A 144,179-nucleotide genomic window follows, 5' to 3' on the forward strand; every position below is an offset into this window, starting at 1 on the left:
AGTTTCTAATGCTATCATGCTTTCCAGATAAAACTCGAGAGAGGAACAGTTTTCAACTATTTCTCTTTTACCATGTCAGAGTATTGTAAGATGAACCTTAGTCATTGGTACTTTAAGGTGAGGTGTGGTACCTGGGTAAAAGGATTGCACCATCATATCAGTTCCAATGTATAAGGAAAATTGGCTTGTCCAATGTATAAGGAACAGTTACCAATTAATTTCTCTTTTACCTAGTCTTTTTTTTTCTTTTTCTTTTTTTATGGGCAAAATCGGATATATTTTAACAGCACCTAAGAAAAGGGCACATCAGAGTACATGCAATATATACAATAGGCACTAGTAAGCAAGCAAAAAAATGGGAGGAGAGAGAGAACAAGTTCCCTCTCTCTACTTGGAGTTAAGGCAATCAACAAATCTTATCATGGTCATTGAATGATCATCTATGTACACTCTCACCCTAGTCTTGAACTCAAGACAAAAGTTATAAATCTATACCAAAACCTCACAAAAACACAAATCATTAGAACTGTTGAATATTAAGGCTTAAACTTCTTATAAAATATGTATAAAAAGCCCATAAAAGCCCTAAACTCATACAAATCCTTTGAATGTTTGAAGCTTGAGCGTCAATAGCCTCAAGGCTGCAAGCCTCAACTGGGTGAGGCTTAAGCCTTTGATTAACCTGTGCTGAGGCTATAGCCTCAAAGCTATTGAGGCTTATGCCTCCTTTTAAAACACTGACACCTCTGGATGAACCATAAAAGGTAGATAAATTACAAGAAATTGGTAATTTAAAGAAACTTCAACATGGAGCAGAAGTTCAACAAAGAAAATATATAAATATTAAGATTTCAAAGCTTTGATTTAGTCCTCCAATGAATGGAAGGACAGCAAATCCTCTAAACAGTTAAAGTTACAATTTCTCTTGTAGGACAAGTCAAGACTCGAAAAACAGAAAACAACTTGTTTTTCACAGATAAGGAATTTAACAGATGTGTGATCAAACAAATATAGCAAGGTATATGTAAAGGTGGTATGCCAAGATTGAAGCTTTCTACATAGGTTTGGTTTCATTTGCCCTTAAGAACTAGCAGATCATAATACTGCATTAATGTGCTGAAGGATAGTTACTACAGAAAGGCCAATAAATATAATTTTCACAAATTCAACTAACCTTGAGACGCTCATGTGCTTCCCCAACAGTCCTCCCATCCTTCTTCTTACGCCAACTATGACCATCTTTACGGAAAAAACGAAGGACTCTCTTATTAAAAAGAAACAGAGAACCACCTGTCAAAGGTTGCAGTCAATGAGATGAATCAGCTAGTAATACATAGACCCAACCAATTGGATTGATTATCAATGAAATGTTTCAACAAAAAAAATGGAATATGAAGGTTACTAGTTGGTTTCTGAGGAGGCTCTTGAGTAAGCTGATGCTTCTCATAATTCTGTAAAATAAAGAGCACTTCAGCAGGCTTTAGCCAACGGATTTGAGCTTCTTTTAAAAGATCGTTAAAATCAAAGCCTGAGATTGGACAAAAAAATAGAAGTCAGACAACTATTCAACTGACAATTTAGTTTGTTGCAGTTTGGAAAGGCTGAGATAAAATATCATTGTCTACTTTTCAAGGAAAGATCAAAGAAGATGGGAATATGCTCAAAGCATGCCTAGATGTATTAGGAGATAAGTTAACATTGTTAAGAAAACTAAATAAGTAAGCATTTGCATTAGCAATAGCCAAAAGAAAGGAAGATATGAACTTCAATAAAAAATCCTTCATACAAAAAAGTGTTGTCATATGAAATTCAATACAAAGTCACCCTAAAAATTCCATGTGGTTTTTGTTAGATTTTAATTTGTATCTCCAACACAAAGAAAAGGAAGACAAAAGGGAAAAATATAGAAAAAAAAATTAAAAAACAAGTTCAGTTTTAATAAGTATGTCCTCCACTCTTCCCTGAGCTTTCTTAACCTTTCATAAACACAGAACAAGTAGTTTCAAAATACATAAATTTTCTTTCCATTTTCCATCACAACCAAACAAAAGAAATTGATCTTCCATTTTTCTTTTTTTTTTCTATTCTACTATTTCCAGATCCCAATTAAGCCTTAAAGAATAGGGACACTACCAGTGCAAGATTAGTCTGCAGAAATATTATTAAATATGTGTAATCACAATGGAGGATAATTTTTACAATTAGAAATAAAGTGATCAAACATCCTTCTCAATATTTAGCAAGCTCCAAAGTGGACACCAACTTGGAAGGAAAATAAACACCTTGAACTGATGCGTGTGAACATGCTATGTGTATTCTTGGTTGAAATGTCGTAATGCACAAACATGAAAGACCAAAAAAAAAGCAATGCTTAAAACAATTGCTGAAATATCAACTATCTTCCCTAGCCAGTTTAATTAACTTGCCTTTATTCAAAATAATTTCTTCAACCACATCCTTCCCTTTAAGAAAACACAGATAAAAATCCTGCGAAGAAAATAAAAAATATATCTCCGGACAGTAAAGATTTTCCTTTTTCATTTTTTAAATAGAGTATGAAAAATTAAAAAATGCTTTACATGAAATTTTCCTTCACATTTTCCATCTCAACCAAACATGAGGCATCGAGATTCGTTCCTTTTTCTTTTTCCTTTTTCCAGTGGTTTCTCGAAATTCAGTAAGATAACCAGGGTGGTGATTTTCCGGTTATCTTCTCAGTTCTCACCTTCTTCCTTTCTCACGACGACTAGAAGGAAGAATCACTACTAAACAGCAAAACTAACACCTCACGGCCCAGGAAGCAAAAAGAGCAACAGCAACCAATCAAATAATAACCACAGAAATTTCACAACATAGACCCAAAACAAGTTATTCTAATCAACCCCAAAATTTCATGAAGCTTTCAAACTTCGGTTCTCTGCCCGCCTCTTTCTTCCGTAACTCCAAATTCACTGTTTTTCACTATTTTCAAACAAAATTAAGCTTCCTTCCCACTCAAATCTCATCAATGCTACGTTTAGATTTTCAAATTTGCGTTCTTCGAAATGAAACAACTTCGAAGCCACTAAACCTAAAATAAAACAAATGAACATAGAAATAGAAAAAAGTAACAAAATCAACCACCGACGACAAATCAAAGCGTAAAAGTAGAAGAACAACGCCCCCTCACCAGACATTTCCGTTGCCCTAGAAACCAAAACCACACGAATTCCAGTTCGCCTCTCACTCGTTTCAACTCAATACTTTCCTCTCCAAAATCACACCAGCAAACTCCGCTCCGACGTACGGTTTCCGCCGATAAACTACCGGACGGCGCCGGAATATCTGTTGAAAAGCCGACGAGTGAAGTCGATAGAATTCAAATGTGAAAGAAAGAGAGAAAATCGTTTTGACGTCAAAACATAAAGCGAAAAAATCCAGTGGAGACCGACGCAGACGAAGCATGTAAGAAATTACATATTTATCTGGTGCCCCCGGTTCTACTCTTGTTGTTCTGCGGCTGATGACGTGTGCTCAAACGATTGGGCGGAGAGTAAGAAATGAAACAACTCAAAGGGCCTGTTTGGCAACCGGTTTTAAGAACAGTTTTTTATTTTCTAAAACAAAAAAAAGAGAAATTATGTTTGATAATTATAAATTATTTTCTATTTTCTGTTCTCATAAATTAGAAAATAGAGTATTTTTAAATAATATCTTTTAATTTTTTTAATTATTTTTACATATTTTTTAAAAGTTATATTAAAAAATAATTATATAAATAAATATAATAATTAAAACTAAAATTATGGATATATAAATTATTTTTAAAATATATTTAAAAATATTAAAAATATTTTAGGTTCTAAATTGTTATTTTATAAAATATCGTAGAACAATTTAAAACAATTGTTGTTAAAAACTATTTTTTGTAATTAATTTATAAAATTGTTTTAAAAACACCTATCAAACAAAGAATTTGTTTTCCCCAAATTCACTTGAAGACTTTTATTAAATGGGCTAGTTGTCCTTGTACTACGGCACATAAGCCTTTTGTCTGTAATAAAGGCAGATGGAATCTTCTATATAGTAAATGACTAAAATGCCCCTGTAAAATGATAGCGATTTGGAGCACTAACCTATTGTTAGGTAGTTAACGTGGTGAAGGATGAGCTGTCCTCCCCCACAATCGAAATTTTAGGAATATTCTTTGATGTCATTATTTAAGAGGTTTTATCCAAAGGTTTCTATTAGAGATGAGATAAATATAATTTTCATAATATTTTTTAATAATATATCATATAAAATAATTTTTTTAAAGAAGTCTTTTAAGGCTATATTTGGTTTCGAAATTTTTGAGCTAAAATATAAGAAAAAAAATAAAAAAGAAGAAAAATAAAAATAAAATAAATTTAAAGTCAATAAATTATTTTCATATTTTATTTTAAATTCATTTAATTTATTTTAGTTATTTATATAAGATTAAATAAAGTTAAAATATATAAATTTTAAAAACTTGTATAAATTTAAAATATATAAATTTTAAAATATTTTTAATTATATTAAAAAAATTTATATTTTTATAGTATAATCAAATATAAGAAAATCATTTTTTAGCATTTTTTAAAAAATATTTTTTTGGAACCAAACATAACTTTAAATTTCTTATCAATTAATTTTGGATTTTAAAAATAAAATGCTCTAATGAGTTTCAAAGTATATTTTTCTATTTTTATTTTTAATAAGAAAAAAATAATAACTTCAAAATAAAATTTTCACTTCTATTAGTTCTTTAAAAATCAAAGAATTAAATACACTTCAAGATAATGAAGTAAATCTCATTCAAAAGGAAAAACAACACATCTAATTGATAAGTAAGGAAATACATTACAAAAGAATGGAAGAAAAATTATTACAAAAAGAAATTCAAACAAGAATATAAAAAATTAAGGATCTAAAACATTTATGTTATTCTATTCCTAATGCTTTTTAGAATATAAAGCAACATAAGGTTTCCTTACCCTATACTGATGGATTTGATGAAAATCAAATTCTTACCGAAACCTATTTGAATAAATGTTCAATTACTTGAGTATTGTAAAAAAATACATGTTTAGCAATCAAAAAACTATTTTTTTGTTTTCTATTCTCAATAACAAAAACATGATGTTTTCAAAAAACATTTTTTAGTTGTTTTCAATTGTTTTTGAAGAGTTGTTTTAAAAAATAATTATGTAAATATATATAATAATTAAAAATAAATTTTTAGACATCAAAATTATTTTTAAAAACATTAAAAATATTTCAGTTCTCAAACGAACTTTTGTTTTATAAAATATTATAGAATATTTTTCAAAAACTATTTTTTATAATTATTTTCAAAATCAATTACCAAACAGGGGCATAGACATTGGATTTGAAATCACATTAGACAATGTTTTCCTATTTTTATTTTCTAAAAGAAATTAATTTTAAAAAATATAAAATGAAAACATCAATTTACATTTTTATAAAAATAAAAGTTAAAAAAATATTTTTCAAACCAAATATAACCTAGTTTTTTTTAATAATGTTTTAAATAAAAACACTAACTATAAGCATACAAATATATTTATTCCATATAATAAAAAATATATTAAAAAAATACTAACAAGAGAGGGATTGTGGGATTTTGGTTTGGGAGGTCTTTGGAGTAATTTACACAACTAAACAATCAAATTTAGGGGGGAAGTGGGGGGTGGTGGGGTCGAAGACATTTATTTTAAGGAGCAAAAGAAACGAGGAAAAGCTGGGTGGGCTTAAAAAATTCACAGAATAGAGTAGTATGTCCCAATTACCAAAAAAGTACGTTAACTCAGGAACAGCTCATCTCTTCACATGGGTACGAGTACGACTCCCCTCCCACAAGCTCCAAAGTCCACACACCCACCTCTAAGTCAAATTGAACAAAACCAAAGGACATATGAATATGCATTGAATATGTATCCGCTATCAATCGTGTAGATATTATCCGTTTCTTTGTGATATAAAAGAATTCGTTCTCAATCATGTAGATATTATCCGTTTTATACCCTTATACTTGGTTAAAAGGAGTCTTTATATTATCCATTTTGTGTTCAAGGGGACCCTCACGACTTTAAAAGTCACTACTTGATTAAAATGAGTCTTTACATATATAGCGTCAGAAATATTCACTTCTATCCAATGTAGGACATCACAGAATATCCATACAACATATTCATATCATGAAACATAAAATAAAATAAAAAATAAAAATAAAATATTTATAAAGTTTGCCGCAATAAAAACCTTTTTAAAAAAAAAACATTATAATTTTATATGGCGTTTTAAAATATTCATCAAATTAGTCTTTCAATTACATCAGTCTTCATTTTGTTTTTTTTTCTTCTTATTAAAATTAAAATTGGTAACTATCATTTTAACTTTAAAACTAAAACCCAATTTTGACATAAAAAATAAATAAATAATATATGAAGGTTGATTTCGTAAAGGTACTAACCCAATGAATATTTTCAAAAGTAATCTAAATTGAGATTTTTTTTTTCAAAAAATATTTGTTTTATTGCAATTATAACAAATCTCACTCCATATATTATCTTTGAGATTTTATGTCCATTAAATATAATATATAAGGATATCATGTAACAGAATATTTAGGATACTTATATAAGTATTTATATGATTTTACAAAAGCGAGAAAATGAACGAGATACTCATTCTTACTCTTTATTTCTATGTATCAAATAATACTTCTATACGACATAAGCATTTATATGATAGTACAATACATAGTTATGATTTTTAATACTTAGTCCCATTTCTTAATCCCTCGCCTTTATTTGACTATACCTAAATCTTTATTTTGTTTGTAATTTTGTCTCAAATTATTTTTATTTTTGAAAAGCACAGGTTTATGTAAAGTGGTGTTTTTTTTATTTAATTCTAAATAAAGTTTAAAACTAAATAGTATTTAATAATACTAAATATTAGGTAGTTTGTTTTTATAATATTTTATTAATATTAAGCATTAAAAAGTTTTAAAAAAAATATGTTATTTTTTTCAGTCAAAAATTTATAAATAATAATGAAAAAGTAAAAAAAGCAAACTATTCAAAGTTTAAAAGTAAATTTCTTTCTATAAAAAACTAAAAAAATAAATACCTTTTAAGTAAATTATTTATTTTTTTATAAAAAAATTGACTAAAATTAGGAAACTTATCACTTCAAATACAATCCAATTTTTTTTTTCTAATAATTTCCTAAATATTTATTACATCAATGATACTAATTATAAACATATTTAGTTCATATAATCACGTGGATTTAAAAAGAAAAAAAAATTGCAAGAGAGGGATAGTGGGATTTTGATGAGCACTTTAAGGTTGGGGAAGGGCATTTTTGGTAATTGGAGTTGGAGGGTCGGGGAGAGTGGTGATATTTTAAGGAGTATGGGAAACGTGGAAAAAGTGGGTGGCTTAAAATTTGGAAATGCAACGAGGGCATAGAATATAGTAACGCGACGGCTGTGCACCACTGATCGTGTCATTTGACTCATTTGTCCCCGTTATCTAAACAAAGTGTGTACAGACAACAGAGTCCAGGCTGGAAAGCTGAGAGTAGCTCGTATTTTACCAGTGATGACAAGTGACAACCGGCCGGGTACGGGACCTGTGGTTACATCCCAACCCCGCCCATTTATTAAAATTAATTCTCATCCTCACCCATTAAAGGGAGTTTCCGGTCAAAGCAATTTTTTATTTTTTATTTAAAATTTCTCAATCTAATCTCATAATGAAAATATTCATCAAAAATAATATATCCCTACAATATCAAATTCAACTTTATTATTTTATTTTTAAATTTTCGTTTTAAAACCATAATTTTTAAATTTAAAACCATAATTACTAATTATAATTTTAAATTTAAAATTTAAAATAATAATTACTAATAGCGGTTTTTAAAATCATACTTAATAACGATTTTATACACTCAAAACATAAAATAAAAAAAATAAAAAAAATCATGTGAAGGAACATATGATGAGAAATATTAGATTGACAAATATTTTTTAAGGTGATCTATTTTGGTCTTTTTTTATTCAAAAATGTTACTTTGACATTGAACTCTATTAAAAGACTTAAATGGGTGGACGGATGGTACAGGTATGTGAATTACTATTTTTTGAATTTTTTTGAAATTATTTATTTTTTAATTACATTAAAAATTATATACTTTATAAATGATTAAAATATTATAATGTATTTCATTAAAAAGTATTATTATTATATATTAAAATATGAAAATAAAAATTAAGTTAAATTAATTTTTAAATTTAATAATATATAAAAAAAATGTCATGAATGCGACAAAAGAACATCAATTATCAATATCGTGAGTAGAAAAAATCTTAGGTTGATTTGTTGATAAGACCTTATTGTCCCATCAACGAGCAATCTTAAATTTATTGACTTTAAATATTTTTTTTATTTTTTATAATTTTATTTTAATTTCTCGACTAAACAAATTCAATGGTGCAAATTTAACAAGCTCAAATTTAAAATTAAATATGATTCCATTTTTGTAAAGGATTTAAGTGCTTGGGAATAATATTTTAGAAAAGATGAGTGTGGGGGCAATGTGAAATGTAATAAAGATGTTACCCAGCCTTGGGATGGCTCTCTAAGCTGAGCTGCCTCTGTCATGACTCATGAGATCTTGAGAGAACCTGGAGAATCTTGCAAATAAAGAAGATTCTTTTATAGATTACTTTTGACAGACATTTAATAAAAAATAAAAAAATACAGATAATGCATTAAATACATTTAATGAATCCAACTGCCAAATGGAATCAACTTAATCCCTGGGCCCATCCTTGCCTCCACCTACTTGTCACAAATTTAGCTTTAAATCAACATCAATCTAATTTAACCTCTTTACCCACAGAGGAAAAAGAGACTTCAATCATCCACCTATCCTCATCTGTATCTTATTTTCCAAGACTTTAACTTTAAATTTTTTTATCCTTTTTGAAAGTGTTTTGGATATTTGTAAAAGAAAATGATAAGGTTTAAAATTGAAATTTTATTTAAAAATTAATTATTATTATTGATATATTAAATCAAAAGTCTATGCTTTTAAGAGGTGACCTTGTCGTAATTTTCTATTTTTTGCTTTCTCGAAAGGTTATAGTTGAATCTAAAATGGTAATTTTTAAATAGTAATTTCAATAAAAGTATTTTTTCGGTAAGTATTTTTAAGAGAATCATCTATTAAGAGTGGATTTGAGGGCGATTCTAGAAAATATTTTTAGCATTTTTAACACTTAAATGATAAAAAATTTCAAGTATTAGAAAGATTAAAAACATTTTTAAAAATCACTGTCAAACGAATTTTAAGAGTCCATTTGATAGTAATTTTAAAAAACGCTTTTAACATTTTTAACACTTTAAATTTTTTATCTTTCAAGTATTAAGAAAACTAGAAACATTTATAAGAATCGCTATTAAAATAATACTTTTGGTACTATTCTTCTTCAAACTCCATAATTTTTTCTTTTAAAAATAATTTTTCACTAGACATATCTCAAATCCTTGTTTTTTACTAAAAAAAAATTACATTATTTAGAAAATGCGCTCAACGGTTGTTTTACTTAAAGTGTTTTTAATGGAACTGTTTTTAAAATAATTGTTTATCAAATATTTTTCAAAAAATATTATAAATGATTTTTTAATACTATAAATGTTTTAAAAAAAATTTTAAAGTGTTTTTAAAATTTTTCCAAACACCTATCTATTTTTCAAAAAAAAATATTAGGTTAAAAACCTTTCTAAAATAATTACCAGCACAAAATATCATGTACAGTGCCCCAATCCCCATCGTTTGGACCCACCACCTTTCAAAGTCTTACAATGCACCTAGACTTAATATCAAATGCAAGGGGTCTTGTAAATACTAAATACCATAAATATCTCCTAGAGAATGTAGAATGTCGAACAAATCCATCATCCCACTCCTCCAAAATCTCATGAGCTTTAAACAACCGAAAGCACTTAGTCAACATAACTCTGCTTATCAAAAGCTTAGGTTCACCTAATCCATAATTAAAAGGAGACTTTAAATCATCTAAATACCACCTCCCATCATCACCATCATCTCACATGCCAAGATGCCCAAGACTATGAATTTGTCCCCCCCATGACAAAAAATATGTGATGTCATGCTCTCATTATGGTGGAATGGATGACAACCTACCAAAGAAGCACCATCGTTATCTACAATGAATGGTCCATCCAATCAATGTGACTCCATGGTACTATGGTAGTGGTAGAGTCAATTTTGTTTACCTCAGCATACAATTTGAGGTGGTCATGGCTTGGCTTGTTAGAATCATGAGTCAATTAGTGGGTTGGAATGAAATTGTATGAGTAGGGATGCAAACGAAAGTGCTTTTGGAGTGATTCATGAAGATTGTCCCTCGTGGGGTATAAGCCCTTTTTATTTTATATGATTTTGCCTTTTGTCACAAACTATTGTGAACATGGGCATTAAAATTTCAAAAGCACTTTGGATTTGGTCATGGACAACTGCACAAGGGCTTTACAATTATGGTAAAAGAGAAAGTAGTCAATCATTTTTTTTTCTCTTATTGAGGTGGAAAACTATGTTTGGAATTCTCCTCTTTTGTCATTAATCATGTTTTTTTTTTCTCTTTATGTTAATGAATTCATCGTATCTAGTATTTCTTAAAAATATAATTCGATCGATGAGATTTGATACGACCAACAAAATAATATAGATGATATGGATATTCAAATATTTATTTTAAAAATTAAAAGTCACATGTAAAATTCATTTCATATAATTAGAAGTTTTAGTACAATATTTATTTTTTAGAATATTCTTATGGAGGAAAGAGATTTTTATTTGGTGTATAAAAAGAATTTAAATCATGAAACCTTCTACTTTTAATTATGATATCTAATTCTTAAAAATAATATATTTTTTACATAAAAAATTATTTTTAATATAGTTATTAATCCCATAAGATTATAAAATTAAAGAAATGGAGAGAACACTATGACTATGTTTGGTTTGAGGGAATTACAAATGAAATAAAATAGATAAGAAAAGTAGGAGGAAAAAAAAAAGGTTAAAATTAATAAATTAATTTTATATAATATTTTAAACTCATTTTATTAATTTAATTTTTATTAAATTATTTAAAAATATATAAATCCCTTACTAATTTTAATTATATTTAATTTTATTCTATAATTTTTATGGTAGAATTAAAATAATAAAATAATTTTTCTTAGTATTTTATTTAGTTATTTATTTTCTAAATTCTTTCCGATAACAAAAGAAAACCTGTATGATATAATTTAAAAGTACAAAAGAAATGGAGAAAAGACTACTAACTATAATTTAGAATTATGAAATCTCTTCCATTTTTTAATAAGACAAACATGAATTTTGCCTTAAAATCCGAGTTTAGAGCCAAAAAGCCCTTATTTTTATTTTTTTTGGGTTTCCTTTTCCTCCAATATTTTCCCAAGGAAGAATCTCAACCAAGTTCAACCATACAATACACTCAACAGCAGCCACCCAACTACTCTCTACCATGAAAACATGGGTCAAATCCGCCATGGCCATGGGGAGAGGTATATAGTAGTGAAAACCCACAAGTGGGTACTTCTTTAACAGAAAATTTCAGAAGCCTATTCTGAAAAATGAGAAATCAAGACTAGACCCAGCCAATCAACTGCATTTCAATAATCATATACTTAGAAAATATTAGAAACACAATATAGCCCATGCTTTTAACATGCCCGCTTAAAAAAAATAGATGAACAAGTGGGCATTATTCAAATGGTACAAAATTTTAATTTTCTTCTTCTTTTTCTTTTTTCCTTACAGGGTAGTTTTGATTAGTGGATATGGTCAAAGTTTTGTGGCTCCTTTTTCTCCATCATAGACATAAAGAAAAGGCGTAGACTTGACGTTGGTGAGTTGACTTCTACAACATTTTGTTTTTTTCATGTCCACCAATTTAAACAGATCAAGAATCATGTTTTGCTTGACTTTTTCCCATGGAAATCCATTCACTTCAGAAACATTCAATATTCTTCAGCGAGTTGGCATGCCAAAATATCCTATTTGGTCAACTTAACATATTACATATTTTCAATAGTTTAGATTTTTTAAAAGCTCGCTTTTAAATGGGTTAGAGGCTGGTTTTTCAATCTTGAGATGGGTCTGAAGTGGATTCCGGTACTATCTTGTCTCGTCTTACTTTATTTATGTGATATCTCATATAGGATAAAAAAAGAAAATTTCAAGAACTATACAAGTATGAACTCCTATTAATATTATAGATATGTTTTAAAGTTACAAGGGTTCATTTGACTCTAAAATAAATAATATTTACATGATTAGATGTGGATCGGGTTGTTACAGTCTCCATTCTACATAATTCTTTACTTCTTACCTTGTCTCGTCAGTTGCCATTGATGAATTAGAAATCCTATGCAGACTTGTATAACCGAAGAGTCCTCCTAAGGTTTTTCTAATAAAAGGATTGGTGCAATAACCTGTACTAGATCAGGCCCAAAACGTCCAAGCATCCAATGCTCCCACTGGTCCACTTAACAAAAATCAAATGGGCCTACTCATGTAAACGGGCTAGGCCGGGGTCGAAACCTCTTGGTTTAAATTCTAGCTAAGCTTATGTCATACTAAAAATTTTTAATCTCAGCCTAGACCCCACCTTCAGCTTAAAAATTTAATAAATATAATTATATTTGTAAATCAAAACATTATAAGAGTTGATTTAGCAGTTAGGTTTAAGTATGACATATAGCAACCCTTAATAGGGAAAAGTTTCTATAATTGACGTATCAGAACAAAAAGGTTCGATAATTGGTATGTAAGAGGTAGAGGATTTATAATCATTGTAGACAAGGAAATATTATTTTAATTAGGGATAACAATAAGACGGATTAGGGATAGGTCACCCACATCCCAACTTTACCTTGTCTATTTATATTTATCTTTATCCCATCAAAGAAATAATAATAATAATAATAATAATAAATGCGGTGAAGATGTAAGAAATCACCATACTCGCCTCCTTCCATATTTGTATGGAACCCATTTTGGATTTAATTTTTTTTTTTTTTCAAACTCATCCTAAACTTGTCTATATTTGTCCCAAATCTATATCATTAAGGGAAGGCACTTAAAAAAACCGCTTCATTGCCATCCCCGCTTGTATTGTTGGGCCCGACCTCAAACAATCAGGCCCAAACCGTTGATGTACCCGATCCAAGCAAGGGGCGTACCCAAAGCTCCAAATCCCAATTCACACCCAAAATCGCTCCATTCCAGGGTGATCACGTGGTATAGGCAAATGGGACGGCGATTGTGAATCCAAGTGACTTGATCCTTGAACCTCCGCCCCACCAGCCCATTATCCTTATTCCTCACTCACTCTCCTCCCATATATATGTATAATATTTGTATATTCCTCTCCACACACATTTGAAGGAATTGGTGGCAGGGGAAGTGGAGAGAGATGTCTGCGGATTGGGGCCCAATTTTCGTTTCTGTGGTGCTGTTTGTGCTCTTGTCTCCGGGCTTGCTGTTTCAGCTGCCGGGCTCCAACCGCTGCGTGGAGTTCGGCAACTTGCGCACTAGTGGGGCCTCCATAATGCTCCATGCCCTCCTCTTTTTTGCTCTCATTTGTTTGTTCTTGTTGGGTTTTAAGATTCATTTGTATATTGGGTCTTGATCTTACTCACTGGTTTGGGGTTTGAGTTTGTGGGTTTGTCGTATTGTCTGAGTAATGTTACTGATAATGTTCTTTGTACGGTATAATACCATAATAAATCTATGAAAATGATGTCTTTGTTGTGATCCTATCTGGGGTTTTGCAGCTGATCCCTTATTTGAGGGTTTTCAGATGTGGATTTGTGGAAAATGAAGTAGATGATTTATGCCCTTTCTCCACTGATCTGTCCAGCGATGAAGCTGAATTACACTTTCTGCCAGTATGATTAGATGAACCCTCTTGGTGGGTGCCTGAGATGGGTGTGTCAATGTTTCCCATTTAGATTGCTGATGAAATTTGTTTCTACTTTTAAGTGTATTGTTAGCAAGTGTTGTTTGTATGGGAGTTGCTCCACTGAGAGCTTACATTTTGATAAACCACCCTTTGCCCAGTTGGTCCAAAGGCTTTTAAGTTTTAACAATGCTTCAGAGCTTAAGAGCTTTAGATGAGGTATCAGGTGTTGGCCGGCCTGATAAAAATTGTTAGTGAATTCCCTTGAAGCTTTAACTTTTAGTATGTGTTTGGTATGTGGGATAAGAATGGAAACAAGTAAGGAATGGAGGTGAATCATAATACCTTGTAGAAGACAGGAATCAAAATTGAGAGTGAGATTTGGTTTTGATAAGAATAAATTTTTTTTCCCATTCCCTTTTTAAAAACAATCAAAACATATTAATGAATAGGAATAGTATTAATTTCTCATTCTCATTTTCTCTATTCCAATGTTCCAAACATGACCTTAGGGTATCAATTTAGTTTAATACATTTGATTGCAAAATGGCTTGTGAGGGCTTACTTCTAGGCAACTTGGCGGTCCTTCCATGCTTGCTTCATTTTTTGTTTAGCCTACTTCATTATGTAGGTCTTGGCTGAGAGCTTCTCCATGAGGGTTCTTCAATGCTTGCTTCATTAGTTGCTTAGCTTACTTCATATATAGTTGTTGAGTAGTACTTCGAGGATTCTATGCTAGGAGATTGTGACTGTCGTGGGTTCTCCTTCTTGGAAAGCAGAGAAACTGCAAGAAGTCTCGGAGAGGAATTCAGTTTCGTCCATTTTCCCCAAAGAGTATAGGATAAGCAATTTAGGATGACAAGGAAGCATTAGCCTTTGACATATATGCTTGTTGCTTATGGATGTGGCCTTGCTTTACATTTAAAGTAGCTTAATTTTAAGGTAAATGCCAAGTAGTCTCCAAACCACCCATGGTTCAGTTCTTCCATTATGAGACTTGGGTACTTACTAAGTAATCCCTATTCTTTGTGTCTGTATACTGGCAGTTTGGTTTGGCTGTTGCAGCAGCGCTAAGTGGGATTTTGATGCCTTGGAACATTTGAAAAACTATCCAAGTTAAACAAGCTCAATCATCCAGGGGCTGTTGAATTATAATGGTCTAGATAAACGTAACTTTCTTGTTGTCAAAGTGAAAGTCTTTACTAAACTAATGCTTCCTTTTGGTGTTAAGAAAAACTAGATCTATAGAAAACAATAGAAACTTTCCCTGCTATCTTCTCTTTATCATCAAAGACTTTGGTAGAATGAGTTTGTAGAATGTTTTCTAGACCATTTCCACCCAATACCCTGAATTTTCTGCTTGTATTTGCCAAGGCTGACCCTTACAAACATCCCACCCCACTTAAAGATGATCATCAGAGCTCTATAGGATTAGTTTGAGAAGCTCTGCTTGTGATTTTCCATTGAGTAGGCGGCTTATATCCTCTTAATTTTGTGTTATAATATGTTTTGGAATTTGGGCCCTTGTAATTCTTTTTCTTTCATCACTCGGTTATGTGATCATATTAAGATCATGGATCAGTGAGAAGGTTTTACTTAAGTGAGGATTAGTGATAGTCTGATAGAGTCCTTCTCTAGAACGGTTTTCACTTGGGAAGGAGAAAGCCAATCTTGAAGACTACCCAATGATCAACTCATCATGGTGTGCCTTTCTTCAGATGGGTTCCAGCTGGAGAACTCAGCTGCTCTCCTTACATTTTCAGGTAAACTTGAACTGCTTTGAGCTTAGAAAAGAGGAGTTGAGGTTGAGGAAGCCCCTGGGATTTTGTCTTCACTAAGCTTGAACTGTTCTTCATACCTAATAGTTGTTGCTATCCTAAAATTCCTACTTTACTCAAAGACCCAACACTGAAAAGAATGAACCCATAACACCAATTGAAATTTCAATATAACTTAGCATAAGTCTTTCTTGAGGCTTCTGAGGAGGTTTAGCACTTCCAACAAGTAAATTACTATTACAGGCATCAAATCAATACCTATCAAAGATCTGATTTGAGTTATTAGAACCGAGGTAGAAATGAATGAATGAAGATAGTCGGATGAGGATATGAATGTTAGAATTAAAGTACAAATAAACGAGAGACAAATGAAACTAAATTATAAAAGAATGAAGCCAAACTTTGGTATAAAGTAATAAAACATAAAGTACATGCGATAAAATGAAAAATGGAATGGAAACCGTGTTTGGGTAATGGGTATACATCAAATCGATACTATAATAGGACTCCATATCATGATTCTTTTGGAAATTTGTGGAAAAGATCTGAACATAAATTTTACTTCCTTGGGAAGCAAAGGACTCGAGCGAGAAAATATTCATTTAATTAGAATAAAAACAAAGATAAAAAAGCAAAAGAATAAATTTTAATTTGATAAAAGTGGTGAATTATGATACCAAGGATGACAGCGGAGGGGGAGTTGGGCTGAGGAAGCTGCCACGTCTGAGGTTGGGTGGTGGGCCTGGTGGCATCTGTCACAGACTCACAAAAAGTATGCAAAGGCACAAAATTTTCCCACGCTGGCCCATGAGTCAAGGCCCCATCTCATCAATTCTTCGCTGATTTCTCAAATCGGATCGAGACCGGAGTGGGGATAGAGAGTGAGAGGAGAGAAAAAGAGAGAAAGGGAGAAAGGGAGAAAGATCCTGATCTGAGAAGGACGATGACAGACTGGGGACCAGTGGTGGTTGCGACAGTGCTGTTCGTACTGTTGACGCCAGGGCTGCTGTGTCAGATCCCGGGGAGAGGGAGAGTGGTGGAGTTCGGGAACATGAGCACAAGCGGCCTCTCCATTCTGGTTCACGCCGTTATCTACTTTGCTCTGGTTACCATTTTCGTCATCGCTGTCAGCGTTCACATCTACTCCGGCTCCGGATAGTCAAAAACCATTTGATTCAGTATGTATACATGTAGCAGCAGCCTCGGCTGCTTGATTCTGTACTCTCTCCTCCTTTTAATATAACTTCCTTTTCTGCAGATCCAACTGCTTCTTTTTCTGTTTCTGGTCGCTCTAATTCGCTCAGTTGATCTAACAAATTTCTTAGTATGAAAAACTATAGATTAGAGAGAAGAATCTTGCATCTTCCTGCATCCATGGGAAATCCAGATTGCCTCTTAGATCGGATTCTAATTTCTTACAAACTTTTTTCCGGGAATTTATGAGAATTTTCCTTTTCTTAATAATAAAATCAAACATAAAAAAAAATAAAAAATTCCTTATTTATTTGGTTATCAGCTTCCTATTACTTGACAGGAAGTAGTATTAACATTTTTAGCACATGATTTGGATTTTTCAACGAACATTTGAAATTGAAAGATGATCCTTTAAAAAAAATATTTGTAAAATTTTCAAATCTCTCTCCAATAGCTGTAACGCTTCCCCATGCCAGTCCCTTCTCCTTCAAGCATTCAATTTCTTAAGAGCAAAGCAAAATCTGAGCACCAAACATCTCCTTATTTTGTTTTATTTTATTTGTAACAAAAGGGACATGCCAAATTGCCTTATTTCTCCTTTTATTTCCCTTTCTTTCTTCCATGGTTGTTGCAGGAAAGTGAAAAAGAAAATTATTAAAAAAATAGTTTTGTCATAAAAATCAAATATAATTAAAATTAATTAACAAATATAATTAAAATTAATTAATTTGAACTGCTTTAACCTTGGGAAAGAGGAGTTGAGGTTGAGGAAGCCCCTGGGGCTTCGTCTTCCCCTGAGCTTTAGCAGTTCCTTCAGTACCCAGGGGTTGTTGCTAAGAAATTCCTAATTTAGACAAAGACCCAGAATACCAATTGAAATTTCAATAAGATTTACTCGGTGTTGGTGTTGGGTATTATTCTTTTGAAACCTGTAAACATGTAAATTAGCGTATATATCTTCCTTGTAAGGGTTTGTTTGGAACTGTTTTCATAACAATTTTCTATTCTTCAAGTTTGATAATAAAAAAATCATTTTTTATTTTTTGTTCTTAAAAACAAAAGAATAGAGTATAAAAATAAAAAATAAAATATTTTTAGATAATATCTTTTAATTGTTTTTACTTATTTTTTTAGAACGATTCTAAAAAATAATTATAAAAATGATTAAAAATAAATATTAGATATAAAATTTATATTTAAAAATATTAAACACAGATTAAAACATATTAGGTTATAAATAAACTTTTGTTCTATCAAAATTAGACAACAAAACAGCTATCAAACTTTCAAGAGGTAAATTAACTTTTCAAAATCTAATATGATACAAAAATTTTAGGGCATCAAATGGAAGATGCTATTTGGGTTATTGAAGGCATACAGTCAAATTTAAGTTGTTTAGATAAGAATATAAATATAGAAAGTCAAATTTAAGTTGTTAGATGAGAATATGAATATTGAAATAAATAAAAAATGAAACTTAATATTCAATTTTTTCAATACACACTGAATGGATTCGGTGGGAAGCCTCAATATCATAATACTTATAATAGAAAACCCATGATGAGCAAAATGATTCTACGCGAGAAAATGCTCGTTTAATTAGAATGAAAACAAGGGAAAAGGACATGAGTCTGGAATAAATATAATTTGACACAGCAGAGGATGGGTTGAATTGGAGGAAAGTGCCATCTGAGGTGGGTGATGGCATATCACAAACGGTAAACAGAAGCTACAGAACCACATGACTTCACACCCACCCCATCCCATTGAGTCAACACCCCTTCTTATCATCTCTTCATCGATTTTAAATCACAATTGAGATCTGAGGGTGGGGGAGAGAAGAGAAAAAGAGAGGAAGGGAGAGAGGGGCATTGATCTGAGAAGAAAGATGGCAGACTGGGGACCAGTGATTGTAGCAACGGTGCTGTTTGTGCTGCTGACGCCTGGGCTGCTGTTTCAGATACCTGCAAAAGGGAGACTGGTGGAGTTCGGGAACATGAGCACAAGTGGCCTCTCCATTCTGGTTCACGCCGTCATCTACCTTGTAGTCCTCACCATCTTCCTGATTGTTCTCGGAGTTCACATCTACACCAACTCCGGATAGACGAACACCCTTCCATTCACTACATGTACAATTGCTTCTGCTTCTGCTTCTGCTTCTTTTTCTGCTTCTGCTTCTGGTGGCTCTATTTCATCTAAAAGCCTTTTCTTTTGTGTAACGACTATGGGATCGGATTCCATCCTTTTTAATTTTAATTTTTAGCAAAATGTTTTACGTAATATTTTGAGGTTTTAACTTTTAAGTTGAAGAAGGAGCTGCCTCAGCATCGCCAATGGGATGAAATTATTTGCATCTTTTGGCTATGTTCGAGTTTCAAAAAATTTAAAAAAATTAAATTAATCAATACACCAAATTCATTTCATTTATTTTGAATTTTTAATTTCCTAAACTAATTTTTATTAATGCTTTTTCTTTTTTCTTAATAATTCTTTTTTTTTTTTAATATGTATATTAATAACTATAAAAAAGATGTTCAATGAAAATGACATATACATTATATCGAATATATATAATGTATTCTAGAAGGAACCCTTGGGACCACTTATATATAGATTAGTAATTTTTTAATTTTTTAATTTCCTAATTACTTTCCTTAACTGACGGTTGTTACCAAATTGCCTTCTTTCTGGTTGATTTCCCTTCTGGTCTTTTCTTTGTTCAAGAGGGGAGTCCATATACCAAATTATTCTATTTTCATTCAGGATTGCTCTTCTTTCCAAACAAAAGCTGCTCCAAGAAACCGCAAAATACGTATTGTAATGCCTAACAACTTTACTTTTAGAAATCCAACAACATAAAAAGATAAACACTTGATCAATAGAGATGAAATAGAATATAAGAGAATAGCCCCTCCCTGTTTCCCAAGAACTAATTAGATATTAGTTCCTCAAAAGAAAAAAAAGACCCTTAAATATTCGCCTTTTCTACTTGATGATTAAGAAGGCGTATATCCACATGTTTCAGTAGCATCTTAAAGAACACTTATCCACAGTTCTTGCATCAAATACTTGGAAATGCTCAGTACATTCCTCCCTTTCGTAAATTGCTGGAGGCACCACCAATCACAAGAACAGCAGTGCGGCTAGCTCATCTCCAGCTGCTCCTCAAACCAACTTTTCTCTTCACAAAAGTTTCCAGGCTGCAGCAATGGAAATTTTAAAAGAGGGAAAAAGTGTGATCAGAGAAACCTCCTAGAATATGGATTAACAACCATAAGAATAAACACTAAATTTAATTTCCATCCATGTGAAATAGGTACACTGTTCCCATAGAACACCATACATACATGAGAGTGGGGGCAGAGAAGGTTGCAGAGATGATCACCACACCTTTCAACAAGTTTCTGTTGTACATTTCATAATAGATAGTCACCCAAGGAAAGTTGTTAAGAGCGCTACAAGTGATTCAGGCAAGAACAAGTTTGCATGTGCTACCCTTCATTCGAAAAATGCTAAATCTATTTATATCATGGCTTTCGAGATGTGTAAATACGTGATCTTTCCAGGGGGAAGATCCATCTACAGGTTAGAATATTAGGCTGCTCAAGCTTAGGTCATGAAACTTGAATCCAATTCAAGCACACCCAATCCGGACTCGGTATTAAGTAGTCCTCTATTCATGAATGACTTGACCTGACCTTGATGAGCATGTTTGAGCTTGATTAAGATAGGGCCTAACCTAAATAGAAATCCATGATCCTAATCAAGGCAGTCCATTAGTATGCCTCAAGATTTCTAAAGGAATTACAACAACATCACACAACAAAACAAAAACACTACCACAACTTGTGTGATCTCATTACTCCATTCCCTTTTCTGGTTCAATGTCAAGATAATGATAAATGTAAAACAAAATAGGATTATGCATCTTTACTACTTGATGCTGAAAATAGGATTTGTTCCCATAGCATGTTTCACATGCATGCCATATTTCTAGTTTGCCACCACAATGTTTAGATTCCTTATGTTCCCATGCATGCCACGTGGTGCTAATTACACTTGTTTCTTTTGGTAGGTTTTGTAACATTAATGCAACAGATAATTGACATTTTAAATAAGCATGACAACCCTCTAGCCAATTTCCATGTAAGTGAAAGCTTAGCACATTTATAGATAGATAACAAACTAGCTTCAGCTACTCATGGGTAGGTTGTTAGATTACCATAAATTGGGAAAATTTACAGCTTAGCTAACAACCTAACCACTGGAACAGTCCAATCCTGCCGGCTAAATTCCCTATTTTTGGGTCTCGCCTAGTTCCGTTCCTTAAAAAGTTAAATAAAACTTCCATCAACAACTTTCTTTGATACACCTAAAGCTCAGTATGATTTTCCCAATGCAACAACTATCATTTTATAATTTCCCTTTTCTTGGCAATCCTCATTATAGATCTCACTCAACCTATAAATGTCAGTCCCATATAATAAGATTTCTTTGATTTACTGTCTGACTAACAATGAACAATAAGTTGTTCCCTACCAATTTTAGGTTCCAATGCAAAAGCAAGATTTTGAACTGTACCAATATATTACATGTTGTTCAATTAAAAGGTGCAACCAATGTCAATTCATTAGAAATTTTATCACAATATAGTGCATGGGCAACATATTTAGATGTGCCTTGTATCATATACTGTCTTAAATTAAAAAGAAGAAAGAATTTATCACCTATCTCTTGTGATAGAATCTCTCCCCCCAAAAATAAATAAATAAATAAAATTAAGAGCCACATACAATTTACACAGGAGTCTAAAGTGAGTGTATGCACAGGCGAAAAGAAGTGAGCTCTACCAAAGAGAGTCCATATATTTGACCAAAAATCTAGGCATGCATTGAATAGAAAAGACTGATCAGTCATTAATTCATATTGCTTATTTGGATTTGATTAACAATGTTCGGTTAAATACCAATCAAGACAACCTATGATGTAAAGTGGATCCCCAATGAACTTTTATAACTCTAAATACATTGATTAAAAAAATGAAAATAAATTTCAAAGCAATTTTACAAGTCTCATTTGTGTAACAACAATTCCCCTATTTTTATTGGTCAGAAAGGTGAGCTGGAAGTATGGCAATTTTGCCCCAAAGGCACCTCATACCCTCAGGTATGAACCATAGCCCACAATCCAATTGATTTAGGAGACAAATTATAAATTAAGGAATGACAGTAAACTAACCATAGTAGGAAAGAAATCTAAAGCAGGGGTTGTGGAAAATATTTTTTCGATTTTTTTTTTTTGAACCTCAAAGTTGATGAGTACATTCCAGGAGGAAAATCTTGAGAAGGAGTATAAAATTTTTCCCAAATTTCTTTTCCTTTATTCCTTTCTTGCAAAATCAACTAAAAGATGGAGAAAATATTGAAAATGTCCATTTTTTTCCTCTTTTCCATGCCCACCGACAAAAACGGAGACAGGAAATTTCAGCCACTCAAATTTTTTAAACAATGGCATACCATATTTCCCTCCCCTTCTATATATATATGGATTTATTTTTGCGTGTGAGTGTATCACACGTAAAATACATATGAAAGTTTTCAAAATTTAGTACTTTCTTCATATGCATCTAAAAAGTATGATTCAATCTGCAAAAAGTAGTTAAAATACAAGGAAAAAATAAATTAAAACCCTCAAACCATTCAAAGTAATAGTTGCCCTAAGCTCAAGAATAATTGATCTCCATCACGATTTCATGGCAGAAAAAACCTGAATAAACTGCTTGAGAGATTCATTGAAACTGTTGACCCCAGGCATCATATCTAAGAATCTAAGATAAGATTTCTCAAGAAACAAACATAAAAGGTAACAGTATAAAACCAAATTAATCACCAAATTGTATTTGAAAAAAAAAAAAGGACGCGGCAACACAACCCGGGGATGATCATCCAAACCCTTACCTGGAATCTCCTTCCGCGGCTTGGCCGGAGCGGTGGCCTGACAAATAATCGCCCGGCCCAACACCGAAAGATTCGAAACAATTCCGACAAAATAGAAGACCATGACCAACCCAAGAACCCAGGGCATTAAGATGAATCCAATAAAGAACGTGACCGACCCACAGAGCATCAAAGCCAGCGAAATTCCCAGAAGCAGCGACGCGAACCCGGCCGGAGAGATCTGCGTGGTCGTCGGCCGCCTCGACGTGTACACCTCCGGTGAGTGCTCCGAAAACGGTGCCGGTGAGGGCGGAGATCGCAGTAGATTGAGAACAAGAGCAGAGAGCTCACAGAAAACCCTAGATTGCTGATCCTGCTGCCTTCTCATCTCTCCCAAGAAGAAAAACGCGAAACCCTAAACCGATAAAATGCTAGATAATTTGGGATTGCTGTGCTAGAAACGAGGCAAGTGGATAAACTCAGAGATTCTGGCTATCAAATATACGTATATATAATAATTGCGTCAGGCTACATGTGGAGAGTTGCGATAAGGAGACTTTGTTTGTTTGTTTCTCGGGAATTGATGAGAAAGAATGAGAGAAATCTGGGAATATTGGAATTTTGGAGGGCTTTCTTTCTATTGTTTGGGTTAGGAGAAAATAATGGACTGCTGCATTGCCTGAAAATTAAATATAAATAAATGAATAAGTAAATATATATATATATTATTAAGGATAAAAAGAGGTTGGTCCAATATTGGACTTTAGAGGCACACGGTTGACAGATGAGAATGGAGAGTGGGCCCAGATGACGTGGACCTTATCTTCTGGAAATCACATGTTGATATTTTCCCAGACATTGTTTTTGTTATTTTCATGATTTATTACGTTTTCTTGTTTTGGTTTCATACGGCTACAGGATTTCAGCCCAACTGATTTTGTTTTTTTTGGCAATTCATTCATTATTTTTAGTAAATAATTTTCCTTATTTATACCCTTTATCTTTATTAATAATTAATTTTAAAACATTTTTAGAAAACACCCTGTAAACATATCGTTTAAGATAAATAACTTTTTCTATCCTTATTTATACCCTTTATCTTTAATTAATAATTAATTAAACAAAATATTTGTTTTAAAATACGCAATAAATATATTGTTTAATATAAATTATTTTTTATAATTGAAAATATAAAAAATATTTGTAGAGAATAAATCCCGAAAAAAGGTTTTTCATATTTGAGTTCATAAATATTGTAAGTATTTGTTTAATACTATAAATATTTTTAAAAAATTTTAAAAATATTTTTTAAATTTTGTTAAACATGTTATTTTATAAAAAAAAAACACTTTTTAAGTTAAAAATGTTTTTTATTTCAATTTTTTAATATTATAAGTGATTTTTTAGTTTTTTAAAAACAATTTAATTTAATTTATAAAAATATTTTAAAATTAAAAGCGTTTTCTAAAAATACCCACCCACAAAACTAACTCTACTTTCCTTCTACCCTTAAATTTTAATTTTTTCTTTTTAATAAAAACTAATCAATGGGGTATTGAACAAATCTTCATCAAATTTAATGGAGAATTATAAATCTATTTTCATAAAATTTGTAATAAATAAATAAATAAATAAATAAATAATAAAAGATTTAAGAAAGTGACATCACAATGAATTTGCGAAAGAAGTCAAAGCTCGTAAATAATAAAATTCACGAGTATCACATGGAGAAGTTTTGAATGAAAGATTGAGTGGACACCCCACCAACCCAAACACTCTTTTCTTCTTCATTCATTCCCTTTTTATTTATTTTTAAATTATTGAATTGGAGTGGGGAATATGATGGGAGTCTATAAATAAATTTAATGCATTATTGGCTTCTTTTTATTGATTGAAACATACAATAAACCAGGAAAAGAATAGGACTGCAGCATAATGACGGAGCACTAAGGTCCCACTCACCCACTTCTTTCAAATTATCACCAGGATGGCTGCTGCTAATTACTTTATATAAACAAAATAAAAAAATAAAAAATTCCCCTTTTTATAATAATTTTAATAAAATATAATAGCTTTTATATAGAATGAATAGTTTACCTTATATCATTGAAAATTAATGTTAAATAATAAACTTTTTATTTTTAAAAAATTATTAATTTTTTTATTTTATATTAAATTATTTTCATTTTTATTTATTTTTAAATATTTACATTTTCACACTTTTAAAAATCATTTTCTAAAAATTGTTTGACATTTAAAAGTAATTTAAAAAGAGACATTGTGTTTTTTTTTAATAAATTATTAAAAAATTTAAAATAAATTGAAATGAGTCGATAGATAATTTTTCAAAATTATTTTTTTATCATATGATATATTACCAAAAATTTCGGTAAAATTTAATTTAATCATTTTAAAAACACCACTATTTTAAAAAAAGGACATCATACCTGACTTTAACACGATACAATTCACCACATATATATATATATATATATATATATATATATAATTACATAATATACATTTTGTTTCATTTTCAACATATATTATCATATTTAAATATTATATATATTTTATTTAATAAAATTTAAAATATTAATACATCTAATAAAAAAATAAATATTATTAATGTTAATTATATAAATATATTAATTTTTAAAAATTATTTTAAAATTTAATAAAATATAATTTATATATTTATTACATCAACCCTTTCATAAGAACCGATAAATTCAATGATGAGGCCGAACTTTAAAGCATTGAAAAGCACATTAAATAACTTAGATTTGTACAGTGGAGTGTCATAATTGATTTAGTTTTATACTCCAAAGCAATCTCTTTCGTAGAAGATACCACCCACCTTGCTAAAACCTTTTAAGGGAAAGTCGCCTACACTCGTTTCCAAGCTTCGCCCAGTATGACATTTTGCCATTTTGGTACGTTGCTTTACATTTTATATATAATTTTATTGTTATATATTCTAATTATAGTAATGTGATTTCATTATTTTTTTTATTTTTTTATTTTTAAAAATTATCTGGGTCTTATTTGAAATTGCAATAAAAATAATTCTCAATTTAAATTTTGTGGTGAAAATATTTATTGAAGTAATGGGTTGATATCAATGGTAGTTTTAAGATTAAAAAAAATAAAAAATAAATAAAATGGAAGCTGACATGACTTAAAAAAATAAATTGGATGGATGAATATTTTTAAATATAACTTAGATGTAAAATTTGGTTCTCAAAAAAAAGTATTTTTCCACCAAACTCATCTTCTTAACTTAAATTGATGCCATAGGTTTTTTCTGATTAAATATTGAAATTATATTTTGAATGTGCCTCGTTGACAAAAAAACCCTCCTAACGCATTGGGTTTCCATTATCATATATACCATGATAAGGTTTGTGGACTTTTAAGTGCATTATTGGGACAACTACATCTCAACTAATTTCTTTTTTCCAAAATTTTATTCTCCAAGGTGTTATTAATATTAACATTAATTTCATTTATTTACATCCAGTTAATTTATTTAAAATTTAATAAATGTTTTTATCATTTTCACTCACCTCCCTACATTCAAAATAAAAATGATATTCGATGAAATTTTAAATCGAAAATCAAGTGTATTCAACCAAATATCGAGGGAAGGTAAGTTAAATTAACCTATTAAAATTATCATAATAATATTACTGATAATTGTTATTTTTATAAAATTAATAGTAATTTTAAAACTATTTTATTGGTTTTTTTATTTTATTTTTTTTTTTATGAAAAGAATTAGTCAAGAAAAATGCAGAAGAACTTGTATCTACTTATTTGTATTGTTGGTGAATATCTAATTCTATTTCATATGCTAAGCATTTGGTGTCATTATTTCTTAATTAATCACCACAATCTTTTCTTTTAATCTACACTATTGTGAGAATTTTCCTTCCTTTGTCTTTCTCCTAAGTTATTACATTATTAATTTAATACTAAAAAAAATAGTAATTTAATTGACCCCACTACGAAGAGATGACATAAAAACACATCAAAACATTGTCAAAAGTGATTGGATTGTCTTTGATTAAGTTGGATATACTTTCTGTTTTTTTTTTTTGGAATAAAAAATAATAGTAAGTTTTAGAAAAGATATAATGTTATGTTTGACTTTTTTTAAAAATTTCAAGCTAAACCTACAAATTACTAAATTTTTTTCATAAATCTAATAAATTAAGGACATGTGGGTAGGATTACTTTTGATAAAAAGGATAAATGAAAAGTATGATACAATTTGTCAAATTTTAGATCAAAATCAAACAACGTATTATAGACGTGTTGTAAAATTATTGTTGAAAGTAGCTTTATTTATTTAAAAAAATTATGAAATAAGTTAAAGTGCATTTAAAAAAAAAACGACTTTTACAAAAGTAGAAATCATAGATTTGTTAAGTAAATGTTTTCGAAAACAATTTTGAAAAATAGTTTTTGAAAACTATTTTTTAATGTTTTGTAAAATGAAAGTTTGTTAGGAAATTTATAATGTTTTTAACTTATTTTTAATATTTTTAAAATAATTTTTATATGTAATATTTTATTTTAAATTTATATGTTCATATAATTATTTTTTTTAAAAACATTATAAAAATAAATAAAAAATATTATTTGAAAACACTTTATTTTTTGTTTTAATGATAAAAATAGAAAATAGTGTTTGGTTTTTAAACATATTTTTATGGTATTTTGTTATAAAGAATAAAACACTGTTCTTACAAGCGATTGGCAAACATGCCCCGATTTCTAAATATATGATAAAACCGCATTTTCGTACTCACTAATTTTGATATAAAAGAAATTACTATTTAATGGCACATGGAAAGTACTTTGCGTACCTGTGAAAAAATGATTGGACTTTTGAAAAAAGGATTGTACCTCCCACTAGAAGAATGGTAAATGAAAAGTGGGACACAATTTGTTGAAGTGTAGATCATTTTAAAAAAAATTTAATTCAATACCACATTTCTTAGATATATATGTAAAAGTTAAAACTACCATTTCAAATGAGTCTAAGATAACTTGTGTGACTGGGTATAGGAGCTACGAATTCCTAATTCTGCTTTTCGGGTTAATTAGCATTCCTAATGTCGACTTCTTAAACTCATTTGTAGTGGTATGTTTTGATTCACGGTCTTCAACTTGTTATCATCTTTGTTGAGCTTCAACGACAAAGGTCTTACTAAAACCACAACCTTTTCTGTTCATCCATCGGCAACTCATGAGTTTTGCCACACTCTCTAAATCTGGATTAAGATGATAATTTCAAGAATTCACTTTTTTCCACATTTCGCCTCAAAAGGGGGGACTGGGCACGTATTTTAATGGCCAAGCGCGACGTTCAACCCAGATTCCCGTATGTTAATTATTGTCTGAAGCAAAGGTGTCAGAACCTCATTTTTTCCACAGAAGGCACCGTGGTCTTCCCCATAAAGGAATCATCATAACCAACGTATTTAACCGCACTTGGGAATTGTCAACTAATTCCCAACCGAACTAGAGGTTGAGAAAACATTAAACGGAGATTGCCATTCAATGGTTACAAATGATACACGTAAATAAAATACAACATGAACTGACACATCACATTCCCGTGGGGAAGTGGTCGAATGGGAAGAGGGCACCAGGCTATACAGCTCCTGCTTGATTCGGCCGAATAGGTTTTTTGAAACTAAACTTATTACTAATAAAGAGACTGAGCGGATACAAGAACGGCCACTTGGCAGCTATAGTTCATACACACGTAATAAAACGTCATTGCAATCAGCCGTTGAGACACCAAACACTTGGCCTTCCACTGAAGCCTAGCACACCTTTTTAAGCGGTGGCAATGGCGGTGGGTATGAGCGGTGCCTACCCTCTAAGCAAGGAAAGGGTTGTCCTTTGATGAGGACAGGGCTCTTCCGGGTTAAAGGGATCGAGGTTGTTCCCAATCGCACACTCCTTCCAGCCTTCTTCCTTCTCCTTCCTCATTGCTTCCATCTGTGTAAAGATCGACCCACCATCAGCCATATATTATTTAGGTTTCGTTTCTTTCTAGTGTTTTTTGGCACACTTTTTAGACGCACTATCTTTATCAGTTATTGTTGGAAAGGCAAACATCGTGGTTAGTGTGAGTGACTGTGTTACGTTTTCCTACAGGAAAAGGAAGAGAGCGGTTACCTCTTTCTCTAGAAGCTCCTTTTCTTGCCTCAGCATCCTTTCCTGTTTGGGACCAAATATACATATATCTCCATTAGCAGAGCAGAGCAAAACAAATGTACGTCTTTATCCAATGCTGCTTTTTCATAAGCATTACATTATGCAATGAATGCCTGTTTCTTTATCTATATATGAGGGTGTGTTGTGACATACTAATGGTTCATGTTCATTTAGATTTACATTGATGAACATATCAACTGTTTCGTAGTTTATTTCTTTCATATGAATTGGCTTGCATGATTTCCTAGCCGCATCTCTGAATGATGAATCTGAAAGCATATCATGCCCTTTATTTGTCAAGATGTACCCATTTTGGCAAAATTTTCACATTCATGATGTTCCATACCATGGAAGCAGCCCACTACGTAATCCACTATCTAGAACTGTGTAACTTTTGGTATTTCCTGCAATGCTTGTCCTGTACATCAATCCAAAATTCTTTTGATTCTCATTCTTGGCCCAGGAGTGATGTTGCATTTTGCTTTACAAAAATTATACATAGCTGTCCAATGAAGTAGTTCATATGGTAATGATGCATGGAATAAATCCAAGGTGTGCAGTAACAGTTCAATCTACATACTCTGATTTTTATTCAACTTAAAATGCTCAAGTCTGGATGGATGCATTTAGTAATGTATTTATTGGTTCTAGAAGTATGCATAATCCTAACATTTTCCCCAATCAGTGTTTGATTGTATAACTAGTCCTAATAATTTTTCTTAAATAAGTGGCTTGATGTAGTATTGATGAACTGAAGCACTCTCTCCTTTTCCAGCTTGCTTTAAATATGAATCATATCAAGTATATCTATATTCTGAATGTGTGTATCCAGGTGTTGGGTAACTCACCTGAAACCCTGGTATCTGAGTCTAGATACGGGTAATAAGTGGCTCAATGTAGTATTTATGAACTCACTCTCTCCTTTTCCAGCTTGCTTTAAATATGAATCATATCAAGTATATCTATATTCTGAATGTGTGTATCCAGGTGTTGGGTAACTCGGCTGAAACCCTGGTATCTGAGTCTAGATACGGGTAATTCATCAGAACACCGACAATCAGGTGATGGGTAATTCATCTTAACAAACCCTAGTATTTGTTAAGTATATCTCGTTGATACTTTGCTGGCTCTCTCTTTTATCTCTCTACTGCAATGCATAGACCACCATAATCAAAAGCAGGAAACCTTATTCCAAAAATTTGGGGTGGGCTTTGGTGATTTAAAACTGGATCACAACTAAATATCACTCCTTTCCAAAATATCAGGAGGTCTATTGGTGGCAGAGGAATTGAAATAGATGGCCATGGACCTTGGGTCAGATAACCTCTGTTTGGGTCAAATGGAGGATTTACCGAGAGGCCTGAAACAGAGAAAGGGGGACACACCCCTAGCACACAGGAAGTATACAAAGGGCTTGAAAAAAAAGAAACAAAATAAGAGCCAACACCACTCTAGTGAGGCCCTACTCGATCAATGAAATCATACAATGTCTGACAACCAGCATTGCAAATGAACTCCAAAGTCCAAACCAAAGAAAGATGGACTGAATAAGAGAATTTTCGAATGATTGAACTGAAAGCTCTGGAACATCAAATGATCTCTGGCTCTACTCCTGGCATATGCTCCAAAATAAAGAAAAGATATAACCCACATGATTCAAAATGAACACAAAGATGTAACACCTTGATGATTCCGGCATGGAAAAGGTTCTAGAGGAAAAGGTAGAGGGTGCAATTTCCTAAGGTAGCAATTTAAGACTTACACGGCAAATTGTATATAGTGGGACAGTTTGTCACTTGTATGTGTGCTTTGCCAAACTTCTACCTTCTTACTTTTTTCTGCCCTTTTTTTGGCTTAAATTTGTTTGGGGAGTCAGGATCAAGCTAAGACTTTCTGGAAACTGGAGGAAGATGTCTCTCAAGTAGCCATATGTAATGACAACAAACTTGTACTAGGGAAAGATCAAGCCGTGGTGGTCTGAGCAGCCAACTAATTATAGTTTAGTGAATTTAGACTTATTTCTTTTGATAAAATGAAAATGGTCTGATAAATAACAAGATTGAATTCATGGCTTTACTCTACTCCCAAGGACTCACAAGAAGCTAAAGATAAAAACAATCTTACAAGATTCTACTGAAAGATAGCATGGCACAAAATGGAGTTTACAGAGAAAGTTTCATGAGGGAAAAAAAGGTATTACAGAACAATTGCATACCTTTTCATGGAGATGCCTTATGGACTCCATCATTAGTTGATTCTGTATAAATCACTATTGAGTCAGAAGCACAATAAAATTCTACCATATAAGCTGTGAGTTCAGGTTATGCAAATTAGTAATCTTCTAGAGGTAGGCATAAAAAATAAAAGTACATCAGATATTGTATTTGTTCATTCTCACGATGCAATCAGCTAATGATGGTGGAGCATGCAACCATGTATTGAAATTCCAAACATAACATATCATGCACTGATAATAAGAAAATATATGCACGTTGTTGAAGAATCTGGTGGATATCTTCTAGTAATCATGGAATGTATTCTATGGGGAAAGTTGACAAAATCTCACAAATATGTGAGAATTTCTATGTATATTATTTGTAGAATATTTATTTGCTTTCCTCTGGTAGTTAATCCTTTATTTTCTTCTTGATTTTCTAGGGTTGCTTGATCTTAGTTACTTTTCCGAATTGTATATCATTTTCTTTCCTTTTTCAAGTTGTATATAGTGTTGTAATTCCACAGATTATGAATAAGAGATTTTTTTTTAATGGTATCAAAGCCACAACTATAATTCTATGAAAAAAAAAATTTCCAGCCTTCGGTGTCGAGAAAAACTTAAAAGAGTTTTGCCTTCATCGCCTAATAGAGAAAAACCCATAAAAGTAAGTTTCTACTGAAGCTCTGTCTGAAACCATGGTCAACTCCTTGTTGTTTACCAAACTGTAATCACAACACCAAACTCCTCATTAGGCGACTAACAGAACCTTCAAGCTGCCTTTAAATTAAATGGCAAACAACTATCTTGAGGCGGAGACGAAGCTGAGCCATCTCCTTGGACTAGAACCAAGCAAAGATGATCCCAAATTCAGAACCTTCAAGCTGCCTTTAAATTAAATGACAAACAACTATCTTGAGGCGGAGATGAAGCTGAGCCATCTCCTTGGACTAGAACCAAGCAAAGATGATCCCAAATTCATTAGGATGTAGAAGACTCGATGATTGGGAACTTCATGCAACAGGAGATAAGTAGGACTCACATATTTCTCGCTGCTATTAGAGGAATTTGAGATGCTGCTCATCAAACGTACTCCAAGCTTTAAGTTGTTGCCTAGATTTTTAGATAAAGGGGAAGATTAATTCCACAAAGCAAGGTACCTCATCAGTGATTGGGTACTATAACTCTATGAAGAACCTTTGGCTTAAGTCACATGACTATAAATCCCAAAATGGATATTTAAATTTTTGGCTAGACTTAGCATAGAATTTGGTCAAGTGAAAATTCAGGTTTTTGGAGAAGAGTCCTTTGCCATCATTTGGAGAAGTTTTCTCAATTGCAAAAGAAGAAGAAAGTCAAAGGAATGTTATGTTGGAAAATAATTCCTAAGGAAGTTCAACTCTTGTAACTTGTAAGTTGAATAATGGCAGAGCCATTCTTGTTGGTCATAGGAGTGGAAATCGAGTTTAACGATGAACTTCGGTGCAATTATTGTAATAAACTGAAGTATACATAGGAGACTTTGCACAATTCCATTGAAAACCATCATATTTTAGAAGAGGAGATGGAAGAGGTGGCAAGCTTGGAGAAAAAGGTGGTCAAGTCTACTTCAATTCGGAGAACAAGTGTCAATACATGTCTACATTCACCAATCAAGAGATAAAAGGATTGAATAGAGAGGAGATAGATAAGCTTAAGAATTTCATTGCTAAACTAGGAAAAGGTGGTGCATCTTGCTATTTAGCACAATCAAGAAAGTATTCTTTTGCCCTTGGTGCTTCAAAGGATTTTACTAGTCCTTGGGTCACTCTCTCAAGTGCCACAAAAAAGATATGAGAAATTCACCTTGTTTTTTCACTATTTACGGTCATTGTCTCTAGAACTAGAAAATCAAAGTTGTTGATGGAATGTTAGCTAGTTGTTGATGGATTGTTAGCTGCTATTGCTGGCCAAAGGAACTATACCTATAGCCACATGTATGTCACTAAATCTATTTCACATGTCTAAATTAATTGTCAACTTCTTGTCCCTACACAAAAGCATAAAAGATATGAATTGTTTGGTATAGTGTTTTCAAAAGCAAAAGACTATGTCAAGCTGATCGGACTCCTTTTATCCTCGGGCAAATGGTGAAAATAAGACGGTAGCCTATATAATAAGGTGATAAAGTGATACATATATATATATATATATATATATATATACCTATTTTATATCTAACCAATATAAATGTAGTTTTCAACAATCAATACAATTAAATTTTCATCCATTATGATGCCTTATAAAATGAATAAAATAGTAATAATTATGTAAACCTTAAACATAAGAAAAATTATATTGTTTAGAGAAATTCATCATGTACAAATGTATATTCTAATTTTTTAAACATCTAAAAATCTAAATAAGAAACAAAATAAGAGAATGAACATCCTAAAGAAGCTTTAGGTATCATCACTATAATGATCATTGAAATTAGAATTGCCATAACTTTTATCTAGATTAGATTGGTGGTCCCCAATCTTATTATCACCCTCTTCAATGTCCCCAAAATTGCTCTTTTTCTCTTCAAGATCAGGTTATGAAGTAGTATCTACTAAAACTCCCTTTAAACTCGTCATTGATCTTGCTTGAAGTCTAGTGCAAGTCTGCACATTTCCAACAACTGCTGTACTTACCACTACACCCCATGTCAAGTCATCGTCCTCAAAAACCAAGTTATTCTCCACATTTATAGAGGTGTCGTTTTCACCCTTTTCTCCCACCAATCACTCATTACTTTCATCCATATCTACCAACAAGATGGGGTTAATGACATTGTATCTATCATAATGTGCTTGGTTGTATTTTACAAACACCAAGTCATTTAGTTGTTGCTTCTTCTTGGTTGGAATCTATAAACATTTATCAAATAAATGTTTACTGCAACCTATATAACAAATTAACTAATAAAGTTTTTAATTTTATACATTAAAAAATCAACAAGGTACTAAATATTTATGTGCTCAAATAAACTCCAGTTGCTTTCACAACTTGATGCACTATAAGTCAAGTTTTGGTTAGCTTTTGCAAATTTGGGGTTATGTTTCCATATAGTATCCAATGTTCAGCTCAATGTTTCAAATTTAAACAAAAAAAAGAAGTAAATTAGCAAGAAATATTCGATTTAATAGCTGAAAAAAGAAGTAATCTAATGTTTTATTTAGGAATATAAACTCTCTTAAAGTACTTGGAGCTAGCATCTTCCTTGACATAATGACTATTGGAATGTCAAAAGTACCCTCTACATTCTTATAAGTTGACAATTCGTAAATGATCTTATCTTGCACATCAATGTTAGAAACTAATCTATCTATGCAAGAATATAATCCTGATGTCACTTCTTCATCAAACTCTATACAAGGGTTGTCATAGAAAAATGTTTAAAAAGTGACCCGCGCGGCATGCAAAGGATTGTGGAATTGACATTACAATCTTTTGTTAATGATAGAGAAAATTTTCTTGTACTTATCTTCATTCTCGTTAATGAATTTCTAATAGTCTCTTTACATCTATCCATAGCTTCATATATATACCCCATATTTTCCTTTATTGTCAACAAGTCAAAGAACTTTAACAAGAACCCATCACCTTTAGACAAAATGAAAGTATCAAAACAATTTCTAACATGTGTTTTCCCTTTGCTTTTTTCACCCATTTACTATCTAACTACTTTTCAAAGATGAACATCAATCTCAAATTGCATTTTGCATGTGGATACTTTGTAGGGTAAGAAAACATGTTGTAAATCAAGTTATCCCTAGCTTCTAACCAATTCTCTTGCTTGGTGAACTGTCTCATCATATTTAGCACACCGACATGATTATAGATGAACCCATTCAACGAAATGGCTCTTGTCAAGGTCCTCTTAATTGTAAGAAGTTTCCTATGTTTTAAAATGTTATGCAATAAGCTGTACAAGGCGTCCAATGCGATCATACATTTGTCTAGACATTTAGAAGAAAATTGTGCATCAAATTTTTTTATGTATTATTTATCATTTGTGTCATACAAATGTGGTCACTTTTTCTCTAAACTTTTTTATTTAAAATTTTAACATAAAAAACATAATAAATGATAAATAATAAGTTATAATATACTATTCCAATTTAAATGACACAAATGAAACTTAAAGAACCTAGTAGAATGAAATCCTACCTGTTAATACATAGTTAGATCCATTATTAGGTATATTACTTAGACAACATTCTTCTTTTGAATATGCTCCACAAACTTGTCTAATAATTCAAATGTCTTCTCCCTAATTTTCATGAATGAACCCGCATTAATGGTAATGTAGGATAACTCTAGGATTGTTGCCTACAATCAAATAGGTGGACTAGGGTTTTTATTTTTTATGGTTTAAGGAGAGGAACAAAGGAAAAAGTTTATGGTAGAGTAAGATGATACAAAGAATAAGAGATAGAAACTTTAGAGTCTATTGTAAAGTATGCAAGAAAATATGATATTATTAATCATCAATCCATTACTTTGGTTTACATTAATTAGCTTTATTTATAGGTTTCTTTAAGGAATCCAAAGTCTATTAGGATTCCAATAAGCTATTATGACTGTAATTCTAATTCTACTATCACCTAATTAGCTATTCCTAATTTGACTTCAATAATTGATAGTTCTCAAAATAATTATGTGTAATCAACAAGTTTGTGGAGAGTCGTTTCCCATACTTCACTTGAATCTAGTCCCTTTGATGACCTATACTTGCCCATAGCCCTTAGAAAGAGGATGGAAAGTGTACCTAACATTCCATATACAATTTTATTTCCTAAGATAAACTTTCACCTTTATGCAAAGCCTTTAATTCTCTCCCAAGTGCTTGGTTGTGTCTCCTATGTTCATATCCATGTTCAAAATCGTAGAAAACTTGACCTTAAAGCCCTTAAGTGTGTTTTTGTGGGACATTTTCCAACAAAAAAAGGTTATAAATGTTATCACCCATCTTCCAAAAAGTTTTTCACAACCATGGATGTCACCCTTGTGGAAAAATCATTCGCTTTATCCCAAGATTTATCTGTAGGGGGAGCCTTTAGTAGAAGATAAGTCTTTTTTTGATCTTGAGCTATTTGTGTCTCACTTTGTCCTACTTACTGCGAGAGACCTAGTAACCCTAGTTTCGAGCCACTACAAGCAATATTTAAGAAGAAGATAACCACAACATGAACTAAAGCAAGTCTAAGAATTTGATCCCATGATAGGGGTATCGAATTGTTTTCTTTTTTTGAATTGCTTTCTTCTCCATATATTGAAAATAGGTTGGAAAATGATGTTGATTTTCATAATGAACCTATTGCCATGAGAAAAGGAACTTGAAAGTGCACTCAACACCCTATTTCCAATTTTGTCTCATTTAATAAATTATCATCTTCACGCAAAGCCTTCCTTTGTCAAATTTAAAAATTTGAAAACAGTCTAAGACACTTAGAAGTGCGAATTGGAGAAAAGTTATGAATGAGGAAATGAGAGCACTTGAGAAGAGTCAAATATGGGAAATTGTATAACTTCCTAAGGGAAAAAGGTTAGTTAGGTGTAAATGGGTATTCACCATGAAATACAATGGAAATAGGACACTACAAATCTTAGTTGGTCATCGCAACAATTTAGTGTTAAGAATGTGTTTTTACATGGTCAATTGGAATTGAAAGTCCATATGGAAGTTACAAAATTTTAGGGACACTTGTGTGTGTAGGCTAAAAAAAGGCTTTGTATAGACTTAAAGCAATCTCTTAGAGCATGCTTCGATGTGGATTCAGTAAGGCAATGGTAGTGATGAAGTATAGAAAGAGTAAGGGAGATCACACTTTCTTAATTAAGAACTTAATTATTGGAAGTGTTACTACCTTAATTGTCTATGTGGATAATATAATTATTATTAGAGATTATTTGAAGGAAGTAGAATGACTTAAAAAATACCTAATTATAGAGTTTGAAATAAAAGACCTTGGGAAACTGAAGTATTTCTTAGCCATAGAGGTGGCTTATTCAAAGAATAATACTTTTGTATCACAACAAAAATGAAATTTTTAATTGCTAAGGGAAATCAGGATGCTAGGATATAAGTAGGTTTATAGTTTTCTTGAACAAAATTACAAACTTGGTGATGTTAAGGTGTAAACCAAGGCATGAATCAAAGGTTAGTTGGAAAGCTAATGAACTTATCCCACACTAGACTAGATATATGGCTTATATCATAAGCGTCATAAATTAGTTTATGCTTTCACAAAGAGGAAGTCCTCATAAGTCATAAATTAGTTTATGCATTCATGAAGAGAAAGTCCTCTTGAATCAATCTAAAGAGTTCAATCCTCTTTAAGCAATCTACACAATTCATTGACACTTGAAATTCACTCTTGGAAAGGGTATTTTGTTTAAAAAAGTATGTAATCGATTTTGGAAGCATACATTGAAGGAGATTGGGCAAGGTCTGGGCAAGGTTAGTGATAGATCGAAGGTTAACATCAAGATATTGTACAATCATGGGAGGAAACTTGGTTACTTAGAGAAGTAAGAAGCAAGGAGTTGTGACTAGATCAAACGTAGAAGCAGAGTTCAAGGCCATGATATAAATAATATGTGAGCTTCTTTGGTTAAGGATTATTCTTGATTATCTTAAAGTTAAATGAGAAGAAACTACGAAGTTATATCATGATAACAAGTAAGATATTATTATTGCACATAATTCTGTTCAACATGATTGTACAAAGCATATGTGTATCATGATAAAAGTTAGTCATTATTATTGTACATAATCCTGTTCAACATGATTGTACAAAGCATATGGAAGTTGACAAACACTAAATCAAAGAGAAGTTGGATGGTGGCTTGATTTCTACTCCTAATTGATAGATATCTAACTAAAGGACTTCTAAGTCAAGCATCTGACATGAGTACGAACAAGCTGGTGATAAACAATATCTATGCACTAGCTTGAAATGAGTGTTTGATGAATTAGTTAAGAATTCTTATAAAATATGGAAGTATACAAATAAGCTAGTAATGGACAATATCTATTCACTAGCTTGAGGGGAGTGTTGGTGGATTAGTTAAGAGTCCTTACAGAATACGGGAGTAAAAGGCAAATTGTTAGCATGTTTTCAAATTTAAGAATCTATATAATTTTTTTCTATTTTTTCTATGTAATTTTGATACCTTGATTTTAGGGTAGATAATTTAGCAAGTTAGTTGTCTCTCTTTCTATTGTATGTAAATGCTTATAAGATTATATAGATTCATTATTCGAGATACAATAGTATGTATATTCATATTTAGTTTTAATTCTAAAAATAAGGGTTGATTTTATTTGTCTTCTCTAAGGCTTTGGCTAAGCTCTTATAGATTTGAAATTTCATTAAATATTTCCCCTATCATTTTCATTTGTTATTTTTACCAACCTCCCTTCTCAATCAAAATAAGGAAGACATTTGATGAAATTTTGAACCTATGAGGGCTATGTATATTTAGCTAGAACCTTAGGGGAGGTGAATGAAATTAACATTTTTTAAAATTCTATTATTTGGAAGATTTAGGAGTTTTAGGAAAAAAATAAGAGTTTAACAAGTCAATACATTAGTTAGGTTTCTATTTTAATGGTCCTATTGAATTTCTGGGGTATTTTTAAAGCTTGTAAAATAAGGCTAATAGCTTTAAAACTAGATTAATGAAGTGAATAAATGATGAATAATATGATTTATTTTTTTTGCACACTTTGCAATTTTCAATAACGAGACTCCATTGTTTTTCCTTTTGGCAAGAGGCCTAGAAAATATTAGTATGATTGAAGGCTTTATCCTATCCTTTTCTTTTCTATCATTTTTTTCTTTCCTATTTATTTTTTAACTTTTTTTTTCCTTGCCACCATGATTTTATTTGTCACTCTTTTCCTTAAATCCTAAAAGATTAAAACACTAGTCATCTTACATCAATTTTGGTGTAAAAAGAAAGTTCTTGAGCTGAAGGTGCATACTAAATGTGGAGTAGAACAATTAATGTAACCATGGTTAAGCTGCTTTCCCGAATAGTAGAAAGGGAGACGAAATATATGCTTAGAACCATCAAAGAGAAAAGAATCAAAATTTGAATTCAAGATCTAGGATGCAAAAAATTCAATGGTCATGTCATGGTGACTGAGCTCTATGCAACTAGAGATTGGGAAATCTTTTCTTTATCTCTTAATGGCTAAGAAGGTGTTCGATGTTGTGTCGTGGGCTTATTTGAAGAAGTGAAATGCTACTCACATCTATGAATTGAAGACGACCATTCATAATACAAAACAGCATGATCACTATGTGATGATTTACTATGACCAAGGATGAAATTATCGGTTTTGATGGATATATTGGTAACTTTATTTTACAGATATATCGGGATATATTGAGAAATATCGATGAATATTTTGACATAAAATATCAATGATGTAAAATTACTGAAAACTCTAAAAATATTATGAAAAACTTTTAAAAAATTTATAAAAAGTAAAAATAAACATTTTAAAGTTATTTTTTTGAAAAAAATGATATATATAATTTGCCATATTTGATAATAATATCATATAAATTTATAAGTGTACATTTATTATTAAGTTGCATTTTATATTATTTTATAATAATATTAAGATATCATGTCTAATTTTAAAATATATTTAATACTTTTTATATATTATTTTATAATAATGTTATGATAACATGTCTAATTTTAAAAAATATTTAATATTAAAATTATGATCCATTTTAATTCAAATGTATTCAATGATATAAAATAAATGATTTTTTTTTTTAATTTGTATTAATTTTTTAAAAAAATTATCAAAATTTTAAAATAAAAAATACTTATACAAATTATCATTATTTTTCTATGTCATTAAATACATCCAAATTAGATGAATATGCATAAAATGTGTTTTCAAGTTATAAACATTATTATTAAATATCACAACTATACATATATCATCATTTATTTTATATCATATAATTAAATTGAATTAAATAGATCATAATTTTGAAATTAAATATATTTTTAAATTAGATATATTATAGTCGAATATCAAAATATTATTATGAAATAATATTTAATGTAATTTAATAATAAATGTACCCTTATAAAATTCATATTTTTTATCGATGTATACGATATTATTATTAAATATGATAAATTATATCATGCATATATCAAATTCTTCAACAAAATAACTTTAAAATGTCTATTATACTTCTAATTACATTTCTACGAGATTTTTCTTACATTTCCATGAATTTTGATCAATTTTAGATCTATGAATATTTTTTTCAAAATATCCGCCGATATATCTATAAAATTGAAGTATCGATATATCCGTAATTACCGATATTTTCATTATTGGTTACAAGAACTCAATCTCCTTCAACATTTTAAAATGACAACCCTTGAAGATGCAATGACTTTGGCAGAAATTCTGGAATGCAATGAAGTGTTTGATTTTTTGGTTGGCTTCAAACCAAATTTGATGAGGTAAGGGGTAGAGTCCTTGGTAAAAAGCCTATTCCTTGTCTTAGTGATATGTTTTCTTATGTGAATGCTAGGAAAAGACCGAAAAAGTATTATGATGGGTCCAATCTCATAAGAAGTCTTGGCTTTGAAGATTGAACAAGATGGAGGCTTCAAAAAGTTTCCCTATCTCTTTAAACAAATTGGAGAAAAAGATACAAGAATCTTTATAAGATCCTAAAATAAGATTTTGATAACTGTGTATTACCCTAGAGATTGTTCCCACTCTGAGGTACCAACTTAAACCTAGGTCAAGAGTGCATTAAGCACCTTACTATAACGATCATGGATTTTGCACCTATACACATTCCTTCTCTTAGGACTTAGGTTAGGAATGCCTAAAGCTAGCCTTATTCTCATATCAGTATTGGAACTTAAAAGACCAACAACTATCCATTAAGACAGTAAGGCTACTATTAGTATTGCTCATAGTTTGGTCTAACACAATCAAGCATGTAAATGTGGATAAGCACTTCATAAAGGAGAAAATTGAGATTTGCAAATTGTAACCCCTTTTGTGTCTACTAGACAATATGTTGACTAACCAGCCTTTATGACCCTTATTTAATAGGGAAATAATGGTTACTTTTCAACCTCTTAATAGTAAAATCAATAGTTGTATATTGAAATTTAAATTCTGAAGTTAGAATTAGAATTCCCCTGATTTTTGGGACAAATTTCTAAGAGTTATTTTGTTTCCTTTTTTCATTATATAGATGCCTATAAGATGTACAAATTTTCCTCATATCAATCTATGAGAGTACACATATGCCTACATGGTATAAGAGCTTTAGGCATTTTTTTTAACAATTGTTTAAGTTTAAGAAGTTCTACGATTGCTGGTGTTTTTCTACCAGCAATGAAGCACCATCCTGATTTGAAAAACAACCCTAAATTCTTTTGTATTCAACTAGTTAGAAAGCTTCAAGGTAAGTGGTGCAAAATAATTCCAGTGAGTATGTGGTAAAACCTAAGAATAGGCAATGATGCAAACATGCACATGTTGCTCACTCTGAAGAAATCACCTATAGAAAAATAGATCAAACAACTCTGAGATTGGCATATTCAAGAAAGAAGAGATAGATTAGCTTGGAAGCCTTCCGATAGTCCTAGTGCCTCATGCTTCCTTGCACACTCAACTAGATTTTTGGATTCTCATGCTCTTAGTGCCTTAGAAAACTATTTTTCAAGTGCTTAAGTCATTGATTCAAGTGTTATTGACCATATGACAAACTCTTCCCATCGGTTGTCTTCATATAGTCCATGTCCTGGAAATAGGAAGATTAAAGTTGTTGATGGTGCATTGGCCATTGTGGTTGGTTAGGGCACAATAAATTTGTTATCCACTCTATCATTAAAATCAGTAATACATGTGCCAAGATTATCTAAGATTATCTATTAACCTTTTATTGGTCCATCAAATCACTAAAGATTTAAAATGTCATATAACATCCTTCCCAACTCATTGTGCGTTTTAGAATCAAGCTACAGGTAAGATGATTAGGCATGCTAAAGAATAGGAGAGACTTTACTTTCTTAAAGCTTGTTGTGAAAAAAGTGATAGGTTACCACTTTTCTTCCCACCTCTCTAAAAAATTTTCATCTAATAAGGACTAGATTTGGCTGTCACCAAAGATTGGGACATCCACCTTTTCTTTTGCTGAAAAAATGTTTCCCCCCTATTTGAAAAGTTAGATCTCAGTGCATTCCATTGTAAAGTTTGTGAGTTGGCTAAATACCATCGAACCTTGTTTTTATTAAACAATAAAAAATCTTTTCATCCATTCACTTTGATTCATACTGATGTATGAGGTCCTTCAAGAATTCTAAATATTTTATGTTCTAAATGGTTTTTATCATTCATTGATGATTGCACTAGAGTTACTTGGCTTTATTTGCTGAAAAATAAGAATGATGTGAGTAATGTGTTCCATGTATTTCACAAAATGATTGAAAACTAGTTTAAAGTTAATAAAAGTTGTCAAGTTAGACAATGCGAGGGAATACTTTAATTAGGTTCTATCATTTTATTTTATTTTTTTTTTTTAAAGTATTATCCATTAATCCTCTTGCATAAATATCCCATAACAAAATGAGGTTGCAGAAAGAAAAAATAGGCATTGATTAGAAGTTAAAAAAAGCCCTACTATTCCAAAATAATATGCCTTAAGTCCTATTAGGGGAAAACTAGTCTTTTTGATACATAGAATGCCTTCTAAGGTCTTGGATCATCGATCCCCAAGGGCTATCCTCTCATAAAATTTTCTCGACTTCAATGGTTTCAACTAACTCCTCCTTAAAGTGTTTAGGTGTATCTCATATATGCATATCCATGACCAAAACCACAACTAAGCTAGATCCTAGAACTCTTCAAGTGTATCTTTATTGACTACTCTCCAACAAAGAAAAGGTGCAAACGTTATCACCCATCTTCCAAAACATTCTTCACATACATGGATGTTTTGTGGAAAAGCAACCCTTTTGCCTTAGACCTGATCTTCAGTGGGAGCCTTTGTTAGAAGATAAGTCTCCCATTCTAATGAATCCACCAGATCTTGACTTACCCTGTGACCTTTTTTTGCCCTTTCACCCACTTGGTATCTCTGAGACACAATTAGAAGAAAAAATACCCGTCAATACTATCACTACACTATTACAAGTCTATTCAAGAAAGAAGTCTCACCCACTTGGTACTGAACTTTTTACTTCTCTTAATTTACCTTCTTCACCACACATTGACCAACCCATATAAAAGCATGTGGATGAACCTGTCTTCAAGGATCTAAATTTGCCTATTGCCATTAGAAAAGACATGCACGTTAACTAGCTTGTAAAGCAGCATGCGGATGAACTTGTCTTTAATGATCTAAATTTGTCTATTTCCATTAGAAAAGGCACCCAAACATGCACCAAACACCATATTTCCAACTTTGTCTCATTTGACAAATTGTCACCCTCACACAAAGCCTTCCATAGTCACCTAAGTCCCTTAGAAATCCCAAAAATGGTTCACGAGAGAGAAATGCCATGAGTGAGTAAGTGAGAGCACTTGAAAAAAATCAAACATGGGATGTTGTAAAACTTCCTAAAGGGAAAAGACCAATTAAATGTAAGTGGGTATTCACTATTAAGTACAAAACTGATGGGACTTTAGAATGATACAAAAGTAGATTCGTAGGTAGAGGGTATACTTAGACTTATGGAGTGAATTACCAAGAAACTTTTGCACTAATGGCAAATATGAACACATTTCAAGTCTTATTATCTTTAGCTACTAATCTTGCTTGGTATTTGCAACAATTTGATGTTAAAAATGCCTTCTGACATAGTGATATGGAAGAGGAAGTCTATATGGAGGCTCCACTAGGATTTGATGACAACTTTGGTAGTGATTTTGTGTGTAGACTAAAGAAGGTGCTATATGTGCTTAAGCAATCTCCTAGGGCATTGTTTAGGAGATTTGCTAAAGTCATGATGAGGATGAAGTACCGATAAAGTCAAGGAGATCAAACTCTCTTTAACAAGTACTTAACATCTAGAAAGGTCACAACTCTAATTGTTTATGTGGATGATATAGTTGTGACTGGGGATGATTTAGAAGATTGAATAGCTTAAAAAACATCTTGCTGCAGAATTTGACATTAAAGATCTAAGGAGGCTGAGGTACTTCTTGGGTATTGAGGTCTCTCATTCGAATAAGGGCATTTTTATTTCACAACAAAAATATGTTCTTGATCTCCTAAAGAAAATCGAGATGTTGGGGTGTAAGCCAACCAATACTCCCATTGAACAGAATCATAGGCTTGTGGATGACAAGGATGATGCAGTAGTGGACCAAGGTATGGACTAAGGGCTAGTGGGAAAATTGATTTACTTGTCAAATATTAGGCCTAATTTAGCCTATGTTGTGAGTGTGGTTAGTCAATTCATACATTCACCAAAGAATAGCCATCTAGAGGCAATCTATAAAATTATAAGATATTTGAAACTCAATTCTAGAAAATGAATTTTGATTAAGAGGAATATGGACATAAATTTGGAAGCATACATTGATGTAGACTGGATAGGGTCAGTTTTAGACTGAAGATCTATCCTAGGTTACCACACATTCCTAGGAGAAAGCCTAGTTACTTGGAGAAGCAAAAAGCTAGGTGTTATGGGCAAGTCAAGCACAAAGGCAGAATTCAGGGTTATGGCACAAGGAATATGTGAACTTCTTTGGTTAAAAATCATTCTCGATTTTCTCAAGATTAAATAGGAAGGAACAATGAAGTTATACTGTGATCAAAGGTTGGCCATTAACATTGCCTATAATCCTATCCAACATGATTGGACAAAGCATGCAAAGATTCATGGACACTTCATCAAAGAGGGATAGTGGCCTCATTTGTTCTTCCTGTGTTTCAACAAAAAGATAGTTGATAAATATCCCAAGTGACTTTCAAGTCAAAATTTTTAGATGATTACTAGCAAGCTTGAAATGGAAAACATCTATTCACCAACTTGAGGGGGAGTGTTGATTAATCAACCTTTTAATAAGGAAATAATGGTTGGTATTCAACCTCTTAATAGACAAGTTGATAGTTGTATATAGTAATTTAAATTAGGAAGTTAGAATTAGAATTCCCATGATTTTTGGGACTAATTTCTAGAAATTAATTTGTTTCATTTTTTCATTGTTTCCTATAAGATGTCCAATTTCTTCTCAAATCAATTAACAATTGTTCTCACATATGCCTACAGAATGACTAGAAAATGTCTTCACTAAAATAAGTCACAAACACCATGTTTAATTCTATAATAAACAAGCTGGGAACACATAATATCTATGCACCAGCTTTGATGGGGGGAGTATTGGAAAACATGGAATATTTTTTCTGATTTGATTATGGATTAAAACCATGGGATTTGAACTGAAAATCAAATTAGATCCATATACTGATAATAAGATAGACAAGTTAAAGTAACACTAGAAATTTGTTTTTATTTCCTAAGCCTATTTCCTTTTTCTTCCCCTTAGTATACAACTTATATAAATAAGTTGTAACTCAATCAAATTTCACGTTTTCAGTTCTCAAACATGAAATTGTCATAAAGTCGATAGTTTTCGTCAAACATGTGTGTGGTTGCATAAAAGTTACTCGTAATGGTAGGCCCAAAACTAGCAGTGTGTCAAATGAATGGCCTAGGTTGTATTCTAAAAACTGTGATTAGGCAGCTCAACCTTTTAAATATAGGAAGATCATCTTTTCTTATAGGCAAATGAGAAAAGTATATTACAAGGCACCTAACAGAAAGGGGCCTGACCCTGGTACACAGGGTGTGTATAAAGCAAACCAAAAGTGGGAAAAAAGGATAAAAAAAGACAAGAAAAGCAAGTGCCTATCCTTTTCTTAGAAATTCAATAAAATCAAGTGGGGAAGAACCGAAAAAGTCCAAAGAGATGCTAAGATGCTAGGAAAAGAGAACAAACTGTAAGAATAAATTCTTTATTACCACAGTCGGACTTGCCTTTGCCCGTAGACTCCAATTGTGTCTAATCCAGCAAAGAGAGGTGGGTCTTTAAGATCTTTGGCTTATTCCAACAAAACTCTCATGCCAACCTATCAACAACTCCTTTAAGGATAGGGAACCACCAAAGAATAAGAATGTTATTATTCCTTATCTTGCTTGCCAAGGTAGCATTTACTAGCAGGAGACCAGTCCCCATTCCCAAGCTGATTCATTGGTAAAATCTCCCCTAACAACCTTCTTGATAAATTAACAAACTTAAAATGTTGTCCCAGGTGTGAATCTCTTTAGCCAGAAAAGAACAAATAGCTTTCAGGCTTAATAGTTGGGATTTGATTTAATAGATAAGTCACCAAGCCCACACTAACTTATCAAAGTAATTCTCACTTACTGACATAATGAATGTAGTGAAAGAAAGCACACGCCATGCTAAGTTTCATATCATGGAAACTTCTCCTACTCAAGGGGATCAATGACCCTAAACCCCCCAACCTTTTCACAGGTGTGACACCCAAGCAGTTCTGCAAGAAGTATAATCAAAAGCATTGAAAAAGAGTCTCAACAAACACTTCCCACATCAGTCATCCAGCCAACAGTTTTGTCTGGGGACGATCTCTCATGATAGTGATTCTTGTCACCTTTTTCTGATTGCTTTCCAAAGGCAAACTCTACACCACTCACTTTCCTCATTAGAAGCCTAACTTGATCCTCCTTGAAATTTACCTTGAATGACTCTCCTCCACAAGTTTATCACACTCTATCCTAAACCTTCAAAGTCACTCCCAGGTAAAGCCTTGTTGAGCACTGAGAGTTAAGTCATTAAAAAGGAGTGAGCCAACAATCAATTACTGGGCAGTTTTTGATTCTCTTGATTTTGAGAAACATCCACTCACATTTTAAAAATTAGATGTATGATATACTAATTAAAAATGTTACATTTGTTTTTATGTTCTGAGGACAGAAAGGGAAGAAAAAATGATGTGAAAAACCTATATCATAAAGTGTCAAGTTGAGAGCTTAAACAGTACAACTATTAACTAAAGGCAAATTTCTGAGATTCATGGTAGTGTAGGACTACTGCCTTCTGTTGTTCTTAAATTGAAGTCCAAATTGGCCCCTAATTTATTTTACAATGTTAAGAATAGCATCAGCTTTTACGTTACAATGTCCACTAAAATGCATAGGATAACTACTGAAGCAGAATTTTAAGAGTTCTGTAGTAAGATCAAACAGGTTCCAGCACCCATCATTGTCTAGTGGAAATCAGGTTAGCCCATGGCACTACATCTTTGATCTTAGCTATTGAGGTAAAATTTTAAGATCTTCACTAGGAAGAGTTTGTTAGAAACTTAGAAGTTACCTTTCTAGATTTGGTTTGAAGCAGGGCAGCATCAAGTTCTCTCTCTAGTTGCACAAGGTCAGTCACGCTCATCTGCTCATCATTTTGCCCTTCAAGTTGGCTGTGGAAACATGAGATTAATTAAATTACAGGATTGTATGAAGCTTGTAAGCACACAAGCACATAGGGAGGTTTTTGTTGTTGCCTTTGCACTGTCTGCAGTAGCTCAGTCCAGTCTCTTGTATACTCGTAGTGACAATTCTGTGGTACAGAGGAGAAAAGTCTTTATTAGTTACAAATACATGATATCAGTATTATATGATATTAGACAAAAAGGGTGACCAGGCAAAAAAATTTAAACCAAATTTCACATGTGTATGACAAGAAATTCTATTCTGTTTCTACTGTAGACCCATATAATTATTGCCAAAGCTTGTTCAACCATATTCACATCGATACAACTGGAACTATACCCTGTATATTGTTTTCCAACTGTAAATAGTAAAAAGTGGTAAGACTTGTATCATCATTGTTAAATTTGTATGACCAAATAGGTTACATATGTTGGTCAATCTTACATTAGCGGTATCAATCTCTGTTATGCCCCAACTTAAATCAACACAATACATTGGTTGGGAAAGTATTGGTGCAAGACTCCAGAAGGAATGTTTTAGATCACTATCAGCTTGCAAAATTGGCAAGCGTGGGGCTCTTTTTCAGATGAGAACTTGTGAATGAAGGTTACTAAGTCGTTATTCCCCTGTACTCTAAGGTTCTACCTAGCATAGATTTAGATGTTGCTACAGTGGGTAGATATTTAAATGAAGGTTTTGAGCGCAGCAGCTGAATACTATTCTGTGGGAACCTAACAAATATCAAGTTGGAGGAGGAATTCAAGCTCATGAAAATTGGGTGGGATATCTATTTTCAAAGATGCTACAATCTAATGTTAATAAAGAAAAGGAATTGGATGAAGTTATCCTTAGGGCAGAACAAGATGACTGTTGTTGATTATTGATATCACATATGTTCATGATGCAATCATGATTCCCTGGTCGTTGTCCATAACCATGCCCATGACGCAATCACAGTCTACTGGCAGAGTCACCTAGTTGTTTATTATTATCCAGATACCAATCAAATCAACAAATTAAGCATCTTGCATAAGTAGAGTTCTAATCCACCTGCGGTTCAGAGGTTTCTATTCAAATTAAACTATCCCAGACGGTTTCTGGAGTAGGCAGACTTTAGTAAGATTAGTATTGTTTCTATGATGATGTCTCTACATGACTTCTGCAAAGTGATGTGTCTGTGAAACTAACGGTTGCCTTAGCCTTTTGGTTTCATAGTGTGAGATAGTATATATTTCCAACATGAAGTAGTTATTGTCATCTAAATTAATGGTAAAAGAAGTTCTAACTGGTTTATGATCTGGCTAAAAACATTGAGAGGCAAAACTAGCATTTGCTTACCTCTGATTCATTAGCACCTGTAGAGGCATTGCCTTCTGCTTCAAAATGACTCTGATAACGTTCAAGGATCCTAGCCAAACTGAAATCACAAACACTAGTTATGTAGACCTTTTTGAATTAGGAGTGTACCAATGAACTGAATTAGAATGCAACAACTACTTTCAGGATTATAGCACCAACTCCACAGTTCCATTGAGTACCAAAATGTATATGTTCATCTATCAATTTAATTATTAAGTCCAGGACAATATCTGAGTTATGTTAAAGAGAGAATCAAACAATACACCGAATGGCATGCCAGGAAAGATTATACTATGAAAGAGCACATTTAATTATTATTATACAAATGTTCATAGTGGGGACAGAGATTTCTTTTTTCCTTTCTTTATTCGAACAATTTTTCTCAGAAACAATCAAGTAATTAAATTCAAAATGGATGAGAATTCATATGAATTTAACCAAAAAAGGATAAGAAATTACAGCCAAAGATCTCCAAACAAAAGCAACAAGAAGCAGCAACAACTCAAAAGTGGTAAAAAATTTCTTGGCACCACACTAAGCCGATTCCCTTTTTGTTAGGCAAGCAAGGAATCCAAGTGATACCACACACCAAAAGTTTTCATAGACCTCACTTTTTTCATTGACATCTAGTATCTGAGGCTCCCTGTATCAGGTAATTGGATAGTTGCAGCAATCGAGTGTCAGCCATTGTGATCCCTAATAATTCACCAATCCCTCCCTATCCCAGATTACCCAATGGGCATTCATCAACTTAATTTGATCCGGGGATGATTCCCACTTTGCTCTCACCTCCACAGCTCTCCTAGTAGGATTACCAGCAAGGTCCCTGTCAAGGAAGAAAATACTCTAGCAGAAACCAAAAATACCAGAGATGTCAATTTGCTTGCTTGTGTAGTTTCAACAGAAGTTGACAATCCAAGATGGTGAGAAAAGGACTTGTCTAGGATGAAAAAATGGCGAGTCCCTACACCTTGCTTTTAGAAAATTTTTGGGAAATTGACACTAAAAAGGCAGATCCCCCCACCATATGATAGCCGATCCTCAAAACTACATAGATATAACCCAGATACAGTAGTTATGAATGGAATGGAGCTTTGGCAAAATGTTGAAGTTAAGTCATGGCATGTTTGGGCTAAATGTGTGGAGAATAGGTGGGGTTTCCTCAGTAAAAACTAGGTTACTTGGCAACTACTATCAGAACTAAGACAGATTTATTAAAGCATTAATAACTTAATTACCTTGTTAGAGAACTGTCCAGGGATTTATGCAGTTTCACCCATAACTTTAGATCACTAATACGGAATGGATCCAGTATAATCCATTAGTGAAATTTATTAAATAAATTTCACTCAATTAATGTTATGTGAACTCACAAGATGGAATCACATTTGCTAGAGGACCACCACCATTTGAGCGATGGCATACACTATTATGGCAGCCAAAATGGCACTGTCCTGCTACATCACAGATATTAATCAAGCACTATAACTCATGTACTAGTGTTGCTTCAACAACGGAACAAGTCCTTAACTAAAGTGCAAGTTGTGAGGACGTAATCATATATCGATTGGCTTAATTCTTTCAAAATTGTCTTAACTACTCATAAAAGAGGCTTGGTCCCAAGCTTTACATCAATTAGGTAGACTAAATTACACTAGTGGCTAATTTTAGTTTTTATTGTTAGCCATCTCTCAATTCCCCCAATAACTTCAGCTTTTGAGATAAATGGTTGTCTAACATGGTATCTAATTATTCTTCTTGTTGGTCTATGACAAGATAGTCTCTGGAGGTGTAGGTTTTAGGTCACACATGTAAGAGGTGTCACCTATTCCTTAATGGCTTAAGCTTTTGGGTAAATGGTTATTCAACATGATATTATTTATAGTTATATAATGAATTGAATAACCAAATTTTCTTAATGAGACAATGAAATCAAATTTCTAGTTAACAAGGGATTTGACTTGTTTAACATAATTGATATTTTTTTCCTCATAATATAATATAGTTTTTTTCCCTAGTAATCTAAATCCATTTAGAAAGTGAGGACAATCCCAAATTAGAGCCCTGTGTGAAAAAGGCTAAGAAGAGTGTGAACTGTATTTTGATTTTCTGTTTGTTTGATTGAGGGATGTGGTTTTTCTCTCTCTATGTTTTAAGGATTTATGGTGTATTTCTCGAGGTAGTAGACATTAGCCAACTAGCAAGGTAAGTATGTGGGACAGAAACAAGATAGATAAGTTGGTGGGAAGTAATGAGGATGGCATGTGATTTGACTTGTTTAGCATCCTCAATATTTTTCCCTATAATATAGTACACTCAATTATCTTTTCTTGACTATTCTAAGTTTAACAACAAAATACAATTTTATGTTTTTAATTGTTTCCTTTTCCTCTAAATTTTTTTCCATGGTTTTACATTTCTCATATCATTTTGATTCATTTATAAAACATGCCACTTTTAGTTCCAATCATTTTCTATGACAGATCTTTTTAAACCCTCTCAAAATCAAAAGTTTGAATTAGACCACACAGTTGTTGAAGGGGTGCTTAAGTTAAAATATTAAACTTCTAGAATAGGTACAATGATTGGAGCCAAAATATGTGCTCTAATGACACATATTCGATATGATTTGTGCACCAAAGGACACTCAAATCACCCAACTTGACCTAAATCGAAGCTAAGGCCCTAGTAATGAGTTTAAGTTGTATTTTGGAGATTTATCTCGGGTTCAAGGGAAGAAAAAGGTGCAAGTTGAATCACTTTAAATTTTGAAAGATCAAGAAAATGTTAAATGAGGAAATAAGTGAGTCAAGACTCATGGACCATGAGGAAAGGCAAGACGCGGATATCATGAGTTTGGAACATGACAAATGACCATTATGGAGTAAGAAAGAAGGAAAGAAAACATGGGAAATGAAGCATGAAGCAAGATTCAATTGCATGGAAATTTAGAACTCAAAAATCTAATAACATATGCTCCAACTTTGAGGACAAATTTGGAGCACTTTTTGGAGTCCATTTTATACATACTATATATCGTTTCGAAGCTTGGGAAGTCAGGAGTCCACCACTTCAAACGGTGTGCAAATCAGAGTTGAAATGAAGAAGTTATGGCCATTTGAAGATAACTGTGCAGAGCTAAAAGACCATTTCGAAATGATTTCGAAATTCAACTTATGAATTCAAAATCCAATTCGAAATGACCCCAATTTCGAATTCACACACTACCACATTGATAGTTCACCTCCTATACTTCGGGAATTGCATCTTGGGCACGTCATCCGCCCTAAGTGGGCTCCACACAACTAGAAATCACTATTTTATTATTTTTTTAGTCATTTTAGGTAATTATTTGTAAAATAAGTGGCCAATAGGAACATGCCACCTGTTACGTTTTTTAGTGGAAACTATAAAAACTCGATATTTAGTTTTTCTAGGGAGTTCTTGATATTTTGAGGAGTAGAGATGGCTTGACGATTCTTGGGGGGAGAGAAGAAGACCTTAAAGGTTTTTCTTGGTTTGTTTTCTTTCTTCTTTTTATTATTGAATAAATTATTGTTTTTAATTTCTTTGAAATCAAAAATGGTTCTTTCTTATTCTTTTATGGCCTATGTATGTGAGGACATGCCCACAAGAGGCTAAAAAGTCATCTTAGGGTGAAACATGAAAACCTAGAGTTAGATCTAAGGGAAACAATGGGTGAAACCGGATTAATAATGGAATGAATGAAAGGTTAGGGCACTAGTATTGAGATCAAAGTACCCTTTAAAGTTAGTTTGACTTAGGAGATTATACAATCACATATTCCTTGATACTAGGGATTCTTGGTAAGTCTTGATCTCTAGTTATCAAAGGTTTTATCATTGTTATCTACTCTAAGGCAAATCTACATAGAGTGGTAAAAGCTTAAAAACCTTAAACCTAAACCTAGATTTCATGTTCATTCATCTATTAGGTAATTCAATGGAATAAAAATATTAAAAGTTATGATATAGATCAACTCTGAGGTGTGAAACTCAGGTCGATCTCATTAGACCATGCATTTTGATTACCTTAAGACTATTAAATTATATACCCTTGTTTCGCCTAAAGGTTTATACTTGAAGTTGGATTGTGGACCCCCATTCTTGATTAATTGAATTAAAAATCAATAATCACTCTATAATTTAAATAGGTTTATTTAGGAAATTTTCATCCATATTTTATTATGATTTATTTGAATTAGATATTTTTTACTTTTAGTAAATAATTAATCATTTGAATCTATAAACAAATAAACATATTAGAACTGATCTCAGAGGATGACAACCCGGAATACTACAAAGTCGTCGTAACTCTATCTTTGGTTCTTCTTGGCCAGAGTTATCATGTATTTAGGTTTTAGTATTTTATTTACAACAACGATTTACGGTCATACAACTAGACAACTCAACATTTTGTTCTACACTTCTTTTCCAAAAATGTCTCATGCTAGCTTAAATGAGTCTCTTTGATTGTAGAAGGAAACACCTACTCCACTTCAAACAAAGAGACTAACAAGTGTCACAAAGTTTTTATTTAACATCATGAAGAAGAAATGATTAGGTGATTCTTCCTCAACCTTGGAAGGATGACATTTATTAGCCAACTTCTATCATCTTCTTTTTAACCAATCCATTATCAAAATTCACCCCCACACTACTTCCTAAGTAAAGAATCAAACTTTTTTCAACAACTAAGAGTTCCAAACAAGAGTAGAAGTCTTTGACTAAGAAATTTTTGCCCTTCGGATCCTTCCAAATCAATCTTTTTTCCTCATCCCTCTTCATTGTATACTTTTGAAGTTTCAAGGGAAAGGCAGTAGCACTTTAAGGCCTCTCAATTAGGAAATTGTTTTGAGAAACAAGGACTCCAATGCACTCTCCCCCTTTCCCTTGACTTCTCCCATATGTCTGTAACCCTTGCATCATTTGAGATGGCTATGTCAAACAATAATGGCCAAACATCAACCACTACCTCTCATAGATCTTTCCTAGTGAGCCACATGGCTTTGAAATGGAAGGGTCTCCAAGAGTATTGGTTGCTGAATTGAGAAGATAGACAAATTGGAGCATGGTTCAAACTAACACAAGTAATAGGTTTAAGCCAAGCATTTAGGTATTTCACTTTGCAATTAGCATTAATAAGCACCTTATCTATGCGTTCAAAGATAGTTGCATACTTGGAATGCTTGTTGTACATGCTAAGTAAAGGGGATACCTCAAAATTCCAAGTCAATGAGCCCACATGCACTGACGCACTCTTGGAAGGGGTTGAGTTGAAACAAATGAGGGTTGGAACCACCTTTTTTGTCATTGGGCAACAACATTACGTTAAAATCTTCTATCACAGTCTAAGGCCCCGAAATTCCCGTTACAATGTCAACCAACTAATTCCAAATGGGCTTTATCGTTTGTACTTGATACCATAGATGGCCTATAGCATCCAAGGAATATTTCTTTCAAGATCAAGGATAGAGACGTGATGGTTAGGAAACGATACTTTTATAATCATCTCATCCTCTCCTTATTACCTTCCACCTCCCTACTGTAGATATATATCCCTAAACTCATAAGAACCGCAATCCCCTTGATGGTTGGGAGGATCTTCACAATATTTATGTAGCTCAAAAACTAACATACAAATCTTCACTAAACTATTTCTCCCTCTTAATTGTGTGTAGCTAAAAATCGCATATTCTTAATGAAATTTCGAACCACCAAATAAGATTCTTTCTCAAAGAGGAACGAAACTCTTTAATAGGACTCCAAAGAAGCCTATGACCATCTATATTTGAGTGTTTTGGATCACAATTTAAGAAGAAAAGACCTGGGAACAAAATAATGTATGTGAACAAGTGGTTGCCCTTGTGAACTTTCCTGTCCTTGATTAGTGGAATGGCTAAACATTTGAATTAAAGCTTTAAGAAGTCACACGCATGGCTCTTATCAAATACCTTCTGATTACTAGAAACACCACTTCTTATCCATGCACATGCCAATTACGAATTCATTATCAAAGATGGTTTACCACTAATAGTTGATTAAATAATAGATCTTTCCAACTTATGCTTAAAAGTATAGGTATTGGTGATATTAAAAAATGCTTCTTTGTGTAAGGGAAGGCTATTGGATCAAATGACAAAACATTATTCAAAAAACAAAAGAATGATCTTTAGGCTATTAGATCAAATGACAAACATTATTTTTTTTTTTATAAAAAAAGATGATCTTTCTTGCATAAGTGTGTGCAACATTGTTTTAAATGAAAAGACGACTCTTCCCATATGAGTATATGTAAAATTGTATGCCCTTAGGGATGGTAAGTAGGTAACTTATCATGTATCCTCTTAAGAGTGGTGTTGTTTGACAATTATTGTCATTAGGTTTTTGAGATAGTGCCACAACTAAGTTCTTTTTTAGTTAATTACTAAAAGAGTAATTAGGTAATTTGGCTAAAAGGAAATGTCAAGTTTTTTAAGAATAGATGTAGATTTGGAGACTCATTATATGACTCAACGTGATCTCTATTCCTTTTGAGCCTATTGACTTTAGCGTTCTATAGGATCTCTATGAGCATGAATACATTGGATTGGAAATCTCTTTGTTCTTCTTGCACAAGTTTTGGTGAAAATGGATAAGGATGCTTCTTTGTACTAAAATTTGGACATTGTGGCTATTTAAGACTCAAGCTAGCTCTTTCCAATTTGATTATTTCTACTTGCCAAGAGAATCCTTATAAATTTATTTTTTGAGGTTTTTTAAGTGATATGACACTCACAACAAAAGTTTTTCAATCATCCCTTTTAATAACATGTCACTAGACAATGACTTTTAAGCTAAATGCATAACTGAACGAAAAAATAGACATTTACTAGAAGTTGTCCGTGCCATAATGTTCATAAATAATGTCCCTAAGTTATTTTAGGGAGAATCCATCCTCACTGTCACTTATCTTATAAATTGTCTTCTAGGGTTCTCCAATTTCAAACTCCCTTACAAATCCTACTCCAAACCTATCCTAACATACAATTAATCCAAAATCTTCCCATAAAAACATTTGGTTGCACTCTCTTTGATCATGCCTCCATTAATACCAAGCTTGATGCCCGAGCCACAAAATGCCTTTTCCTCAGAGATTCACCATGCCAAAAAGGATACAAGTATTACTGTCCTAAAACTAGAAAATTGTTTGTTACCAAGGATGCTACATTCTTTAAGGACCAACCATACTAAAATAATCCTTCTCTTTAGGGGGAGAAATAAAGTGAAGATTGTATTTAGGATTTCTCAACTATTCCTCTTCCAATCTTAACTGAGTCATCAAATTTGTCCAAACCTTTATTTGAGTCAATTATGCCACTAACAATTATGGAAAATACATAGAAAAAAAAAGTTAGAAATAGGAAGATATCAACCTAAGCTTAATTACCAACCCGAGCTCCATGTTTATTCGTGAAAATCAAAACATCAAGTTTCTCAGGAAGTACTTCTTGTTACACTCCAAGAGCACTACCAAGAGATTGAACCGGAAACAAATCCTAAATGTGAAGGAGTCTCAGGTTTCCTGAGCAATCAACAAGAAGATATATTGCAACAACAAAATGATTTGGACATGCCAATTGCAATTAGGAAAGGTATCACATCATGCACGGAGCATCTAAATTGAATGGCAAATGGGTGTTCACCATCAAGTATAAATTGAATGGCAATATAGAAAGATACAAGATTTGACTAGTAGGCAAAGGTTTTACCCAAAACCTTTGGTGTGGATTACAATAAGACCTTTGCTCCGGTTGCTAAGCTCAATACCATTAGAGTACTATTATCACTAGCTGCAAAGCTTGATTGGCCACTTCATTAGATGGATGTGAAGAATGCTTTCCTTGATAAGGAACTTGATGAGGAAGTGTATATGGGCTTATCCTCGGGATTTCATGGGGGTAATGAAGGTAGAAACGTATGTAGGTTGAAGAAAATCTATCTATGGGCTGAAGCAATCACCAAGAGCTTGGTTTGATCGCTTCACAAAGTCTATAAAGAAATATGGGTACAACTAGGGCCAAACAAATCATACATTATTCTTCAAGGACTTCTAAAATGGGAAAGTGGCTATTCTAATAGTGTATGTAGGTGATATTATTCTTGTGAGAGATGACTTAAAGGAATTAGCACGACTAAAAGGATTTTTAGCACAAGAATTTGAGATCAAGGATCTAGGTCAATTGAGGTACTTCTTGGGCACGGAAGTGGCTAGAACAAAAAAATGGATTTCTATATCACAAAAGAAATACATAATTGACTTATTGAAGGAAACAGATATGCTTGGTTGCAAACCATTTGAGACACCTATAGAATGAAATGGTAAGCTAAGAATGAAAGTAAGTAATCCATGGGGGGAGATACCAAAGATTGGTTGGAAAACTAATATACCTTGCTCACATAAGACCTGACATAGCTTTTGCAGTGAGTTTAGTTAGTCAGTATATGCGTGACCCATCCCAAAAACATTTGGATGTTGTGCATAGAATATTGAGATACCTGAAGACTACACTTGGAAGATGGCTATTCCTTGGCAAAAATGAGAAGAGGGGTGTAGAGGCTTATGTAGATGCAGACTAGGCAAGTTTTGTTGATGATAGAAAGTCAACAATAGGATACTACACTTTTGTATGAGGAAACCTAATCACATGGAAAAGCAAGAAGCAGGATGTTATGGCCCGGAGCAGTGCGGAGTTGAATATAGAGCACTAACACAAGGAACATCAGAGTTGATCTAGCTTAAAAGCCTGTTGGAAGAACTCAAGATACAAGTATGAAACTTATGAGGCTTTTTTGTGATAATAATGCTGTTATTTTACATTGCCCACAACCCATTTCACCATGACCGCATGAAGCAAGTAGAGGTGGATAAGCATTTCATCAAGGAAAAGATTAAAAATGGAGTGATATGCAAGACTTATGTACCAACCATGCAACAAATAAGAGATATACTCACCAAAGGGCTATCCAGACAAAGTTTTGAAGATTTGGTAGACAAGATGGGAATAATAGATATCTATTCACCAACTTAAGGGGAAGTGTTGAAAGATTATGTTTTTCAATTAGTTTAAATTTGTATTATTTAAAAAAAGATCATATTAGATTTGTTTGTTAAACAACTATCTTATCTGATTAGGTTGTTTATTTTTAAATTTATATTTATGTTCCTAGATTTCAAGTCAGCCAAAAGGATATCTTTAGCTTCTGTTTTACGTATCTTGTAACTCTATAAATTAGAGTTTTATGTAGTGGAAAAATCATAGTGAATAAAAAATATCTTTTCAACTCAATAATCTTCATCATGAAAGACACAATGAATTTTTTTTTATTAATTCTAGAAAAATTGAAATATATTTTATATACTCTATCCAAAGTGGAAATCCTTGCTGATTTTACTTGTATTATGATTCTAAACATAGATGTGCATCAAATGATGCATCCATAGAATTCTACCAATTTGTTAAAAAAAATGTGGGGAGGAGATAAAAATGATTTGCATTTTATGTCCTTGCTCCCACCATTATCCTGAAAAGAAATGAGAACTTGATTTTATAGTTTCACAAATTACATATTTATACAAAAAAAAAAATTGTAACAAACTTAAAAAATATTTATTCACTTTGTATCAACATTAAATGTTTGCATCTTATGATATTGAGAATTTTGTTATGCTGCTCCAACTAATCATGGCTCTTCTTTGATATTCTTAAGACCTTCACCAACCCATCCATGTCTTCCATTCCTTTTGGCATTTTGGGGTTGTCGAGTCTTAAGACTTGCACCAGCTCACTATGTTGCCCCCATTGTTCTTAAATTACTTCCAAGAAAAAGGAAAAAGAAAAGGAGAGGAAAACAAAACAAAAAAATGTACAATAAGATCCATTGGAATAATTAAATTCATTGAACACCTAATCAAACACCTACTTAAAATGAATTAGATAATAGTATGGATAGGATTACAATAGTTGGCAACACTAATCTTAAGTATATTAACAACATTAATTTTGAGCATTACAAGAAAAAAAATACAACTTTACGACTTATAAGAACAAAGAAAATAGAAAATTGTACATAAGATCCACTATATAAGTGAAGTTGCATGAATCCATTTTTCATGGTAAAATATGGATAAGACATCTTATAGTTTTTAACTTGCCAACCATTACAATGTATAATCAATCAAACAATGATTTTGAGTTACAATAAAATTTTTTATGGTGGAGCAACCCTTTGTTGACCTAAATCATGCAACTTGATTTTATTGCAATACATTTGAATACAAGGTTAACACTACAAAACCAAGTTAACCATAAATGCATGTCAAAATTACCCAATGTTCAATTTGAATAACAATTCTACTTGGTGTTGGCAAATAAATAGGCTTGGAATCAGAGCATACCTGAACCATGAGTTCAGGTCAGTAATTCTTCTTTCTTTATAATTGTTATGTTTTATTTTCCTTGGAAGCAGTGGTAATAAAAGGTTCGATGGGTGCATAAACTTGAAAAAAAATTCATCTTAGGTTTAAGTAAATCACATCACAAAAACATATGTTAGTGCGAAACTATAGGCAGCCTGGTTTAAAGACACAAAATGGGGTGAGGTGGTTTATTTAAAATTCTTTAAGTTGCTTACCTAAGATAAACTTCAGAATGAACAAATTTTAGGTAAACCAACTTAAAAAACTTCACATTCCTATTCCAAGTTTATGGGAGTTAGAGTTCTAATTTTATTTGCAACAAAGAATCTCAACTTGGATTAATCAACTTAAACAAAATCCACTAGTGATATATGTTCCTTTAATAATGCATTTTTTTATTTATTAAATTGAAAGTAATGCATGTAAACTAAGAGACAGAGTTTTCCTTGAAACCTAGTGATGAACAATGTGACTTAATCCAAGAAAGTAGTGCACTAAAAAATAAAATTAGGTACAAAAGGAAGTTCCATATAAAGAGAATGCCTACAATGTCCATGCCAATCACCTAATTGGAATCATTGGTTATCTTTAGGAAATAAGGACAAATCAACAAAGTGAAAAAAATTACCTAAAGCCCAAAGCGAAGATTAATGTCGGCTAAAATCTACAATGAGAATTTTAAGAGAAGAAACCTTGAGGTTTGGAATTTTTTTCTCTTCTAATATTAGGTTGAGTTATGGAAGGGATAGAAGTCCTAAAAGGTAAAAAAAAAAGGAAAAAAGAGTTACCGATCAGAAAAAGGAAGGAAAAAAAAAATTCCTTCAAACAAAAGAATAAGACTTTGAGAAATCAAGTTGATGGGGAACAACATTGAAAACATCCTTTAGAGACCTACAAGAGAGGGGGTAAAGGCTAGTTGCAATGCCTAAGCCCTAATTTGAGGCACTAATGATGGTTTAGATTCATCTTAGGACATGTCATGATTAGTTTGTTGGTTTTCCATTTTAGTTAGTAAAGCTTCTATTTTAGTTTGTGGTTGATTTTTGTTGAGTTTTTATTTCTTTTAGTCCAATTATTCTCTTAAAAAGGTTTCTATTTCCTTTAGTTTCTAAATAACATTCCTTTCTTGTGTCTTTTCTTATTCTTACAAGTAAACACAAAGGAATTAAGAAAGTTGTCTTTCAAAGTAAGAGATGAGAATTTTAATAAAAGTTTCTGGTATGATTGCATTCTTACTTTAATGAAGGAATTAATTTTAATCAAAGTAAGAAAGTTGCTTCCTTTAAGGGTATGATTGCATTCTTCCACGAAGTGATTGTTAGGAAACTCTTAAGTGTGATTGCCTAAGAACCTTTTTGTAAGTTTTTTTTTTCTTTTTTTCCTTTTATTTTTTTTCCAGCCATCTTTTGGTTTCTCCACCTTATTCTATATAATAAGAAAGAAGTATATTGCTAGAAATTTTCAGATCTTGCATCATAAGCTTTCAACCCTAAATAAAATACTAGCATATGAGCACAATGAACTACTCTCTACACTTTCTACCTATGCTCTCATGCTAACTCACAAAAAAACTCAAAATTTGGATTCAAATGACCTAGGAAACTCTATATAGGGTAAAAATGAGGGACCAAGAACTAAAGATCAATCAAAATAAAAGAGAAGATGATTAGCAAACTCTTCACTATTTTTCCATATATCCAATTTTCTTGAATTGATTAATTGTAAGAATCTTCCTTCATAGAACTTTCTACAAAGAAATAAACTAAGACGAAGCACACTTTCACACATTTAGCAGTTCCTTAAAATAAAAATAATGCTTTTGTGACAACTAATTAACCCTTATACCTTTGGTACTCACTAACATTGGTGCTTATTAATGCTTTACTACCTCCACTCCCTAATCATAAAACTTCCTAAGAAAAATATAAATATCACTCATTAATCAATCAAAGAGAGATTGACAACTAAAACATAAAACAATTCTTTAAGATCATTCCTTTTTTTAAATAAAACGAATAGAGATAGATAAGTGAATCAATTCCTAAAATGCTTTTCTAGATATTACTCATTGTCTAAGCTATTTAAGGAACATGAAAATCATAAGATTGTTCATCTGCTTCCAAAAGAAATAAAAAGAAAAAAGTCCTTAGGATCTTAGAAAATCCATTCATTTTTTTTCTTCTATTTGGATATTACTAAGAGGCTCACTAGAGTTGTTGAAACAAGAAGGTTTTTTTGTCCCTTCTTGATGATAGGAAAATTAAAAAACATGATTAATTGGTTTAAAATAATAATGTATTTATAAAATACTTTATTAATGCAATGAGATATATCTATTTTTGTCTTGAAATGAGAGAAGGTTTGAAAAAAGGGTCTACACCAAGATGGTTTCATCATGCCTTTATTTATTTATTTTCCTTTTTATTAACGTCATTTCACAAAGGCGTATCATGGGAAGGAAGGAGAAAAAATAAGCACACTTCGAAAACCCAATAAATTAGAGAATGTATGTCAAATTCAGGAAGGATGATTCTCTCCCAATTGTATAAGACCATAGGAATGACAATTACTTCACGCTCGAGGTCTCTACTTCAACTCTAGGATGGGCTAAATATGCCTTCACTCAACATCCAACAAATACTTAGTTTGATATTAATAACTCGCAAAGATAGAAAAAACATCTCATCCCTTTTTAATGGCTTCCTAAAGAGAACTACTAAGTGCACCCCCAAACCAACACTTTTCTCTTAAAGAAAGCCTTGAGAATGATTTTCTTAGTGAAGTGTATTAATCACAAATAATTATTTAATTGGAAAAATTAATTGACAAACAATTAAAGAATGTGCAACTACCAATTCTAAAAGCTTAAGTTTGTAGGATTTGAGCCCATAATGTTTATCATGCTCTTCAACATTTTTCTCAGTCTTTTCAAAAAACAAAAAAGGAAAAGAGCACATTAGAGCTTCTTGGGTCTATGATAACCTAGTCCAACATTGGAAAGATGACATAAAAGAGAAATAAAGTATAAGAAACAAATTGAAACCTTCGGAAAGATACACCTTTTGCCATGAAGTAGACTTATTGAAAAGGAAAACCAATTATATAATAAGATGCATAGGTTGTAAATTAGGGAGCTCTGGTTCTTGTATAGTTCTTATGTAGCTTATCCACGATTTCCTATGATTCCTTAATTCTAAGGCTAGACAAATCTTTGGATGGAGGAAGAAGATACCTCTAATATGAAAATGAAGCCTATCTAATTTTTAATCACCAAAATTCTACCTTTGTTAGATATTCTTAATCCACCATGTTTGAAGAATCAAGTGCAACCTTTTTTCCCATAGTTCAGACAAGATCAGTAACTATTGCTAGAAATCTATTCAATGATAATCACAACCTTCAAATTCCCTTCAAATTAAATAGTAGTAACTACCTTAAGAACTTAAGGTCCTAATTGATCGAGTCCTTTATTAAAGGAACATGAAAGTTGAATCATCTTCTTGAGCTTTAACCAAGCAAGGAAGATCCTAGGTTAAATTCTTAGGATGAAGAAATTCCATGGTCATGTGTAGATTGTTGAATGTTTAAGCAACTAGAGATGACAAGACATATGCTTCATACTACTGCTCAAGAGATTTGGGAAAATCAAAATGGAATGAAGTATAAAGAGAAAAACTATTTCAAGTCCATGTTTGAGGAAAGGTGTTGTTACCCTTTATGAGAAAGGTATTTTCAGTTATTAGAGAGGTGATTCATAGAGTAGTGATGCTAGAAAGCAGCATGTTGAATGGGTCAAAATTAGTTGTTTCAAAGCCAAGTATAATGGTGGGATTGCCATGACACCATAAAATTTTAAGGGGTTAAAATGAAGTGACAAGCGAGACACTCGAGAGATCCGGAAAAGAAAAATTAAGGCAAAAACAAACAAATCTTGGTTATTTGGAGGAAAATTTTCAAGAAATAGCTACTATTGCAAACAAGGACATGAGGTTCAATGAAGAAGATGCAATACTTAAGAAATTAGGATTGTATTTTTTTCTAAGTCAAATAAGCATCCTCCGACTTTAAATGTTTCAAAAAAATGCTTTTAGAATTTCTTGGCCATAGATTTAGGAGTTATTTAGATCACATGACAAATTCCTCCAACCGTTTTAATAGTTATAGCTTGTGTCATAGTAAATGGAACTTTAGTTACAGTCATTGATCAAGGAAACATCTATTTGACTTTCCTCTTGACTCTAAAAATAGTTTTACATGTCCTTGAACTCTCTATTTTTCTTGTCCCTTAACCCAATTAGTAGGGACTTAAATTATTTAGACATTCACACCACCTTACTATGTGTTTCAAGGGTTTGTCATGGGGACGATGATTGGGCATGCTAGGGAAAAAGAAAGGTTGTCCTTCCTTGAAGATAAGAGTGGTAATAATGATTGTAATCCTCTTTCTCACAAGGTCCCAACAAAATACACCTTCTTAAATGCTCAATTCTATTAACTATAGTCATTATATGCAGCTCATTACATCACAATGTGCATCTTATCACACAACTTACATTCTAATTTTCTAGGATTAAAGCCATACAAATATCCCATTCTCTTAACCTATTGTGTCATAAAAACATCTTTTGTCAATGGCACCTTATATGTTTCATTATAACTTTTGACCAAGTTTCTACATTTTGCATGAAACTACGATTAGCATGTTGATGTCTTTCCCTATGGGTTGGGAAAAACAAGACATTATGCCAACATGGAAAGTGTTTTTATGATACCATTCATAAGATAGTGAAGGTCCTTATCATGGGTAAGTTTCAATCTTTAAAGGGACTTTCTACATGGGGGTTGCACTATAAAGACAATAACCTCATATATTAAATTGGACAATTATTTGTTTGGATAAAAGTGAAGGTGCTTTAGGCATTAGAGACTTGTCTTTACCTAATAAGATCCTTCCTAGAAAATGGTATTAGAAGTTTGCAATGGAGAGACATAGGTTTTTGAAATGGTTTATCCTAGGTAGGTTTAGTAAAGGGTTGTGTGGGTATTAGGAGAGGAAGAGGGAATGGGGCAAGGTTGTGCAAAACCATAAAGTGATGTTGGACAAAATTTCAAGCTAAAATTAGATGGGTATGGGAAAGAAGGGGATATGGATGAGGTTGTGGAAAGCCATAAAGTGATTGGATAAAATTTCAACCTAAAATTAGATTCAAAGTAGATAGAGGAAAGAGAGCTATGTTTAGTCATAACTTGTGGTATGGGGATTCTACTTTAGATTCAAGCCATGATTGCTAGAAAAAATTGTGCAAACTAATTGATTTAGAGATTTAATTAAGGTGGAAAGTCCTTTGTAACATCCTTTTATAGTTTTTTGGAGTGAGTTTTCGAAGATCTTTTTCCATTCAAAGAAGTTTAAGATTCTTAGGTTTTCCCCAAAGGTCAAGCTTTAGTTAATTGGTGGGAGCTTATACAAGAGTGATAAGAAGTTGACCAATGATATTTTTTTCTTTAAAATGGTGTAGTCTATAGTCTATGGCACCTATTATTCTCATTTTTAAATGCGGTATAGTAAAACAAATGGTGTTAAGGTAACATAAGGATTTTGTTGGAAAACAAAAAGGCTTGATTTTGATAGAAACAGAATAACTTTTGTAGAGGATTTTTTTTTATTTTTTTATTTTTTTTATTCGAAGACACTTTCTTTAATCAAAATTTTGCATGGGAATGGATTGGTCATAAGTTCCTTTGCCATAATTAAGTTAAGATAAATGTGACCAACATTGGAATAAGCCTAGTTTCAATGAACTAGTTGTTACCATATTATTTATGGAAGACTAAGAATATCCACTGGTCTCACTACCGATAGGACTCTCAAATTTAGAAGTACATGGAAAATTAAGTGTTTTTTATTTTTATAATTGTGTATTTTCTTTGATTAACTTGATGTAGAAAAATAATTTATAGATTCATACTTAATTTTTTTTTTTTTACCATTTTAGTCATTTTTTTATAAAATAATTCCATCATTTTAAAACAAAACTTTGTTAATGCTTATTTATATTTAATTTATTATATTCTTATTCAGGCATGCAAATGACCAAAAAAAAAAAAAAAATCTAAAATTTTGGCTGCATTTTTCCTATTTTATAATATTTGGCTAATCAACTATGGTAAAAACTTCTTAATCATTTAAGAATCCTTTTAAAAGTTGATAGCAAGGTAATCAATGGCAGACTTATCTTTCTGCTACTCAATCGGGTGATGAAAGTCCTTAAGACATTGGAGAGTTCAACAAAGAAGAGATTCAAAAACTGAGAAGCTTGCTGGGAACTCTCGAAAAACCGAGTGCTTGCTCATTGGCACTCGTAGGTAAGTCTCTTATCTCTAATGTGTTAAGTGCTTCGGATACTAATTTTCCAAACTCTTGGGTCCTTGACTCAGGAGCAACATACCACATGACAAATTCTTCCTTCAAATTTAGTAACTACAATCCATGCCCTAGTAATAAAAAGATTGCAACGGTTGATGGATGATTGACCATTGTTGCTGGTCAAGGTGAAATTAAAATACAACCTTTCTTAGTTTTGAAAAATGTTTTACATGTTCCTAAATTGTTTACCAATCTTGTTTCAATCCATAAGCTTACACAAGGCATAAGTTGTAATGTCATTTTTTACTCTACTCATTGTTTTTCAAGACTGGGACTCGGGGAGGATGATTGGACATGCTAGAAAAATGATGGGTTGTACTATCTTGAAGCACCAAGCAATCCAAATAGGACTGAGAATAATTTACCTAGGTCATTTATTTCTGAAATTGTTTCCAATAAAGCCAAAATTTGGCTACATCATCGTCGTTTAGGTCATCCATCTTTTAATGTTCTGAAAATTTTGTTCCTGTTATTGTTCAAAGGAATTGATGTAGAAAGTCTTCATTGTGATATTTGTGAATTTGTCAAACACTGTCGTGTATCTTTTCCCATCAGTAATAATAGAACATTTGTTCCTTTCTTGTTGATTCATAGTGATATTTGGGGTCCCTTTATTGTTCCCAATGTTTTTGGTGCTCGTTGGTTTGTTTCCTTTATTGATGATTGCACTCATGTTACTTGACTCTATCTTACCAAACAAAAATCTGATGTTAGTATTGTGTTCCCAATTTTTCATAGCATGGTAAAAAATCAGTTTGATGTGGTAATAAAAAGATTCAGGTTTGATAATGCTTGTGATTACTTTAATCAGGTTTTATCCCCTTATTTTCAAAAAGAGGGAATCATTCATGAATATTCTATGTAAACACTCCACAACAAAATGGGGCTGCTAAAACGAAAAAATGGTCATTTGCTAGCCTCAACCTGAGCTTTTTTTGTTTCAAAACATTATGCCAAAGACATACTAAGGAGAGGCTATCGTCACGGCTACCCACCTTATAAATCGATTACCTTCAAGTGTGTTGAGGTTCAAAAGTCCTATAGAAGTCTTTTCTAAATCTTACCCGAACTTCGATACCTCTAATAAACTTGTTCCTCGAATCTTTGGTTGTGTCTCATTTGTCCATATTCATGCTCAAAACCAGGGAAAATTTGATCCAAGAGCTATTCGGTGTGTCTTTGTGGGATATTCCTCTACTCAGAAAGGTTACAAATGTTATCATCCTCATACGAGGAAATTTTATGTTTGTCGATGTCTCCTTTTTCGAGAATGAATCGTATTTTTCCACTCCTTATCTTCAAGGGGAGATGTCATTGATGGAAAATAAGGATCGGGATTTGTTTTTGTTGGAGCTTTCTTTTTCCCCATTTGTTCAACTTGAGTCTTAATCCGATCCAAGTCATGAGTCTTGAGTCTCCAAATCCACATGTTGTCCTGATCCAAGAGCTTGAGTCTCAACCTCCGAGTCAAAATTCAGAGTCTTCGACTAAAGTAAATGAAATCCTTGGTCCCACATGACCTTTGCAGGTGTATTTGTTGAAATTTGGCATTCAAAGTTAGGGTTTTAATTTAGGAAAGTATTTTAAGAATAAAAAAGGAGAGATCATTTAGGATATTTCTTTTGGATTCAGTTTCCTAATTTTAGGAGAGAATCAAGCTAGATTGATATTTTCTTATTCAGTCATTTGTGTATATATATGTGTATGGTGTGTACCGAATAAATCAATAAAGGAATTCAAAAATTCTTCATGGTATCAGAGCCAGTTTTCTGAAACCCTAATCCCTTCTGGCCACTTCTTATTCAGGCCATCATTCATTCCGGCCAAGTCTCTCTGGCCATCTCTCAATCCGACCATCTCTCATTCCGGCCATCAGTCCCTGTTCTCAGAGCCAAGGGAGAAAACGTTTTCCGGTCGGTCGAATCGTCGTCAGAAAACATTCACCGCCGGCGACTTTTCCGGCGAACTTTCCAGCGACGTCTTTTTCCCACACCGCAAGGAGCGCCTGGAGGAGATTTCCAATTTTTCCCAAAGCACCGGAGCCAGAAAACCACCCACGCGTCGGCCACGCGCGTTTTTCTGGCCGGCGACTGCATCTCACGCGCCGGCACGTGAGCCACTTTCCGGCGACGCGCTTCCTCCTCCAGCCTCGCCTGACGCCGACTAGCCACCCTTGATACCTGTTTCTGCCATCTAAGCCCTGCACGTGCCTCTTTTGCCTCCGCGGGCCCTCCGAACAGTTTTTTCGGCGTCCTCTGGCTATTTTTTTCTCAACCCCAATCCCTGCACGTGCCTTGGGAAGTGTTCTTCTACCTTTCCGGTGGTGCCATGATTATTTTTCTTTTCCATTAGGCCGGTATCTCTGATTTTCTCCTCTTCCCTATTTCTAGCAACCATATTCAGTTGTTTTCCTCATCTCCATGACAAAATACGAAATGACATCATCACAAGTATCCAGTGTCATGGCACCAGAATTAGGGGGCAGTTATGAAATTCCAAACCTTTGTGGCAGTGATTCCTCTTCTATTTTCATCACAGGACACAAATTAAATGGCCATAACTATTTACAGTGGTCACAATCTGTGTTGCTGTTCATTTGTGGTAAAGGAAAGGATGAGTACCTCACTGGAGAAGTAGCCATGCCAGAAACTACAGAATCGGGTTTCAGGAAGTGGAAGATTGAAAACAGCATGATCATGTCATGGCTTATCAATTCCATGAACAATGACATAGGTGAAAATTTCTTGCTGTTTGGGACTGCAAATGACATATGGGATGCAGCCAAAGAAACTTACTTAAGTTCTGAAAATACTTCAGAACTTTTTCAGGTTGAATCAGCCCTACATGACTTCCGCTAAGGAGAGCAGTCAGTTACTCAGTATTACAACACACTCACAAGGTATTGGAAGCAACTTGACTTATTCGAGACTCACTCATGGAAATGTTCGGATGATGCAGCAACATACAGGCAAATTGTGGAACAAAAGAGACTGTTCAAGTTTTTCCTAGGACTAAACAGGGAAGTGGATGATGTTAGAGGCCGAATCATGGGCATTAAACCCCTGCCAAGTCTCAGGGAGGTTTTTTCAGAGGTTAGGCGTGAAGAAAGTAGAAAGAAAGTGATGATGGGATCCAAAAAGCAACCTGCCCCAACATTGGATGCCTCTGCCCTTGCTGCTCGGTCATTTAATAGTAGTGGTGGAGATTGTCAAAAACGGGATAGGCCTTGGTGTGATTATTGTAAGAAACTAGGCCATTATAAGGAGGCTTGCTGGAAGCTTCATGGCAAACCGGCTGATTGGAAACCAAAGCCACGGTTTGACAGAGATGGCAGAGCCCACGTGGCTGCCAACTCTGAGAGCACATCTGTTCCCGAGCCGAGTCCATTCAACAAAGAGCAGATGACGTTGCTACAGAAACTATTAAGCCAAGTTGGCAGTGGCAGTACTACCAGAATAGCCTTCATTGCTAATCGAGGAGGAATGACGTCGTGGATAGTGGACACAGGTGCTTCTGATCACATGACAGGAGATGCTGCCATTCTTCAAAATTACAAGCCAAGTAATGGTCATTCATCCGTCCATATTGCTGATGGTTCAAAGTCAAAAATTGCCGGGACAGGTTCCATAAAACTTACTAAAGACTTGTATTTTGACTTTGTCCTCCATGTTCCAAACTTGGATTGTAATCTTTTGCCCATTAGCAAACTGGCCCGTGATCTCCAATGTGTTACTAAATTTTATCCAAACTCGTGTGTTTTTCAGGACTTGAAATCAGGGAAGATGATTGGCAGTGCTGAACTCTGTTCTAGGCTCTACCTCCTCCCATGTGGCCAATTCTCAAACCAAGTCTTTCAAGCAAGTTGCGTACAGTCTCAGAGTATGTTAGAGTCTTTCAATTCTGTGTCAAATTCTAAGGTCAATAAAGATAGTGAGATTATGATGTTACACTATCGCCTTGGTCATCATAGTTTTGTTTACCTTGCAAAATTGTTTCCCAAATTATTTATCAATAAAAATCCAGCATCTTATCACTGTGAAATTTGTCAGTTTGCAAAGCATACTCAAACAGTATATCCTCAAATCCCATACAAACCTTCGACTGTTTTCTCTTTAGTACATAGTGATGTGTGGGGTCCCTCACGGATAAAAAATATTTTTGGCATTCGATGGTTTGTGACATTCGTTGATGATCATACACGGGTAACATGGGTTTTCCTTATGAAAGAAAAGTTAGAGGTCGGGCACATTTTTCAAACCTTCAATCTTATGGTTCAAAATCAATTCAATTCCAAAATTCAAGTCCTCAAGTCAGATAATGCAAAGGAATACTTTACTAGTAGTCTCAGTACTTATCTTCAAAATCACGGCATTATCTACATAAGTTCTTGCGTTGACACCCCACAACAAAATGGGATGGCTGAATGCAAGAATAGACATCTCTTGGAGGTTGCCCGGTGCCTTTTGTTTTCCTCTAATGTTCCAAACTATTTATGGGGGGAAGCCATTCTCACAGCTACCTATTTGATTAACCGTATGCCATCCAGAGTGCTTACCTTTCAATCCCCATGTCAATTTCTCTTAAAAAAATTCCCTCACACCCGTGCAGCCTCTTATGATTTACCACTCAAAGTATTTGGTTGCACGACATTCGTTCATGTGTATCCTCAAAATCGTAGCAAATTTGCTCATCGAGCCAATAAGTGCATTTTCCTAGGGTATTCTCCAACCCAAAAAGGGTACAAATGCTATTCTCCAACCAACAAAAGATTTTACACCACCATGGACGTCTCTTTCTTTGAACATGTCTTCTTCTATCCCAAATCTCATGTTCAGGGGGAGAGCATGAATGAACATCAAGTTTGGGAGTCTCTTCTTGAGGTTGTACCTTTTTCTCACTCAAAGTCACCAAATCCTTCCCAATCCACGCCCATTGAGGCTTTCACACCCATGCCGTCATCAGTCCAGCCAGCCTAGCCCACAAATGTTCCTTCTCCCGTGACCATCCAGTCTCTCATGCCTATTCAACCTATAGCCCCACAACTTGCTAATGAGAACTTACAAGTTTACATCAGGACGAGGAAAAGACAGGAATTAGAGCACGGATCACAGCCAACATGTGGCCAATATATTGACTCCATTTCAAGTCTATCTGAAGAGAACATAGGTGAGGATAGGGCTGGAGAGGTGTTAATTCCCAGCATTGATGATTCTACTCTGCCGATTGCATTGAGGAAAGGTGTTAGGAGATGTACAGATCATTCAATTGGGAATTATGTTACGTATGAAGGGCTATCACCATCTTATAGAGCATTTGCTACTTCTCTTGATGATACTCAGGTTCCCAACACAATACAAGAGGCATTCAAAATTTCAGAATGGAAGAAGGCAGTACAAGATGAGATTGATGCACTTGAGAAGAATGGGACATGGACTATCACAGATTTGCCGGTTGGGAAGAGGCCCGTGGGGTGCAAGTGGATTTTCACCATAAAATACAAAGCAGATGGATCAGTCGAGAGATTCAAGGCTCGTTTGGTAGCTAGAGGGTTTACACAATCCTATGGGATAGACTATCAGGAGACTTTTGCTCCTATTGCAAAACTGAACACTATCAGGATTCTTATCTCATTGGCTGTCAATCAAGATTGGTGCTTGCAACAACTGGACATAAAAAATGTGTTTCTAAATGGTGACCTAGAAGAGGAAGTCTACATGGAAATACCACCTGGTTTCAAATGAAGTATGGCAAAGAATCAGGTTTGCAAACTCCAAAAATCCTTGTACGACCTTAAACAATCTCCCCGAGCCTGGTTTGATAGATTCACAAAGGCAGTCTTGAAGTTGGGCTACAAACAAAGTTAGGCTGATCATACTCTATTTGTCAAGAAGTCTCATGCCGGGAAAATGGCCATATTGATAGTCTATGTCGATGATATTATTCTATCTGGGAATGATATGGAGGAATTACAGAATTTGAAGAAGTATTTGTCAGAAGAGTTTGAAGTTAAAGACCTTGGAAATTTGAAATATTTCCTTGGTATGGAAGTGGCTAGATCAAGGAAGGGAATTGTAGTCTCTCAAAGAAAATACATACTCGATCTTCTTAAGGAGACCGGTATGCTTGGATGCAAACCAATTGATACTCCTATGGATAGTCAGAAGAAACTTGGTATCGAGAAAGAGAGTACACCGGTAGACAGGGGGAGATATTAGTGACTCGTCGGGCGCTTGATTTATCTCTCACACACTCGGCTAGATATTGGCTTTGCAGTGAGTGCTGTAAGTCAATTCATGCGCAGCCCCACTGAGGAACGCATGGAAGCAGTCTACAGGATTCTTAGATATTTAAAAATGACACCAGGGAAAGGTCTATTCTTCAGAAAGACAGAGAATCGTGACACTGAAGTATACTCAGATGCGGATTGGGCAGGAAACATCATTGACAGACGGTCCACTTCTGGATACTGTTCTTTTGTCTGGGGAAATCTTGTTACCTGGAGGAGTAAGAAGCAATCAGTTGTAGCCAGAAGTAGTGCAGAAGCTGAGTACAGAGCTCTAGCACAGGGAATCTGTGAAGGGATTTGGATAAAAAGGGTTCTTAGTGAACTGGGATAAACGAGTTCATCTCCGATTCTGATGATGTGTGATAATCAGGCAGCTATAAGCATAGCAAAGAACCCCGTGCATCATGACAGGACCAAGCACGTTGAGATTGACAGACACTTCATCACAGAGAAGGTGACTAGTGAGACGGTTAAATTGAACTACGTTCCTACCAAGCACCAAACCGCAGACATCCTCACCAAAGCTTTACCTAGGCCTAACTTCGAAGACTTAACTTGCAAGCTGAGATTATATGATATATATTCTCCAGCTTGAGGGGGAGTGTTGAAATTTGGCATTCAAAGTTAGGGTTTTAATTTAGGAAAGTATTTTAGGAATAAAAAAGGAGAGATCATTTAGGATATTTCTTTTGGATTCAGTTTCCTAATTTTAGGAGAGAATCAAGCTAGATTGATATTTTCTTATTCAGTCATTTGTGTATATATATGTGTATGGTGTGTACCGAATAAATCAATAAAGGAATTCAGAAATTCTTCAGTATTCAAGGAGGAAGGCATGCATTCCTAACCTCTTGCAAGCCTAAGAGTCCAAACCAGCCTCTGGAAAATTAGGTAACACCTGTTTCTGGCCCTATTTATGAAAATTCACTTTCACCTCTTGATAGTCATGACCATGATCTGCCTATTGCCATTAGGAAAGGTACTAGAGAATGCACTAAGCATCCACTCTACCCACTGTCACATTTTGTGTCATACAAGAACCTGTTACCTTCTCATAAAAGTTTTTCATGATCTTAAACACTTTATCCATCCCTACCACTCTATCCAAAGTTCTAAACAGTGAGGAATGGAGACAAGATATGTGGGTGGAAATGGAGGCACTTGAGAAAAACAAAACTTGGGAACCGGTTGACCTTCCTTAAGGAAAGAGCCCCGTGTGATGTAAATGGGTTTTTACGGTGAAGTATAAGACGGATGGATCACTTGAAAAGTATAAGGCTCGGTTAGTTGCAAAGGCTACACTCAAACATATGAGATGGATTATTAGGAGACCTTTGCACCGGTAGCAAAAATGAATACAGTAAGGATTCTTTTTTCTCTAGCTGCTAATTATGATTGGGAGTTGCAACAATATGATGTGAAAAATGCATTCTTAAATAGTGATCTTGAAAAAGAAATTTACATGGAAATCCCACTTTGTTTTAGAGATGAGTTGAGAGGAAAAATGGTGTGTAAAGAAGGCCCTTTATGGACTTAAACAATTCCCAAGGGATTGGTTTGGTAGATTCACTAAAGCTATGACGACAATGGGGTACAAGCGAAGTCAGGGTGATCACACGTTCTTTATTAAACACTCAAAGTTAGGGGGAGTCACGACTTTGTTAGTCTATGTGGATGATATAGTTGTGACCGAGAATGATTTAAAGGAAAAAAAAGCTCTAAGATGTCAGTTGGCAAAGGAATTTGAGATCAAAGACCTTGGCAAGCTTAAGTACTTTCTCGGAATTGAAGTGGCTTACTCCAAGTGAGGAATATTTATCTCCCAACACAAATACGTATTGGATTTGTTGAAAGAGGCAGGGAAACTCGCTTGTAAACTTGTTGAAACGCCTATTGAACAGAATCACCGAATTGCAGAAAAAAGTGAAGATGTGGTTGTGGACAAAAAGATGTACCAAAGGCTCGTTAGAAGGCTCATTTATCTCTCTCATACAAGGCCGGATATTGCTTACATAGTGGGAGTCGTAAGCCAATTCATGCATAACCTGAAAAAGATTCATTTACAAGTTGTTCATAGGATCCTTCATTATCTAAAGTCTTCTCCGGGAAAGGGTATTCTCTTCAAAAAGGGAACTAAACTAACCCTTGAAGCCTACATGGATGTAGACTATGTAGGCTCAGTGGTAAATAGAAGGTCAACATCAGGATATTGCACTTTTGTTGGTGGGAACTTGGTCACTTGGAGGAGCAAGAAGCAAACCATGGTTGCAAGATCTAGTGTTGAGTCTGAATTCAGAGCAATGGCACATGATGTATGTGAGTTGTTATGGTTGAAGATTATTTTTGATGATTTGAAGGTTAGATGGGGGCACATGATGTATGTGAGTTGTTATGGTTGAAGATTATTATTGGTGATTTGAAGGTCAGATGGGACGAACCAATGAGGCTTTATTATGACAACAAATCAACTACTAGCATCGCTCATAATCCAGTGCAACATGATCAGACGAAGCATATTGAGATTGATAGACACTTTATCAAAGAAAAACTAGATAGTGACTTGATCCACACCTTACGTTCCTATAAGGGGTCAACTAGTATATATTTTAACGAAGGGGCTAGCAAGCACCGTATTCCAAGTAATTACAAGTAAGTTGGGAATGGAAAATACCTATTTACCAGCTTTAAGGGGAGGGTTAAAAAGTTACACGATATATGATTATTTTTTGTTAAGGAAACTATGTAAATATAGAATCCCATGTATAGTCAACTGTATTGATATCAATCCCTGATTTGTAGGGATTTATATGGTAGTTTCTCTTTCCGTTTTGTAGCAGCTGTTGTATATATATGAGACTAGTCCTGTACCTTGATTTAATTTTTTGGGAGAATAAAATCAATCATTCTTTTCCAGAGTCCAAGTGACATCATTAAGTCTTAAACAGTAGGATTTATCCTCCCATGGTTGGAAACATGCTATGGATGAAAAAACGAGTGCTCTTAATGAGAATCAAATTACATGACAAAGGTGGTTGGTTATCATAGGGTGTATCACAAATAGGTGGGGAGGCATAGGAAAAGTAAATAAGACACAAATTTTAACATCTTCAATTTTTATTTTTTTATTTTTTTTTCTCTTCATTTAAACCCTTGTATCACAAATATCACTCCTACCCAAAGCCTAAAATTTCTAAGTAATTAAATTCAACCAAGCACAAGTAAACAATAATAGTGAATATAATTGCTTATAGTTGCTCTCAATGTAGACCCAAGTCTCATTATCTAGTCAGCAAAACACATAAGCAAATCAATGTGATTACTAACACATAAATGGATCAATGAGATTGCTATTATGTTATAAACTTTAGGAAGATTATAGTTAAGTGCTTTACAAAATCAAAGGGAAAGAAGATCATATTTGTGAAATAACCTTATAGGTGTAAAGTAAATGAGCCTAACAAAATTTCAAAAGTGAAATATTGTGAATTTTAACATTATTTTACACATTCCATGAATAAAATTTGTACATCAAACACAAATTTAATTGTTTAATTAAAGTAAAACATCACAGTTTTCCTTGCAAACACTTAGGCAATATTACTCCCTACCCAAATCTCTAAATGTCTAAGTAATTAAATTCAACCAAGCGCATTATGTAATAACAGTAAATATAGTTACTCTCAAGGTAGCCCTATATCTTGGAATTGGTTAATTAGATGAAAATTTAACAATTCAAGTAAGATAAGACACTGATGATTGTCTTTGTTGATGCTTTGACGATATCACATTTACCTAAAGCTTCAAATATCTAAATAATTAAATTCAACCAAGTTAGGATAAACAATGTTAGTAAATATAGTTATCTTCTAAGGTAGATCAATGTCTCAAAATTGGTACATCGGATAGAAATTTGACTATTCAATTAAAATAAGGCATTATGATTGTCCAAAGCTTAAAATGTCCATGTAATTAAAGTCAATTTAAGTGTGAGCAAAAAATACATATGCTCCATCAAGATCACTCATATCTAGAATGCAAAATATTTGAATAATAAGATTCAACTAAGCACAAGTAAACAGAAAATTGTCCTTGTAGTTGAAGATGCTCTAGCATATCAATTCAAATAAGGCATTGTGATAGTCTTTATAGAAGTTTTAGTAATATCATTCCTACCCAAAGCCCAAAATGTCTATTTTAGAGGCAGTCAATGTCTCAAAATTGGTAGATCCAATGGAAAGTTAAGTATTCGATTAAATAAAAGCATTTGTGCAAAGTTTGAAATATTTAAATAATTAAATTTAACTAAGTGTGGGTACACAATGACAAATTGCCCTTGAAGATGCTCCTACAATATCATACCATGTCTTGGAATCGATATATTAGATGAGAATTTGACTATTCAATTAAGGCATTCAAATTGTCCTTCGTAAAAGCTCCAACAAAATCACTCCTACACAAAGCTCAAAATTTCTAAATAATTAAATCAACTAAGCGTGGGTAAACAATGACAATATGTATTATTACTCTCAAGGTAGTCCTATGTTTCAAAATTGGTAGATCAAACGGAAATTCCACCATTCAATTAAAACATAATGTTGTGATTATCCTTATAGATGTTCCTACCAGATCGCACCTACCCAAAGTTTGAAATATCTAAATAATTAAATTCAACTAAGTGCAGGTGACTCGAAAAGATCACATCTACCCAAAGTTTGAAATAACTAAAGAATGAAATGCAACCGAGCGTGGGTAAAGAATGATAGTTCTTATAATTACTCTCAAGGTAGTCTCATGTTTCAAAATTGGTAGATCATAGGGAAATTCCAATATTCAATTAAAATATAGCATTGTGATTGTCCTTGTAGATGTTCCTACTAGATCACACATACCCAAAGTTTCAAATATCTAAATAATTTAATTCAACCTAACGTGGGTAAACAATGATAGCACTTATAATTACCATCAAGGTAGTCCCATGTTTCAAAATTGGTAGATCAAATGGAAATTCCACTATCCAATTAAAATACAACATTGTTATTATCCTTGTAGATGTTCCTACTAGATCACACCTACCCAAAGTTCGAAATATCTAAGTAATTAAAGTCAACCAAGTGTGGATAACTTGATAGGATCACATCTACCCAAAGTTTGAAATAGCTAAATAATGAAATTCAACCTAGTGTGGGTACACAATGATATATTGCCTTTTAAGGTGCTTCGACAATATCACACCATGTCTTGGAATTGATACATTAGATGGAAATTTGACCATTCAATTAAAGTAAAGTATTGCAATAATCCTTTGCAAAAGCTTCAATAATTACAATGTCTTTGATTGAATAGTCAAATTTCTATCTAATGTATCAATTCTAAAACGTGGTGTGATATTGTTGGGGCACCTTAAAAGGGCTCAAAATTTTTAAATAATTAAATTCAACCAAGCATGAGTAAAGGACGGTACCATTACTCTCAAGGTAGTCCCATGTCTCAAAATTGATTATTCAACTAGCATTGTGTGTGTCCTTGTAAAGGCGCCAACACTAATAATAGGTAAACAATGACAAATTGTTCAAATGCTCCAATAATATTACACCTATCCAAAGCTCAAAATATCCAAGCAATTAAATTCAATCCGATAGGTAAACAATGACAGTAAATACGGTAACTCTCAAGGTAACTCCATGTCTTGGAATTGGTTCATCAAACCAAAATTTAAATATTCAATTAAAATCATTCATTGCAGTTATCACTCTTACCTAAAGCTCAAAATGTCCAAGGAATTAAATTTAACCAAGGTCAAGCAAACAATGACAATATATATATTCTCAAGGAAGCCCCCATGTCTCATTATATGGTCAGTGCAACACATAAATGAACCAATGGGACTTTTATTTGCGTTATATAAAAAAACGATTGCTAAAAGGAAGTCATTTACACAATTGAAGGGATAGGAAATCTTATTAAGCTTAATTCTAATCTAATTGTTGGTGTATTAATTTAGATTGGTCATTTTGCTCTAAAGATTACTAGTTAGATATTATTGCACTACCACTAAGTCTTCTACTGACATGTTCGAATTGAAGAAATGAATTTGAAGGTAAAGTATGTATGTATTTTGCATTTGTTTAAGTTAAAGAATGACAAAATTGAATTCAATATAAAAGAAAGTCCATTTTTTTTTTAAGTTTAAAATATTGTTTCTTTATTGGTTTTCACTTTCCAAACTTACTAAACTTCCTATTTTATTCTAATTAGACTTTTTGTGTTTATAAAAAAAAAACTAGTTTCATAAACCTAGAAAAAGGGTCACAGAAGGAGGGAAAAAAGAAGAAGAATATTTTACCATTGATCCAAAAACTCTCAAAAGTCAAGATTTCCATTAGAGAAACTTGAAAGCCCTTTCAGAAATGGAAAATTAGAAGTTGAGGATTTGGATCATTGTCTCAATATAGTTTTAAGGTGATATACTATGGAACACAGGTGACTGAAGCATCTAGGCTATAAGTAAACTTGTATATGATTCTTTCATATTTACTAGATTTTTTATGTAGTTGATAGACCCATGGTTTTTGTATTTACAAAGGTTGAAGCAATCTCTTGATCCTTGTCGGTGATTTTCCACATATATTGAGTCCTGTGTGTGATGAAATTATTTGGGATTATCAAGAGTTGTATAAATTCTCACAGATAGACCTAAAGTTATTAATTTAAGATATTTCATTTGAGCTTAAAATTTGTGATTACTACCTATTCACCATCTTCTAGGTAATTTTGTTAATAAAAAGTTTGAACTTACACTTACTTTGAGTGCTAGTCTTGTGAAAATTTTAACATGGAAATAACTAGCTTATGACAGCTAAGCATTGTCCTTGTAAGCTTATTTAGAATTCACAAATGATGGATTATTTACTCGAAATAAGGAATGTAGACTAAAATTTATACTGCCATGAGAAAATTTCCCTCTAATGATGGTAGCTTACAATAGCAATTTAATTTGGCCTATAAATTAAGATTAGTTATAATAATTAGTCATTTCATTTTTTTGCTCGATTGAAAAGTAAGAGCATGAATACATTAAAACATGGAAGTCTATTTATATTTCAAAAATAGAATAAACTTTTTGTAATAAAAATAATTACTAAATATAATAAGCTGTTGGATAATTTGCTAGTTGGAAATTCTGGTAGATTGGGTGGCAAATTATTGAATATTTTTCCAACCCAAATGAGCTATATATTTGTATAATTGTTCATTGTTAGCTGTATATATCTGTACATACCATAATTTGGGTGTTTCCTTAGAGATAATACCTTCCTAATTTAGGACTCTCAACTGTATATATAAACAAGTATTATTCATCTAATAAATACAATGAATTGAGAATTACCTTGATTCGGTTACATGGTATCAGAGCCACGTTTGGTTCAAGGGAATTTTCTGGGTTTTGGGTTTTGTTCCTAACAATCTGGAACAGTAACCTGTTACGTTTTTTTGGTCTGGATTGCGTCACCACCGACCCAGGGAGGAGCGCATTCTTGTTTCCGGAGCGTGGGAGTGCTTGAGGCCGCCGTTTCTTCACCTATTTGACGTCCCGACGTTTCCCATCTCTCATCCGGTGTTCGATCAACTGTCGAGGGATCGCAAAGATTCATCGACGACTGCGGAATCGCTGTCGCCTTCTTCACAGATCCCGCCACCCTCTCACGCTTTCTCTTCGCCCTGTTCTCCGTCAACGCGGTCTTCACCTCGGCCGGAACCCTAAGCCCCCCCACTGAAAACTCAGCACGGCGCCTTTCCTCATCAGCAACACCATTAGAGACATTCAGTTTCAACAAAGGCTTCAGTCTCTCATCAGCACGACACGCCCCCATGACTTGAAAATCTAGAGCCTGCAACCACTGCAAAACCCTAGTTTCTCGATTGCTACGCTGAAGTAACAAATCTCCATCCCCGTCTTCTACCAGAATATCGGTTAATCGCTCCGTGAGACCAATCTCACCATCAGAACCACCGTTCGCCGGAGAAACGCTAGAACTCCCACCAGATCCAATAACAGCAGATTCAACGGACAGTGCTGCCGATCATTTGTGGCTGAGGGACTCCTGCTGCAGCCTCTCGGGCCCGACACACGACTTTCAGGGTGAGAAAGAGAGGGAGTCAAGGGTTTGACGCACGCTTTTGACCCTTTGACTCTTTTGACACCTTGTAAGAGAGGTATTTGTCTCTTTCTTCTTGCAGTGGTAAATTGCAATTTCTGTCCGGCTGATTGCTTTGAAGATTAAATTTTATTGTCATGGAAGAGAGTAAGAATTCTGTTGCTGATATAGTGCCTATTGTGTCAAAAATAACTGAACACAAATTAAATGGGTCTAATTATATTGAATGGAGCAAGACTATCAAAATTTATTTGAGAAGTGTTGCTAAGGATGACCACTTGACTGAGGAACCTCCTAATGATCACACTAGAAAACTTTGGATGCAAGATGATGCACGGTTATTTCTGCAGATGAAAAACTCTATTAATAGTGATATCGTTGGTCTACTGAGTCATTGTGAATTTGTTAAAGAGCTAATGGATTATCTTGATTTTTTGTACTCTGGAAAAGGAAATGTATCTCGGATGTATGATGTATGGAATGCCTTTCATTGTCCTGAGAAGGGAGCTAAATCCCTCACTGCATATTTTATGGACTTCAAGAAGGTATATGAGGAATTGAATGCACTTATGCCTTTCAGTCCGGATGTTAGAGTACAACAGACTCAACGGGAACAGATGGCTGTTATGAGTTTCTTATCCGGTCTCCCATCTGAGTTTGAGACTGCAAAATCTCAGATTCTTTCTGGTTCTGACATTGGTTCCCTTCAGGAAGTTTTCAGTAGAGTTCTACGAACTGAGAATGTCTCATCTTCTCAGCACACCAATGTTCTTGTTGCAAAAGGAGAAAATGCAGAAAATGCAAGAAGAGTGACTAACAGGGGCGGAAACAGGGCATTTGAAAATCGTGGCAATGATTCAAGTACAATTGTGTGTTTTTACTGCCATGAGGCTGGACATACCAAGAAGAACTGCAGGAAATTGCAAAATCGAAATCGGAGAATTCAAACTGCCAATGTTGCTACATCTGATACTGCTACATTTTCAGACTCCTCAAACAAGATCGTCACAATGACAGCAGAAGAGTTTTCTAAATATTCACAGTATCAAGACGCACTGAAAGCATCTACTCCTGTTAGTGCTCTGGCAGAGTCAGGTAAAACATGTTTTGTCTCCTTCTCAAACAAATGGATAATTGATTCAGGTGCCACAGATCATATGACAGGTAATCATAAAACCTTCTCTACCTTCAGAACACATTCTGCTCCTCCTGTTACTGTTGCTGATGGTTCTACCTATGAGATTAAAGGGTCTGGGACTGTGAAACCAACATCTTCTATTACGTTATCTTCTGTGTTAAACTTACCCAATTTGGCCTTTAACCTAATCTCTGTCAGTAAACTTACCAAAAATCTGAATTGTAGTGTCTCATTTTTCCCTGATCATTGTGTGTTTCAGGATCTTATGACGAAACGGACATTTGGTAAAGGACATGTATCTGATGGGCTCTATATTCTTGACGAGTGGGTACCTCGACCAGTTGCGTGTGTCAGTACTGCCTCTCCTGTTGAAGCTCATTGTCGGTTAGGACATCCTTCTCTACCGGTGTTGAAGAAATTATGTCCTCAGTTTGATACTTTACCTTCATTAGATTGTGAGTCGTGTCATTTTGCGAAGCATCATCGTAGTTCGTTAGGCCCACGGCTTAATAAACGGGCTGAGTCTTTGTTTGAGCTAGTACATTCTGATGTTTGGGGTCCGTGTCCTGTTACTTCTCAAACTGGGTTTCGATATTTTGTTACCTTTGTGGATGATTTTTCACAAATGACTTGGATTTATTTTATGAAGAATCGTTCAGAAGTATTTTCTCATTTTTGTGCCTTCTCTGCTGAGATTAAAACCCAATATGATGTGTCTGTGAAAATATTAAGAAGCGATAATGGAAAAGAATATGTGTCTAACTCATTTCAGAATTACATGAGTCACAATGGGATTCTTCATCAAACATCTTGTGTTGATACTCCTTCTCAGAATGGGGTTGCCGAAAGAAAGAACAGGCATTTACTTGAGACAGCTCGTGCCCTCATGTTCCAGATGAAGGTTCCGAAACAGTTTTGGGCTGATGCAGTTTCCACAGCTTGCTTTCTGATCAACCGTATGCCCACTGTTGTGCTTAAAGGTGATATTCCGTACAAAGCAATACATCCACAGAAATCACTTTTTCCACTGGCCCCAATAATTTTTGGATGTACATGCTATGTTAGAGATACAAGGCCTTTTGTTACTAAACTTGATCCTAAGGCGTTACAGTGTGTTTTCTTGGGGTACTCAAGACTGCAAAAGGGCTATAGATGTTTCTCGCCTGATCTCAATAAGTATCTAGTATCAACGGATGTTGTGTTTTCAGAAGACACATCATTTTTCTCTTCACCCACAAGTTCTGCAAGTGAGGAGGATGAAGAATGGCTTGTGTATCAAGTGGTTAATTCAAGACCAACTGTTGGGCAATCAAGTGTGGTCGATTCTGATGCATCTCTTCCTCATTCGAGTCCTGTTGTTAATATTCCTCCTGCTCAAGCCAAACCACCAATTGTTCAGGTGTACTCTCGGCGCCCAGTGACAACCGATACATGTCCTGCACCAGCTCCTTCGTCATCTGATCCTTCCAGTGATCTCGACCTTCCTATTAGCCTTCGGAAAGGTAAACGACACTGCAAATCTATCTATTCCATTGCTAACTTTGTGTCTTATGATCACCTGTCATCTTCCTCCAATGTCCTTGTAGCCTCTATAGATTCTATTTCAGTACCTAAAACTGTTACAGAGGCCCTGAATCATCCTGGTTGGAAGAATGCAATGCTTGAAGAAATCTGTGCATTGGAGGATAATCATACATGGCAACTTGTCGATTTGCCTCAAGGAAAGAAAGTTGTTGGCTGCAAGTGGGTCTTTGCGGTAAAAGTTCATCCTGATGGCTCTGTGGCACGATTAAAAGCCAGGCTTGTAGCTAGAGGATATGCTCAGACATATGGAGTAGACTATTCTGATACTTTCTCTCCAGTTGCCAAACTCAATTCAGTTCGACTATTTATTTCTATTGCTGCTTCCCAACAGTGGATGATACATCAGTTAGACATCAAGAATGCCTTTCTTCATGGTGATCTAGAGGAAGAGGTCTATCTGGAGCAACCTCCTGGGTTTGTTGCTCAGGGGGAGTATGGGAAGGTTTGTCGTCTGAAAAAAGCTCTCTATGGATTGAAGCAGAGTCCCCGTGCTTGGTTTGGAAAATTCAGTAAGGAGATTCAAACATTTGGCATGAACAAGAGCGAGAAAGATCACTCCGTTTTCTACAAGAAATCAGCTGCTGGTATCATACTTCTTGTGGTCTATGTCGATGATATAGTTATTACAGGAAATGATCATGCAGGAATCTCTGATCTTAAGACATTCATGCATTCCAAGTTTCATACAAAGGACTTGGGTGAACTGAAGTATTTCCTGGGAATAGAAGTATCAAGGAGCAAGAAAGGGATGTTCTTATCACAAAGGAAGTATGTGCTTGATCTGCTGAAAGAGACCGGTAAGATAGAAGCAAAGCCATGTACTACCCCGATGGTTCCTAATGTACAACTTATGCCAGATGATGGAGATCTCTTCTACAACCCTGAAAGGTATCGGAGAGTGGTTGGGAAGCTGAATTATCTCACCGTGACGCGACCAGATATTGCATATGCAGTAAGTGTTGTTAGTCAGTTCACATCTGCGCCTACAATAAAGCATTGGGCGGCTTTAGAGCAGATTTTGTGCTATCTAAAGAAGGCTCCTGGTCTAGGTATACTATATAGTAGTCAGGGACACACTCGCATCGAGTGTTTTTCTGATGCGGATTGGGCAGGTTCTAAGTTTGATAGAAGATCCACTACAGGTTATTGTGTGTTCTTTGGCGGGAATCTAGTGGCTTGGAAAAGTAAGAAGCAGAGTGTTGTATCCCGTTCGAGTGCAGAATCTGAGTACAGGGCCATGGCACAGGCTACTTGTGAAATCATATGGATACATCAACTCTTATGTGAAGTGGGAATGAAGTGCACAATGCCAGCAAAGCTTTGGTGTGACAATCAAGCCGCTCTTCATATTGCTGCGAACCCAGTCTATCATAAAAGAACCAAACACATTGAGGTCGATTGTCACTTCATTCGTGAAAAGATTGAGGAAAATCTAGTCTCTACAGGCTATGTGAAGACTGGAGAGCAACTTGGGGATATTTTTACAAAAGCTCTAAATGGAACTCGAGTTGAGTACTTTTGTAACAAGCTGGGCATGATCAACATCTATGCTCCAGCTTGAGGGGGAGTGTTAGCTGTATATATCTGTACATACCATAATTTGGGTGTTTCCTTAGAGATAATACCTTCCTAATTTAGGACTCTCAACTGTATATATAAACAAGTATTATTCATCTAATAAATACAATGAATTGAGAATTACCTTGATTCGGTTACATTCATAGAATCTCCTAGGATTTTTTTCTTTCTTAGCATTCTTCATTTATTTTATGTGTCTTTGATAACATAATCATAGGCATTATTTCCTATGCTGCTATTTTTATACAATTATTCTATATATGTTCATATGTAATCTTATACAATAAAACGCAACAGAAAGCATTTCTAGATCTAAATGAGAACATGGTATTAAAGCTATAATTTTCTTTGTCTAATCACTAGCATTCTCAGTGTCCTATGCCTTCATTGCCATAAAATTTTTTCCAAATCATATCCTATTAGTTTTTTACCCTATGTTAGAAACATCATTTTAGATTAGGCCCTCATTCAGGAAAAAAATAAGGGTTTCTCTAAGAAAAAAAAAAAACTATTCGATGTTATAATTGTGGTAGGCTAAGACACAGTGTTTTCTGACTACCTTAGCCCCAAAGATGTTAAAAAGTTTATGCAAGGAACTTGAAGCGGCACAAATTCGAATGTAAGTGATTCAAGATCAAAAAGACTACTTTGCCTTTATTGCTTCAATTGGTTCTAATCGGGATACTTGTAGTGATGATAGTAGTAATTTTGATGATAATGTATCCATAATTGAAAATTGGTGCAAAGAGTATCAATTTTATTTAAATAATTGCATCAAATTAAGCCATTAAAATGTTAGGAATCTTAAAATTTTCCTTAGTAAGTGATTAATACGAAATCTTCTTAAATTTAGTAGATTTTGAGTTCTTAAATTTAAATTTACATATCATGTTTGACTTAGTTCTAAAATTGTTTCCTAAAGTGATCCTTAGCATCTTAGTTGCAATCAATTCAATTTATTTCCAAGAAAATAATGTCATCACTTGCAAAATTTGGAAACACTCCCCAATGGAAAAAAAAACAACCATGGTTAAAAGTGTGATTTCCATGTATGGTGTAAAAGGGCTCTACTATTCAAAATAAAAAAACAGTAAAAGATAAAAATGATGAAATCTTTATTTGAGGAGGAGAAAAGTAAAAGTAGTGTTGTATGTAGATCAACACTTGTTGTGTTCAACAGAAATATGGTGAACTTTGCTCAAATTGATTGAATGTTGAATAAATTAGAATTTAACATGGGTTAGTGATCTTCCGGAATTTAAAATTGAAATATGTAAATAATCAATGCCTTCAGTTTTTTAGTCCTAGTATACTTTGTTTAGTATTGAAATATCTTCTAAGCCATTTTGGTCATTCACAATTTCTTTTAGACGTTCTTGATTTATTCTTAAAATCTTGGATATTGATTGTATAACTAATTAATTGATTTATTTTCGTTCTTGCTAATATGTCAAGATCCTTTGGATTATTAAAACCCTAGGTTGTCATTGTTGGTTTCTAATGTTTATCTAGGCCTTTTTAGTCTTAAAGGCTTATCATCTCAAGTTATCTACGTTAGAAATGACGTTTTAGACGCTTAAAGAAATGCTCTATATCTGTTAGTGTTGCTTGATGAAAACATATCAACTGCTTAAGCTTTTCTTAAAATGCTCAAGCACTCAAAGTCACTCCCAACACTCAAAGTGCTTAAGTGCTAATCTAGGTTCTAGCAGTCTTGCACATGCTCGTGGCTATAACATATTTTCAATGGCCCATTTTCATATTTATATGTCCTAAGTTGTTTCCTGTACTCTCCCTTTGTGTCCATCATTGCTCATTCTGACTTTATAAGTGTTTCTAACTACTTCTTGGGCTTTTCCAACAGTTTCATTTTTATTTTTTTAAGATTGTCTCTTATTTTTTTGTGTTTTTTCATATTCTCATTTTTGGTTTCGCATGACTTGGGGTAGACGTCCTAAGGAGGAACCTTCAGTGCCTCCGTCCCATGAGAATATTATAACGCTCCCTCTGTAAGGCCCCTTTGACATTTCGAACCTCTTAGTTGAGTGTTTCTATTCTAAGGCCTCTTGCAAGTTGTACTATGCTTGTTTCTATGAGCATTAGGTCAAGGTTTAAGTGTCGCATTACCTTTAGTTTTTTTCAAGATATTGTCTTTCCTTATAGCTTTCATGAGAGAAGTTGGGAGCCCCTAACTTCACTTATCGGGACTGCTTATCCTCATTACGTTTGGATGTTCTACATGAACATCCATTCTATCTTAGTCGGGCTACTTTCCGAGTCACCTTATATGGATAGACCCTTTTGATCACTTCATAGTCTATCTATCAGGTCTTTGGTTTACCACTACTTCTAAAGTTTATTTTGTGTTTCTCTACTAAGGTCCAAGGCCTCACTCATAGCTAGATCATCGAGGTCTTTCTCACCTTGTATGGTGAGCACCGTGACATTCTTTTCTATATATTTCTAGTTGGTTTTACCAAGCTAGTTTAGGTCCTTCCAACATTCTTCACCTATACCTTTTGCCCGTCTTCCTACTGGACTAAGATTTAGTGCTCCTCTGCTCGATTCATTCACATAATTTTGTTGGGCCAACAAATTGAGATTGCCTACATCATCATGGATATGATGGCCACTTATCGTGAGTCTACTTCTCTTAGGAGTCTCCCATATGCCTTTGAATATTAGTTGGATGCTTGATAGCATGGTGTGTGTGGATCGCGTGCTCTCATTAATGATAGCGCATGGTCCAAACACATGAGCAACACTCGCAGACCCATTGTTTTTTTACGTAGTTGAGGATGCGAAAAACGATGCAACATGATCAACTAGATCTACCAGATTTGCCTATAGAGAAGGATCTACCTTTGGAGCAAAGTGAGCCCGTACCTCGAGGGTGTAAAAGTCATGGGAAAGAGCGAGCCCCAACTTTTACCGAGTCTAGGCTTTAGCAAATAATGAATTCCATAGACCAACTCCACTTATGCATAGATGCATTGAGTACTCATGTGGATGAATGTAATCGTGAGCTCATGAAGCATGTGGATGTTTGCTTTCAAAGTCTCGAGGAGTAGCTCTTATCCCTCACTTCATGCCTGATGTCTTAGGATGCTTTCAACTTTACGCCCCCACCTCCATTTGATCTAGAATTTTAGTTGATGAATATGTGGATCAGTTTCTTCTTTGTATTGAAGTTGTCTTAGCTTGTTTATCTAATATTTTTTTATGGTCAGGATATACGTTTATTTCTTTATTTCTTGTATCCAAAACCTTTTCATATGTACGGATATGAATTTACTTCCATTGTATCTCGTTTCCTTGTGTTTATAGCTTTATCATTCTCTTTGTCATTTTTGGGACAGAGAGAGAAAGAGAGAGATAATTGTTCTTTATTGATTGATTGGTTTAAATATCCATTACATGCATGACTCACATACATTTGCTTTTTTACTCTTATCTTGATTTGATAGAATTTATGAGTTATCTTTTTTCCCACACATTAGAGCTCGATCCATAGCACGATGTGCAAGGATCACGTGCTCTTGTTGAGGAGAGCTCATAGTCCAAACACATAAGCCACACTTGCATACCCATTGTTTCTAATGTAGTCGAGGAGGAGGAGGAAATCTATATGATGAAGTAGGATTAACCAAATCTACCAGAATTGCCTATGGAGTGGGATTTACCTTTGGAGCAAAGTAAGCCTATACATGATGGCATAGTATTCGTGGGAGAGTGTGCTCATCACAATCATCATCTCGCCCCTACTTTTGATGAGTCCAGGCTTCAATGAATGATGGATCCTATAAATCAACTCTACTTGTGGATAGATGCATTTCGTACTCATGTGGATGCATGTGATTGCGAGTGTAGGATTTCAAAATAAAAATCCTCTGGGATTTCAGAATAAAAAATCTCTATTTTGTAGGGATCGGTTAACTAGTTAATAGAGAAATAAGGAATAAATATTCCAAATCTTATTTTTTCCATGTATATCCCTAATTTATAGGGATGCCATATTCCTTGTATCAAGGAGATTTGGTGGCAGTCTTGTATCCATTTTCTCCAACTTATTATGTTTTACATCCTTGATGAAGACAAGAAAAATAAAGAAGTTTTCTTCTCAATAAATCTTGAGCAAGCTCATGGAGCATGTGGATACTTGTTTTCATTTTCTCAAAGAGAAGCTCTCATCCATCACTTCATGGTTGATGTCTCAAGGTGCTTCCAGCTCTGCACCCCACCTCTATATGATCTAAAGTTTTATTAGATGATGTTTATGTGAATTAGTTTTTATTTTTTATTTTATTATTATTATTATTATTATTATTGAAGTTGTCTTGGCTTGTTTCTCCTGTACTTTTTTATAGTTCGGATGTACGTTTATTTCTATATCTATTGTATACATATGGATATCAATTTACTTCTATTATTGCTTTATCATTCTCATTGTCATTTTTACAACAAAAATGGAGAGAGAATAGTTCTTGATAGATAGATAGATATATAGATAGATAGATAGATAGATTGATTTGTTGGTTGGTTTAAATATCCATTGCATGCATGGCTTTACTTTCTTACTATTCTATTGATTTGATAAAATTGATGAGTCTAGGCTTCAGTGAGAGATTATTTTATAGACTAGCTCCACTGGTGGATAGATCCATTGAGTACTCATATGGACGATGCGATCATGAGCTCATGGAGCATGTGGCTCGCTTTCAAAGTCTCGAGGAGCAACTCTCATCCTTCATAGAATGGTTGGTGTGTCAAGGTGCTTCCAACCATGCATCCATACCTTCACCTAATATAGAGTTCTAGTTGATGTTTATGTGGATCAATTTCTTTTTTATACTGAAGTCATCTCAGCTTGTTTTTCTTTATCTTTTGGATTCAAAACTTTTTCAATATATATGGATAACAATTTACTTTTTTTTTTCCCTTGTGTTTATTGCTTTATCATTTTCTTTGTCATTTTTGTAATAAAAAAAAAAATTTCTTGATTTATTGGTTTAAATATCCATTGCATGCATGACTTGCATACATTTACTCTTTTACTTTATGTTGATTTGATATAATTGATGACTTCTCTTTTTTCCCACACACTAGAGCTTGATCCACAACACGATGTGCAAGGATCACATGTTCCCATTTATGAGAGCTCGTGGTCCAAAATGTGTGGGCCACCCGCACTTACGCATTGTTTTTATGCGGTTGAGGAGGATGAGATATGCATGATGAAGCAGGATCAACAATATCTACCAAATTTACCTATGGACCAGGATCCACCTTTGGAGCAAAGTAAGCCCACATCTAACGAGTCCAAGCTTTAGCGAGTAAAACTCCCTTTATGGATAGATGCATTGAGTAATCATGAAGAGGCATGAGATCGTGAACTCACATAGCATGTGGATGCTCACTTTTAGAGTCTTGAGGGACAACTCTCTTCCTTCACCTCATAGTTGTTGTCTCAAGGTGCTTCTAACCCTGCACTCTCACCTCTATTAAATCTAGAATCTAGAGTTTTAGTTGATATTTATGTGGATAAGTTTTTTTTTTATATTGAAGTCATCTTGGCTCATTTATCTTGTACTTTTTATGGTCTTGATGTATGTTTATTTCTTTATCTCTTATATTCAAAACTTTTAATATATATGGATATCAATTTACTTCTATTGTCTTTCTTTTCCTTATGCTTATTACTTTTTCATTCTTTTTTTCATTTTTGGCGACAAAAAACGAGAGATAATTATTTCTTATTAATTGATTGATTTAAATATCCATTGCATGAATGACTTGCATTCATTTACTCTTTTACTTTTATCTTGATTTGATAAAATTGATGAGTGATCTTTTTCCTTACACATTAGAGCTCGATCCATATCACTATGAAAGGATCACCTGTTCTCATTGATGAAAGCTCATGGTCTAAACACGTGAGCCACACTCACATATCCATTGTTTCTGATGCAGTTAAGGAGGAAGAGTAGATTTGTACCATAGAGCAAGATCCACCCTTGGAGCAAAGTGAGCCCACACGTCAAGGATATAGTAGTTGTGGGAAAGTGAGCTCATCACGATAATCTTCTTGCCCTTTAGGCCACTACCTCTAATGAGTCCAAGCTTTAGCGATTGATGGATTATGGAGATCAATTCCACTTGTAGATAGATGCATTAATTACCCATGAGAACGCACACGTGCGATTGTGAGCTCACAAAGCATATGAATGCTCATTTTTAGAATCTTAAGGGGTAGCTCTCATCCTTCACCATGTAGAATCTTAGAAAAATTCGAAGATAAGAGAATAAAATTCTTCTTTGATTTTAATTTATACATCCCACATATTTATACAAATATTCCTAACACAAAAAATAGAAACTTTCTTAGCCTAATTCTATCAAATTTCTTGGATTATAGGATTGTACTAATCCTCTCCTTAATTACAAAAATATATCCATAGTCCCTTTCAAGCTGGTGAATAGATGTTTTTCATTCCCAATTTGAATACACTTTTTAATCCTTTGGTAAGTATATCTGCAAGTTGACAGTTAGTAGATACATAAGAAGTATAGATCAACCTATTATCTAGTTTCTCCTTAATAAAATGTATGTATATTTCTATGTGCTTCGTTCAATCATGTTACACTAGATTATATGCCATAGTGATTGCAGATTTATTATCGGAATAGTGTCATTGGGTCATCCCATTTAATCTTCAAATCTTCCAAAACAATATTCAACCATAGTAGTTCACAAACTCGTTGGGCCATTGCAAGACATTTTCTTCTGCACTAGACCTCACCACCAAACTATGTTCCTTACTTCTCCATGTAACTAGATTCCCACCAAGAAAGGTGCAATACCCAGTGGTTGATCTTCTATGAATCACAGATCCATCATAATTTGCATTCTTGTGTGCTTCAAGTACCAGTCTTGAGTTTCGTTTAAATGGGATGTCCTTTCTTAGAGACCCTTTTAAGTAATATAGTACTTGGTTAGCAGCTTGCAGATGAACCTTTTGGACTGTTCATGAATTGGTTAATCACTCTCACATTATATGCTATATCTGGTCTTATGTGTGAGAGAGAAATGAGTTTTCCTACTAGACATTGATATATCTCTCTATCTACCACAACATCTTTCTTAGCTTCTCCAAGTTTATGATGTCTTATGTGTGAGAAAGAGATGAGTTTTCCTACTAGACGTTGATATATCTCTCTATCTACCACAACATCTTTCTCAGCCTTTCCAAGTTTATAATTAGGATCTATTGGTGTGCTTACTGATTTACATGTCAACTTCCTTGTTTCCCTAAGAAGGTCATTACATATTTCTATTGAGAAATAAAGATTCCCTGCTTAGAATGTGCAACTTTGATTCCTATGAGGTATTTTAACCTTCATAACTTTTTAATCTCAAACTCCTTGGTCAAACATTGCCTCATTGTTTGTTTCTCATTTTCATTATTTCTTGTCATAATGATGTCATTTACATATACCAAAAGAGCTATAACTCACTCTAAATCTGAATGTTTGATGAACAACGTATGGTCTCTTTGATTTTGTCTATATCCTATGTTTTTCATCACTTTAGCAAACCTTCCAAACCATGCCTTCAGAGATTGTCTCGGTCCATATAGAGATTTTTTCAATCTACACACCTTTTTAGTGGCTAGATCACTTCCAAATCCAAGAGGGACTTCCATATCTATCTCTTTTCTAGATTTCCATTTAGAAATGCATTTTTTACATCAAACCATTGTAGATCCCATATATAATTTGCTGGCAATAATAATGAAACTTTGATTATGTTTATCTTGCCAACATGAGCAAATGTCTCTAGATAATTCATGTCATATATATATATATATATAAGTATATCTTTTAGCCACCAATCTCACCTTATACCTCTCTAATGTCTCACTTGTTGTATACTTAATAGTGTAGACCCATTTACATCCCATTAGTCATTTACTTACAAACAAATCAACCAACTCCCAAGTTTTATTTTTCTTTAGGGCTTCCATTTCTGCATTTGGGCTTGTCTCTAATTTTCATTAGATAAAGTTTCAAATAGAATGGTAAGAATATGAATATTGTTCAAACTTGTAAGAAAACTTTTATGGGATGGAGACCTTTTCGAATGATACATGGGAAAGCTGATACAAAGGATGTTGCATTAGAGCATTCCTTTGTTCCCTTTCTAATGGCAATAAAGAGGTTTTGGTCTATAGGTTTTTAGACTGAAGTCCTAACTCAATTTGTAAGGGAGGATGAGAGATTGTGGCCTCATTTTCAAAAGTCGGTTAGGATTTTTGGACATGTATAGGTTGTGGAATTGCAACTTTCTTCCTTGAATATACTTTGTTAGTCGTTTGATTATGAAGAGTAGACTTAATGAATGACTTGAGTTTAAAGAAGGGTACAAATACTAGATTAGACACTTTAGGAGGGTTAATATGATCAATGAGAGGTATAGATATTGGATCAGATACTTTAAGATGGTCAATAAGAAATGGATCAATGAAACAGGAATACAGATTCTTGTCTTTCGTGATCAAATTCTCTCCCTGAAGACGAGAAATGAGAAAATAAGACTCATTTTCATTGAAAGTAACACTTGTTGAGACAAAAAATAAAATAAAATTTGGATGGTGGATGGTAACACTTATACCTTTTTTGGGTTGACAAATATCCCACAAAAATAAAATTAATTGCTCTTGGGTTCAATTTTCCCCTGTTTGGATTTTGAACATGCATAAAGCACACACCCCCAAATAACTGTTCTTAGGAATGAGATGGCTTATGGTTCTCAAATTAGGATAAATTGATAAGAGTATTTCCATAAGACTTTTAAAACCTAAGACTTTGGAAGATAATTGGTTTATGAGATGTGTGGTGGTTAGGACAAATTCCTCCCAATAATATTTATGCATAGTTTTTGGAATGAAAAAGCTTGTGTTGTATCAAGGAGGTGACTATTTTTCCTCTCAACAATTCATTTTGTTGTGGGGTGTTTACAGACGATGACTCATGAATTATATCTTTATGATGAAAGTATGGAGTTAAGACTTGATTGAAATAATCTCTCGCATTGTTCGATCAAAGCCTCCTGATAGTGACATCAAATTAGTTTTTTATCATGTTATGGAAATTTGGGAGAGCAAAACTCACATTAGATTTGTGTTTAAGTACAAAGATCCAAGAGACTGTAGTACAATCATCCATGAATCACACAAACTAGCGTGCCCTAGATATATTTAGGGTAGGGAAAAAACCCCAAATATCACTATGAATTAGATAAAAAGGCTTTAAAATTATTTTATTTCTAATTGAAAAGTTTGAATGCTTATATTTGACTAGTTCACATATCTCACAGTGAAAGCTTTTAATATCTAATTTCCTAAATAGAGAAGGAAACAAGATCTTAAGAGTTCTAAAACAATGGATGTCCAAGCCTACGATGATGGAGCCAATTTTATTATTTTTTTTTAAAAAAATGGTGCTCAGAAATAAAAGATACAGATGATTTGCTTGATGTCTCAAAGTAGTATAACTCGTTTCGTTCCTTAGTAAGTCCAATCATTTTTCCCAAATGTTGATCTTGAAATACATAGTGAGTAGGGTAAAAATATCACATTGCAACCTAAATCTTGTGTAAGTTTTTGTTAGAGACAAGATGAATAGACAACTTCGAAACATGAAACACATTTCTAAGTGTGAGTGTATGCCTAATTTGGATATCTCTTACACCCGCGAAAGTGGTTAATGAACCATCAGTTGTGACTATTTTTCTATTGCTTGGACAAAGGTTATTGTTATTAAATTGGTATGATGAACGAGTCATGTGATTTGTGGCACCTGAATCTATAACCCATGAGTTGGCAAAGGGTTCATCCAAGGCTTTTAATCCAATAGGAATAGGAAACTTACTTGAAAGTGCTAGTGAGTAGGTACTTGAAGGTTTCTCAAGATTTCCCTAACAAAATTCTTAGTTTTTCAATCTCCTTTTGATTGAATCCACTTAGTTTCATGGATTCTTTTTCAACTGGTTGAACAAAAGACAAGTATGCTTGTCTCAGATTCCTTTGTTGCCCTCTATTGTAACTGGTTGTCATTTCTTCAAATTGAGCGGTGGTTTTTTATGCCTCATATTTTTTTTTTGTTTGTTTGGAAATATAATAAGGCTCTTAAGTTAAAAGAACTTACCCATGTTAGGGCTTCAAGACTGTGTTAGAGTTCCTCATTGGAGTCAATGTGGGATAGGGTGGTTGCAATAGAGGCTTTGGAGGTTTGACACTCTTGGTAGTCATAGAAGCACGTTGGTACCACCACTCTTGGTTTACGACAATATCTATAATGCAAGGAATGCTTGTGGAAGGAAAAAAAATCTTCACTTATAGCAAAGGTGATAACACGATTTCTCGTTTGATAAGTTCGCAACGACATGAGGGTGGAAGTCTGAGGTAAAAGAAATGTTGACAATAAGGAAGATCCAAGGGCAAAGTGGGGCTAAGACAAGATGAAGGTCACACAATCTATCAAAGATGTGATTTCTCTTGTAGTAGTTGCACGACATGACCTTAACATGGTGCAAAACGAAGTCGGAGATGACATTTAGCAATAGCGATCAGAGGTGACAACGTGAAGCAGAGGTAAGGTTGACAACGTGAAGAGGATGCGTCAATGCTGGTTTTGCAACAATGATGTGATTCAAATGAAATAAAAGATTTTAAGGTCGACAATAAAGGTCGAATCTAATATTCAAACTTCATAACAAAGGTCGAAAAATTCTTTTTGATTCATAAAACTACGAGCCTAAGGTTCTGATACCATGTAGAATCTAAGAAGAATTCAAAGGCAAGAGAATAATTTTTTTCCTTCATTTCAATCTATACATCCCCCATATTTATACAAATATTCCTAAAACAGAAAATAGAAACTTTCATAACCAAATTCTATCAAATCGTCTTGATTACAAGATTGTCCTAATCATTTTTTAAATATAAAAATATATAGCGATAATATTTCTTCATTACATTTTTCTGCACACCTCATGACTAATGTGCCAGGGTACTTCCAACCCTACACCCTTACCTCCATTTGATCTAGAGTTTTAGTTGATGTTTATATGGATCGATTTCTTTTTTGTACTACAATTGTCTTGGCTAGGTTATCCTATATTTTTTATGGTTCGGATGTACGTTTATTTCTCTCTCTCTTGTATCCAAAACCTTTTGATATATATGGATATCAATTTACTTTTATTCTCTCTTTTCCTTGTGTTTACTGCTTTATCATTCTTTGACATTTTTGCGACAAAAATGGAAAGATTATTATTCTTGATTGATGGATTGATTGGTTAAAATATCCATAGCAGGCATGACTCATATTCATTTACTCTTTTACTTTTATCTTGATTTGATAAAATTGATGACTTTTTTTTTCCCACACACTAGAGCTCAATTTGTAGCATGATGTTTGAGTATTACATGCTCCCATTGATGAGAGCTCCTAGTCTAAACACATGAGCCACACTTGCATACCCATTGTTTCTGATGTAGTTGAGGCGGAGAAAGAGATTTAGACAATGAAGTAAAATCTACTTAATTTACCTATGGAGCAAGATCCAACTTTCAGAGCAAAGTGAGCTTATACCCTGAAGGTGTAGTAGTCATGGGAGAGTGAGCTCATCACAATTATCATCTCTAAAAGTCAAGGCTTCATCGAGTGATGGATTCTATAGATCCGCTCCACTTGTGGATAGATGCATTGAATACTCATGTGGACACATTCGATCCCAAGCATATGGAGCATGTAGATGCTCACTTTCAAAGTCTCGAGGGGCAAACTCTCATTCTTCACCTCATAGTCGATGTCTCAGGGTGTTTCCAACCCTACACTCTTGCCTCGATCTGATGGAGAGTTTTAGTTTATGCTTATGTGGTTAGTTTCTTTTCTGCATTGAAGTAGTCTTAGCTCGTTTATCCTATATTTTTTATGGTTTGGATGTACATTTATTTTTTTACCTCTTGTATCCAAAACCTTTTGATATATATGGATATCAATTTATTTCTATTGTCTATATTTTCCTTATGTTTATTACTTTATCATTCTCTCTCATTTTTACGACACAAAAAAAAAAAAAGAATTATTCTTGATTGATTGATTCATTAAATGATTGATTGGTTTAAATATCCATTGCATGCAAGACTTGCATATATTTACTCTTTTATCTTGATTTGATGGAATTAATGAGTTATCTTTTTCCCTACACACTAGAGCTTGATCCATAACACTATATGCAAGGATCACATGCTCTCATTGATGAAAGCTCATGGTCTAAACACGTGAGCCACTCTCGCATACCCATTGTTTCTGATGCAGTCGAGGTAGATGAGAAAATCTAAATGATGGAGCAAGATCTACCCGATTTGCCTATGAAACAAGATCCACCTTTGGAGCAAAGTAAGCCCGCACATCTTGGGCAAATTAGTCATGGGAAAAAGAGCTCATTACCATTATCATCTCTCCCTTAGGCTTCTGCCTCTAATGAGTCAAGGCTTGATTGAGTGATGAATTATATAAACCAATTCCACTTATGGATGGATGCATTGAGTACTCATGTGGACACATGTGATCACAGGCACACAAAGTATATGGATGCTCATTTTTAAAGTCTTGAGGGGCAAGCTCTCATCCTTCACTTCATGGCTGATGTCTCAAGGTGCTTCCAACCCTACACCCTCACCTCAATTTGATCTAGAGTTTTATTTTATGTTTATGGATTAGTTTGTTTGTTTTTTTTTTTTTTTTTTTGTATTGAAGTAGTTTTAACTCATTTATCCTTTATTTTTTATGGTTTGGATGTACGTTTAATTCTTTATCTCTTGTATTCAAAACTTTTTTATATATATTTTTTTGATAAGTAAAGAAAATTCATTTAAAAAGAGACGCCTAAAGAGCGACTCAAGGTATACAGCCTATGTAAGGTATACAAACCTATACACCCGCCACCAAAAGAGACCAAAAACATATAAAGACCCACCCACCAAAAGGCCCAACATCTTACAATGATCCCACCCAATCTATAAAATTCACCAAAGTTTGAGGGCATTCTACTATAAACAGCTTTGCCTCAGACCAAAGCGAGCATAAAAAGGAATATTTCAACCTCTGTATTGATATAACATCATCCTTGAAGGCTAAACGATTTCTCGCCTTCCAAACCGTCCAAAAAATATGCAAGGGCGCCACCCTCCACACTTTCCTGTGTTTCTTGCCCACAGAAGAAGTCTGCCAACTAAGCAAAATCTCTCTAACTGAACACGGCATCACCCAAGACACCCCAAACAAAGAAAAAAGCAACTCCCATAAGACTCTTGTTTTGGAGCAGTGGAGCAACAGATGATCTATGGTCTCCTCCTTTTCCATACACATGTAACATCTATTAGCCAATGACCATCCTCTTCTCTGAACAAGATCTAGGGTAAGCGCCTTGCCCCATGCGGCCTCCCACGCAAAAAAGCTGATTTTGGGTTGTACCCACACCTTCCAAATGCAGCTAGATGGGAAAGAACTAGGGCAGTCCGCTTCTAGAGCAAGGTATAGAGACTTAGCCGAAAAAATACCACTCTTTGTTTCAGTCCAAACTACCTTATCATCTTCGTCGCCAATGACTCTCTTCCCATGAAGACACCCCAAAAATAATTCCGCCTCCTCCATCTCCCAATCATTTAGGGCTCTTGAAAAACTAGGGTTCCAACCCCCTCTACCCCCTTGTACCAAGGGATCCCAAACATCCGCCACCCAAGCTTCCTTTTCAATCGATAAGGCATAGATGGAAGGAAACGAATCGCACAGAGGGGCATCCCCACACCATCTATCCCTCCAAAAGCTCACCCTCCTCCCATTGCCAACACTAAAAGAAATCCGCTCACCCACCAAATCCCAGTCCATCCTTATCGCTTTCCAAAGCCCCACGCCATGCGCCTCTCTCACTTCCCGCGTGCGCCAACCCCCTCTATCTTCCCCATACTTCCCTCTAATCACTTGATTCCACAAAGCCTCTCTCTCGTTTGCAAAACGCCAATTCCATTTAGAAAGGAGTGCCTTATTGAGATTGGAAAGGCATTTGATCCCTAAACCCCCTTTCTTCTTGCTTAAGCACACCACCTTCCATCTTACTAGATGTGGTTTACGCTCCAAACTGCCACCGCCCCAAAGAAAATCCCTTTGGATTTGTTCTAGTCTTCTTCTAACTGAACTTGGTAATCTTATAACAGACATATAGTAAATGGGAAGGTTTGACAAAGTACTCCGGATCAAGGTTGCTCTTCCTCCCTTGGATAAGTATTGTCTCTTCCACATAGTCAATCTTTTGCGAAACCGCTCTTCCACTCCGTCCCACATTGCCACTGACTTGAACGGAGCGCCCAAAGGAAGACCCAGATACGTGGACGGGAGACTACCCACTTTACATCCAAAGTCCAAGGCAAGATCATCAATATCCACAACCCTCCCTACTGGAATAAGTTCACTCTTATCCAGGTTAATTCTCATTCCCGAAACTGCCTCAAACCACATTAGCAGCCAACTTAGGTAAGTCAGCTGATCTTGGGAGGCTTGGCAAAATACCAAAGTGTCATCTGCGAACAACAAGTGGGAAATTTGAATCCCCCCTTCATTCCTTCCCTTCACCTGACAACCCGAGATATAACCATTGTCCACAGCCCTCTTAAGGAACGAGCTGAAGACCTCCATAGCAATCACGAAGAGATAAGGCGAGAGAGGATCCCCTTGCCTTAAACCCCTTGAACTTTGGAAGAAACCCTTAGGCGTTCCATTGATCAACACAGAGAAACTTGCAGTGGATATGCACCACTTGATCCACCCTAACCATTTCTCCCCAAAACCCATTTTCTGCATTACTGTAAGAAAAAAGGACCAGTCCACATTGTCATATGCCTTCTCTATGTCAAGTTTACACAAGATCCCATTTTCATTGTTCTTTAGGATCGAGTCAATGGCTTCATTAGCTATTAACACCGCATCTAGGATCTGTCTTCCCTCTACAAAAGCCCCTTGAGCCTTAGAAACCACCTTTCCAACCGCTTTTTTAAGTCTATTGGCTAAAACTTTAGCCAACCACTTATATAGGCTTCCCACTAAGCTTATGGGCCTGAACTCCCTCAAATCCTCAGCCCCCATTTTTTTTGGGATTAAAACCAAAAAAGTAGTGTTTAGCCTTTTCACAAATTTACCATGTTCATGAAACTCCCTGAAAAATCTCATCACATCTTCCTTCACAAAATCCCACGCAAACTGCCAAAAAGACATTGTAAATCCATCCGGACCCGGGGCTTTGTCCCCACTACAACCTACTAACGCGTCATGAACCTCTTCCTCCGTGAACGGCACCTCTAAAGCATTAGCATCCAGTCTCTGTAGCTGTTCACACTGCAGTCCAGCCAAAGAAGGGCGCCAATCCCCCGGATTGGACAGCAGGGTTTTAAATGCATTTACTATCCCTTCACTCATCCCATTCTCCTCCGACTTCCACACACCATTAATTCTTATTCGTTCCATGTTGTTTCTTCTCCTGTGAGCATTGGCCATCATGTGAAAGAAATTTGTATTTCTGTCCCCTTCTTTCAACCACACTTCCCTAGATTTTTGTCTCCAAGTGACCTCTTCTAAAAGAACCCATTTTTTGTATTCTTCCCTCGCCTCTCTTCTAGCCTCCATCTCTTCCACCGTCAATCGACTTATCTTCTCCTTTGCATCCCAGAACTGCATCTGTTCCAAAGCAACATTTTTCCTATACTCCACTCTGCCAAAAACGTCTCTGTTCCACTCCTTCAGCTTAGTCTTCACCACCTTTAATTTTTCAGCCAGAACATAGCTTGCAGCACCATTAAAATTATCCCCCTCCCACCAGGCTTTCAATAAATCTTTAAACCCCTCCACCTTAAGCCACATGTTCTCAAATCTGAAAGGGGATGGACCATTTCTCAAGCCCCCTCCTTCTAACAGAATTGGAAAATGGTCTGACACTGGTCTCGGTAGAACGCTTTGCCTTGAATGGCTAAAACGGCAGTCCCACCCCTCATTGACCAGGAATCTATCTAGTCTTGACATGGTCTGGTTGTTCACCCCTCCACTCCAGGTGAAAGGACCCCCAAACAGAGTCAAGTCCTTTAATTGTAATTCTTCTATAACTTCTGCAAATCTTCTCATATCTGAATTAAAGCTCCCTCCTCTACTGCGCTCTTCAGGACTTAGAATAGCATTAAAATCCCCAACAACACACCACGGCCCATTCCAAAGGCCATGGATGGCCCCCAGCTCATTCCATAGATTTTCCCTCTCTCTCCTTTTAGTCGGGCCATAAACCCCTGTGAAGGTCCACGTAAAGCCATCCTCACAATTTTTAAAATGGCAGGAAATTGAACATTCTCCCTTTTCTAGCTCAATCATCTCCAGCACCCTATTATCCCAAAGCACCACTATGCCGCCCGCTGACCCCCTTGAGTCCACAGTTCCCCAATCAAGGAATCTTCCCACCCCTATACTCCGAATAATCCCTCTAGTCATCTCCTGAATCTTTGTTTCCTGTAGACAAACCAAGTCTACTTTATTCTTCTTAATCAATGCTTTAATCACCTTTCTCTTGTCACAGTGATTTGCCCCTCTAACATTCCAGGATAGAATTCGGATCTTCATTTAACTTTGGAAACATTGCCCCCACCCTTCTCCTCCAATATAATTCACGGTCCATTCCAACTTCCTCAATTCCCTTTCGAATTTGGAGGATTCCATCTTTCTTTTTTTCCTTCCATCCTGGTTCCCCTTCTTCCCCTTCTGAAATTTTCTTTCTTTCATTCTTTTGAGCAGGAGCAGGATCTCTCCTTCAAAGCCCTCCGTAGGCATCCCGAGGCATCGGCTGAATCTAGCCAAGCAACTGGACTGCCAACACTGCTCGCCCCTCTCTTCCGTAATATCCCATCCCACCACTTTCTCTGCCTCCTTTCCAACAGTCCCAAGTACCATCCCCGGCGACCCTAGGACCTTTGCCTCCCTTCCATCCGCCATAATCATCCTTAGAGGGTCCATATCTATTCCCCCAACATCGCTACCCCCAACTGGATCGACCAACGTCCCACCCCACCCAGAACGAGAAGAAGAAGAAGAATAGAGAGCCCTCTCCCCAAACGAAAAAACGTCCCGAGTACAAGAAGATGTGTACCTGGCCGCCTCCTCCTTTAGAGCTTCGTCGGTAAGTTCTTTGAAGTTACAGTCCGGGAAAGACGATCCCTGAGAGGCGCCGACCAAGACCCCATCAGTCCACCCATCTGCCTCCTTCCGACAAGCCTCGCGAGCCCTAGCACCAACAGGAACTGTGGGATAAGTTATGGGATGCCCGATCCCAGTTGAGCCCTTATAAGGATCCACCTGGGCACAACCCATTACACTTCCAGAACTGCTTGGTATTGGGCCTAAAAGGGGCAGCCCACATACCTCAGGATGGTCCTCCTCAGTTGGCCCCTTTTGGACTTTTAACTTTGTCTTTTTTGCATGTGGGCCTAAAAGATCCAGCCCACTAACTTCTTTAATGACCACCTGGGTCTCCACACTGGGCTTAATTTCCACTTCTGAATCCAAGACCCAGCCCGATCCATCCTTTGTTTTGATTGCAGTCCTCTCTTTTTGCAAATACTCCCCACCATCCTTCAGCCTCTCTGCCGTGACCCCTCCTGTCTGCATCATGTCAGAGACTGTAGCCAAGGTTGGTATGCAGCTGCTTTCTCCATCTTCAGACGGCACCGCCAGCTTTACAGGATGTCCTTTTGCTTGCACCCTTTCCACCGCACCACCGGCGCGTGTTTTCCCCCCTTCTTCTTCCCTTACCTCCATCTTCTTCCCCTTCCCATAACTGTCGGCTGGAATCACATCAGTCACCCTTGGCAACATCTCCCACCAAAGTTGAATAGCGTAACAGGTATTACCGATTACCACTTGCAGAGAGCTTGGCCCTCCCATTCCCTCCACTTTCACCAAAATTCTGGCCCATTGTAGCTCCTTCAATGCACCGGTACTTTCATCCACTGCAATAAATCCCCCACAACTGTCTCCGATCTTTTTAAACACTTCCCGGTTCCAAAGATGCAATGGTAATCCCATCACTCTCACCCAGACTTCCTTAGCTTGTTCGCGTCTCTGAGAACAACCCACACTTGGGTCCCATCTTTTCAGCTGTATTACTGATTCCTTAAAGCGCCGGAAGCCTCGTTGTAGCACATTATTTGCCTTTGCTTTAAACTCAAACACAATCAAACAGCAGCAGCCCCCTATCTTTGCTATCCTCATTTCTCCTTGGAGTTTCCAGTGCTGTTTTCCCCACTTTTCCATATCACGCAAATCAGCATCCGTCATCTCCGTCTCTCCCCAACTCCCAACCAAGCAACGGTCCAAAAACTCCCTTCCTTTCCCCACATCTTCTTCTCCCAGTTGAATCCACACTGTCTCCCCTAGCCTTCTTTCTCTTGGAGCTTCTCTTGTATTCACTACTTCAACATAGGATTTCTCTTTCATCCCCTTAGGAGCCCCATTTTTGCTCTCAGTCTTATGGGGTATCTCTGCTTCCCTATTCTCATCTCTTGACAGAATTCCTATGGAGCGAAGTTTTTCAGCCAGCAAGGCCCATCCTCCCAAGAAGCCTTTACCTTCCGGGAACACCAAGCAATGTCTCTTTGCTTCCGAATCCACCACAGAACATAGTAGAAACCTACCGGCATCATTTGTTCGGCATTCTAATCTGAACTTCCTACCTCCATTCTCCCACCTTTTAACAAACCTTTGCCCACCCTCACCCCTGCAGCTAGTCTCCACACCCTCCAATAGCCAACCCAAGCTGGATTCCCCGAATCTAATCCACGAAGTGAAGCCTCTGCTTCTTTCCACAATAATCCCCCTCTGTTTCTTTCCAGCTACCTCCACTGAGATTTCAAACCTCGTTGATATCAATTTATTTCTATTGTCTATATTTTCCATGTGTTTATTGCTTTATCATTCTCTTTCTCATTTTTACGACAAAAAGAAAAAGAATTATTCTTGATTGATCGATTCATTGAATGATTGATTGGTTTAAATATCCATTACATGCATAATTTGCATATATTTACACTTTTATTCTTATGTTTATTTGATAGAATTGATGAGCTATCTTTTTCTCTACACACTAGAACTCGATCCATAGCACTATATGCGAGGATCACGTGCGCCCATTGATAAGGGCTCGTGGTCCAAACACATGAGCCACACTTGCATACCCATTGTTTCTGATGCAATCGAGGATGAAAAGAAGATCTATACGATGAAGCAAGATCTACTCAATTTTCCTATGAAGCATAATCCATCTTTAGAGCAAAGTGGGCCCACACCTCGAGGATGTAGTAGTTGTGGGGAAGTAAGCTCATCACAATCATCTCCTCACTCCTCGTGCCATTACCTCTAATGAGTCCAGGTTTCAACAAGTGATGGATTTTATAGACGAACTCCACTTGTGGATAGATGCACTAAGTACTCATGTGAACGCATGTGGTCGCGAGCTCACGAAGCATGTGGTTACTTACTTTCAAAGTCTTAAAGGGTAGCTCTCATCCTTCACATCATCGTTGATGTCTTAAGGTGCTTCCAACCATACCTTTTTACCTTCATCTGATCTAAAGTTTTAGTTGATGCTTATGTAGACCAATTATTTTTATTTTTTTTGTACTGAAGTCGTCTCGTCTCGTTTATCTTGTATTTTTTATGGTTTAGATGTACGTTTATTTTTTTCTCCTCTGTATGTAGTTGATATATACAGATATCAATTTACTTCTATTGTCCTTCTTTTCCTTGTGTTTATTGCTTTATCATTCTTTTTGTTATTTTTGTAACAAAAATAGAGATAGAATTGTTCTTAATTGATTGATTTATTGGTGTAAATATCCATTGCATGCATGACTCGCACACATTTACTTTTTTACTATTATCTTAATTTGATAGAATTGATGAGTTTTCTTTTTTCCCACACACTAGACCTTGATCCACAACACGATGTGCAAGGATCATGTGCTCCCATTAATAAAAGCTCGTGGTCCAAACACGAGAGTTACACTCACTCACCCCTTGTTTTTTATACAATCTTGGGGGATAAGGAAGATGAGATTTGTAGAATGGAGTAGGATCAACTAGATCTATCACATTTGTCTATGGAATAGGATCTACCTTTGGAGCAAAGTGAGCCCACACCTCAAGGGCATAGTAGTTGTGGGAGAGCGAGCTCATTACTCATCACAATTATCATTTCCTCATTGGGTCTCTACTTTTAACGAGTCTGAGCTTCAATGAGTGATGATTCTATAGACCAACTCCACTTATAGATAAATGCATTGAGTATTCATATGGATGCCTGTGATCATGAGCTCATGGGGCATGTGGATGCTCGCTTTCAAAGTCTTAAGGAGTAGCTCTCATCCTTCACCTAATGGTTGATGTGTCAAGGTTCTTTCAACCCTACACCCCCATCTCCATTTGATTTCGAGTTTTAATTGATATTTATGTGGATCAAATTCTTTTTTTGTACTAAAGTCGTCTTAGCTCGTTTATCTTATATTTTTTTTATAGCCTGAATGTACGTTCATTTCTTTATCTCTTGTATCCAAAACCTTTTGGTCTGTATGGATATCAATTTACTTTTATTGTCTCTCTTTTCCTTGTGTTTATTACTTTATCATTCTCTTCGTCATTTTTGTGATAAAAAAAGGAATTATTTTTTATTGATTAAATGATTTATTGGTTTAAATATCCATTGCATGCATGAATTGTATACATTTACTCTTTTACTCTTAATTTGATTTCATAAAATTGGTAAGTTATCTTGTTCCCCACATACTAGAGTTGGATCCATAACATGAGACATGATATATGAGGATCATGTGCTCTCATTGATGAAAGCTTGTGGTCTGAACATGTGACCCATATCTACGTCCCCATTGTTTTTTATGCAATCGAGGAGGTGGAGGAGATCTATACAATGAAGAAACATTAACTAGATCTACCCAATTTGCATATAGAGGAGGATCCATCTCTAGAGTAAAGTGAGCCTACACCTTGAGAATGTAGAAAAAGCTCATCATGATCATCATTTGGCCCCTCAGGCCATTGCCTCTAACAATTCTAGGCTTCAACAAGTAATGGATTCTATAAACTAGTTCCACTTGTGGATAGCTGCATTGAGTACTCATTAGAATGCATGCAATCATGAGCACACGATGCATGTGGATGCTTGATTTTAGAGTCTTCAGAGGCAACTCTCATCCTTCACCTAATGGTTGATGTCTCAAGGTGCTTCCAACCTTGCACCTTTACCTCCATCTAATCTAAGGTTTTAGTTGATGTTTATGTGTATCTTTTTTTTTTTTTTTGTGCTAAAGTCATCTTGGTTGTTTTATCCTGTATTTTTTAAGGTTTATTTATTTCTCTTGTATCTAAAACCTTTATACATATATATGGATATCAATTTACTTTTATTGTCTCTCTTTTCTTTGTGTTTATTGTTTGGTCACTCTTTGTCGTTTTTGCGACAAAAAAAGAAGAAGATAATTATTCTTGATTTATTGATTTATTGGTTTAAATATCCATTGCGTGCACGACTCACATACATTTACTCTTTTACTCTTATCTTGATTTGATAGAATTAATGAGTTGATCTTTTTCCTTACACATTAGAGCTTGATCCATAGCATGATGTGTAAGGATCACGTGCTCCCATTAAGGAGAGCTTGTGGTCCAAACATGTGAGCCACACTCATGCACACATTGTTTCTAATGCAGTCGAGAAGGAGGAGAAGATCTGTACAATTAAGCAGGATGAACTAGATCTATGTGATTGTGAGATCTGTACAATCATATGGACGTATGCGATTGCAAGATCACGTAACATGTGGATGCTCGCTTTCAAAGTTTCAAGGGACAGTTCTCGTTCCTTACCTCATGACTGATGTCTTAGGGTGCTTGCAACCATACATCCTCACCTTCATATGATCTAGAGTTTTAATTGATGTTTATGTGGATCAATTTTTTTTTTTTGAATTAAAGTTGTCTTACCTCGTTTATTCTGTATTTTTTATGGTCTGAATGTACATTTGTTTCATTATCTCTTGCATCCAAAACCCTTTGATATATATAGAGGGAAAGAAAAGTTTGGTGGTTGAGGGAAACTTTCTAGGATTTTTTTTTTCTATAGGTTTCTCTAAGGATGCTTGGGTGGTTGATGTTTAGGATGGTGGTAATTGGAATCCTAGGTTCTTTAAACAGTTGAATGATCGGGAGTTTGAGGAAGTGGATAACTTTTTTGAGAGGTTCCATGATCATTTCCCCTCTTTGGATTCTGAGGATATTTTGGTATGGGTGGATACAAAGGATGACGTCTTTTTTGTTAAGTCTTTCTACTTTTCCTTGGATAGTAGAGGAAGAGATCATTTCCCTTATAGTATGGTTTGGAATCTATGGGCTCTAGTTAGAGTAAACTTATTTTCTTGGAAGGCAACTTGGGCCAGGATTTTGACACAGGTTCAACTTAGAAAAAGGGATTGGAAAATGCCTAATAGATGGTACAGTGTAAAGAATAAGAAAAAACGAGTGATCATATTCTTTTGCATTGTTCGAAAGCTCACATTTTGTGACATATGATTTTTACTCTATTTGATGTACATTGGGTGATGAATTCTTTTATGAAAGGGTTGCTTTTGAGTTGGGGACGCTCCTTTGTTGGTAGAAAAAGGAAAAAGGCTTGGAAAGTTGCTCATTTATGTAATTTTTTAGACCATTTGGAAGGAAAGAAATATGAGAGCCTTTAAGAATTATGAAAGTTTATACCAAGCTTTTAAAAGCTCATTTTTGTATTTATTTTGGGACGGGGCTAGATTGTACATTAGGGATGGCTCTATGTCCTTACTAGATTTTGGAGATTCATTAGGTTCTTCTTAGGGTGCAATGGCTAGTTTTTGTATTCATGCCTTGATTACTTTGTATACATCGTGTGTACTTTTTATTTATTTATAATACAGGTGTCTTTACTTAAAAAAGAAATGGATATCAAATTACTTCTATTGTCTTTCTTCTCTTTGTGTTTATTGCTTTATCATTCTCTTTGTCATTTTTACAACAAAAAAGAAGATAATTGTTCTTGATTGATTTATTGGTTTAAATATCCGTTGCATGCATGACTTGCATAAATTTACTCTTTTACTCTTATCTAGATGTGATAGAATCGATGAGTTAGTATTTTTTCCACACATTGTTTTACCTAGGTATTTTTAGTTGATGTGTTCAAGTAAGTGGTGTTGGGGTATTACTCACCTTTGGATACAATTTATTGTCATTTGTATGTTAAGAGAATAAATTGGTTTTGACTAGAGTTATTGAGAGATTTATTAACTCCATTTGGGAGTATTGGAGGGCTTATGTAATCTGTATTTTGTCACAAGATTGTCAAACAAGGAGATTGTTGGTACATTAGGCTATATAGTTTAAGATATACAATTTTGTTCCACTAATTTTAACCTTATGATCTTTCTAGATTGTGTCTTACTCTTCGTTCAAGACTTGAGATTGCTACTAGATTGATTAGGATGACTCAGGTAATTATAGAAAGGTTCCTGAAAAGTAAATTAGTGGTTATTAGGCATGGTGTGGACTAGGGTTTTTAAAATTGAGCTAAAAGGATTTAAAAATTGTTTTTGAAAACCTCCTCGAGCACTCAAGCACTCTAAAGGCGCTCAAGCACTCAAGTGCACACGTAGAGAACCAAATCTCCTCAAATTATGTAATTTGCATATTTTAATTGATTTTATTTTGAAATTTTAAATTCTAGTTCAGTAGGTATTTGTATTCTATAAATACCATATTAAAAACAACTTTGAGTTTTTTGATGCAAATAATTGAGAAAAACTTTATTTGCCTTTTCACTCTTAAAGAACTTTGTATTTGCGTTTGTCAGGTTGTGAAGGAGATCTGCATCCCCTCAAGCGTTTTGGTGATATCCACTGGAAGCACATGAGGTGTTGCGTCGTGGACGTGAAGTGTAGTCTCAATTTGAGGTTTCTAACTCTATGTTGAGGAGATCTGCATCCCCTCAAGTGTTGAGGTGATATCCACTGGAAGCACATGAGGTGTTGCATCGTGGACGTGAAGTGTAGTCTCAATTTGAGGTTTCTGACTCTATGGTTTTTATATTTGTACATTATGTGTGTTTTTTCATGTAAAAGGATTTTTATCTCTTGCGTGTTGATTGCTCTTTAGATATCCTTAATCTAAAAAGAATTGTTAAACAATTTATGTTTTCATTTTTGGGCTAAAAAGGCTTGAAACACCTATTCAACACCCTATACTAGATCTTATAACTTTCAAGGTTTAATTAATTGTTTTCGATTTCCTATGTTTAAAATCTTATTTAAGGGTTAATTTCGAACCTTTTTGATGCATATTATATTGTACCACTATTTGTGAAATATACAAGTCAAATTTTCTTCCAAAAGTATATTATAGTATTAGAGCTTGTTTAAGTGTTTTTGGAATTTCTATTGATTTTTTTTCCACGTCTTTGGCTTAGTTGGCATGTATTATCACTAAGAACTTTTAGAGCTTTGTTTAAGTGTTTCTGGGAACCTTTTCTTATGTTTTTTTTGGCCTCATTGTCTAAGTTGGCTAGCATTACCCTAAGCACTAAGTTTCTTTAAGGGGATTTTTCCTACCAAATATTCATTAGCATGTTTATTTCAGCACTTCAACTAGAATCTTGTTCACGATTTCATTGTCCTAACAAAAGATGTAAAACATTATTGGAAAGACTATTTTTAAAAAATTCTAATTCAATTGAGGATCAATCTTACAATATGAGTAGCAATCCCACTTTGAACCCATAAACTAAATGGATTGAATTTTCTAAAACTCCATGGTAATATCATGGCCAATCAACTCCATGGAACAAGATATTAATCATGTCTATTTGTTATGTACATAACAACAAAGGAGTTATGGGAGACTATTAATGAGATTTAAATGTAGATAATGCCACTCAACTAGTTGAACTTAAGACTAACCTTCATGATAGTATAAGGTTTACACAAATGACTATCATCGATTGTTATCATGAGTTGAGTAGCCTCTGGTAGAAATGTGATTTGTATATTAATATTTGAGTAGAAGCATATTGTTAATGGTGTGAAGTATAATAGAAGGAAGAAAAATAACGTTGTTTTTTAGTAAGGTTTGAATGTGAAGATTGATCAAATTAGAGGTCATATACTCAACAAAGAATCACTACCCACTCCCAAAGTTGTAGTAGCCTAGGAAAGAAAGTAAGATGAATTTGATGATGGAAAATCAAAATACAAGTGTTGACCCAATTACCTTAGCCTTTAATAAAGCAAAATTTGTCCTTGAAAGTAAACAAAAGACGAAGAAAGGAGAACATAAAATGAAACTTGTTGCAATTATTGAAAGAAACCTAAACATACAAAAGAACACTTTTAGAAGTTGCATGGGAAGCCTTCTAATATGGGAAAAGGAAACAAGAGCTTGGAGAAAAATAGTAAAGGAATGCACAAGTGACTTGAAAATTTGTGATAGCCAAGAATCTCCTTTCTTCACCAAGGAGCAACTAGACTATGTAAGTCCATGAGTCAAGCACAATCTTAGCCTAAAATCTCTTTTTTCTACACCATAGCTCAATCTAGCAATCTTCTTAATACCCTTCATACTTCATTAACAATTTGATCCTTGGATCACTGATTCAAGGGCGTATGATCATATGAGTGGTGTCAATTTTTTATTTTTTATTTTTTTCTATTTATGTTCCTTGTTTAGGGAAGAAAAAAGTGAATTGCAAGAAAAAGTTCAATTTCTACCTAAAAAAATTGACATTAAATTTTATTTTGCATGTTCCTAATCTTTTCTATGATCATTCTTCTATAACCAAACCCAAAAAATATCATAATTGCAGTGCTAAGTTCTTACCACAAGATTTAAGGCTAGATCAAGAAGATGCAATGAAGTTGTATTGTGATAATAAAGTAGCTATTAGCAATGCCTCAAATCTAGTTCAACATGACAAAACTAAATAAATAAATATTTCATCAAAGAAAAATTGGAAAGAGAAATAATTATCATATGTTAAGTTAACATCTTTATTAATGGATTATCAAGGCAAACATTCGAATCTATTATTGGTAAGCTAGCCATGAAGATATCTTTAACCAGTTTAGGGGTAGTGTGGCAAGTTGTTGTGGGAAGTATTCCGCATAATTGTCTCATTGTGGAGCTGAATAAATGTGTAGCTATTAGTTTTCTTATATGTATCCTAATTGCTATCAATTTCCCATGTTTAAGGTTTGATTTTCAACCCTTGAGATATACTTGTGATATACCACTATTAGTGAAATATACAAATCATCCTTTCCTAAAAGTTTTCAAGAGCTTACTAATAATGCTAACCATATGTTCTTCGAGAGGATAATTCGTTCATTGGCCCAATTTCATCATCAATAACAAGAATCTTATATTTAGATTAATAGTGCTATAATCAAATCTAATTGTGCAACAACCAGGTTCAATTACAAACAATTTTATTGATACTCATTGTCTATCCAATTCCAAGGTGCCATACTAGTTTCTTATGCACCTTTAGATCTATTTCATAACAAAAATGAAAACTTTCAATTTTTGAGGGATATAAGTTGTGACAAAAGTTTCTTGGAAATTTCCACCATTCATGGTAAAAGGTTTATAGCCTTTGGAATACATTGACACAATGCTTTAAAAGAACTCTAGAAAGAAAAAGGAAAAAAGGAAACCCAATAAGCTAATATAATTGTAGGCAACTAAGTAAGAAATGATTACCAATAATAAGAGTTTTGGTTGGAGATGATTTTAAAAAAGTTAAAAAGCATATCCCAATGCTTAAAAGCGCTTTCTTATACAAATTAGATGGTTGAAAAACTTTTAAAAATCACTTCTAAAAATTTAGAATGTCACTTGATGTGATTATCACTTCTAAAAATTTAGAATGTCACTTGATGTGATTACTACACAATTACTTGATAAGTGATTTTATAAAATATATATATATTATATAACACATTACCAAAAATACTATCAAACATTTTTTTTGTTTTTTTTTTAATTGGAACTCCTAATAATTTTCTTAAAAGCATTTTTAATCCAAATATAGCTAATAAAAGCGCCACACGCTAAAGGAGCTTCAACCAAGACCACTTCAAAACAAATACTAAATCAGCGTGAAACAATGATTTAATCATCGAAGTTAACAAGAAGTAAAGACAACTCTAAGAAAGAGACCGGCATATCAATGTCACATGTAATTTCAAGTCACTATGCCACCAAGTCAGACATTATGCAGTGGGATTATGATGCACATTAAGTTGTTGACCTGCTATGATCACATGTGTAAATACCAAATAAAACTAAATAACAAATCATCAGTGAGACAGTGAACACGTTGAGGGATACGGAAGTAATTAAAAACACCATCATAACCCCCACAAACATGAAAGTGAATACTGAATACAAAAGCAGATATCTCCAATCCATACTCAAAGAAAATTTGAGAACAATCCACACTTCCACTGTTTTCAAAAAAGGAAAATAGGGATAAAGTACAAGAGAGTACTGTTCTCGCAGACAAGGAAGCAAACAACATCCGGGTTAACCCTTGGTTTGAATTAAACTTTCATCCAACCAAGAATTAGCAATGGAATATAGTATGATATATAAAACATGGAAAGAACAGATAGCGACAAACAAATACCTAGGGTTTAGGCCCTAGGTGGTCAAAAGAGGTACGAGCTACAGTTTGAGTCAAAGGACGAAAGAGTCATGTACGATTATTAAACAATTTTTTAAACATCGGTCTCTAAAGATAAACACAGACACATTGCAAACGGCAAGAAAAGAGACTGAATCTCTGAGAAGTGACAAAATCGCTCTCGGGAAGAAAGAAATGAATGATAGGTTTGGGAAAAAGGAAAAATAAAATTTAAAAAAGAAAAAAGAAAAAAAGAAAAGATAAAGCGAAAGCACCAGACTACCTAAAACTCGGTTTTTGCAGTTCTACATTTTCCTAAATAATTGATGAGGTGCCAGTCGAGTAAAGAGGTCGAGAAAAAATGTAGAGAAACCTAGAAACCGAAAAAACATCCGATCTTTATATAATTTTCTCACATTTTCTCGGAAAGCAGAGGAGGTGAACCTCTCTAAAATTCTACTTTTTCCTGTTCTCTTTATTTTGAATTACTGAAGCTGAAGCCAAGATGAAGTCAACAGATAAGGAGCGAAAAGTCTTCGGAGTTCAAGTTTTTCGATCTTGGCTCAACTTTCCCCCGTTTTATCGGCAAAAAATAGAGAAGAGACATACCTGTTTCCATTAGCGTACTCGTAGAGCTTTCCACGGCTGGAGAAGACGAGGACGGCAACATCGACATCGCAGAGAACAGAGAGCTCGCGAGCTTTCTTGATCAAGCCATTTCGCCTCTTTGAGAAGGTCACCTGGCGACTGCTCTTGTCTTCGATTCGCTTCAGTTCGACCTTCTTCCTACCCATATCTCTACTTCAAGCCCTAACTCAAGACTGACGAGAGAGGGACCCTAGCCGAATCCACTCCAATTGAGAAAAGAAGACTTGCGTAGAAACGACTTTGGACTCATTTGTAGATAGCCGAAGGACGATTCAAAATCCAAGGGCTCTTCCGTTCTGACACGTGTCACTTGGCTTATTACAGGTGAGGTTTTCACTTTTGGGAAGGCGATGACCATCGGGTCCCACCCCGTTCCTCCATAATTTTCTTTTCCTTTTATTAAAGAAAATTCAACAAGCGTGCTTTTGTTTTTTTCTCGTTAAATCTCTTATTTACTTTGTACGAAAAGATAAACAGTCTTTCCAGCGCTTTTATTATATTTTATTGCTATACATCTATTTTTGCCTTTTTCTAATACTACTTTTAATCTCACTGATTTAGTAAAGTAAAATAAAATAAAATATTAATTAATATTTATTAGATGAACAGTATTCCTTATAGCCACTCATCAAATTATCAATGATCAAATATACTTAAATATAATTAAAATAAAACAAATGAATTTGAAATAATATGTAAAATAATTTATTAATTTTTAAAAATTTTGTTTTTATTATTTCTTTTCCTCAAAAATTTTAAGCTAATATAACAAAAGAACACAAAAAATATGAAGATATTTTATTAGGAGGGTTAAAATAGTATTTATTTTTTTTATAAAAAATATCATTATTTTTTATAAAAAATATCACTATTTTTTTTAATATTTTTATCTATTTAGGATTATATTTATATTTCGAAAAAAATATGAAAGTAAGTCAACGTCTGATCGTATAATTTAAAAATAATTTTTTTACTTTTAAAAAAAAATTAATACTATTTAATTGTTTTTATCTAAAAAATAATTTTTAAAACTAAAGTAAGTTATGTCGGTTTGACCATGTTTTAACTTGTTTTTAAAAATAATTTTTTATTTTTTTAATTTAAAAACACAAGATTTAGAAAAGACTAATATTTTTCTTTTGTTTTTAAAATTTTATAAAAATAATTTTTATTTATTTTTAAAAATATGTTTGATAGTGTGATTTAAAAATACTTTTTTATTTTTTAAAGAAAATAATTATTTTTAATTTTTTTAAAACTATTTAGAATTCAGAATCAATCATTAGAAAGGGTTGTTTGTTGATTAAATTGGATTTGTTTGATTTTCATGCAAATTCGTAAAAAATCACGAGGCTGCCACTAAAACCATGAATAACCTTAAATAAAAAGAAAATGTGCATTTCTAGGAGAGATTTGAGGTTGGGGCCGCGGTACAAGAAAGAACTGCAGGGGAGAGTCACCAGAGAGTGATTGAGTGAAGCAAAGATGGGCGTAAAGAGTGGTGATGTGACTTGGAATTTTTGGTAAGGATCTGGCAGATGGCAGTGGGGGTGCAGCCACCTAATTGGAGATTGAAGCCACGCGTCACGTGACATGCCTCATCGTCTCATGCGTTGTCATTGGATAGGAATCGGGCGGCCGATGTTGGATATCGCGCGTTCACATATAACCTCCACTCTCCTCCACTCACAGTTTGCCAATTGGCATTTCTCGTAGTCTCCTTTTTATTTTATTAAGAAAAATTATTGTTTATATCTCTCTGTTCACTTCTTTCAGCAACGATCCTGCTCAGTGCTTACGTGGCAAAAAGGTGAGGCGGCGTATTGAGAGGCGGTAAAAGATACGATTACATAAAAAATAAACCTTTTATTTTCCCCAAAATCACAAATTTTAAAAGTAAATATTTTATTAAAAATAAAAAATTATAAATTAATATAAACTTTTTATTGAAAATAATAATTTTTTATAAAATTAGAAGAAAAAAATTCATTCATACGATTGGTTTTCTTAGCTATATTTGATTTTAATATGTAAACTCAAACAGAATACGACAGAAAGATACCTTGAAGATTTTTTTTCTTGTTGGCAGCAAAAGGATTTAGAGAAATAAAAATAAAATAAAAGGCAAAATTAAGTGGCCGATATTGATCTCAGCACTCTGAGAAAGCTATCGATGTTGCCAAGAGACAATAAATTGGCGCAAGGAAGATGGGGCGTGACAGTGAAATGTGGTGGTCACTGATCACCACTTTTTGAGGATTTATTTATTTCTTTTCTTCAATAAATAAATGGTTTCCTTTAGAAATGTCAATCTCCATACTATACCCGAATGTCACAATCAATCAAAAGTAGCCTTCAAAGTTTTTAACCTCCTACATTCTTCATATTAATGTTTTATCGTTATTTAACAAAAAAAAAAAAAATTATCGATTCACAATTCATTAATATGATCGACGGATCAAACAAGTAATATTATAAATATGTAATTTATAAATTATTAAAATTTAAAATAATTATAAAAATAAAATTAATAATTTATTGATTATTTAAAAATTAAAATTTTATTTAAAAATAAAAAAATTAGCTTCAAATTAGAAATTTAAATTAAAATCATAATTTAAATTTAAAATTTTAATATTTATTTTTAAATAAAAAACTTATTTTAAAATAAAAAATTTATTTAAAATTATAATATTTTTAATTTTACCATTAAATCATATCTCATATCATCCATGTAAATTCATATAAAATGCATTTTTTACTTTATCAATTTGAGCTCCTAATCTTCCACCCGCGCACAACATCGTTATTGTGAAGACTAATAAATAAACAAAAAAAAAAGAAAAATTGAATATTAAACATAATATCATAATAAAAAAAAACACATTAAAATTATTAAATATAAAACATAAAAAATAAATTTGAAAATATCAACTTAATTGCAACTACTAGTAGAAAGACGCACACACCCAGAGGGGGAGGGGGGGGGGGTGTAGGAACCCCTTCCCCTGATGACACGTGACACACATTTCCTGATGACATGTGACACATATTCTCATCCGGATCCCCCCATTCGGGTTTCCTTAAGAGTACACGTGGCGCGCTTCTCCTATCCGGACTCCCTCAAGGAGAGGCACACGACACTCACAAACATAACATTCGGACGATCGCCACATCGCATCCGGACGATCGACATATACTATCCGGATATGTTTGTCCGGATAATTGACTGAAGTAAGCAAGTCTTCCACGTCATTATAACAGCTTGCCATGACCCACGTTCCGCCACCTACAGAGTGAAAGGACAGGAAGGAAGTGACGGCAAGTCACTTCCTACGATCTCTGACAGCCATGACGCCTCCCACAATCTCTGTCAGCCGCTAGTAGGGTGATGATGGCCCTACCACCACCTAGTGGCATCATGACAAGCCAAAATATCTCCCTACCATTAAAGAGGGAAACAAAGCTTCTGGTACTATATATATGAACCTTCACACAAAGAGGAAGGTAAGTTTGCTATACTTAGTAAAATGTCAACTGATTATTCTCTCTCACCATGGCTGACAAAACCATCGGAGGGTGTGTCCGGACACCCCGTCCAGACACCTTTTGCAGGAACGACTGAACCAGGAATCTATATTGGTTGAGATCGTGCGTCCATCCATTTGGCAACTACGCGGATCACCAGGGACGCGAGACCTCAACATTGGCGCTGTCTGTGGGAAGTTTCGCTGATTCAGTCACCGGTAAAGATGGCCACACCTTCCCGAAGCCGTTCATCTGGTAGAGGAGAGAAAGATAATTCTGAATGGCGCCAAACCATCGAAAGAAGACAGTTGGCAAATGAACGACAACTACAAGCTCTCCTCCAGGAGACTGAAAGGTTAAGAGAAGAAAACGCGGTACTACGCATCCAGGCTTCGTCGACGGGGCCTCCCCGTCGTCAGCGTTCAAAAGGCCAGGTAGCAAACTCAAGGCCAGAGCCAGAGTCAATATACCCTGGGACAGTAGGAGCCATCCCAAAAGCATACAATGTTAGGCCACATGAGCCACCCACTCACATGAACCGAGCTCCTCATGAGGAAAGCTCAGACTCTACTTATTTTTCAGCAAAAACACAACGCGACAAAAGACCCCAGTTGTCAAATTTGATGCGCGCAAGACTAGGCCCACAGGAGCCTAGGAGGCCAAGGCCACCAGCAGCCACAACCTGGGAAGCGCATCCTGACCCTATGGTCACCCCTATGGTGCAAAATGTTCTCCCACACCGTGACCCCATGGTCACCCCTATGGTGCAGAACGTTCAACCGCATCTAACGGTATGACAATCTGGGAGAAACCTCCCAAATGAGCTGTCCATTGGCTCTATCAACAAAAGGCTGGACGACATGCTCTCCACGCCTTTCTGCTCTCATATCATTCATTACGAGCCCCCAAGGGGATTCCTTGTACCCAAATTCTTCACATATGATGGGTCTAACGACCCCTTCGATTATATCATGCATTATCGACAGCTTATGACTCTCGATATAGGCAACGACGCGCTGCTATGCAAAGTATTTCCCGCCAGCCTACAAGGGCAGACCCTCTCATGGTTTCATCGCCTACCTTCCAACTCTGTTGGTAATTTCAGATACCTATCAGAGGCCTTTGTGGGACAATACTTGTGCTCCGCTCGACATAAGCAAAACATCAGCACTTTGCAAAACATAAAAATGCAGGATAACAAATCCTTAAGAGAATTCGTGAAGCGATTTGGTCAAGTCATACTGTAGGTAGAGGCTTATAGCATGGATGCTGTCCTGCAGATCTTCAAGCGAAGCATCTGTCCAGGCACCCCATTTTTTGAATCACTCGCTAAAAAGCCTCCTGCAACGATGGACGACTTGTTCCGGCGTGCGAACAAATACTCAATGCTCGAGGATGACGTGCGAGCAGCCACCCAACAAGTCTTGGTTGCTGGACAAACATCTAGAAGTGGCGCGGAAAGAAGTGCCAAATTTCGGACCGACCAAGACCGTCCGATCGAAGGCAAGAAGGGCCGAGTCGCCCGGAAATGCCACCCCTCACATCTCTTTCCATATCATATGAGAAGTTTCTCCCTATGATCCGAGACATGTTCGACTTCAAGTGGCCTAGACCCCTCGGAACGGACCCATCCAAAAGAGATCATAGTAAGAGATGTGTCTTCCACAAGGAACATGGTCACATAACAGAGACATGCAGGTGCCTCCATTATTTGGTCGAAATGCTCATCAAGGCGAGACATTTAAAGCAATACCTCCGCTCAGATGCCGGAGGTAGAGACGCTTCCCAAAATCACAACTCTGGAACCCCCAGGGCCCCAGCCGCCCTCAAGACTGTTATAAACTATATTAACGAAGACCCATCTGATGAGGAGTATGACTCCAAACGAAAGAGACAAAAGTTGTTGCGGGCCGCATCGCTACGTGAACGTATCAACTCCATCTGGCCTGGGATAACTGGAAGGGGCCCTCACCCCATAGATGGGACAATCATTTTCCCACTAATAGACCCCACCCGGATATTGCAGCTGTACCGCGACACCCTCATCATGTCCCTAGAAATATGAGACTTCGACGTGAGACGCATCTTGGTTGACCCAGGCAGTTCGATCGATCTTGTGCAAGCATCGGTCATTAGCCACATGGGGCACAGTCTCACAGGCCTCGAAAACCCTGGGCGAATCCTATCCGGATTCAACGGGTCGTCAACTACTTCCTTGGGAGACATTATACTGTAGGTCCAAGCTGGCCTAGTCACTCTCAACGTACAATTTTCGATGGTACAAGATTTATCACCCTTCAATGTCATATTGGGGCGCACATGACTACATTACATGAAAGTCATCCCCTCTACATATCATCAAATGGTAAGTTTCCTTAGAAAGGATGGACAAATTGACCTATATGGCAGTCAATTAGCCGCTCGCCAATGCTACCAGATAGCACGAGAAGCAGGGACCAACCAGGAGGATGCATCCCTCCCTGAGTCCAGCCATGCGCGTGACTAATAACAATTATTGGGTCTGGCGGACAAAGATCCCCCAGCAGCGGATCCCTTGCAAGCAATCCAAATTTCGGAAGAAGGTACTCACCTTACGAATATCAGTTCCCTCCTGACACCAGAAGAGACCTGGAACATACAGAACGCCCTCAGACAAAACCATGACGTCTTCGCATGGGCACATTCTGATATGAAATGAATTCATCCCTCCATTATCTCTCATAGACTTAACGTCTTGCCAACAGCCAGACCCATCCGGTAGAGGATTAGGCGTTTTCACCCGGACAGACAAAAAATTATCCAGAATGAGATTGACAAGTTGCTAGAAGCCGGATTCATCAGAGAAGTGGATTACCCGGACTGGTTGACAAATGTAGTAGTGGTACCCAAAAAAGAAGGCAAATGACGGGTGTGCGTCGACTATACCAACCTCAATAATGCATGTCCAAAAGGCAGTTTCCCTTTGCCGCGAATAGATCAAATCGTGGACTCCACTACTGGGCAAGAGATGCTCTCTTTCTTGGACATCTTCTCCGGATACCACAAAATCCCCATGTCCCCAACTGATGAAGAAAAAACAGCCTTCATAACGCCACATGGTTTCTATTGCTATAAAGTCATGCCATTAGGACTCAAAAACGCTGGCGCCACTTATTAGAGACTGATGACGAAGATCTTCAAACCTCTGGTCGGCCGCACAGTAGAGGTATATATTGACGATATTGTGGTTAAAAGCAAAACCCGAGAGGGGCATGTCCTCCACTTGCAAGAAGTCTTCCTCCTCTTAAGGAAATATGACATGAAGTTGAATCCTTCTAAATGCGCCTTTGGCGTAAGTGCTGGCAAATTCCTGAGATTTATGGTCAGCCAAAGGGGGATAGAGGTCAGCCCAGATCAAGTCAAGGCAGTCATAGAAACACCACCTCCCAGGAGTAAAAAGGACTTACAACGCCTCACAGGTAAGCTTGTCGCGTTAGGGCGTTTTATAGCCCGCTTCACTGATGAACTGCGACCATTCTTCTTGGCAATACGAAAAATTGGAGCCAACGGATGGACAGACAGCTATCAAAACGCTTTTGAAAGAATTAAACACTGCCTTAGGCAACCGCCCATCCTGAGCAGCCCCATCCCTGAAGAAAAATTATACATATATCTAGCTGTGTCAGAGTGGGCGATCAGCGCTGTTTTATTCCGCTGCCCCTCACCCAAGGAGTAGAAACCTATCTACTACGTCAACAGAGTATTGGCGGACGTAGAAACCAGGTATTCAAAGATGGGACTAACGGCCTTAACTCTTTGAAGTGCCGCCCAAAAGCTCTGCCCCTATTTCCAAGCCCACCCGGTAGTCGTGCTAACTGACCAACCCCTTCGCAACATTCTGCACAAACCAGACTTAACCGGAAGAATGCTTCAATGGGCCATAGAATTGAGCGAATTTGGAATCGAGTTCCAACCCAGATTGTCCATGAAAGGCCAAGTGATGGCTGACTTCGTGCTGGAATACTCTAGAAGGCCCATACAACACAAAGAACCAAAAGAAGAAGAATGGTGGACTTTGCGAGTCGATGGAGCCTCCCGATCGTCAGGATCCGGGGTAGGGCTCCTGCTGCAATCCCCAACAGGAGAACATCTGGAGCAAGCCATCCGACTGGGGTTCCCCGCCTCTAACAATGAAGCGGAATATGAGGCCATCCTATCTGGATTGGACCTCGCCCTGGCTCTATCCGTCTCCAAACTCCGGGTCTATAGTGATTCCCAACTTGTGGTAAGACACGTCCAGAAGGAATACGAAGCTAAGGATGCGCGCATGACGCGATATCTAACTAAAGTAAGGGACACCTTACAACGATTCACCGAGTGGACGATCGAAAAAATCAGACGAACTGAAAATGGGCGTGCCGACGCCTTGGCAGGCATAGCTGACTCCCTCCCTATCAAAGAAGCCATATTGTTGTCTATACATGTGCAAGCCAACCCTTCCGTCGTGGAAGCTTCCACTTGCAACACCATTGAGGCAAAACAGGCAGACGCCCAAGAGTGGACGAACGACATTATAAGGTACCTCCAGGCAGGCACTCTGCCCGAGGATCCCAAGCAGGCACACAAAATCCGGGTACAAGCCGCCCATTTCACCCTGATTGGGGGGCACTTGTACAAACGATCCTTCACAGGTCCCTACCTTCGGTGTCTAAATCATTCAGAGGCCCTGTATGTATTAGCTGAGTTGCACGAGGGAGTATGTGGAAATCATTCTGGAGGACGATCTCTGGCGCATAGGGCCCATTCGCAAGGATATTATTGGCCCACGATGAAGAAGGATGCGACAAATGTCAAAGGCATGCCCCCATATCACATGTGTCGTCGGAGACATTGAAACCAATTTCAGGCCCCTGGCCCTTCGCGCAGTGGGGCATGGACATAGTGGGACCCCTCCCAGCCGCACCCGCCTAGAAGAAATTCCTGCTCGTCGCCACGGATTACTTCAGTAAATGGGTAGAAGCTGAAGCGTATGCTAGCATCAAAGACAAAGATGTCACCAAATTCGTATGGAAAAACATCATCTGCCGCTTCGGAATCCCCTAAATCATTATAGCCGACAACGGTCCATAGTTTGATAGCATTGCATTTCGGAATTTCTGTTTGGAACTAAACATCCGGAATTTATACTCCACATTGCGTTATCCTCAAAGTAATGGGCAAACAGAGGCCACAAACAAGACGTTAATCACTGATTTAAAGAAAAGGCTCGAGCAAGCAAAAGGAAAGTGGGTGGAGGAGCTACCTGGCGTCCTATGGGCTTATCGAACCACACCCGGAAGCCTGACAAGAAACACTCTCTTTGCCCTCGCATACGGTATGGACGCAATCATTCCTCCTGAAATAGGGCTACCCACTATCCGGACCGAGGCAGGAATGTAGGATGATGCAAATGAGGAGTTAGGAAGAAATTTGGACTGGGCAGACGAAGTAAGAGAAACTGCATCCATCCGGATGGCAGACTATCAACAAAGGGCATCCGCTCACTACAATCGCAAAGCAAGGCCCAGAAGCTTCAAAAATGGTACGCTGGTCCTTAGAAAAGTTTTTGAAAATATTGCTGAAATAGGAGCGGGAAAATTTCAAGCCAATTGGGAAGGACCCTATATAGTATCTAAGTCAAGTGAAAGTGGAGCTTATCATCTACAAAAGCTAGATGAAACCCCATTGCTCCGACCATGGAATGTATCTAATCTGAAGTAGTATTACCAATGAAAGAAATAGAAGTGCAATCTGGAAAAAGTATGTTTTATTGAATACTTGTAAAAAATTAGATACAAAGGGTTCTCCGGACTACGAAATACAGAGAAAAGATAGTAGTAAAAAAATTATTATTATTACAAAAAGAAAAGCTCTCATTGGGAGGGCTTGCCGCGCTGCTTCTCCTCCTCACCCAAGGGAATTGAAGGGACATCCCACTTGATACCATGCTTCTTCATACAGCAACGATAGCCGAAGAAGTACATTTCATCTACCTGCTTCTGGTAGTCCGCTTCAAGTTCCTCCCTTTCTGCAGCAAACTCAGCCTCCATCTCTTCTTTTTGAGTCGATAAACGCAACTTCAAATCTCCTCTCTGTTTTTTCTCAATGGACATCTCTGTCCGGAGTTGCCTTACCTCCCTTTTCAATTGGGCCATCTCGCCCTCCGCCTCATGCAGGCGGGCGTCCATAGATTCCTCCCAGCTCTTTGCCTCAGCTAGCTCTGCTTGGAGAGCCTCGTTGTCTCCTTGAGCGGCGGATAAACTGGCTTCGGCCTACTTCAGTCTGAAGCGCAACTTTTCTTCATCGTTTTTGCGCTGAGAGACGAAGGCCTTCGTAATCAGCGGTCCGCAGCAAGTCAGAAAAGAGATCACGTTGTTGAGCCATGCCGCGAATGCCGCTTACTAGCTATAGAAAAACACACAAACAAGAAGAGCAAAGTTACAAACCATGCCACAAACACATCAGTATGGCGAGAAAAATCAAGAAGTAAACTATACCATTTCCACTGCTTCGAACATTTTTGCTGAAGGCATAGCAACATTTGAGCCGAATGGAATCCGTTTCAGCCTCTTTTCCAACTCCGCATAGCTGAAAGGGCTAGCGGAGATGCAAGCTGCATCATCAACAGGACTTCTCCCTAACGAGGCATTAGAGAGTGACTCCTCCTCCGGGTCCGGGGCCCCATCATTCTTGGCCGGTTGGGTCTCCCCGGGTGAACCCCCATCCGGGACCAGCACCGGGGTAGTTGGGTTCTTTTCTGCCATCTCCGTCTCACTACCCTCCGGGTGATCCTCCTGGACGGACGAGCAATTGACCTCGATGGTTTCCAGAAAACGATCCTACAGCCACTCGATGAGGCCAGACTTTAAGTCACACGCCGGACGCGACCTCCTTGTAGCTGACCCCTTCACCAGTACAAGGGCAAGGGGGCTTGGCCCGCAGGGAGGTAAACCCTGACTTTCTGCCCCCATTTCTTCCATTCGGGGTGCCATAGGAGGCAATGCTGTAGCACAAGGGGCCCTGGCTGCTTCTGCATCTGGATGGGGAGAGCCGGGTTGATTTATTGAAGTAGCTTCTTCAGCCAGAAGAGCCAGACGTCCAGTCGCTGATAGTGAAGGCCCCGAGTGGTTTAAGCCCGCAAGACGTCCGGAGCCGCTTGAAATAGAGGGCAAGACAGGGTGATTCGACTCTCTTATTGTTATTTCCTTTACATGAGTTGAAGGAGGAATTACAAACTCCTTCGGGGGAGTTGGGAGTTTTACTTCTTTCCCCTTATTTGAATCATTCTTCTTCTTTTTTGCTGGAGCGTCAGCAGGTGGAGAGGACGCGAGCCGTTTGCCACCCGGAGCCTTCCCCAAAAGTCCTTCTTGCCTTTTTACCTCCCGTTTATTGAGGCGGGCTTTGCGTGATCGGGCGTCTGCCTTCCGCACCGCCGCGTAGAATGGAAGGTCTTGAAGAACGAAATGCTCCCCAGCCACCACCTCTTTGGGCAGCCGCCTTGGGAGTATGTTCAGCACGTACGGTTGGGGCTCCTAGGTGATCGAAAGGAGGTTCTGCGCGGAGAGAAGCGTTTCACAACTCCGCTCGACCGCCGCAATCTTGAAAAACCTGTTCAAACGGTTAAACGAGGCCTTCTCCACCCACTCCACCAGCTTTCCCCTTTTATCCTGGCCTGCACCCAAGAAAGCAAAGTATGTTAGCCACTTAACAAAAGCTGACCTAAACTCACAAACCATGGAAAGACAGGAAGTAATTTAGTCATACCTAGGACCTTCAACGATTGGTTAGGAACAAACGGCCTATCCGAATGCACCGCCAAACCCGCCTATAAACCCTTGACCAGCACATGACCCTTGGTGGCCCCCTTGGTCGAATCCGGCAGGTTGGTCACCAACTGCAGGGACGGAAGGAGAGCGACAAAACTAAAAATGTCGGTTTTCGCCTTCTTGATCGAATAAACGAAGAGAACCTCCAGCAGTGAGAGGTCCAAATTGAACAGCATGCCCAGAATGTTGCACCCCATCAGCACCCGGACCATATTGGGATGGATGTAGGTTGGAGGAATCTGGGTGAAATGAAGAAACTCCTTGAACAACGACGATAGAGGAAACCGGAGCCTAACGTTGAATTGCTCTTTGGTAAAGAAAATAGCGTTGTCCTCATTCTTCTTAGTTGACACAGCCTCTCCATCCATGAGTTCAACAGACACACCGTTGGGGATACAGAACCGTTCGCAGAACTCCCCTACATTCAACTTGTCCACGGATTTTTCAGCATGAGCATCTCCGGGAGAGCTGGATGAAGTAGCTTCTTTGTTAGTAGACATTTTTAAGCTGGGGTTGACATGAAACCTGCATGATAGAAATCCAACAATTAAAAACAAGCACCAGACCCCACAACCCTAACGACAAAAACTCTCACAAAAACCTCACATCACCAGCATACCCATCCCAAACCCTTGACTCTACCCCAAAGAAGAATCGCCAACCCACAAAAAGTACAGAGGAGCAACGGAAACCCTAAACACACCTAAAACATAGTAAAAACCCCCTGAAAAAGCCCTAGCAACCAAAAAACCAACTCCCAGTCGCAAAGCAACTTGCCCAAGCAAGCCAGAAACAACCAACAAGACAAACGCAACAAGGAAAAGACAAGAATAACGCATGTACCGAGTGTAAACTAGAAAAATACGGTTGAAAACCGCAATGCAGTCACCGTCACGACGCCAATATTGCTGGCAGAAAACCCTAGAGCTTCACTCAAAAACGAAGATACGCAGAAGGTAGAAGAAAAAGCACTAACAGGAGAAAAACACAGAAGGAAAAATGCAAAGTGAGGGCTTAGTCTACAATTTATAGGAAGACAGTCCCTCGGTATACCAAACGCTCAGCTACGTCATCATTGAAACGACATGTTGCCTGGGAATACCTAGAGACGGCGGCTCATCATAAATGTTCTTCTCTCTCTTCGCCCCCGCTCGCCACGTGGCCCAATCAAGCAAAAAAGTCAACTTCAGTTTCAGAAAAACAATCATTTTTTAACCCGCCCATTTTGCTAAGGCAAAATGGGCAAGTTAAAAAGGGGGCATTGTAGGGACCCCTCCCCCTGATGACACATGGCACACATTTCCTGATGACACGTGACACGCATTCTCATCCGGATCCCCCCATCCAGATTTCCCCAAGAGTACACGTGGCGCGCTTCTCCTATCCGGACTCCCTCAAGGAGAGGCACACGACACTCACAAACATAACATCCGGACGACCGCCACATCGCATCCGGACGACCGACATATACTATCCGGATATGTTTGTCCGGATCATTGACTGAAGTAAGCAAGTCTTGCACGTCATCATAACAGCCTGCCATGGCCCACGTTCCGCCATCTACAAAGTGAAAGGACAGGAAGGAAGTGACGGCAAGTCACTTCTTACGATCTCTGATAGCCACAACGCCTCCCACGATCTCTGTCAGCCGCCCGTAGGGTGATGATGGCCCTGCCACCACCTAGTGGCATCATGACAAGCCAAAATATCTCCCTACCATTAAAGAGGGAAACAAAGCTTCTGGTACTATATATATGAACCTTCACACAAAGAGGAAGGTAAGCTTGCTATACTTAGTAAAAGGTCAACTGATTATTCTCTCTCACCATGGCTGACAAAACCATCGGAGGGTGTGTCTGGACACCCTGTCCGGACGCCTTTTGCAGGAACGACTGAACCAGGAATCTATATTGGTTGGGATCGTGCGTCATTCATTTGGCAACTACGCGGATCACCAGGGACGCGAGGCCTCAACAAGGGGGGGGGGGGATTTGTGACTTCGGAAGGGGGCTTTGCAACGAGTTTTGTGTCGGGGGCAGGTAGGCAGTGTAACGGTCAAGGTGATCGCTAGTGGGAGTTGGTGTAGGTGTCGCGGCGCATTAGGAAACGACAACTTCTTCACCTTCGATTTAGATGGAGAAAAAGAGTAAAGTGTTTTTATATTCTACAAAACGGTGTCGTTTTAATACTGTAAAAATTTAAAAAAAAAATAATTAAATTGTCCGAGTCAACCTATTTTTGGACTAATTGACTAGACCAGATCGGAATCGTGACCGGTCGATCTGATTCGGTTTTTAAAACCATGCTTAATATTACCCATTTTCATTTTATTATAATTTGATTCCATTTAAAAATAATAATAATAAACTTAAATTTGGAATTGGGCATGGTAATTTAAAATGGTGAATGTGGTTTTAAGGGAAAAGAAAGAGCGACAAACCCAATAGAACAAGTTGAGGGTTAGTCTTCTCAGTTCACCTTTTACTTAAGCATATTTCTTTTAACTTTTAGTTTGATTATGACTTAGCACAGTGGGGTAGCTTTGGAAGACATTGAACTTACTTCATGATCCAACCATAACAAATTAAGGATAACTTCTTTCCCCTTTTAGATTGATATCATAACCTTTTACTTTTTTTTTATTAAATTTGTACACATATGAGCCGATAATCATTTTATCCTTTACTTTTTATTTATTTATTAAATTTGTCAACTTTTGAGTTTTATATATGGCTAGGTTTGTTTCACGTCTAAGTCGAAATAAAGTTAATATTATATCATTTTTATAATTATTTAATAAAAAATGAAATATTTTTTTGAAATTTTAAAATATATAGCTGGGTTTGTTTCACGTCTAAGTCGTAATAAAGTTAATATTATATAATTTTTATAATTATTTAATAAAAAATTAATTTTTTTTTTGAAATTTTAATTATTTGTCTTTTAAAAAATATTGTAGTCTAGGACGACTTTATACATAAATTTATTATATAATAAAAAATATAGATATTAAATTAAAATTAATTAATTAATTTTTTTATTATTTAATAAACAAACATACAATATCATTTGTCAAGTTGGTGATTATAACCTAATTAAATAGGTTCGTTTGACAATATTTTTTCCTAAAATTTCTAGAAATAAAAAAATTATTAATCCTCATTAAATCTGATTTTTTAGGCACGATATTTCCTTAATTTTTACAAAATAAAACTATACTTCAATCACAATCTTTTAAAAAAAGCTAGACTACAATTTATGACACTTGCTCTAATTAGAAAATTACTAATATGATATTTTTTATTGAATAGAAAAGTAAAAATATTTGATTTTTTATTAAATCAAATGTAATCTATTATATTAACTAATATAATTAAAGTGAATTTATTATTAAGTTTAGTTATATTAATTCAATAAGTTAATTTTAATTGAATGGAAAAAATTAAATATTTTATTTTTTTATTCAATGAAAAAATAAACATCACCTTAAGTGTTAAATTTAAAAAAAAAACATAAATTTTAAATTCAAATAATTATTTGAAATTTGAAATTAATCTATCTTTATTTATAATTTTACATGATATGAAATTATGTTTTTTTGGTTGTTGACAATTTTGTTTTCATTCAATATAAGATTTTTTTCTAATAGTTACTTACTCTAAAAAAAAAGTTAATTCTAATTTTCATAATAATTGTATGCTTGCGTAGGAGATAGGGCAAAATAATTCTATATATTCTTTTTTTAAAAAATATCTTTAAAAGAGAATCTACCCACATTTTTTTTTTCTTTCTATCACATATTTTTTTTTAAACATAAGAATAATATTTTTAATTAGAAAATTTTTATATCATAATTTTATATATTTGATAAATATTAATTTTATAATTATTAATGTATGATAAATATTAAAATTTACTTTTACTTTTACTAAAATAAAAATGGAAAAGAGGATATTGTTTTTATCCAAATAGGTTTAATTATTTTATAATTTTATTTATTTATTATGGTGGTTAAGCCCGACTGGTCATACATGTTAAAGAGGAAGCGACATGATTAGTATGGTAAATATTTGAAAAAGATAGGGATAAAAAATTATCACAATAATATATGTTATTTGAAAAAGAAAGGGAAAGTTGTGATTTGATGGGGCCATTTGGGAAATATATACTTTTCGGAACCCAACTTTATGAAATCTGAAAACCAGCTTTTAATGTGGAAAATTATATATTTTTCTTGCACTCTGAGTTGGCTGCATATTTTGTGCCGATATTGCCTTTTTTTTTTGGGAGAATTATCTTTTGGGGTAGATGGACCCCCAAATTAACAAAAGGTCCATATAAGTCTTCAAATTGAGTTGAAGGATATGAAATAGTAACAGACAAATATACCCTTTAAGAACATATATAAACTATTTTATAAAATTAAGTTAAATATTTTTTTTTTCAAAAATACTAAATTAAATAAAAGTAGTTTTCAAAAATATTAAATTAAATATTTTTTTTTCAAAAATATTAAATTAAATTTTTTTTAAAAAAAATATTAAATTAAATTTTTTCAAAAAATATTAAATTAAATAAATTTATTTTTAAAAATATTAAATTAAATAAATTTATTTTTAAAAATATTAAATTAAATAAATTTATTTTTTAAAAATATTAAATTAAATAAAAGTATTTTAAAAAATATTAAATTACATAAAAGTATTTTTTTAAATATTAAATTAAATCAAAAATATTAAATTAAATAAAAGTATTTTTCGAAAATATTAATTTTTTTTCTCAAAATCAACAAAGGGCATTTTTGGAAATACTGAAGGATGATATCCTTCAACTCAATTTCCATACTTTCATTGGGTCTTGGGCTCAATTTGAAGAGTTACATGGACCTTTTGTTAATTTGGGGGCTCATCTACCCCCAAAACATAATTTTCCCTTCTTTTTTTTTCCTTCCGTACCCACCATTCGCCTCTCCCCCCTTCCCAATGAAATCGACTGACACTTTGCCGGTATCATCACTGACTGCCACTCACACCTCTCTCCGATCGGCAATCTCCCCCTCTCTCCTTTTCTCTTCCCTCTTTCTCTCTCTTTCCTTCCATTTCGACATCACCAAGAGAGAAGAAGACGATGGTAATGGTGGAGAACCAGGGCCGAAAGGAAGAAGGCGTGGTTAGTTGCCGTTGACGGCGACGACGACGATGGAAGCACCAGCGTAGGGAGAGAGGGGAACTCTACCCAAAGGGGAGCACCCCCGTTAACCTCTACCCAGAGGTGAGCTCGCCCTCGCCCTGGTCGGCCTCCCTCCCGCCCCTCCTCGACGTCTCTCCCTACATTGGTGCTTCCGCCACTACCGTCATCAATGACTGCGAGAGTTGCTGGTTGTCGCCGTCAATGGCAACCAACCGCACCTTCTTCCCTCCGACCCTGATTCTCCACCATTGCCACCACCTTCTTCTCTCTTGGTGTTGTCGAAAGGGAAGGAAATAGAGAGAAAGAGGGAAGAGAAAGGGAGAGAGAGGGAGATTGCCAATTGGAGAGAGGTGTGAGTGGCGGCCGATGATGATGCCAGCAAAGTGCCAACCGATTTCACTAGGGAAGGAGGGAGAGGCGGATGGTGGGTACGGGAGACAAAAAAAAAAAGGCAATCTCGATACAAAATATGCAACCGGCTCAAAGTGCATGAAAAATATATAATTTTCTATATTAAAAACTAGGTTTCAGATTTCATAAAGTTAAGTTTTGAAAAACATATATTTCCCAAATGACCCTATCAAAACATAAGTTTAAAAAAAAAAAGGAAAAATAATATATGTTATTTTAAAGGTAAAGATTAAATAATTTTAAAATGTGTAAAATTTAATTTAATTTAAATTATATTTTATTTTTTCATATAATAAAATTTAATATAAAAAAAATATTTTTCAAAAATCAAATATAACTTAAATATTTGAAATGATATTATACTGAATTTTAAATTTAAAGAAATCAAATTTAATTATAAATAAATTAAAAAGGAAATGAAACTTAGGTGATTGGAAATCAACCAACCTTCAATTCAATTGAATTTGAAAGATACTTTTATTCAACTTTAACGACGTGTCGTTACGTAAAAAGGTGACCCCACAAAAACCCTTGCTAAAACAGGAAAGGGAGAGATTTTAATTTGAGGGGAAAAAAAAGTCTGAAAATCTGAAAATGTGCCTGTCATGCCTATAGGCACATAAAGAAGGTGGTTGAATTTTGCAGAAAAGGGAAACTTGTGATTTGTGAGTATGGGCGGTCGAAGGAATGGAAGATGAGAGTAAGATAAAATCATAAATGACAGGGTGGCGAGGCGACAAGGGGACAAAGCTTTTTTGCAGAGCGCACAGAGAGAAGGGTGACACAGCCTTGGCGCACGTGATGAGACGAAAGGCTAGTACGCAGCCACGTCTCCTCTGCGTCCTACTCTGTATCTCATTCACGTCGCGCCCACAGTGGTTGGTTGTCGCGGTCCACAGGCTGGCCTTTGCTCGTCTTCAGCCTCAGTTTTTCTATTGGGAAATGATATGCCCGGGCCCGTTTCAAAAGAGTGGTACATTCAGATTCAGCCAGTGTTGTGGTCTTTGGGATGGGGGCCCTTTTGCGAAGTAATTCTTCATGTAATTCCAAAATAATAATAATAATGGTAATGATAACCATCCTGTCTCTCTCTCTTTCTCTCTCTCTCTCTATTTCATATTTATCCTCAATCAGCTGTCACTTCAGCACCGAGAGATATTGGTATTGGTTTACCATGTCGTCCTTCATCCCACATGCCGCATTTTAGAAGTGTTTGATAGTTGGGCCACAGTGGCACTGACGTGGCAGGCATTTAAAAGCACCGTCGTCCCTTAATGTTTTCGCACTGCTGGGCATGCCGACAATATCGACACAGGACCTGGATGACAATAGGAAGAGTTTTTCTATGTTTCCATCTTGTCTCCATCGTAATTGAAGGGATTTGAAAAAGAAATTTTTATTGGTATCCGTCTTGTCTCGATCCTAATTGGAGGGATTTGAGAAAAGATAAATGGGTTTTGTGTAAGATAAAAAATCACGATTTTATAATAGTAATTGTCTCCATCCTAATTGAAGGGGTTTGAAAAAAGAAGTTTTTATTGGTATCCATCTTGTCTCGATCCTAATTGGTGGGATTTGAGAAAAGATAAATGGGTTTTTATCTCTATTATCGCTTTTATAATGGTAATAAACACGAAACATATCAGAGAAATATGGATCAAACAATTTTTTAGTTATATATTAAAAACATAATAGAAAAATGTCCATCATTAAAATCATAGTAGAAAACTATCCCTATGAAGTTGAGAGAGAGGCAAAAGGTTAAATGCAACATTCCATCAGAGAAAGTTTGCTCCTTAGTTATATATATATATAAAGAATATTTTATTAAATAAATTAATTCTATTTAATTTATTATAAAAAATATAAAAACATAATTTTCTTAATACGATTCTTTTTATATAATTTATATATTTATTAAATATAAAATATAAATATTAAAAAATTATATATATATATATATATATATATATATATATATATATTATCTTAAATATATTTAAAAATGATATAATGTAATTTAATAATTAATATACACTTATAAAATTTATATTTTTTTATCGACGATATTATTATGACATATGACAAATTGATATATATATATATATAGGCTCCATGCCAATGAAGTTCATACACCCATGTGTCCAAACAACGTGCTCAATTTGCTTGATGACACCTCTTTACTTGATTCCATAGGGTATCGCTCCATTGTTAATGGATTACAATAATTGTCTCTCACTTGCTTGGACGTTGACTTTGTTCATAAATTGCCTCAATTTATGCATCGTCCCACTATCCAACATTTGTTCACTATTAAATGTCTCCTCCACCATTTGCGTGGTACCATCACTCATAGCTTGTTAATTTCTTCATCGACATTCCTCGATGTCCCTTGAAGGATTTTCTAACATAGATTTGGGTAGATAACATTGATGATCACAACATCCACTATGCTTGTGTTCCTAGTCCTAATCCTATATTTTGGAGTTCAAAGAAACCACACTTCTTTGCTTGCTCTTCCACCAAAGTGGAGTACCTGTACCAAGTTGTTGCCTTCATCACCTCTGCAATTGCATGGTTGGAATCATTGTTCCATGAACTAGGAATTCAATTGCCTACTATAACAACTATTTTCTAGCACAATATTGGTGTGGCATATCCGTGTGCAAATCTATCTTCTACTCTAAAATGAAACATATTGCCATAGATTTTCATTTTGTCCATGATATAGTGCAAAATGGTGATCTAAGAGTTTCTCATGTTTCATACCATGATCATTGATGCTCTCATTAAACCTCTTTCTCGTCAACAACTAGAGACACTTCGGGTTAAGATTGATGTTCTCTCATAGAAGTCCATCTTAAGGGGTCATAATAAGGAAATAAATAGTTATTGATTTTAGAAAATATTTTGTAAATATTTTATTCTCGAGTAGTTTCTATATTTTAGCAATATATCTTCTCTTACCGGTTGTCAATATTCTATAAATATTTTATTATTGGGAAATTCCTATATTTTAGAAGATTAATGGTTAAAAAATTATTCTTTTTCTCTCCAAGTTGGTCTTAAATATTATATATATTATAATATCCTCTCTTAATGAAAAGTCGGTTAGCCATTTCCCTCAATTCTTTCTTCTCTCAAATTTCATATTTCCATATTCAAATGTCATGGGTTTGATGTTTAAAAATGCAAAAATAATAATATTATATTGTCACTATGGTTTGGAAATGTGTGAGTGTGATTTAGGTGGTAAAAATATTATAGGTTATGAGAGCATGATGCAATTGATATGAAACTTCCCTTCATTGTTGTGGTTTGAGTTGGTCAACATTTACATTGTGTGTAAAATTTATGGCACTAGAGCTGATAAGGTTTATTTTTTAATTTTATTTTTTTAGGTATTAAGTTGCAACAATGGAGTTGTCCTTTAATTTCAGTTTAGGGTTCATCAATTCTGGTATGATTATGCTTAATGAGGGGTAATGTTGTTATATTACTTTAGTTATATTCAAATTGGGTTAGTTCACATATATGAGGATGGGATTAATTTATATTTTATTTGATGTGTGAATATATTTATACTAAAATGGGAATAGGGTATATTAGTGGAAATAGAATATGCGTTCTTAGCATTTTAATTGTGGGCATAATTAGAAAACTTTCCTTTATAATATACAATCTTATGCATATATTCAACTGAAATTCACTTTCTCTCCATATTTAAAAGAGGCAAATCAATAAAATAAAATGTTATTTGATTAAAAGGGTTTCTCAAACCCCAAGTTTTTAAATTTAACCTCCCATCATTTTTTGATATCATTGGGACAAAAATACCTTCATTATATTCTTGTAAAAATAACAATTTCTTTTAAAACCTATATGTAAATACTTGAAATAGAGAATGACATTTATGTAAAAAATGGGTTTCTTTTTCGGAAAAAACATGAGATGAGTTAGATTTTCAATTTGAGGATTTTTTTTTTCTTTTATCATTTTTAACCAAATATTTCTAAAATAAATGAGAATATGAGTAACCGACCCTTTTTTTTTTTGGCATAAATTTGGTAGAGAATAACAAATTAATTTGGAAGAGTGTTGTAAATATTTTAAATGAAGAGCGAACATCAAAGAATGAAGAAATGGTTTACTTGCTTTGTAGGTAATTGAGGACATTTTCATATTGATGTTTAGACGAAATTATTTGAGAGTGAAATCAAGAAGAATATATGACATTAGGATACATTGTTGATGAGCAATCATTGGTGATGAGGATAATATTAAAGTATCATGCTTATTGTGTGCTCATTTAGACTAGATGTCACATTGAGGAATGATTCATGAAGTGCAACATCTAGTGGTCTTATTTAGTGCTTATTTCAATAAGTGTATCACTGATAACTATGAGAAATGTGTTGGAAGTGTAGCTATAATGGAGACTAGATGTTAAAATTTTAGACTCTATTAGAAATCTAGACATGGTGTATTTTACATTCCAGTGGGCATAGGTTCTTTCAATGAGTCTCTCCGTTTAACAAATGAAGTGAATGAAAAATATGATGTAAATGAACAAACTATTGTGTGGAATGGTAGGAAAACACTTAATTGTAGGAAATTGTAATTTTGGGAGAGAAGAGCTCACACTTACGTCAAGTGGAATTCATGTTGACACTCTAAAGGGTATAAGCTATTAGGATTCTAGGCATAATGAAATCTAGATGAGTCTATTAAAATTTCATTCTAGGGTGATTAGAAGTAGAACCTATGGGGGCTTTCCCTTCACGTGTCTCTTTCCAGCTCAGACACTTTGACCATCTAGGATAAGTATGAAACCTATCTGGATCATTGCATCCAGACCAAACTAAGATCTATTTGGCACCAAAAGTGAGAGGATTCTTTTTCCCCATAGGGCTAGACAAAATTGGGAGTCCGGACTCTCGAGCGGGAAGGAATGTCTAGTCACGTCTTAAAGACCTCTAGCATGCATGATCATTCACGCCTAACATTTGAGCGGCTAACGGGACTCCATTTCTCCCACAAGTCCATGTCAACTAATTACTACACATAATCCCAGACATCGACAGACTGAAAGGACAGATAGTTGCACAATCCAAGATCTCGACACGTCATCAGATGGCACCTACCAACCATCCTTAACTGTGATGATTGCCCAATAGCCCTTAGGACATTCATCGTTACAGAAGAAGGTCATAGTGCCTAGTCAACACTAAAGTGGCTATGCCATCAGCTCTATATAAACCCTCCAAAAAGCATGAACAAGGTATGCACACGAGAAAGCTCACACACTCTCAAAAGTAGCCAACACTATTCTTGTCTAACTTAAGCTTCGGAGGGGCATGCCCAAACCACCCGTTCAGACATCCTTTTGTGCAAAAAAGAAGCCTGTCTGACTCTGGTACTACTAGACGAAGTCTTCAAGAAGCACGAAGTAGGAAACAAGTCCGCTTGACTTCAACAAAGCTAGACAGACCTGACTCTAGTTGGTTTAGCATCAACATTGGCGTCGTATGTGGAAAAGACTAAGGATGTCAGCACCTTCCAAAAATCGATCATCAACTATGGGTAGTGATGGTTACTTTGAGGAGTGAAAGCATGGAAAGACGCCAACGAGAGAGTGATCGGCATATACAGTCTCTGTTCCGTGAAACAAGGCGACTTAAAGAAAAGAATGATGAGTTGCGTGCCTAGATGTCATCATCGAGCCCCTCTCAAAGTCGGTAACCTCAAAGCCAGCAAACAACCTCAAAACGGATTGATGAGGCATCTTTTCCCGGGAACGCAGAGTTCCTCTTTGATAGTCACACTACACTGTATGAGGAGAAATTTTCACCAGCTCGCCAGATGTAGCTGGAAGAAAGCTCCAACTCTACCTGGGTATCAACAAAGAGGAGGTGTGACCAAAGGTCATGTCTATCAAATGCGATGCGAGCTCGATTGAGACCTCAAATGCTAGGCATAGAGGGAAAACCAAGCATGGTAGAAACCCTAAAGGCCTGTCTAGGTCCTTCAACTGCAACATTCATGTCGGAGTGGCCCTTTCATCCACCAAAACAACGATAAATAGGGGCCCTAGGGGATTGAGCTCCACCCGGCTCCGTCAACCGACAGTTGGATGACATGCTCTCCATGTCGTTCGATCATCACATTATTAACTATGAGCACTCAAGGGGGTTCATAATGCCAAAATTCACGACATACGACGGAACAAGTGATTCCTTCGATCACATCATGCACTTCAAGCAACTCATGACCCTTGATATAGGGAATGATGCATTGTTGTGCAAAGTCTTTCTAGCTAGCCTTCATGGCCAAGCTTTTTCGTGGTTCCATTGTCTCCCGAAGAATTCCGTGAACAATTTCTAGGATCTATCGGAACCCTTTGTGGGCCACTACTTATGTTCAGCTCGCCACAAGCAGAACATAAGCACCTTGCAGAACATCAAGATGCAGGAGAACAAGTCACTCAGAGACTTCATGAAATGGTTTGGATAAGTTGTGCTCCAAGTGGAGTCCAGTAGCATGGATGTCATCCTATAGATCTTTAAGCAAAGCATTTGTCCGGGAACGCCATTCTTTGAGTCTCTCACTAAAAAGCCACCTACAACGATGACCAATCTATTTAGACGATCAAACAAGTACTCCATGCTCGAAGACGACGTCTGGACGGCCACTCAACAGGTCTTGGTCACCAATAGTTCAACTAGACACGAACAGGCAAGAAACTCTAGAACCTCAAACCAATCGAGGCAAGCTAACAAGGGGCGAGATGGCCAGAAGCAGCAGAACCAGGCTAGCCTGACCCCCCTAAGTATCCCATATGAGAAAATCCTCCCAATGATTCGTGGTTTGTCTTACTTCAGGTGGCCAGAGCCGATCAAGACGGATCTAGTTAAACAGGATCAGAGCAGAAGGTGCGCCTATCATAAAGATCACGACCATACCACTGAACAATGCAGAAGTCTCCACTACTTGGTGGAAAGACTAATTAGGGTCAGAGACTTGAAACAATATGTCATCGTAATTGGCGGGCAAAGAGAGATGACCCAAGACCTAGCCGTCCAAGCCCTCACATCTTCAATAGCTCCCAGAGCTGTCATCAACTACATTCATGAATGCCCTATTGATGAAAGATACAACTCCAAATGAAAAAAGGAAAGGTTACTTCGCACAACCTCTGCAAGATAGTGAGTTAACTCCATTTAGCACAACTTTTCGAAATAAAGTATGTGCCCCGTTGACAGCACAATTACCTTTCCTCCAATAAATCCTAGTCGTGTATTACAACCACACAAAGATTTCCTATTCCTAACACTAGGAATGAGTGGGTTCGACGTGAGAAGGGTTCTGATTGATCCAAGTAGCTCAGTTGACCTCTTACAAATGTCAGCCTACAAGCAAATGAGCTACTCATCATCTACCCTAGAGAATCCAGGGCGAATACTATCCAGATTCAATAGAGCCACGACGACCTCTCAAGACGATGTTGTATTACCCGTCCAAGTTGGCCCAGTCACCCTGAATGTACAATTCTTAGTGGTTGAGGATTTGTCCCATTTCAATGCCATCATGGGACGTCCTTGGCTTCACAGAATAAAAGTCATTCCCTCTATGTACCATCAGATGGTGAGCTACCTCACTGAGGAGAGACAAATTGATTTTCTTGGTAGCTAGTTAGTCGTGCACTAATGCTACCAAGTGGCATTGGATTTTAGACATCCGATTAGCGAAGAGGCGCGTCCAGAATCATCAAATACAAAAGAGCAATAGTAATTATCGAACCCGGTGGAGAATGATCCACTTGCAGCTGATCCACTCTAGCCACTGTGTCTCTCACATGACACGGGTCAAATCACCTATACTGGCTCTCTGCTTATGTAAGATGAACTGGCATTGCTCGGAAGCGTGCTTCGTAAAAACAAAGACATCTTTGCTTGGACTCACTTTGATATGCCAGGAATCTATCTATCTATGTCCTTTCATAAGCTCAATGTCATACCCTTCTCATGTCTCGTCCGTCAAAAGGTTCGACGATTCCATCTGGATAGACAAAAAATCATCCAAACGAAGATTGACAAGTTGCTAGTAGTCAGATTCATTAGAGAGGTCAAATATCAGGACTGGTTGGCTAACGTGGTGGTCGTTCCAAAGAAGAATGAGAAATGACGAGTTTGTGTTGATTACACAAACCTGAATGATGCCTGTCCAAAAGATAGTTTTTCCTTACCTCGGATAGATCAAATAGTTGACGCCACCAATGGGCATAGGATGTTTTTTTTAATAGACATTTTCTTTGGGTACCACCAAATCCACATGTTCCAACCAGATGAGGAGAAGACAAACTTCATTACATCACATGGGTTGTACTGCTACAAAGTCATGCTGTTTAGACTCAAAAATGCTGGCGCCACCTATCAAAGATTAATGACGAAGATCTTCAAGCCCTCGATCGGCCGAACCGTGGAAGTATACATTGACGACATTGTTGTGAAAAATGGAACCTGAGCTGAGCATGTCCAGCACTTGGAAGAAACATTCTGCCTGATGTGAGCATACAACATGAAGTTCAATCCAACTAAGTGCACTTTTGGTGTTAGTGTTGGCAAGTTTTAAGGTTTATGGTGACCCAAAGAGGAATTGAGGTTAATCCAGATAAGGTAAAAGTTGTCATTGAAACACTTGCCCCAAGTAGTAAGAAGGAGTTACAATGCCTCATAGACTGTCTAGCAGCTTTGAGGCATTTCATAGCCCTTTTTACAGACAAACTAAGACCCTTCTTCCTCACGCTCAGTGGAGCAAGCACATTCGGTTGGACGAATGAATGCAAGTAGGCCTTTGAAGTAGTCAAGTGCTAACTCACTGAACCGCCCATTCTAAGTAGTCCCAAGTCTAGCGAACTGCTCTACATGTATCTGGCCATATATGATTATGCGGTAAGTGTTGTCCAGTTTTGGCACATTCGAGACAAAGAGCAAAGACTCGTCTACTATGTGAGCAAAGCAATGGTAGACGCATAAACTCGGTACTCCAGAATGGAGCAAACGACTCTAGCTCTGAAAAACGCTGCCCAGAAGCTTCGCCCATACTTTCAAACTCACCAAGTGACCGTGCTCACAAATCAATCATTCCAAGCTATCTTACACAAACCGAATCTATTCGGATGAATGTTGAAATGGGCCATCGAGTTGAGTGAATACATAATCAAATACCAGCCAAGATTAGCATTTAAAGGACAAGTCATGGCTAACTTTATAGTCGAACTCCCTAAAAAGCCATCACATCCAGTTGAGTCCCCTGGAGAGCAATGGTGGACATTTCATGTAGACGGAACGTCTAAAGCGTCTAGTTCCTGAGTAGGCCTGATATTACAATCACTAACCGGAGAATTGTTAGAGCAGGCTATCCGCCTCAGCTTTTTTGCCTCTAACAATGAAGTAGAATATGAAGTTGTCTTAACTAGGTTAAACCTTACCATAACATTGGCTACAACAAAGTTGAAAATCCAAAGCGACTCTTAGCTAATCGTCGGACAAATTCAGAAAGAGTATGAGACAAATAATGAATGCATGGCTCGTTACCTTGCCATGGTAGAAGATCGCTTGAAAAAACTAAACGAGTGGGTTGTTAAACAAGTACCCCAAAAGAAGAACTCAAAGGCATAGCTGGCACTCTCCCTATAAGAGAGGTAGTGATGTTGCCCGTTTACCTCCAAGCCATGCCCTCGATCACATCAGAGCCAATATGTAATGCCAATGAGGCAGGCCCCAGCTAGATACACGACATCATGGAATACCTTTAGATAGGAAAACTACCAAAAGACAAGAAGCAATCGCACAAACTCTATGGACAGGTCGTCCTCTTCACTTTGATTAATGACCAGCTTTATAAACGATCGTTTGGAGGTCCATACCTAAGATGTTTGAGCGATCCGAAAGCTAAGTATGTTATGGCCAAACTCCATTAAGGCGTGTGCGGCAATCATCTAAGCGGGCGAACCCTAGCGCACCGCGCTCACACACAATGGTACTATTGGCCTACCATGAAACAAGATGCTGAAAATTATGTTAAGATGTGTGACCAGTGTCAAAGGTACCCTCATATTCCCTGTGTACCTTTTGAAGCTCTCAACCTGATCACAAGTCCTTGGCCATTTGTACAATGAGGGATGGACATAGTCGGCTCCTTACCTATCGTAGTAGCGCAAAAGAAATTCCTACTCATAGTGACCGACTATTTCAGTAAATGGGTAGAAGCAGAAGCCTACACCAACATCAAGGATAAGGACATCTTCAAGTTTGTCTGGAAAAACATCGTGTGCTGGTTCAGAGTCTCACGTGCGATTGTGGTAGATAATAGGCCGCAATTTGATAGTATTGTCTTCCAAACATTCTGTTCAGAGTTAAACATCAAGAACTTATATTCAACACCTCGCTATCCTCAGAGCAACGGGCAAGTAGAGGTAATAAACAAAACCCTATTGGTTGCACTAAAGAAAGAACTGGAATGAGCCAAAGGAAAATGGGTAGACGGATTGCCTTGAGTCTTATGGGTTTATTGAACAACATTTAGACGGCCAACATAAGCTACTCCTTTCACTATTGCCTATGGGATGGAAGTTGTTATTCCAACCGAAATAGACATGCCAACTGCCAAAACAGTCGTGCAAGGATAGAAAGACAACGATAAAGAATTGGAAAAACATTTGGACTGGGCAGATGAAATACGGAAAAATGTTGACTATCTGAATGGTTTTCTACCGTCAAAGAGCAATCACTCATTACAACAAGAAAGTGTGGCCACGATTCTTCCGGATAGGAACCCTAGTCCTTAGAAGAGTCTTCAAGAACATAACCGAATTGGGAACTGAAAAGCTTCAAGCTAATTGGGAAGAACCCTATGTTGTGACTAGGGTTGGAGACTCAGGGGTATACCACTTTCAAACACTAGACGACGTACCCCTACTTCGCCCTTGGAATGTATCCAATCTAAAATCTTATTATCAATGAAATGTGTTTGTGAAAATAAATATGTGAAATGCAAATGGGCAAAGTAGATATATTCAAAAATAAAAAATACCCAATGTCTTTATAAGTTTTTTTTCATTTAGGCCATGTCCGGTTGGAATAAACATTTACAAGCTCAAAGTCATGCCTGCTCGTTAGAGGGGCCGACTTTAGAAACATCTCCTCCTCCCCGGATAAGGCTGCCTACAACTTCATCTCATCATCCAAAGGAAATTTGGGGGTGTCTTGGGCGATTCTATGTTTCTTCATACAACATCGGTAGCCATAGAAGAACATGTTGTCTGCTTGTTTCTAGTACTCGACTTTCAGTTCTTCCTTCTGAACGACGAACCCTGTCCGGAGCTTCTCTAGCTCTAGCTTCAACCGTCCAACCTCTTCCTCGACCTTCTTTTTGCCAGCCTTCATCTTCTTTCTCTCCTCGGCCAACCACTGAGCCTCAGCTTTAGCCGTTTTTTTTTTTTTTTTTTTTTTTTTATGCCCTCATCAACAGCCTAACTCATTTCTCAGTGAGCTTCTAGGCAGCAATGGTCTGGCTCTCTACTGACTCCAAAATGGCACAAAAGTCCTCACTTTCGTCCATGTTGTTAAGAAATCGAAAAAACTAAGGCATGATGAACAAAAAGGGGGAACGACTTACCACTTACTTCGTCTCGAAGGATGTGTAGTCCCACATAGGCATGATGCGAGAGATGACGGTGTTCGGAGTACTGTACGAGAGGTGCGTCGTGAAAGATCGGTCTGAGTTGTTCTCTATTTCGATTGGGATCTGCTGAGTGGTCGAAAATAGCACTCCCATGTATTGCACTGGAGTTTCTCTCTTAGTAAAAGAAAATATCTGCCTTATCAGCTCAGCTATCTCCTCTCGGCTGGGGACGTAACCTAGTTTTGGACGGGAGAAGGAAGAAACCATGTCGCTCAACGACTCCACGCTAAAATGGTCTGGATTAATGGAGAGTCTTCTTGGCTCGTGATGAGCAATATCTTCAATAGAATGAAGCTTCTCGTCCGATTTAGAAATGATTTTGACTGCAGCAGTCAAATGCGCTGTCACTGGAATAGGAGCCGAAGCAGGTTCCTGATAGGCAGCATCCGGACAAGGTATCTTTGAGGGAGAATGACTAACGGCGATGGATTCAGACATGTGCTTGTGTTGCCTCTCCCGAAATCCGACTCTCAGGTTTAACACCATGTCTCCTTCTTCTCTTTCCTCCTCGTAGACGATGGGAAACACCACCCGGTCAACTCCTATATCTGGCTCGCTACTGTTAGCATAAGAAGACGAAGACAAAGAAGATGATGAAGTCGATAGGGAAGACAGAGAAGCAGGTGGTGGAATTCTTGCCCTCTGAACAAGCTGAACAACAAATGTATTTTTCTTCTTTGCGGGAAGACGAGCAACCGAACTGGAGCCTAGATGACTTGCGGTCGGACATTACCTTAGCGTCTCCTCCTAACACTTCTTCTCTCTCTCCTCTAGGTGAGCCTAGTGTGCTTCTGAATTCGCCAAATGAGCAACCTCATAAAAAGATAGGTCATTCAGCATGTAGTGCTCATCAGGCACCAGGGACTAGGGAGCCAAGTGAAGGAGTATGGAGAGAATGAACAACTTGGGTTCATTGATCAACGCCTAAAGATTCTTATCCGATAAATGAACTTTATGGTCCCGTTAAGACACAACTATCTCAAATAGCTTGTTGAGTCGGGCGAACGAAGCTTTCTCTACCCATTCCATAAGACGACCTCGCTTCTCACCTATACCGCACAAACATAAGGATCAACAATAAGTTCACAAAAAAGAAGAAACAATTGTAAATGACGAACAAAGGTTACATGGACAAATCCTACTCAGAATCTCTAGCGAGCGTTAGGGATAGAAGACTTTGTTCGACCCCTAATACTGACCATTCTAGGGGCCAGAGACAAGGACATGCCCTTTTGCCTCGCCCTTGTTCAAGTTTGGGAGCCCAGTCACTAGATGGAAGGAAAGAATGTGGGCGGCCAGGCTGAACCTTTCATTCTGGCTCATCTTCACTATGTAGACGAACAAAACTTCCAGCAAGGAAAGGTTCAACAGGTAAAGCATGTCCAAAATGCTGCATTCCATTAGCACCTGGACAACATTTGGATGGAAGAAGGCTGGAGATATCTGGGTAAAGTTGAGAAATTGCTTGAAGATAAAGGGCAGAGGTAGACGGAACCCCACAACAAATTGTTCCTTGTTGAAGTACATCGCGTTGTGGGACTATTTTTTGGATGACAAAGACTCGTCGTCTACTAAGAGAATAGAAATTTTGTCCGAGATACAGAAGCAAGCCCAGAACTCTTGTTCAAATAGGAGATCGACTAGGCACTCCAACCTAAGGCGCCCGGCTCAAGGGCCCTTTCGGCCACCTTTCAAGGCCTCTTACTTTCGCTAATAGAAGCAATACCTCATTTTGCCGACATGCTTAATAGATTTGGGCCACATGGAAACCTGCGTGGGACAACGCAATTGTTAGAATCAGTCACCAGACCCGTCCGCCGTTTAGCATTGCCTCAATTGTACAACAAAAACTCTAAACGGACTAAACTTCAAGTCTAAACGGACCGCCCAACAAAACTTGTAGAGCAAACCTCTAGACCAACACTCAAAAGAAATATCACCCCCGTTGTGCTAGCATGATGGTAG

At 35.5% G+C, this 144,179-nt stretch overlaps 3 protein-coding genes and 1 long non-coding RNA gene across 13 annotated transcripts in view; 1 reads left to right on the top strand and 3 right to left on the bottom strand.

Annotated features, from left to right (window-relative positions):
* LOC100260828 (calmodulin-binding transcription activator 4) overlaps positions 1-3,441 on the bottom strand; it is a 14,818-nt gene extending 11,377 nt beyond the window's left edge. For 6 of the 9 annotated variants that reach the window (XM_059735694.1, XM_059735691.1, XM_059735697.1 and 3 more), the window contains exons 1-3: positions 2,427-2,556; positions 1,403-1,528; positions 1,175-1,290 (exon numbers count right to left, since the gene is read on the bottom strand). In XM_059735694.1, the coding sequence (XP_059591677.1) occupies positions 1,175-1,290; positions 1,403-1,528; positions 2,427-2,541 (357 nt within the window). In that variant the 5' untranslated portion in view covers positions 2,542-2,556. Of the gene's footprint in view, positions 1-1,174; positions 1,291-1,402; positions 1,529-2,426; positions 2,557-3,169 lie in introns of those variants that run through there. The other 3 variants (XM_002270829.5, XM_010657741.3, XM_059735710.1) reach the window with 1 other exon arrangement.
* A 16,321-nt stretch (positions 3,442-19,762) lies between these two features.
* LOC100243721 (uncharacterized) lies at positions 19,763-23,665 on the bottom strand. 2 transcript variants are annotated; one of them, XM_010657802.3, is made up of 3 exons: positions 22,986-23,665; positions 20,376-20,432; positions 20,161-20,228 (listed from the first exon to the last, which is right to left on the bottom strand). In XM_010657802.3, exons 1-2 carry the CDS (start codon positions 23,350-23,352, stop codon positions 20,422-20,424), a joined length of 378 nt encoding a protein of 125 aa, XP_010656104.1. In that variant the 5' UTR covers positions 23,353-23,665; the 3' UTR covers positions 20,161-20,228; positions 20,376-20,421. The 2 variants fall into 2 exon arrangements, with proteins under 2 accessions (XP_002270801.2, XP_010656104.1); XM_002270765.4 differs by lacking the exon at positions 20,376-20,432 and having other exon boundaries at positions 19,763-20,228.
* Positions 23,666-28,507: 4,842 nt separating this feature from the next.
* FLC (flowering locus C) lies at positions 28,508-113,642 on the bottom strand. The gene is given in 7 exon segments (NM_001281128.1): positions 28,508-28,982; positions 29,163-29,204; positions 31,417-31,458; positions 47,861-47,960; positions 48,045-48,100; positions 49,312-49,390; positions 113,458-113,642. Coding segments are annotated over 7 exon segments (633 nt in total). The 3' UTR covers positions 28,508-28,853.
* Positions 28,778-31,979, top strand: LOC104880621 (uncharacterized). The gene is made up of 2 exons (XR_002030870.2): positions 28,778-29,023; positions 29,142-31,979. It is a non-coding gene; the product is annotated as an uncharacterized LOC104880621 (long non-coding RNA).
* Positions 113,643-144,179: the final 30,537 nt, after the last annotated feature.

The sequence above is a fragment of the Vitis vinifera genome, chromosome 1 (assembly GCF_030704535.1).
Source record: "Vitis vinifera cultivar Pinot Noir 40024 chromosome 1, ASM3070453v1".
NCBI classification, from domain to species: Eukaryota; Viridiplantae; Streptophyta; class Magnoliopsida; order Vitales; family Vitaceae; genus Vitis; species Vitis vinifera.

Bases quoted from the DNA above. Each gene is read 5' to 3' on its own strand.
- LOC100243721 (XM_002270765.4), bottom strand. From the start codon at position 23,352: ATGAGAAGGCAGCAGGATCAGCAATCTAGGGTTTTCTGTGAGCTCTCT.